At 41.9% G+C, this 144,179-nt stretch overlaps 1 protein-coding gene across 2 annotated transcripts; it reads left to right on the top strand.

The window, feature by feature from the left end:
- Positions 1 to 28,532: 28,532 nt before the first annotated feature.
- On the top strand, positions 28,533 to 126,564 carry GABRB3 (gamma-aminobutyric acid type A receptor subunit beta3). 2 transcript variants are annotated; one of them, XM_035116193.3, is made up of 9 exons: positions 28,533 to 29,178; positions 29,506 to 29,597; positions 29,763 to 29,830; positions 106,319 to 106,539; positions 115,928 to 116,010; positions 119,050 to 119,187; positions 119,838 to 119,990; positions 121,352 to 121,596; positions 126,092 to 126,564. In XM_035116193.3, exons 1-9 carry the CDS (start codon positions 29,099 to 29,101, stop codon positions 126,440 to 126,442), a joined length of 1,431 nt encoding a protein of 476 aa, XP_034972084.1. In that variant the 5' UTR covers positions 28,533 to 29,098; the 3' UTR covers positions 126,443 to 126,564. The 2 variants fall into 2 exon arrangements, with proteins under 2 accessions (XP_034972084.1, XP_088523808.1); XM_088667682.1 differs by lacking the exons at positions 28,533 to 29,178; positions 29,506 to 29,597; positions 29,763 to 29,830 and adding an exon at positions 102,128 to 102,249.
- The last annotated feature ends 17,615 nt before the right edge of the window (positions 126,565 to 144,179 follow it).

Here is a 144,179-nt window from a genome sequence, read left to right as displayed (position 1 = left end):
GGTGACTGGCCCAATGTCACCTGGTGAGCTTCATGGCCAGGTGGGGACTTGAATTGAACCCTAGTCTTCCAGATCCAACACTCTAACCACTACACCACACTGACTCTACTGGTAGAAGGTCTCGACTTGAATTCCTGGCCTCACCTCCTAGTGATAGCAAATTGCCCTTTCAGAAATCCTGAAGAGCCACAGCCAATCTGTGTGGCCAATAGTCAGCTTGATGAACCACTGGTCTGACTCGATATAAGGTTGCTTCTTGGGAAGACCTTCCACGTGGAGAGCTGTCAGTGGAACATAGGAAGTGGGCCAAATATTCTGAGGCTGAGATAGTAAAGGCCTTTCGGAAATCTGTTCTTGTTTTTTCGTGGAGGGAGCTGCTTGTTCAACAAAAGTCTCCGTGCACTGGGAATCATGCCCTATGTCAAAAGTAGCCTCTTGTCCGATGGTGTACATTTCAAACTCTTAGCAACCTCACAGCACCAGGGGAAAATGTGTCTTCCTGAAATCACGGAAACCCCAGCTTAGGGGTTGACAGCTTAGGGGTTGACAGTGTGGACGGCATGCAAAGCTTTCTGATAGTCTCATTTTTATATTTATTATGCATTTTGTGTTTTTATATTGTGATTTTATGTTGTGAACCGCCCTGAGACCTGCAGGTATAGGGCGGTATACAAATTTAATTAATTAATTGATGATGATGATGATGATGATGATGCAAGCCTTATAGGGGTGTTAATGTTTCACTCCCAAGAGCTCTTACTAAGGAATCATAGAATCATAGAATCGTAGAGTTGGAAGAGACCACAAGGGCCATCCAGTCCAACCCCCTGCCAAGCAGGAAACACCATCAAAGCATTCTTGACATATGCCTGTCAAGCCTCTGCTTAAAGACCTCCAAAGAAGGAGACTCCACCACACTCCTTGGTAGCAAATTCCACTGCCAAACAGCTCTTACTGTCAGGAAGTTCTTTCTAATGTTTAGGTGGAATCTTCTTTCTTGTACTTTGAATCCATTGCTCCGTGTCCGCTTCTCTGGAGCAGCAGAAAACAAGCCCCACTGAGCACAGGGGGAATTTCCTTTAAGTAAATACCAGTATGCATAGGATTACGCTGTATTGTGGAAGGATAACTGGAAGCAATTTTTTTTGCCAGATCTCCTATTTGGCAGTCTTATGCACAGTTACTTGAAAGCAAGTTCTGTCGAACTCAGTGGGGCATCTGCAGAAACATGTAGGGTAGCATTGCAGGAGTGGGGAAGGGGAATTTCTGCATCTGGTTTCTTTGTCAGCTCCAACACGACAAATTCAACCTCCTAAAAGAAAACCCCAAATCTATACAATTGTTTAAAAGTACAGGAGGCCTCCGCTGTACATTTGCCAATAATAGCTGTATAATCTATGTATATGAAAACGGAAACAACTAAAATATGAATTATTTTACTACTAGCAGGAGTATTAAAAACACCCTGTAATTTGTGACTCTTTAAAGTGTCACAGGACTAACATGGCTAGTCCTCTGGAAATTGTTACTTTTTCCACAGTAGACACACTATGGCCACTTCTTCATAATGATAAGACAGCCAAGGTCATCTCTCTCTGACAGCCTGTCCGTTCGCTCCAAGGAGAGTTGACTGATGAATATTATCCTTTCTGCACTAGCCACAGGATTCAGGCCATGCCAATTTTCTCTTGGGAGTAAATGGGCTTTGCTTTGGTGCCTTCTGCTGCTTACAGATTCAGAAGGAAAACCAATGAATTTTGCCAGGTTAATGCCATGAGAGGAGCACGTCTACCTATAACCTGCTAAATTCTCTATTGAGCTCCTAAAAAAAAATACAATTCAACTCTGCATAGTCTTCTATATGGATGAGGATATTATGCAGCAGCCCGTATAAGAAAGCGAACCACTTTCTAAACAGCAAGTTTGTGCTACACATACAGAAGACATTGGCAGGGAAGATATTACGAAGCACCTCACTAATATACACAGTTGACATTCTTAATATAAACTGGAACTATGCAAACTGGAACTAAAAAGAGGGAAAGAGGCAGATTAATATACTGACATTTCTTTTAAGGTGCTGAGTTGATTTCAGATGCTGAACTGTAAAGACAACTGTAAGACGCCTTAGCCGGAGAATAGGACAATGAAGAAATAATGCATTTATAAAGAAAGTGATGCGTTAAAGGTAACGTCAGAAACTTTATAGGATCCAGGAACTAGGTCATGTATAACTGTGAATGAAAAACCACAAAGCAAGCGCAGTTTGTGGCCCAATTCCATAGCATTCAAGTAAAGCTCACATAGGTAGGATGACAGCTATAGTTAAAAGGATGAGTAACAGTCAATTTAAGTATCCCTTCCTTCTTCTTTCTCTTGATGTGGCCCAGAGTGATATGGCAGTTTCACCTGCACATGGATGCAAGCAAGTGATAGCTGCAATTTCATAGAATCGTAGAATTGTAGAGTTGGAAGGGGACACAGGGGTCATCTAGTCTAACCCCCTGCAATGCAGGAATCTTTCACCCAACGTAGGGCTCAAACGTGCAACAAAGAGATGCAGAGTCCCATGCTCTAATGACTGAGCTATCCAGCTAATCATTATAGTCTAGCCTAGAGCTGGGCAGGCTTCAACCCCTTAATATCCATTGATTAAGCTCAGCTAACTGAGCTGGATTCTAGCCGATATGTGAATGTACCATGCTGTATCAGATTTCAGACTATGAAAGCATAGACTATGTGTGCATGTTTTAGAATAATATACTTGTAGAGTTGGAAGGGACCGGGAGAGTCATTTTGTCCAACCCCCTGCAATGCAGGAATCTCTTGCCCAACATGGGGCTCAAACCCACAACCCTGAAATTAAGAATTTCATGCTCTACCAACTGAACTATAATCATGACAGGATTATGGTTTTGGCATCCATACTTTTATTGGGCAAGCTATGTTGATAAGGTGGCAGATATCTGGAGTTACTGGGAACAACTCTTCAGGCACGGCACAGGAAGAGAAGGAAGGCATAACCTTGGATCAAATCCTCTTTGGAAAACACCTGTTTTATGTTCTACAGCACCTGCCCATAAGAATCTAGTTCTGGCCTATGAAATTTCTTTCCTTTCAGAGATTTAAATCGGAGCATTTATTTTACCCTAGATTTTTAATGTAGGTTAACTAAGCATAGAGATGAGATAGCAAAAAGGGGGTGGGAGAAAAACCGTCATCATTAAATAAAAATTGCAAATAAGGACACTGGCCTAGAATTTTTGTTTTTCAACTGTAACGGAGGGCCATTGTATAGTTCCCTGCTCCACTTTCAACTTTGATCTAATCTCACATTCACTTCTTTGAATGTGTCAGATCTTTCCCTCAGAGCGGTGTGGCTTAGAGATGAATATTCATTCAACAAAATCAAGAGAGAAGTCCTAATGAGAAAGGTTCTGGAAATTGGATAGCAGTCTAACGGCAAGGCGACTGTCGATTTTTTCTTCCTCTATTTTTTTTTTGTAAACTTCTCAAAAGAAAATGGAAAAGTGCATCCCGCTGCAAAAGGGAACATTTGATAAATATCAATTTAATTTTAGGAGATTGTGCTTGCCACGAGAAATACCAGCTTACAGGCACACATTGCTAAACCCCATCTGTTCAGTCAGCATTTTCCTCCTGTTCTTTAAGAGGAAGCATGATGCTTAAATAGGTGCAGTTGGCCACTGGGCCATTAGAGGGTACCATCGTTCCATAGAAACCTGTGCTAAGCAGTTCTGATCAGCAGGCCTGAGGCTTGCTACCAGTAAAGGCATTTGAACTGATGGTGGAGCACTTGCTCTGCCTGTAGCGATGGCAGACTTTCTCTGCAGAGGCTGGCAATTTGTGCCTTTGCATGCATCTCTCTCTCTCTCCCCTTCTCTCCCCTTCTCTCCCCTTCTCTCTCTCTCTCTCTCTCTCTCTCTCTCTCTCTCTCTCTCTCTCTCTCTCTCTCTCTCTCTCTCTCTCTCTCTCTAATTGTGACAATAAACCAGCAAAAGACAAAAAGCAATTTATCAATGACAAAAACGTGACATACATTTCATTGGATAGCATCCAATTATTGTTCCCAATACCGGAGATAAAATAAATATTCTGGTGTGTGTGTGTGTGTGTTTTTTATTTGGGCATTTATAGCTTGTTATTTATTGCTCAGGAGTATATATGCACACGGGCACACACACACACACACACACACACACCAAACAAACAAACAAACAAACAAACATATATGGCTTAAATCAGAAACACTCCTGCATTAAAGACATGCATTGAAATGAGAGATTACCATACCTTAATGGCTTTGGCCATGGCTATTTTTCAACAGGAACTCACTGGAACTCAGGTCCAGCACCTCTCAGGGGGGCACCATTGCCATTCTAAGAGAACAAGGGAGGTGTTCAGTTGTGAGTTCCGGCACCTCTTTTTCTAGAAAAATAGAGCTGATTAATAGCACCTTAAATCCTCATAAAGAATTTTATAACCTGGGCTTGTGGGAATGTGCTTTAAATACATAGTGCGTATGCAGCCTAATAACACGTTAACTCAAAGACTGGTCCACCACCATCTTTCCCTAACCTGGTGCAGCTCTGCCAGTTGCTGGAAACCATAGATAAGTTCTTATGCTCGAATCCTGCTTGCTGGTTTCCCACAGACATCTGGTCAGCCACTGTGAGAACAGAATGCTAGATGAGATGGGTCATTGGCCTGATCCAGAAGGCCCTTCCCATGTTATTATGTTCTCTACCTAAGAAGAGCTAGTAAGTGAGCTGAATAGACCCCCACCGCTTGGGAATGGAGATAAACCAGTGTCTGGCTGGAGCCAATGAATCTTTAAGCAACCAAGTTCAGTACCCAACCTGGAGATGCTGACATCTTCTGATTTCTTTACTTGTGCTCTTTTCTAATTAAGACACAAATAACAACACATTTTCTGCCTTGCAAGACAGGCACACTGTACTAGGTTGGTACGAATGCCTACTCTTATCTGTCTGCTCAGCCCCCGTAATTTCAGCAGTGGAGAAGATCAAGCAGCTTCTCCAAGCCAAATCATTAAGGGAGATTAGAATTTTGCTTTCAAAGGAAATAGCAGAAGAGCTCAGTGGTTGCATCCAGAAATTCTGTTGCCTAAACTTGTCAGCTAGAGGGGACGTATATTCCTCCCCTTTCTCCCTACTAAATAGAAGCTGTCAGTTTTCACAAAGGTTTTTTTTTTTGGGGGGGGGGAAGCTAGGAATGGCGGGGAGCAAGGTTCACACCTCCAGATCCTAGCCCACCTCAGCAACCACTTGCTCGTGGGAAAAATGTGTTCCTTGTGCTTTGGCAGTTGCATTGCTGCCACCTTAACTAGAATACAAAAACCTGGCCTCCTCATGTATCTTTAAATGCTAGCTTGATCTGTAGAAATCAGTAGGGGAACCTTCCATACAATAGACAGAAGCTAACTGAGGAAGCTGCTTTTATAGCTTCAGGAACAATGCTGTTAATGGGGCAGGAGGGAGGGAGCTATACAATATACAGAAAACCAGATCAGAATAATGATCACGATGGATGGGGGAGAAGTGCAGCTGAGTTCACATTTAAATGTGGAACTCACTTCATTTGCATTTTCCAACACGAAAACACAGCCGTCCTTCAAAGTTTGCACCTCTACAAATTTCGCAATCAGTTCTTCAGCCATGTAAAAAAACACATATACTTAAGTAACAGTTGCATAAAAATGCATATATTCGTGTAAATAACACACAAAACTGCATTAGATTAGGGGAAATTGCTGTGCAAAAATGTGCATATTAGGGTAAGTTCATCCTAAAGTGCTGATGAATTTTCTAAATGACTTGTTTTAATTCAAACTGATGTGGACTGAAGTTAAGATCGGATAAATCTGAAACTGAGAAAAATGAAAATTGGCAGTTGGGATACCAGAGATGTTTCCTTAAAGGGGAGGGTCTGCTATATAAGTCCGGGACATGGGTGGTGCTATGGATTAAACCACAGAGCCTAGGGCTTGCCGATCAGAAGGTCGGCGGTTTGAATCCCTGCAATGGGATGGGCTCCCATTGCTCGGTCCCAGCTCCTGCCAAACTAGCAGTTCAAAAGCACGTCAAAGTGCAAGTAGATAAATAGATACCGCTACAACAGCGTTTCAGTGTGCTGCTCTGGTTCGCCAGAAGTGGCTTAGTCATGCTGGCCACGTGACCTGGAAGCTGTACGCCAGCTCCCTCGGCCAGTAAAGCGAGATGAGCGCCACAACCCCAGAGTCGTCCGCGACTGGACCTAATGGTCAGGGGTCCCTTTACCTTTTGCCTGCTATATAAAAAATGTATTCAGCATGTGAGAGTTTGGGCATTTACTTTTGCAAAAGGTGGCTTCATCACAAGAAATAATTGTTGCTATTGAATTTTACTTATCACAAAAATTGTGTTGGATTTGGAGAGTCCTGCTTCACCCAAACCATGGATTTTGAGGGAAGCAAACAGACTTCTTGATAATGTTAGCCCACTTTTCATCATATTTCTGTTTCTGCACATCTGTAATAGCAAAGTCCACTAAACATACTTTTTTATTCCTGGAGCCTTCAGTTTGATAAGTTCTGTTGCCTCAATGTTTCGACAGCCAAGGGGCCTCCATTAATCTTGGTTGTGTTGTTTTTGATGCTATACTTTTGTTTATTGCATTGCTCTGTGCTGCTCGCTAAAACTTCACGCAGGCTACATTGTAAGGGTTTCTTATTTTCTGCTGCTGATCTGTGCTGCAAGCTAATAATGATTGGTGGCCAAAATTATTTGTACAGATGAGATGTTCGGCATAAGCTTTAGTGCTGACCTGCCATCCTGTCTTTGGCTTCAACTGGGAAAAATAAGCCTTCAAAAAACTGCAGAGATGTTTATTCTAAAGTCTCTGAGACAGAGCTTCCCTTCTGCATTTATTGGCACGTGTTACGTGTTAAGATGAAAGAAAGGCACTCCAAATTCCACCAAGGCTTCGCGAATCGGACTGCTACAATTAATGTGGTTTTAAGGGGAAAATATTTTTCAGACAGGTCAATCTATAATTACTTGTATTGAAACTGGCTACCTTCCCACTCACCATCCCTCCAGAAAAGTAAAGAAAAAAACTTTATTAGCTAGGTTGTAGCTTAAGGCAGTGTGACATTTTGGACTAGTTATTTCTTCAGCAGAAGAAACTGCTGTGGACTAAATATCAACAGAGTGTATATATGTGTGTGTTAATCCATACACACACACACACACACACACACACACACACACACAATGATTAATAATGGAACATTGCTCTGTTGATGAAGGAAATCAGACTCTGCTAGCCTAGCCAGCGTCATATGTTGTTGTTGTTGTTGTTGTTTAGTCGTTTAGTTGTGTCCGACTCTTCGTGACCCCATGGACCAGAGCACGGCAGGCACTCCTGTCTTCCACTGCCTCCCGCAGTTTGGTCAAACTCCTGTGTCAATTCCATGTTCCATTTCCCCACCATCAAATGGAACATGCAACATTTCATGACATCACAGTAGCCCAGCCAATAGCTTTAGATGGGGTGAGCTTGTAGGTGATAGGCAGGCAGGCTGCTTTAACTTACAGTGGTACCTCGACTTACGAACGACTCGACAACCGAATTTTTCGACTTACGAATGGGGGTAATGGCAGTGCGCTTACAAATGTCTCGACATCCGAAAGAAAACCGCGGCAGTTTTAGGTAGGGATTTTTCGACTTACGAATTTTTAGATAGGGTTGCTTTGACTTACGAAATTTTCCGTTTCCAATGCATTCCTAAGGGAAATCGCGTTTCCAATGGCGTTTTTCGACTTACGAATTTTTTGACTTACGAAGGTGCCTTCGGAACGGATTAAATTCGTAAGTCAAGGCACCACTGTACTTAACTATTAATAAAATGTATTGTCTTGAAATTGACCGGTAATAAACAGGGATGGACTCATGCCAAGGTCAAAGAATTCTGCACTGCTACTTATTCTTGTGTGATATAAGGAGGCCTTTAGGCCCTTGCTCTTTTCTACAGAACAAAGTCTCTGTAATTTCAGCCTTGCCACAAATCCTCGGATTGTCCAGAATGGCACTTCTGAGCATGTGTATGTGTCATATTTTATCTGTCTCAAACTGAGAAAAGAAAAGAAAAACCCTGCTATTTTTGTTTGTGTTGGCAGCGCCATCATTCGCTGTCCTCATTTCGCACTCCCGTTTGTACCCAGGGCAGCTGACTTGTATGCTCTCATCACCACAAAGCAGCCTTATCAGGGTGCACAAATATGCTTGTCTTCCTCCCTCCCGTTCCCCATAACTTCTGTTTTGCAACACATTTGCTTTAGCATTAATGCTTGCTTCAAAGCTGCACTTCATTTTGTAGCTATATTAATAGATCAGTTTAGCTGTCAAAGAGACATAAGCAACCTGAGGCACTCAACAACAAAAGTTGAGAAGACCACAGCACTGCCCTGATGCTCCAATCAGACATTATCAGTAATAGTTGGACATATTGTTGTGTTCTAGGATTATTTTGCCACCTTAGGATGAGATTTTATTTTTATTATCTCATACCACCAAGTTTGAAACCCTTGCAATATTCTCATCCTAAATTTTCTTGCAAATTCAAAATGACAGAATAGAACCTATCATTATTATTATTATTTCACTGTTGTTGTTGTTGTTGTTGTTGTTGTTGTTGTTGTCATAGATTATTTTAACAGCAATGGGGCCCCCCCAAAAAAAATATATCTGGGAGTTGTAGTTTGTTAAAGGTGTTGAGATCCGCAAGGAGACTCCTATTCCTGTCATAGAGCTGCAATTCCCAGAGATAAATCAATCAGATGTGCGGAAAAGCAGAAGTGAGATTTTGCTTAACTGAACATCTAATTCAGAAAGTAAGATTGGATTTTCACAAGGCCCAGCCACAGAACAAAGCCTCTCAGACCCAAGAGAATTAATTGGTGCACAATGCAATCAAGATACGGGTCAAGCAAAAATGTGGATGAGCCCCTAGTCTGAAGTCACACAGCCTGCTGGTGAAAAGCAACAGATAAAATTTTGCTCATCAACTTCACTGCAATGGGGTTACTGAGTTAAAGTGAACCTCTTGTTACTTTTACAGCACATTGTAAGTCTGATGTGGATGAGTGCTTTGGAGGAAAACAGAACTGGCGGCCTTTTTTTCTCATTCAAAATGGCATGGGTAAGAATGCTTTATAAGAAAGTGACATTCCCAAGGCCACTAGCAGGTCGAGAACCAAAAGAGTGATAACAAACAGCGGCTGCATCGTTGCTGCTGTTTCTGTTTAATTTTACATGACTTTAACAGGATTTAAAAGTCAGATATGAGATGCCTTCTACTGGCCTGTAGCTTCTGAACTATCCCCATTGTGTTGGCTTCCTTTCTTTCACGTGCTCCTCCATTCCAGGAAATCATGTTGTGATCAGGGCAGCGGTGGTTTTATGGACAGGAGAGTTAGAGCTGTAAAAGAAGGCTGTTGCTGCCTTTGTGTTAGGGAGTCTGGTACTGCTGTGATGAGTGACCTTATAAAATTCTATACAAGCGAAAATATCAACTCTCATATTGCTGAGGGCACCTTCATGAGTGAAGCACTTTGTCCTTTGCTTTAACACACACCAGTCCACCCTTTCCCTGCTTCTGTCCTGTTTCTTAACGTACAAAAAGGTCACAGGCTCAGTGAAGAGAAAGAAAGGGCATTTGTATAAAAACATAAGAGGAGGCCTGCTGGATCAGACCAACAGCATATCTGGTCCAGTATTCGGTTCCCATTCTGGTCAACCTGATGTCTCTGGGAAGCTCCAAGCAGGACATGAAGGCAATAGTGTTGTCATGCTTGTGGCCTCCAGCAAGTGCCATTCATAAGAAGACTGCTTCTAATAATGGAAGCAAAAGAGAGCCATTTTGATCGGTAGCCATTGAGCGACTTGTCCTCCATGAATTTGTCTCATTCCACTTTGAAGATGCTCGCTTCATAGTGGCCCAAGCAGGAGACGCTGCATATCTCTCCCCAATGTGGTGGTGAAAAATGGACCGGGGGGGGGGGGGATTCACAGGTACGGAGCATTAATAGAACGTCATCAGTCAAACCTTTTACCTGTATTTAGTTTTTTAATCATATTCATAACCTGATTGTCAACCCCAAAATTCCAAGGGCAGAAATAAATAAAATTAAAACTAAAGTCAAACGATAATATCAAACCAGGCCAACATAAATTCCATACAAATGAAACGACAACAGTGATTTAAAAAATCAAAACAAAACATTTTATAGCCATGTTTAGAGTCCTGGGATAGCATTATGGGCGTGAGTCACTGTCCTTGGTGCTGAAATAGTACAGCAAGGCATGGCAACGTCACCCTTCTGAATGCACCCTAGTCAACTGAATCCAGCAGCCCATTGTGCACACAGGATTTCTGGTATGCACATGAATCTCATGCATGCAAGGCTTTCCCCATTCATTTCAAAGGAGGGAAAGGGTTTCCTGTGAAGTTTGTAAGGACATGTTTTCTATGTGCCCCAAGGCAAAGCCAGTAGCTGCATGATTCACTGAAGGTTGATATCAGGCTCTTTGGTTTTGAGTTAGGATTCCATGTGTAGTTTGTTGGTTTGCTTGATTGCATTTGTATGCAATCCTTTTCTCTAAGGAGCTCAAGGCAGCATTCATTTAATCCCCTCTTCCTCATCTTACTGTATCTTCACAGCAAGCCTTTGAAGTAGGTTAGGCTGAGAGAGTGTCTCAAGTTAACCAACTGAGCTTCATGGCTGAGTGGGGATTTGAACCCTGGTCTCATAGGTCCCTGTGTGACACTCTAACCATCTAGCCTGCCCTCTTCTGAGATGGTTGCAAAGTCAATCTGGAGGCACATGAAACATTTGGTTTGTCCGTTTACTGTAAAGTGGATTAAAGCATTCTTCCATTGCCACACAACAAAAAAAGGAGGAAGGAGCACTTGAAACAGACTTTTTGCAGATTGGAAAGTGATGGATAAATGTATTGGAAAGTGTGCAATGCATGAAAGACTCATGAACAAATCAGGATGAATGCCTGATGGATGTCCATTGTCATATAACCTGTAAACAAAGCAGAATGAATGCTCAGTGAAGACTGGATATAGTCTAAAGGTTTGTGAAAGCAAATCGGAATGAAAGCTGGAAAAACATCTCATATGGAGGAGCATTAGAGAGACTACATTAAATGGTGAGAGCACACAAAAGGAGGAGGCGGCAAAACCTACCTAATTTTAGTTCCTCCCCCCCCCTACTACTTTTGCTGATCAATATACTGATGTTACCGGCTGTAAAAACTCTCACATATTCAGGATGTCTCTTCCTGATTCATGAGCTCCTTTGGGAAGGATTAAAATAATAATAACTAATATTTAATAATAAATATCATTGGTCTTAAACTCCATTTGAAAATTTCCCAGAAGCCTCTGTTTAGAAGAAACAAAATGGAGGATGACATCTTTGGTCAATCAGGAAGAGCAGGCAGCACAATTTGCATCCAGCTCCAAGCCCATTAGACACCTTGGGAATCCCTTGTGGTGTGGATAAGATCCTTCCTGGGGCCGATTTTTGCTTACCTATAGCATCAGACCCTCTGTTCATTGTTCAGCATCTTTCATCCATCCTTCTGAAGCAGCAAGGATATGTGCATCAGGGCAGTGATTGGAAGACAAAGTTTGCCCAGGAAACAGGAAATAGCATCCAGGAAAGAAGATTTTATTTATGAGCCCACTTCTCGGCAGTAGCCCAGCTGAACACATCGCAACTACGAATGAGTTCACCTCACGCCATGGGCTACAAAGCACCACGAGCTCATTTCACAGCTAGAGAAAGTGAGTCATAGTCTGAAGCTTCGATGAGAAGGTTGAAGGAAGTGAACCAAACTTTCCTAAGCACTGAGCTGATGATACGTTAGCCAACAGACAATGTCTCTTGGGGGGCTTGTACATGATAGGATGAAATAAAAGAAGTAGGTTATGCCATAGCTGAGGTAAGCATTACCACAAAAAGGCCTTGTACATGCCAGTCTTCTTAGCAGAATATGGAAATTGCATCAGGTTTCTGGGAGTGGGGTGGAATGGCTGCAGCATCAGAATGTCACGTTTTTCTCTAGAAAGAGACACAAAATTGCTAGCCAGTCTAGCATACTCCAACCACAGGTTTTCTCTCAACATTGGGAGAACAGTAACAGCAGCAGCCTGAATGTGACTTCGTGGAGTACTATGGTTGCTGAATCTGAGTTTTCTGCTAGCAGAGTTATGAATGCAAGGGGTGGTGATGGATGTAGAACTGTGCTGGACTTAATACTGAAATATGACCTGCTTTCCACTTACCCTTGAATCTGAGTTTCTAGTATACTGGCTGGGGTCCCAAATGGATTTCCACACAGCGGTAATTTAGTGAAGGCTCAAATTAATTTAGAAGTCCCAAATTAAAAGTACCGAAAGGTACACTCCTAGTTTGCACTTGTTCTAACACAACTGGCACAGGGAACCTGTGGCATTCTAGATGTTGCCGGGCTGAAACTCACATCTTCCCTGACCACTGGCCATGCTGAGTCCAACAACATTGGGGCACCAAATCCCCAATCCATGCCCAAAATATTGTGGTTTCCCAAGCCATATAGCGAACATGAGCACTGCCGCAAGAGTTACACAGGAACACATTGCAATATTATTTTTTGCAGTAGAAAAATGCATCTCCCTTTTTTTGATATTGGTAAAAAAGCTCTGCTACAGGTGGAAAATCGTTTTGCCCCATTTTCCATCTTTGAAAGTAAAGCAGATTCTCATTTGGTTCATTTCTCTGAAGGACTCAGGTACTATTTGAAAAGGTGTTAAATGCATCTCTGTGCAGCTGAGAAGTTGTTTTGGGTCTAGGAGAAGTAAATTGCACCTCTTTTTTGGTTTTGCCAAAAAGTTATATCTAAAAGCAGCATAATGGTATGCCTTTAAAGGAGGAGGAGGAGGAGGAGGAGGAGGAGGAGGAGGAGGAGGAGGGATGGCCTAACATGCCCCCAATTAAAATAGTACACTGTCATATTTTCAGAGTCTCAAGGGCTCTGACTAAGTAATCTATCTTAAGAAAACTTTTCACTTTTAGCTGGGATGCTTCATGACTGTCAACATATTAACATATTAAACATATTAAATCACTATCACTAACACACACAAAAAATCCAGCTCCATAGGTAATGTGGATGTCATTGCTAAACACTATTGCATGTTTTGCAAATTTCCAAGTTTAAAGGCAATCTCAATGACTTTTCTTGCTCTCCTTACAGTAACAGCATTTTTTAATTTTTGCCTTCTGTTGAAAAAAGCAATATGGTTTGCTTGCTCAAGTCATCTAAATGTTAACGATGTTACTGTTTCACAATCACCTCTTCAACCAGACTTCCCCAACCAGGTATCCTCCAGATGAGGGAAAGTCCTCTGAGCCTTTTGTGGCAGGGAGTTCCACAAGCTGGGAGCTGCAACGGAAAAGGCCCTGTCGACATTTAAAAACAAAACAAAAAACATTTTCTTATTTATAGACTGCATAAATACTTTTAAAATTCCTTTTATGGGTCAGGGAAAGTCCAGGCAAAAAGATAAGTGTTTATAAAACTTCTGAAGCAACTGATGGTTGGCATTCACATATTGGAGAGGGAAGGGGAGTTCCACAGAACAGGGATGACTGCAGAAATTGCCTGTTCAGTTTCCTTGCTCTGTTACTATACATTTGCAGGCTGGACTAAGAGATAGCTGCTTGTGCAGCAGGAAGGGATCTTAGGACAAACCTTACTGTGAAGCAGTGGTGGCCAAACTCGGCCCTTCAGCTGTTTTGGGACTACCATTCCCACCATCCCTGACCACTGGTTAGCTAGGGATGATGGGAGTTGTAGTTCAAAAACAGCTGGAGGGCCACGTTTGGCCACCGCTGTTGTAAAGGTAAGGTAAAGGTAAAGGACCCCTGGATGGTTAAGTCCAGTCAAAGGCGACTATGGGGTTGCAGCGCTCATTTCACTTTCAGGCCAAAGGAGCTGGCATTTGTCCACCAACAGCTTTCTGGGTCATGTGGCCAGCCATGACTAAACTGCTTCTGGCGCAACAGGACACTGTGACAGAAGCCAGAGTGCATGGAAACACCATTTACCTTACCCTCCCACCACAGCAATACCTATTTATCTACTTTCACTGGTGTGCTTTTCAACTTCTAGGTTGGCAGGAACTGGGACAGAGCAACGGGAGCTCACTCCGTTGCAGGGATTTGAACTGCCAGCCTTCTGATCGGCAAGCCCAAGAGGCTTAGGTTTAGACCACAGTGCCACCCACACTGAATACAGTGCCAAATGAACAACATTGTGGTTTAGTGATTTGGTTGTATTCATGGCAAGGACAGTGTGTATGGACACTATGCAGAACCAGGGATTTGACCTATGTGATAAAAGAGGAAGAAACTATAGTTTGCCAAATTAGATATGCAGTGTGATTTTATTACAGACCACTATCTATTTCTGCTGTCAGTCAAAGGATCTCTCTAGGACTAAATGGTTGTGGGTTTCCTCATCAATTTATATTCATGACCCACTAGCATCTCTTTGTGCATCTGTCATTCAAAACCAAGATTCCCCCCTCCCAAGTGTTAGAAGTGGTATATAAATGTTTTATGTTAATAAATGGATTATACACACAGGGCTTCTTGGAAGCTGAGGAAGAGAAACAGAGCATGTAGTTGGAAGCTGAATTTATTATTTACAAGATTGATTAGACAGCTTTCCCAAAAGATCAAGGCAATATATGACAATTCAATAAAACAATCAGATTAGAAACAACCTTTAAAAATTAAAACATGAGAGGTTATGTGCAGCAAATGTCAAAAACATAAGCTTTCAAAGGAAGGACTTGAAAGACTCTAGTATCGTTCGCAGCAAAACAGACACACTGTCAAGTCTTGTTTATTCCTTGTATACAGGATTAATTATACTGGACGTATAGCAAGTCATTTATGAAAGACGGCCTCTTATCCCGAAATGGTGTGTTAGATTTCTATTTCCCCCCTACAAAACTGTTTGTACATAAATAGATACTCATACTGGAAGACATACTGCAACATTAAGTTCAGCAATAAGATGTGAAACAGACTCCCACGAGAGGTGGTGGACTCTCCTTCCTTGGAGGTTTTTAAGCAGGGGTTGGGTGGCCATCCGTCATGTATAATCTAGTTGAGATGCCTGCATTGCAGGGGGTTGGACTGGATGACCCTTGGGGTCCCTCCCAACTATCCAATTCTATGATTCTAGGTGAGGAAATTACACGTTCAAAGTATGATAGGGAAGGTTTTTAATGTTATACTATGTTTTTATATATGTTGGGAACTGCCCAGAGTGGCTGGGGCAACCCAATCAGATGGGCAGGGTACAAATAATAAATTATGGTGATGATAAAAATCTCCCACATTAGCATGACTAGAAGAGGCTCTATCGTAACAGAGTTCTACTGTGAAGTTATTCTGAAGGGCCATAGCTCATTGGTAGAGCTCCTATTTTGCATGCAGAAGGTCCCTCTATGCAGGACTGATAGAAAATCTAGAAAATCACTCGATGTAAGGCAGGTTCTTGAGAATGTGTAAGCTGCCACAAACATTAGATTGCCCAGGAGGAGTTGTTGTGCATTGTTCACAGCTTGCTAGACTTGGAGGTCATGGAAACCAGCAGCAAAGTCCATTTTGTGACCAACACTGTGCAATGTTGGCTGCTGTTTCCATGACATGTAAATACTCAGAATATACATTTCCAAAAAGACACTCTAAGGACTCGGCTACATTAGTAAAAATAAAACATTATAAATATGTTATAACACTGTGACACCAAATGGCGCTGTAGAGCTGAAATTGGAACTCGGTGAAATTTTCCATTGTGAGCTTTAAAACGTTTTTTTTTCATAGCAATTTTTTATAGCTGTGTAGATGCGGCCTAAATCCTCAGTTGGTCTTCTCTTCTCCTAAACAAGCAGACCCCACAAAGGCTGATAGAAATCCATTCTGCTTGAGAAAGGAGGGAGGTGATATTGGGCTGGATTACAACTCCGTTAGTTGGAATTAGTTCCTATTGAAATCAATCAGAAGAACTTGTGATCCAACAACTAACTTACTCTGGATCAAGCCCACCAGAGGTGCCCACTTGAATAAAATATTGGGGGGGCTAGGTAAGCACCACCTCACATAATTAATCACATGACACAACACACACTATTTGAATGGCAATGCCCGTCAACTTGGGGGAGCTCTCAAATATTTTATGGGGGGTGGGGGTGGCGAAGACACCTGGGCCCCTAGGAGTTGGCTCCTATGCAGCCAATTGTTTCCTTATGATATATCTTTATAATGATTCAGACCAAAAAAGTCACCATCCATCTACCTGAACACGTTTTTCAGCATTTAAAAAAAAAAGATGAAAGTGGAACATCTCCACTTTGCCCATGGAGTTAAATATATTCCATTATATTCAGGCCCATTTAAATGCTCCTCACTCAATTATATATGCATGTGTATTTATATATATGTAAAATATAAATGGTGTTAGTTCTTCTGCATCACTTATCCAGCGAAGTGTTTCCTCACTTGTCCACACATTGCCAAAGGTTCACTCTGCAATTTCTCTGTACTCCAACACTTGGTGTTAAGTAGAGGGGAGGAGGAGATAAATAATGCTGTTATTGACACAGTGCAGAGCTAGAGGATCTTTAGATCTGAACTTTTCTGATGTTTAAATAAGTGTTACAGACACAGAAGCACACCCCCTGTGGCTAAGTTCTGAAGCTTTTAAGAGTTCCCAAAGGAAACAAATTCTAAATAGCTGAACTGCACTTAACTATGAAAAAGAGCATGTGGCTATGGTCATGTAAATGATGCTCTTTGAGTGTGGAGCTAATGTGGATGCCAACTAATTGTGAGAGGGGACCAATCCACATGTCAGGTTCCCTTGCTCCGTTGGACACATGAATACTAAACCCGAGCTATGGTAAAACATGTTGAGAAAAGGCACATCTAACTACACACCTGATGTCTGCGGCTGCTGCAGGGAGGGCCGATAGAATGGACACAGGAGACTTGTATTGGGTTGAATTAGGCCACAACTTTATCGATTACAGGATAGAGCAGGTTTGGCTAAGACATTGAGCATGTATCCTGCATCAAGCTGCCTAATAGCAGGCATAGGCAAACTCCGGCCCTCCAGATGTTTGGGACTAGCAATTCCCATCATCCCTGACCACTGACCCTGTTAGCTAGGGATGATGGGAGTTGTAGTCCCAAACATCTGGAGGGCCAGAGTTTGCTAATAGGAGCCAAGTGAGGTTGACCCTGTACTGGGGAGTCATTCCTGACATGGATTGGGTGCCACGACACCACTGTGGGCCAATACACCTCTCCCAATGGCAACCTGTGTTGCAACCCATGGGGACTCCCAGAGAGTGTCACCCCTCCTGGCCCCTCTAACAGGGTACCCCCACAACTAAGGATCCAGCCCAATGCCTACCAAAGTTGTGGCAGTTGCTACAAGGTAGGTGAAAACCTGCAAGACAGCCAATTTGCTTTCTCCTTGGCCATGCACACACGCACACACACACACACAGACACACACACACAGACACAGTATCACAGGAAGATGGAATGTCTCCTAACATTGTGGTGCAATTCTCTGACCAAAGACATGGACAGAAATATGTGCATTAAGCATGCATATATATTTGTGGAAATAACATACAAAAATATTATGGAGAATTGTGGCTGAACTGTATACTAGGAGAAACTGTGTACAAAAGAATGTGTACATTAGGAGAGATGTGCAGTGAAATGCTGACAAATTTTCACGAGGACTGTTATGGTTTTTCTAAACTACGAACTGGAAATGTGCTGAACTGAATATTGTTTCATTTATCCCTTGTTGGGAGTCAACTGGCTGTTGAGTTAGCAGATGAAATGAATTTAAAAGTGAAGTGTTTAGTAGTTAAAATCACAAGTTGGAACGGATACATATAAATCTGTAATTTATCAAAAAACAAAACAAAACAAGAACCCACAGCTGCATAAACCAGAAGCAAAAGGACAACCTTTAGAGGCAGTAAAGAAAGACATGACTGGCCTTTTTTTTGCTGCAGAACAGGCTTTAAATAATATACCAAGCTGTTGGTTACTGCTGTGGAAGTTAACAAGCCCTATTCTGTCTCCAAATACATTGGAGGGCTTTTCTAAATTCATGCAAATGTGAGAGTATATGCTTGAGAGAATATGCACAAATAAATCCACATGCTTAAGTTGAATATGGTGGATGAACTTTTATCCTATCTGGTCGAACCCTGAGGAACCAGATGGCTGGTCTGAATCGTCCAACAGGGCCAGCTGCTTTTAGATGCAGCTGGGCTTCAGCTAATGCCCTGGACGAGGTTTTCCAGGGAGAGTAAAATAATGGTCTCTCAGGAGGGCATCAGCTGAAAAAAGAACAGTTGGCATGAGAGAGGAGGATGAGAGTAGAAGCAGCAGAGGGAGCGACTCATTCACATTATGCCAGTCAGCCAGAACTATCCTTACAAGGCATTTTCAATGTCAACGCAGCGGTGGGAAGTGTCACAAATTGAGAATAGACTTCAGACAGGATTGGGGATAAAGAAATAGCTTTATTTCCATGGCTGTGACTGTGAGCAATACTAGATCATCCCAGAAAGGAATTATATTGAAAAATAGAATGAACTGGAGCCTCCATAGGCATATTTTTGGCTGTTTCTGCATTGCACATTGACCAGATATATTAAAAAACATTATGGTCTATATTTCTGTGATGGTTGCAGTTGCACGCCCTGCGAAGGCTGAAATAACCAACCAACCAATCTGAAAAGGACTTTTTGTGAAGAATTTCTCTGTCTTCTATTTCTGAAGGACAAGGACCAGCAGGTTGAAGAGGGTCTTGCCTATCCAGTAGCCGGGATGGAATAGAATTGTCAAACTGAATCGTCAAACTGTAGAGTTGGAAGGGACCCCCGAGGGACATCCAGTCCAACCCCCTGCAATACATAGCTATCATCACACATTAGAAATAGCTTGCAGCAAAACGGCACACACATACACACAAACTAGAATCTCTGTTTCTCGTGACATAAATTATCAATTGTCCAATTGGAAATGTTCAGCCGTTCTGATGCAAACCTTTGCAGCTTCTTCCCTGCAGCAAGAGGTGTTGAGCGCCTTTATTGAATAGGAACTGGCAACCTTTTTAAATAAATAAATAAATAAATAAATTGTAATGTTTCTCCCAAATATGTCATACTGATGGTTTTGTAATAGAATGTCAGATTATGTTTACCGCTGTATTTATGGGGGGCTAGAGAATGTGGGTGGGAGAGCCTCTTTAGAAGTGCAATAAAGAATCCATGAACATTATTATATTATAATCCCATATAAGTTAAGCATCAAAATTACTTAAAAGCATACTGAATGCTTTTTGTGTACCTAATAGGGGTTTTGGTGTTTTGTTTTTTTAAAAAAATGTTTAGACAGAACCATCAAACTATAAGCTCCTCATACATAAACATTTCAGGAAACCTGATACACACATACAGTATATACTTAGAGAAAGAGATCTGTAAATTTGTATTCAATTTAAAACCTATTCAATGTGATTTCAGCAACTTCCAGTGATAATTTAATCAGTGCCAGAGTGTTTTTTAATATCCCCAAAGCCTTAAATGTAACTTGAATATTTTGCTTTGGGTATTGCAAGAGCTGATTCTCTGTAATGGATCTTTGGGCTTCAAAGCTAACCTGCTTCTATCTGTTTGTAAAAGAAAGTAAATGTTTGCCCGAAATGCTGTAATCATATAGCTGGCATTGAACCTGTAGACACGGACAGCATTTTGTACATATTTAACTCTCAGTCCAAAGAATTACCAGTATCTTCCATTTTGAAGGCAAAATGAGATGCATTTACTGGTAAGTCTCCACTGGATTTCAGCCATACTCTACAGACTTTAGGATACTGTGCAACAATATCGAGCCATTGAAAGTGCCAAGATGGTTTCAGCTTAATTTGTTGACTGTGTTCATTTCACTGATTGGAATATTAGGGCCATATTTATTATTTATTTATTTATTTATTTATTTATTTATTTCGTAAAACGTATACAGCACTTGATTGAAAAGAAAAGAAACCTAAAAGCAGTTCATAAAAAAGAAAAAATTGAAAAAATCAAGAAAAAATTTCAACAGCACTTTAAAACATACAGAAGTTGAAATACTAAAACAGATTAAAATGACCTCAAGTTGCTAAGCACCAGAGTAAAAAGGTAAAGGTAAAGGCCCCCCTGACCATCAGGTCCAGCCGTGTCCGACTCTGGGGTTGCGGCGCTCACCTCGCTTTATAGGCCGAGGGAGCCGGCGTTTGTCCACAGACAGCTTCCGGGTCATGTGGCCAGCATGACAAAGCTGCTTCTGGCGAACCAGAGCAGCGCACGGAAACGCTGTTTACCTTCCCGCTGTAGCGGTACCTATTTATCTACTTGCACTTTGACATGCTTTCGAACTGCTAGGTTGGCAGGAGCTGGGACTGAGCAACGGGAGCTCACCCCATTGCAGGGATTCGAACCGCCGACCTTCTCATCAGCAAGCCCTAGGCTCTGTGGTTTAACCCACAGCGCCACCTGGGTCCCATAAGCACCTGAGTAGGTTTATCTAAATAAGTATGTTTTTAGCAGGCACCAAAAAGGGTACGGCGAAGGTGTCTGCTTGATCTCAATAGGCAGGGAGTTCCAAAGTTTAGTTGCTGCCACACTAAACAATTGAGGTCTTACAAATGCAGATTACTGGGCTTGGTTAAGGAAAACACATGGGCAGACAGATTTCCTGTGTTCTGATGAAATACCTCTTAGAAATGTCTAAAGAAATAAATGACAAATAGGTTAATCTATAATTTTATTTATTAATTTGGGAAATGTTTAAGTTGTTTTGCAGCACAAGGCTGTTAGGGCAGATCACACTTAAAAACTGTTGATTTACAGGCCATAACCCAATGAGAAAATCAGAAGACAGCAGGTTGGCGTGCTAGAATGCATGGGCAAGTAAAGCATTTCTCAACTGGCACCAATATGACATCAGGGTTGGTGCCAAGTGAGTTTCTCTGGGTAGGGCATTCCAGATACAAGTTACCACAAGTGAGAAATCCCTGCCTACTTGACTTCTTGTGCTGAGAGAACTCAGTAAAACCTCTGCTGGTGACCATGAGGTTTGGGCAGGAATATGTGGTAGGAGACAGCGCTTCTGTATCCCAGACATGAGTAGTGGCGGCCAACCCCAAAAATGTCATCGCTCTGTGTGCTTGTAAAGCTGACTGCAGAGCAGAGTTGGAAGGGGCATGATAAAGGGTGACCGTAGGGGGAAAAAAAACCCATTTACAAGGATACCAGGAACATAGCTGCCAGGTTTTCCCTTTTCTCACGAGGAAGCCTATTCAGCATAAGGGAATTTCCCTTAAAAAAAGGGAGAACTTGGCAGCTATGACCAGGAAGGATACCAGGAAAATTGATTGGCAGATAAAGAGGAACCTTGGAAAGCTGCCCCTCCTGAGTGATTAGAAAGCTCAGAAATGGTTATCAATGCCCTTTCTAACAAGACCGAATTGCAGAAATTTGTCTCTTCGTAATGAGGAGATACTACACCAACATGAGGCCACTGATATCCTTTAATTCAGCTCTATTGTGGACTTTTCTACAGCTGAAAAAGCTGCACTGTAATTAATGGTTTGCCTTGGCCCTGATATAGCCAAAATAATAATCACATCCTGTATTTTCTCGAAGGCAACATGAAAGCCTGTTTGGATACCGGTCCCAGACTCCTGGATGCTCAGTACAGGTTAAACGCAGCAGAGTTCCCTGTATCACGTTAGTGGTGTTTCATTTTATTCTCTAAAGTTGAATCTGTATCCTGAGTCATAAGCACAAATATAACCCATTAGCTTTCTCGGCAACACTGATGGCAGCAGCAGCAAAACCATATGTTCTCCATTTGATTTACCATCAGCAGCAACTGCCTGGCTGCCCACAGTTATTCTCTGCTTAATAATATTGGCTCATAATAAGTGAATATCTGCTATTAACTAGCATGTGAAGAATTTTTAATAGGAATCATGATGCCTCCAGTTTTGCGCTTCTACAAATCTCTTCCTCCAGTGCTGCACTGTTGGAAAACTAAAAGAATTTCCCCAGTATGTGAAAACAGAATGGCTTTGACTTCAAGTGATGTCAATTACTGAGCAAGCTTGAGGGTGGGGGGATGAAACGGAGCATCTAACTGCATATACTCTTTGATTTTTGTGCAGTGATCAGTGATAGACTTTGCTAAGCTGCTTCTCTGGATTATTATTTTTTGATGCTGCTACATCAATAAAAACTTCAGCTGTAATTTATCCACTTCATCTCTGTTGCACTGTGGTCAAAATGAATGTGTCATCTATGCCTTAGATTTTACCATCAGTTACTTTATGCTTGTCTTACTGCTATTACAGGCCAGTCTTCTACTTTCCATTCTTTTTGTGTACTCTTCTCCTATCTAGTTCATCTCGTCTCAATACAAGCCTGCATTACCTAAATGTATTGCCTGTCCTGGCAAGCAGGGAACTGTGTACTTCAACAGCATGGCTATGTACCCACAGGAAAGCTAGGCCATATTTTAACTATATATGCATGAACTTTCTCGTGCACTACCCTCTCATCTCTTTTGGCACAGCTGTGAGATAAAAGGCATTTGCTTCCCGTTTCAACTAACCAAGGTTTGTTGTTGCATCCAAACCTAGACAAACTGTGGTTAGTGTTAAAAATGGTTTCTTGAACAAAGCTTTGAATCATGGCCAGTGAAATACTATTGAATAAACTGACTTGTTTGTGAATGTTTCTGTTTTGTGGTTCTAGAAAAGCCTTTGGCGAATGAAAGGCAGAAACCTTGCTCAGTGAGTGACTCCAGGTCTTGAAATGAGATCTGTGTGGGATGGTAGTAGGAAAATGGGGCAAAGAAAAGGCAACAGGAAAAAAGGGAAACATAGACTTAATGTTTCTTTCTTATTTTTTAGGAATGCTGTGGAAGAAAACAAAAAACTCTATGCAATTTATGACACAAGGTAAGTCATAAAAATGTGCAAAAACAAAAAAGTGCAAAAAACAAAAACAAAACTGAAATATAAAAGTTTGAGATTCTTTAGTCACTTAAGAAAAATCAATTCAATCATTTAATAATTCCAACGGTTCCAAATATTTTCAAATTTTGGGGCTCCAATTTGGAAGGTTTTTAATGCTTCTCTTTTTTCAAAAGATAATAAATAGATAATCTGAGGTCTAGAAGAACTGTTTGCATCTTATATACAGGTAGATATAAAAATAAATATTGCCTTGGAAATCTGCATGTCTGGCTAAATAAAACATGGAAGAAGGAGATGATTTACCCTACCAAGGAACTTAAAGTATTTTATTCTGAGCTACTCTCTCCCCCACCCCCCACCCCCCACCGGTAAAATTATGGGTGGAAAAGTTGAAGAAGGAAAAAAAATTGAGCAGAAAACTCAGAGGATAGGGTTAAATAGATCCTGTCCACTTTGATTTTATTTGATTTACTGTATTTCTCACTTACTTTTCATTCAAATGAATCCCAAAGTGGCTTACAAACAATGAATAATAATAACAGAACAGAACATAATAGAACAAACACAGTTAAATCAGATAAAATAACTAACAAATCACCAATGAAACAATCACAATCTATTAAACACTATTAACAACACCACAATTAAAAATAATCTGAACACCACAATTACAGCAACTCTATGATTGAAAAAATCAATACAGATTTTAATATATATCAAACAATATTAACATTAACAAAATAGCAGCTAAAAAAACAGTCTAAGCACTGTTCAGTTCATACACAGACTGTATTTTGAATTACTCAACTTATTTATTCCCTCTTCCTCTTCTCCAGCTCACAAACTCCGAAACTTCTTTCTAAGTTCGAACCAGTTTAAAAGCTGGTTTATTGTTTCGTAGTGCCAAATAACAATAAAACCCACCCACTTTCTCCCGCCACTGTTCCTGCTCAAACTTTCAGACTCCCGAGGCAGCTTTTGATTAAAAACAAAACTGGGGGAAAGAAATGCACAGCTGTATATCATGTCTAGTTTGGCCTTAGGGGGGGTGGGGCGGGAATCTTGAAAATGATGTATGGTTTTTGTTTTTTAATCAGAGCACATGGCTATTCATAGAAGGTGGCACTTTGCTTTCCTGAGAACTTGTATCTGTGACTGATAGGTTTTGGGCAACTTACCAAAATGGGGTTTATAACATATTGGCTTATCAGACATAGCAATGTCTTAAGTCTAAAAGAAGGAGGGGGTGGGTATTGTTGCAGGAGTACCACGCATGTTCTGACGAGATACATTCTTTATTTGACCATAAAGTGCACACCTAGGCATAGTTCAGTTCTACAGGCACAGTAATATTCTACGTAATAAAGTTATGACACTGACACCTGTCATACCATATGCTCTAGAGAATATTAAGACTGCAGTGGAAAATTCCATTTATGATCTGAGTGTACAACTGTACTGATTAATTTCCCAGGCCTGAAAAGCAAATGCAGTCTTCATCAACAGCCATGAAATTACCATAATGTAACAGAGTGCAGGGATGGTGGGGGGGGGAATGAAACCCAGCAAACTTAAAACAAAACCCCCCACCGCTGGTCAGCAACTGGTTTTCTTGGGGGGGGGTAGGGAGTTTGAGGTAGGAGTAGCTGGTGAGGCAGCATCTCTGCTAGCATCTTTCAAAGCAGAGGTGGAGAACCGCAGGCCTAGTGACAAAATGCGGCCCTCCAAGTCTTTCCATCTGGCCCTCAGAACTCTCACTTTGCCAGGCTCCAGCCCTCCAGATGTTTGGGACTACAATTCCCATCACCCCTGACCACTGGTCCTGTTAGCTAGGGATGATGGGAATTGTAGTCCCAAACATCTGGAGGGCCGGAGTTTGCATATGCCTGCACTAGGTCATTTCCTCTTCCCAGGCCACACCCTTCACTGGCCCCATTCTACACTATACGTGGCCCATGCATTAGCACAGATCAGTGTGTTAGAGCATGGTGCTGATAATGGCAAGGTTGCAGGTTCAATCCCCGTATGGGACACCTGAATTGCAAGGGGTTGGACTAGATGATCCTAAGGATCCCTTACAACTCTATGAATGTTTCTAGCTGGTTGGACTATGTCCTTGAATTTGATACCTTAAGGAACAAACACCAAAGAAATCACAATTCATTTTTTCAGTACTTTTTTCACAGCAGTTTTATTTATTCACTGAAGTAACTTTGTAATGCATTTTTAATTTCGAACGATTTTCAAAAACCGAACGTCTGGTGTGGCTTCCATGGCTTCCGATTGGCTGCAGAGGCTTCCTGCAGCCAATCAGAAGCCATGGTTTGGGTTCAAAACATTTTGGAAGTCGAATGTACTTCTGGAACGGATTCCATTTGACTTCCAAGGTACAACTGTATGTGTTTTTAAAGCATTGCTTTCTCCCCTGCAATTTAATGCTTAGTAAGCTTTTTGTTGATAACCAAGTCTTCTCCCACCCACTAATCAGTACCTCATACCACTTTTCTCCTCACTAGTGAAATCTGTCATGGTGCACACAATGTGTACCTCCTCTTTCACAAATTGTTTTACATTGTTTCCTTGGAGAGAAAAACACACAAGCATGGCAGTTTGCCAAAAGAGAATAGGCAAAGACCTGGAAATGAGAATTAGCCAGCTGAATTGATAAGAGTAACAAGATTCAGTTTCCACCAGAGAAGCAAACAAATGCTACATAGCCATAATAAATTAAACCTCCCCCCCACTATCAGCAAGCAAACAGAAATTTCACAGCAAAGCTAAATGGGAGAAATAACCTTATAATTATAACAGATTTTACACATCTTACACAAGTGTTGATTTGTTCACACCTTACATTTCCTTCCAATTTGCCTATATAGGGCATTACTCAGAAACACAATGTCCGATGATGATGTATATTTCCTTAATAAGAAATCTCATTCTTTTTTTAAACAAGAAAAAAAAATATTTCCAATGCATTATAGATTTTAAAGAGAAAGCTGAATATGCATGAGCTGAAAACTATGCAGAAGCCTGGGCAAGTGGAGCCAAGATAGTCACATCTCAGTTTAGCCTTATTCCAGGTCAGCAGGATAGGGCAGAACAGCTGCTCTAGTAGGCATATGATCCCTGAAGTCAGGCAAATGCGTGATTATTTAATGTTATTGTTATATCTCCGAGAGCTGAGGCCCCAGGTCCCTTTTGGGTTGCCAGAGGAGCTATGGAACAAAACTTGACAGTACCACAGATTATAGTGACCACAAGGAGAACTATCCAGCCTGTTAAGTATTCGACCACTCTTTGTGGGCCAATTCATACACAACAGGCTTGTGGCCAAAGCTCAGTGGTGCCAATGGAAGCTTCCCTGCCTTGCCCAAATAGCAACTTGGAGGGAGGGCTATTTTTTGGGGGGGGTATGGTGCAGGAGAAAAGAGTTAAACCCACCTCCCCATGTGGTACAATCCTAATCCTGCCTGGGGCCACAATAGTTGCTATTGACACTTCTGCAAACAAGAAAAATGCAACTTCAAAGTTGTATTTACATGTTAAACATGTGAAGGTGCTTTCTGTAAGTCAGAGCAGAGCAGAGCAGAGCAGAGCAGAGCAGAGCAGAGCAGAGATTCAGGCATGTAGCAGGACCTTGGAGAGCTCCAAGTAGAACCAAAGCCAAATCTAGGCCTGGAGAGGAGCATACTATAAAGGCAATAACCATTGGTTGCTAGAGATGTCTTGTAAAGACAGATCTTTGGCCCAGCCTTTCCATGACTGGACCCTGTTTTATATGTTTGAATCCCCTGAATCCCTGTTTTATTTGGTTTTATATACTTTTATATGTTTTTATGCTATTGTTTCATCGGCTTTATGTTGCAGTTTTGTTTTGATGGTATTGTTTGTTTTGTATTGTATACAAATAAAGAGTTCAAAAAAATATTAAGCAACTTATAAATGCTTTAAAATAAATTAAACTGGCTACAGTAAAAAAACAAAAAACAAAACAAAAAAACCACCCAAAGAGGCCTACCGGTGACACATTGAACACTTTGCTCTCAATGCTGAGAACTAGGGAGTTGTGCCAAGGGCTTCTTGAGGCGGAGAGGGTTTTGAGAGGTGGCACCATCCATAGAAGGAAGTGCCAAGCCTATGGGGCAAGAATGCAGAAAGGACAGAGCAGGCAACCTTTTGAATGCCCAGGATGGTGGAGCTAGAGAAGCAAAAATATCATAAAAAGATCATAAAAAGATCAGAAAGGCCTACAGGGCAAAGCCATGGGAGGGGGTTGAAGGTAAAGTGAAGGCAGGAGTGCCAACTTGGCCCTGTGACCATGGGTGCATGGCCCTGGTACCAAAATTTGTGGGTGCCCAGCCCCTTCATGGGGAGTTTTGTGAGAGCTCGGGCACCCAGGGAGTTGGCACCTATGAGAGAAGAAGCTTGCACTGCATACAGGAAGAGGGCTGCTGAAAGAAGGGTTGCTGCTGGACTCACCTTTGGGCTGCCCTCCCATGGCTGCCATCACCGACCTTTCATGTGGGGAAACCTGTCCCAAGAAAGGACACCTCTGCAGACTTCCTGGACTCAGGAAGGAAGGAGGGAGGGAAATGAAGGGCATGAGGACTGATGGATGGCGCATGAAGTCCTTGCAGGTTCATTTATTGTCAGCCTGTGGGAAAAGCAGGGTATAAAAGCCTAGAACAGAAAGAAATCTTAGCACAGAATCCTAGGCAGAGTTGGTCATCTAGTCCAACCCCCTGCAATGCAGGACCCTCAACTATAGCATCCATTCCCTGGTGGTCTAGTGGTTAGGATTCCGCACTCTCACTGCTGCGGCTCGAGTTTGATTCTCGGTCAGGGGAAAGAAAGAAAAACTATAACATCCATGACAGACAGACAGATGGCCCATCCAACCTCTGCTAGAAAACCTCCAGGCAAGGAAAGTCCCCAACCTCCCAGCAGATGCATAAGAGGAGCAGTTTATGAGGGGGAACTTCCGTAGCCTAGCCCCAACCCAGCCCCTGAGAAAGCGACCCAAACTTGGGCTGCTTTCCTAGGCGCTTCAAGACAAGACCCATAGCCACTGGCAGCCATTTGCGCTGAGGGCGGCTCTCCTCCGAGGGCCTAGCTAGCCCCTCGGCTCCCCGCCATGCCCTCGCTCCGTCCGCACACGCCCCTCTAGGTGGCCCCGAGCTGCCATTCTGAGGAGAAGTTGCACCTGTGGCTGCCGCCGCCTGTCCCACGCCTGCTTTGGCGCGCGAGGCTCCACCCGGCTCGCGCCTGAATGCGCGCCCAGCATTGGCGCTGTCGCCAGCCGCCGCCGCCGCCGCCGCCTCAGTGGAGGCAGCAGTAAGCGGAGAAGGGCGGGAAGGCGGCTGCTGCTGCTGGTGGTTCCTACCGAGGTGGCCTCAGCTTGGGCTTGGCCCGAGGTGCCCGGCCACAAGGGCTCTCTGGGGGTGCCTGCGTGGCATGGACGGCGCCCAGAGGAGCCGAGCAGAGTCTCCTCGCGGGAGAAGGCGGCGGCGGCGCCCGTCCGAGCTCGGCGCCCGCAGTTCGCCGGTGCCCTGAGTGCCAAGTCCCAGCCGCGGCGCTCCCTCCCTGGGCTAGGCGTGTGGGGAGGGGGGGAGAGGACCGGGCGACGCGGGGTTGGGGTGTTGGGGGGGCAGTTCTCCTCAGCTGCCTCTCTCTCGCTCTCCTCAAGAGCTTCGCCTCAGCCTCCTGAGCTGGGCGGGAGGGGTGGGCGGGGGGAGCGTCGGAGGGGAGAGAGAGAGAGAGAGGCAGGCGAGGGGACTGTCGCCTCCGCCTCTTCCTCGGCGGCTCTCGGGCAGCCGGAACCGCACGCGGTCGCGGCGGCAGCTGCTGCTGCTGCTGCTGCGGCGGGAAGGGAGCCCGGAGCGGAGGGATGTGGGGCTTGGGACGAGGCAGGATCTTCGGCGTCTTCTCCGCTCCGGTCCTGGTGGCCGTGGTCTGCTGCGCCCAGAGGTAGGAGCGGCTCCTGGCGGGGAGGGGAGGGGAGGGAGGGGACGCCGCGAGGGGGGGGGGAGAGGGCTGCGGCTCGACCAGCCACCCGAACTGACCAGAGCTTCTTTTTCTGCCCCCCTTGCCGACCTCTCTCTCCTCCTTCGCCTTTCTTTCCCTCGTCCATCCTTGTCGCCGATTTATATCTCTTCTCCTTTATCGCTTCACTTTTCCTCACCCCTTTTTTTAAAAAACAAAAACCCTCACATCTTTTCGGACTTTTCTTATCCCTCTCACCCTTTTCAATCCCCCCCCTTCAAACATCTCCTCAAACTCCTCCTTTCCCCACAGTGTGAGCGATCATGGGAACATGTCCTTCGTGAAAGAAACGGTGGATAAATTGCTGAAAGGCTACGACATTCGCCTCAGACCGGATTTTGGAGGTGAGACTCTGGTTTGGTGTCTCTGTTCTTGTCTGTCTCGGATTCTGTGCGGGGGTTTTTTTTTTCCCTTGGTTGGTGGGGGGGATATTTTTGAGAGAGGAGGAAAAAGAAACATGTTTCTACCAAGTGTGGGGCCAAGTGACACCGTCTCCTGTTCTCCATTAGGCCCCCCAGTGAACGTCGGGATGAACATAGACATTGCCAGCATCGACATGGTGTCAGAAGTCAACATGGTGAGTAGGTCTCTGGTGACTTCGGCATGGACATGGCTGGCAACTTACTGTGTTGGGTGTAAGGCTTTTTCAATGGTCCTGAATCTCAGTTTTGGTGATCACGCTCAGAGGCAGAGGAATCATGGAATTGTAGAGTTGGAAGGGACCCCAGGGTCACCTATTCTAGTCTGCGTCCCCCTCCAGGAAGCTGGAGTGTGCTTAGGAGGGGCAGTAGGTGGAAGGGTGTTGAATAAGAGGCCCTTTCAGCCAGAGAGCACCTGGGCTGAAAGTTTCCACAAGTGCCAGAAACAAGCAGTTGCTAATCTTCAGCATTTTCTGTCGGTGACCCTGGCCCCTGTTATAACTATAGCCTACACTGAGCCTTCCCATAATGGTTTGTGAGGCTACTCTTTGCTGCTTGGCAAGGACCGCTTGTTGATTTGAGAAGTTGTAATGCAGCAAAAGCCGGTCTAATGGCTGGCTTGGGTGTGTCATATGCAGTTAGTACTTGCATGTGGGGGTGTTCAGTTGATGGCAGCAGAGTAGACTGCATGCTGAAGGGGATAAAGCAGGATTTCAGAGTGCTGTCTCAGGTGCTGAAAGGGAACTTCTGTTGCCCAGATGCATCTGTTGTTCCTGCTGCTTGCTGGGATTGCAGATGTCACCCTAATCAGAGTTTTAAAACTGCACTGCTTGTATTGTGTGTGAAGGAGGCATTGCACTGTCTAAATCATGACCTGGTTCCACTTAAAAAACCCATGCTGCTTGTCACCGCTGTAGAGCATGTAACATTTCAAATAATAAGTGCAAATAACATTGAACCAAGTAACAAATGTGTGGCTTTGCCATGCGGCAAACGTTTTTGGCACATGAGAACTTACGCTGCATCCTATTCCCACTTTCCTAGGAGTAAACCTCAATGACGTTAATGGGGCTTACTTCCATGTGTACGTTTGCACTGTTAAATATCACAATAGAGCTGGGATCTCACTAATGACCTGGGTAGGGAAACTTTCCCCCCAATATTAAATAGGATATATGTACAAGCACTTTATCGTATTTTACACTCCTAAATATACCTTGTTGAAATGCTTCATTTACAAAAAGATATCTAGAAGACTTATTGTAAAAACTATGGCATAAATATCAAACCTATCTAAAAGTCTCAAGTTGGGTATTAATATATTATACTAATGGGGGTTTTGCTTTTATTTATACAGATAGTAGAAATAGTAATACTATCTGTATAAATAGTAATAATATCTTTAGTAATAAACATGTTGGTTGCTATGCTATTTTAAAATAAATAAAAGACAATGTATCGACAATGTTTTAAAGAATAAACAGAATAGAGGAAATATTAGAGAGAAACAATTTTAAGATGCTTCCTAATCCTCTACAAAACTGGATAATGTTGTTTTCTAAAATCCCATTTGTTGTGCTTCATTGTATGTTTAGAATGCGTTGTATAGATTGAGTTTATTTGACCCAATAGATTACTGTATTCTTAATACAATTATGAACAGAATACTGTAAAATACTTTTTGTGTTTGGTTGTTTGGAAAATCTTAAAAGGTGTGGCTTCTACAGAAGAAACAGCTTGATTAAAATATGTTGACATATTAGAAGTTAAAAAAATCACAGTTATTTACTATTGAACCCAATACCTTTACAGTCGCTAAATGATTTTGATTGTCAGATTTATTAAGTTTGGAAGTTATTTGTGTTTCTATAGTTCTTTGGTGATTCATGATGGTCTGAAATAATACAAGAGGCAGGTGATTCTGTTTCCTGTTCTCAGATGGGACACTGGTTCTTAACACAATATTGAACACATTACTTATCTGCCCTGGAAAATATCAAATGTGGTTTTTCCTTTTTTCCTCTTATGCTGTTTTCTATTTAGTACTCCAATCCTAACCAAATTTTCTGGGGAATAAGATTCCTTTTGGATGTGATAGAGAAGTGCAGTGAACAGGAAACACAAATTAAATGTACTTCCTGTCTTTCTGTATATTATCAAATTAGAAACAGCTTCGCATTCCAATGGGTACTTTCCAGTATTAATCATGCTTAGATAAGACCTATTGAAATTATCTACTGTGAGTATGACTTATTTGGAGTACCACCCATTGATTTTAATGGGCCTTGTTTCTAAGTACAGTGGTACCTCGGGTTACAGACGCTTCAGGTTACAGACGCTTCAGGTTACAGATTCCGCTAACCCAGAAATAGTACCTCGGGTTAAGAACTTTGCTTCAGGATGAGAACAGAAATTGTGCAGTGGCGGCGCAGTGGCAGTGGGAGGCCCCATTAGCTAAAGTGGTACCTCAGGTTAAGAACAGTTTCAGGTTAAGAATGGACCTCCAGAACGAATTAAGTTCTTAACCCAAGGTACCACTGTACTTCTGTGTAGGACTGTATCCTAATGCTTTCACAGCTTAACCTGTTATCTACACTTCTTTTTGAGTAGGTGTTTACTGTTTTTCAACTTCAGGAAACGCTGGTGGATATTTTCAGAGTTTTTTTCTTCAAAGGGTGTTAGCGAAAAATAGCTGAGGAAGCTGCAAATGTAATTAGAAGGAAACAGAACACACGAGTCATTGTTTTGTGATACAATGCAAACTTAAAACACGTGTTCTGTACCCTCAGTTACTGTCAACTCAGGGCAGAGAGCTGGCTGTTATCTCAGCAGACACGTGGTCCCAACTCTGTGTTTTGAGATAATGAGGATTCTGGAGGAAGAACATCCAGAAGGTTAGCCAGGTTTGTCTTATGGCACCTTGAAGACTAACCATTTTATGATGGCATAAACTTTTGTGGACTACAGTACATTATCTGGAGTTACAGTATGTTATCGAGAGTTGCAGATACAGGTATACATAGTGGCGAGGGTGATGATTGTAAACAGTGAGGTCAGAAGGAAATTAAACTCAGGAAAGTTCTGCAGTCCATTTCCTTAATTCTTAAGGTTTTATGGTGCCACAAGTCTCTTTGTTGTTTCTGGAGCAAGAAGCCACTTGGAGCAACACCTTCCTAAGTACACCAATTCATAGCTGCAGATGTCTTGTCCAAAGTCCTCCCCCCACTCTCACAACTGGGGAAATAATGGGAAGCTGTTAGGGCCAGGGTGATATTTTCAGGGAAGACACTAGCTGCTCCTGCTAAATTCATAAGCAGGATGTGATGAAAACATATATTGTATATCCTCAGCATCTACTCCAATAAAAGTAGTCAGGACTAGAGATTTTTTCAGGCTGGCAAATTGGAATAGTCATAAGTTGAATTGGCCTTAAGTTGCCTAAACTCTGCTGCTGCAACTAGTTATAATAAAATGTCTATACTGCCTTCCCTGCCTCCAGTATTTGCAGAGAGTGCATGGAAGAAAAGACCTCATTGCTCAATTATGGCCCTTCCCCATAGTAATTGGTAAACAACTCTGGAATCTACTGCTGTTTTATATAGTCTGCCGCAAAGTGCCTATAATTGGAAGAATATATTTAGTTTTAAATCTGTACCTTCGTATGCCCAGTACTTAATCACATTTATTCCTCAGTGGGTCCTGAAATATTGCAGGGTTCTGATTTATTAGGCCTCGTCACATGATGAATGGGATGTTTAAAATAAACAGCTTAAGTAATGAATACAAGCATGACAGGGACAGAACATATATTCCATCTAGTCTGGTACCCAGTTAATTGATTATCCTAAGAATCCCTTGACAGCTACAGATGTAGGTTGAAACGTCTCGCGCAAATGGCTATCTACTTCATGTTATATGTCCTGATTCTTGAGACACAGATTTGAGCTCAGGGACTGACTTCATAGCAGGGCTTATGGTAATGTCCCCAAAGAAGCAATTGGTGGCATTTAATTTCTGCGGTTGTGCACTCTGTTCTACATACATACAAGTGAGGTTAGTAATTTGTTAAGAAAATAGGAAAATGCCAGTCATGGTTGAGAGGTGGTTCTGCTGTTGCTGGGTGAGAAGTGGATCTGAGCAATGCAATACAGGGTGTTGGGGTCTTCAAACCCATTCTGCTGTTAAAACCACCATATTAGGTTGTGGAAAGGGGGTACAGTGAGAGTTCCCCAGCCTATGTCCTGTTAAAGGTGTTGGGGCCCATGGCTTCATAGAGAGAGAATTAAACCATGTGAAAATCTTAATTCACAGCTAGACGGTGCAAAGAGGGGAGGCAGAAACTGACTTTTATGATAGATGGGATGAATGCTAGGGGTCATTGCAAGGACCCCTAGCAATGAGATGCACAGTACTGTACATCCTTGTGGTATTCCTGTTACCATTTTCGTTCCAACCACAATTGTGCTCCCTTCGCAAGTGTAGTACTTCTCTACACTGGAGTAAATGGTAACTAGGGGTGAAATCCAACAGTGCAATAAGTTTCAGCTGTGCAATGGAACTTCCCTGCACTCTCCTCTACCTGTGTGCCCCCTGTGCCCCCTATAAAATGGGTTGGGGAAACTTCCAGAATAGATTTAGGGGAGGCACAGGGAGGGGAAGTTCCACTGCACAGCTGAAACGCTGTGTGCTAGCGGAACTACTTTCCCATTTGCTTATATGGGAGAAAAATAAACAATACAGATGGTAGCCCATTTCCTTTGTGGCATGGAACTTGATGGAAACTACTGGGAAACAGATCTGCTCCTTTCTGCCTCTTTGTATAATGCATAAGCCACTTGCATTTATTTAAGTGTGTGATGAAACTCTGGGAGCTGTCCTTTTCTATGTCAGGGGTTCCCAAACTTTGGTTGCTGGACCACCAATGGTCTACAAGCTTCATTCCACTGGTCTGCAGCATATCTGTGTATTTGTGGTTGAAGACGGGAGACAACACGGCCATTGCATTAAATATTCATATAGTGGTTTTTTTTGTAATTTTATTGCTTCTTTCATTTCTTATATTTTATTCTATTGCAATTCGAATTCTATGGAATTCAAATTGCGCTGCAATAAAGTACACTGTATATGAAATAAAACAAGCAATTAAAATCATACAGCATCTAGCACAACACATTACAAATGCTACCACAGGCAGAAAAACCATTAAGAAGTCCAACAAGACGATCAGCAATTTTCAGGTGATCTGTGGCAGGAAAAGTTTTTGAACCACCGTTCTGTGGTATCTCTGGCAAATAAAATTTATTAATTACAGGCAATCTGATTTTACCACAAACCTCGTTAAAATGTGCACCACTAATATTTACTGTGGCTTGTATTTGATGAAATCATGGTCATGTTGGACCCTTTGAAATCATTCGTCTTAAACATGGCTAACTTAAATTTGTTGGTTTTAATGTGTCTAGATGAAGCTGTTTTCATAACTAAAGTGTGTTTCATCATCCTGTTGGGACTCTCTGCTTGTCAGACTATATTTTCATACAATTAAGCTTCAGGATACGCCAGAATGTAAAGATTAGTGCTTGATTTAAAACAACATCTTTTTTTTACGTAACATAATTCTGAAATGAATAATATAAGCGGTAGATCAACTATCATATTGGTTGTCCACATTAGAATTATTAATCAGATGCATGTAATATCAAGATGATACTGTGATTTTTAAAATTTTAACCTCAGTAATTATTAAAGCATTTCAGGCACACTCTTTAAACCTGGTAGTGGTAATGATACTAATTTATTTGATTTAAACCTAGACATTGGAATCAGCTTTTTGCATAATTGGTCTATTAAAACCTGAACTCTACCTTAAACATAGAGGATTAAAATTCAGCGAATGTATTCAAATAAATCAAATTACTAGAACTGTTTTTACCATAGTACCTTAAAGGCAGCACACAATTTGACTGTCAATTATATTATAGGCTTTGTTACAAGTATTGTAGCACAGCATATATAATCAAATCCAATTCTTAGCATATATATATATCCCAGACTGTTATAAAGCTGCAAATGTAAACTTGAATTAAGTAAAATGCTAGCTTATGGAGTTCTATATGCTCAACAGGATTTTCATTTTAGAAATTTGCCTCCTTATGTTGAAATGGATAAAGATAGGACATTTTCTCTAAGGAATTGTCTGCTACTAGATATGATTTATGGAGTAAGAAAAGAGTGTTTTGAGTGGGCCTGTACTAAATGTCTTCAATTGAGGTTTCTTGTCCCCAAAAAGATGTCCAGAGTTATATTGAACTTCTGCTAGGGATCAAAAGGTAGCTTTAAATAGCCGCTCTGCCCTTCCAAGCTCCTCTACAACATCTCTCAAGTTTCTATACATCCTAGCATAGCTGCCAAGTTATCCCTTTTTTACAGGGATTTTCCCTTATGCTGAATAGGCTTCCTCGCGAGAAAAGGGAAAACTTGGCAGCTATGCATCCTAGTAATACTCCAACTACTGTATTTGTTGTTGTTGTTTAGTCATTTAGTCGTGTCCCACTCTTTGTGACCCCATGGATCAGAGCACACCAGACACTCCTGTCTTCCACTGTCTAATGTGCCATCGAATCTAATGCACACCCCAATTTTCAGAACCTTGAAACCCCCAAAAGTATTTGCTGGTGAATGTAAATGCGCCACCAAGTCTAATGTGTTCCTTAATTTTCGCAATGTAATTTGGCCAAAAAAAAGGGGTGAGCATTAGATTCAAGTAAATATGGTCTATGACAATCAGCTGACCGTTAGGAGGTCCAGCAGACTTGGTAAAGCTTTTGTTACATATCTAGCTCCATCATCAAGAAAGAACAGAGTAGCACCTTATTACTTGTGGTTCCATGCCCTGTTTTAACCTCCCCACTGAACCAAAATGATGTTCAGAGATTAGGCTGTGTTTTTTGGGTGTCTCCTTCCTCTTTTCAGATTTGAGGCATTAAAGGATGGCATTGAGCATGCTAATAACGTATCTGTTTCTGAGTAAATGCAGTCTGATTCGTACATTCAGTAACCAATGTAAAATTGAACGTAATTAGGGTTTGCAAAAGTAAGGTTGATTTGCAGTTGAGAATCAATTCTTAGTAGCTGGCTTAATTTGTCTTAGAATGTCTGTTCAGCTTGCTTAGAATCCTTTGGAGACTGCACTTAGTCTAGAAGATGAATGTGTTTCCTGATCTATACCAGAGCAAGCATATAGGACACACATTTTATACAAGCATCTCTCAGCACACTAAAATGCATTAATAAGGTTATGCTACTAATCTAGGCAATGGTGAAAATTTAAGATAATTTATATGGAAGTTTATCTTCAGCAAAAGAGTCTTAATTTGGTGGGAGGGGAGGCACTATGGGTTTTCCAACATTTGCTAGCTTCTCCCAGGTCAGGTTGACTTGTTGCAAAGCCTGACACTGAAGACTCAGGGGAGCTGTTCACAGCTATCTGAGTACATTTTTGCTGTAAAGTTAGTGAAGATGGTGAGGTTAAGTGTGCTTTGCTGCAGAAACAAAATTTGGCAAATCTAGATCAACCAGACTGTTTGAAACTGGTGTAGCTATGTGTTTCTGAGAAACATATATGAGGAGCTTGCTTATGCACCCCCCATACTGTGCTACAGCACTGGCTTTGCTTGTATTAAAAACAGAAAGAGTGAAGTAGCATGAGCTGTGACCCATGTTATTTATATATTTGTTTTCAGAATTTATATATACTGCCCTTCACCTAGAAGTCACAGAGCAAGCCACAACATAATAAAATCCACTTCTTTAAAATGAAACATGCAGGTCCCACTATACGAAACTAATTCGTTCCTGAAAAATAGTTCATAAGGCAACTGTTTGTAGAGTGACCTGAACATTTCCATTATTTAAGGGGGAAATTCCATTGAGTTTCTGACCCAGAACAGTTTTGCCCCCAAAATAAAAACAAACAAACTAAAAAGCATAGATTGGTGAAGGATGGCAGATCAGATGACAAGCAAACTTCTATGTCTCTCCATGTTGATTTAACTTGTTTCCAAGTTCAGACATGTAATATGAATATTCTCCTTACAAAGGAACAGCCAGATTGACTTCCTCTTCATTAGAATCACAAAATTGTAGACTTGGAAGGGTCCCAGAGGGTCTTCTAGTCCAACCTCCTGCAATGCAGGAATCTCAAGTAGGTTATACATGATGGATGGCCATCCAACCTCTGCTTAAAAACCTCCAAGGAAGGACAGTCTATAGCCTCTCATGAGAGTCTGTTCTACTGTCAGACATCTCTTACTGTCAGAAAGTTCTTCCTGGTGTTTAGATGGAAATTCCTTTCTTGAATCCATTGCTTTGTGTCCTAGCTTCTGGAGCAGGAGAAAACAAGCATTTGGCAGGCCACAGATTGCCCATGTCTGAGTTAAGGAATGCCTTCATTTTGTTACATGGGTCATGGTGTGAATTCACCTCTCTGCCATTTGGCTAGAACCTTAAGAAAAAATGTATCCACCTTCATTTCCCCCCAAACACTTCAAGGTGCCCATGAATTATTGCCCCAGCCTGAACGCAGCTCATTTCCTAATTACGGAGAGGGTGAGAAAGAGAATATCCAAGGATTAAAGTAAGAAAAGAAAATGTAGGGTTATTTCTAGCTCTCACATCCTTTCCAAATGTTTCAGCTTTAAGGCATCTCCAAAACATGTGAACTAAATTGGCAGAAAGTTCCTAGGCACACACAGGCATCATTATCACTAAGTCCAAAATGGTACAATTTGACAGAGCACCAGTGTATTCTTAACAGAGTGTTTGTGTTCCAGAGCTGCACATGTAAGGTAGTTAAATTAATAGGGGGAAAATAGGGTGGGTTTTTTTGGGAATTTGAATACTTTAAATCTAAATTCCACCTTCCAGTTTATTTATTTACTTTATATATAAGAGTTCGCCAGAAGCAGCTTTGTCATGCTGGCCACATGACCCGGAAGCTGTCTGCGGACAAATGCCGGCTCCCTCGGCCTATAGAGCGAGATGAACGCCGCAACCCCAAAGTCAGACACGACTGGACCTGATGGTCAGGGGCCCCTTTACCTTTATAAGAGTAATTATGAACAGCAAATTGAAGAAAAAATTATCAAGATGGTGTACAGTAAAAGAGAAGTTCCAAGTTTACCAAGCCCTGGGTGTGTAATTCCAATTCCAAATGCTGTAACACTCATAATGTAATCACTTTGGTTCCGATACTGTACATTTTCCCATACAGTTGTATGTTTCCTACCCTGTTTTATTTGGAATGTTAGAAACAGATTTAACCAAAGAAGTTAAACATGGTCTTAATAGAGAAAAGTTCATGTTTGTGAAGTATGTGGTTGGCTTCAAAAGGGATGGGTGAGAAAATTGCCAGATCCACTACTCATAGGATCATAGAATTGTAGAGTTGGAAGGGATTCATGAGGATCATCTAGTCCAACCCCCTGCAGTGCAGGAATAGGCAGCTGAGCCATATGGGGATCAAACCTGCAACCTTGGCATTATCAGCACCACACTCTAACCAGCTGATCTATCATTCCTCTGAAGCATGGAAAGGGGAAGGCAAGCATGGTCCCATTACATACTGTACTTCTCTGTGTATAAGACAATTTTTTTTTACCTTAAAACAATGCTTAAAAATTGGTCATCTTATATATGGGTAGTGCAGAGCGTGGACGGTGGAAATGATTTCTGTCTTGAGTAGTAGATTGTCACTAGCATTATTGCAGGTGATAGGCTGCAGCCTGTGGCAATGTCTGCTTGCGATTGGGCACTGCTATGGCAATGTCTGCTTGTGATCAGTCGCTGCTGTGAGAATGTTCGCTTGCGATTGGGCGTTGCTGCGGCAATGTGCGCTTGCGATTGGTCGCTGCTGCGAGAATGTCCGCTAGCGATTGGTCACTGCTGCAGCAATGGCTGCTGGTGATTGGGCTCTGCTGCAGCAATTGGGTGCATGATTGGGGGCTGCTGGTGTCGATCGGAAATAGGATAGGCTTCTGCGTTGCGTTCGATCGCAAGCGTTTGGAATTTGGGTGAGCTTTTTTTGGGCATTCCTCCCATTCTGGACAATCTCCCCCCATTTTCTTAATATTGAGTCCCCAAAATTAGAGGGCGTCTTATGGATGGAAAAGTATGGTAATGTTAGTTACATCATGTCCATAAAGCATCTTCACCAGCATTTATTGTCACCCTAAGCTAGTATATTCATAAATCAATAGATCACCAGGTATTATTGTTTTAATATTTTACTGCCAACAGTGTGCTAGATTTGGTACTGCATGTACATCATCATCTAATTGATATGTTAACACTCAACCTTGACAGCAACCGTAGCAATATTTTAGGAGTCTGTCTCCCTGTTGGTACAGCTGCTGAGATCTCTGCTCAAGCTCAGTGCCAGCTTAAATGTGTGATGGTGAGAAAATGTTATGCATTTCCCCTTTTAATTTTGTTGTTCCCGCAAAGGTTGATGCTGGATACTGATTCCAGAGGATAGTCTGCTAACAGTTTATATGTTTACTGATAGTTATGGATTCATTTAATTAAACGCCTACATTCCTGCATTTTCAGAAATAGTAAAGTCATTAAGGTTGAGCCAAATATAGAAGATCTAATAACATAGCTTAATAATTAGTATATTAGATATAGCATGGTGATACAACAAAGTTCAGAGTTAATCACATCACACTGATAGATTACCCTGAACATTGGAGGGAATTGGGAGCTACATATGGGAATTAATAGGAGGCTGGTTAGTTATTCCACTGGAACAAGCTTACATGTCACTTCTCCTTCTCTTATGGTTTTGTTGATTTTAACTGTGTTTTGCATCACTTATTACACAACACCACAGTAGCCTACACGAGAGGAGGAAAACAGAGTGCTTGATCTGAGTGTTTGAGTCTTGTAGCGTTTCTCCTTCAGTAGCCTACCAGAACATCTATGCATTTCTGTACATGAACAATTATTCCAGTGCTCTCATAAGAGAGCTCCACTTTGGGCCTTGGGGTTGTTGTAAATCCCACCAATGGTAGTTCAGCCTGCTTGAATATTTGGCGAATGGACTGGAGTGGTCGGTGCCAACCATTGCCCCTTTCCATCTCTGCCAAATCCACCTCTCCTTTCCAGTCCAATGCAAGGGGATTTTAGATTGCGCTGTAAATCTTTTAAATGTTGGTGCCCCTGGGTTACTACATTTTAAAATGTTGGCCCAGGGAACATGATAACAGCCACTCAAAGCAGCAATTTAAAACATTCTCCAAGGATAATGTTCCTTGTATGTTGAGCCTTAGCACCAAATTCCTTAGCACCAATTCTCACCTGCATGACTAAACTCTTTAACATATGTCAGGAGTTTCAGTCAGGTGGCAACAAAAGAATGGACTCTTGAAAGTGCATTCTTGCTCTTGAGATATTTGAGCATTACCTGAGCAGAGTTCTTTCAACAATTGAATGAGAGAGCAAAAGAGAACTCTGGATAACTTTGGATAACTCTGGATATGATCTCAGACACAATCCTCTGTGTAGAATGTACTCCTGTACATTACGTGCATTTGGGCATATATTTTTTACTAACTCTTTCAAGAATACCTAAGCTATATATCCATTCTGCATACAGATATAGCTTGTGATAATTTGAAGGGCACTACATTTTTGAAGGTGCTCTATGTTGACGCTTATGTCTGATTGTTGATTTTGGTGTTTCATTGTAGGGTATTGGTTTTTTGGTTTTTTTTTTTGGAGGAATCTTTTATCCTTTGAAAACGTAATGATACTAGGAACCACTTAATGCTGCAAATTCTGATTTAGTAAAGATGATTTCTTTTGCTGCAGCTTTTGTATAGGGTATATTTTATGTAGAATCATAAAATTGTAGAGTTAGAAGGGACTCTGTGGGTCATCTAGTCCAGCCCTCTGCAGTACAGGAATCTCAACTCGATCATACATGGTTATCCAAGCTATGCTTAAAAATCTCCAAGGATCTTCAAGGAAGGAGAGTCCACAGCCTCTCATAGGAATCAATTCCACTGCTGAACACCTATTACTGCCAGAAGGTTCTTCCTGATGTATTTCACATTCACTATTCAGTGCATACAGCAGCCAATCTTTGTTGCAAATGAGGGCTGTGTATAGAGAATGGCACATTATTAATTTGCTGCTCTGTGATCTGAACTATTACAGAAAATGATCAGATCTTCTAAGGGTGAAGGAACACTAACAAAGTATGCCATCTCTGTTTCACTGCCATGTAGTCTGGCTGTCAGCCTGCCTGTCATTTGCCAGAATTATGCAAAAAGGAAAAAGAGAGAGAGATGAGTTAGGTATCCATATAAGAAGAGACTGTACAGATGATTGGAAGTTGCTAGTTGCTTTTTCGCCTTGGGATGGGACGTGGGTGGTGCTGTGGTCTAAACCACTGAGCCTAAGGCTTGCCGATCAGAATATCGGCAGTTTGAATCCCTGCGACGGAGTGAGCTCCTGTTGCTCAGTCCCAGCTCCTGCCCACCTAGCAGTTTGAAAGCACGTCAAAGTGCAAGTAGATAAATAGGTACCACTCCAGCAGGAAGGTAAATGGTGTTTCCATGCACTGCTCTGGTTCTCCAGAAGCAGCTTAGTCATGCTGGCCACATGACCTGGAGGCTGTACGCCGGCTCCCTCGGCCAGTAAAGCAAGATGAGCGCCGCAATCCCAGAGTCATCCGCGACTAAACCTTATGGTCAGGGGTCCCTTTACCTTTACCTATCAGATGTGGCAGTGATCGCGGAAGACACTAGAATCAAACAGGATTTTCTGAAACTCATAGAATTTGCAACACCAGGCAGTTCCAATGTAATATTTAGAACAGAACTGGGGGGGGGGGTGTCCCTAAAATGGTTATTATCACTCAAAAAGTTACCACCTCCAAAAGGTTTTGCTAGCACTCTTGGTATTTGAATACCTCAGATAAACCCAAACTGTCTGTTCATCCGTATAAAGGTAGCACCACACAGTGTTTAAGCATGGGTAGGCATAAAGAGTTTTAAATCCCTAGCCACATTATGCAATAGATAAAAATAGACTTATCCATTAGGATATTAGAATCACTAGGCATCCAGACGTAAAAGATAATAATGTATTTCTAAAACTATCTGAGCTGTCTTTCTTTATCCTAAGAAGGTATGAAAAGACAAGGCATATAAAGGGTAAGTCCTTTAAAAGAGGCCCTGTGGATACAGAGTACACATGTTCCACGGGGCCTCTTTTAAAAGTACTCACCCTGTACTTGCATAGTTACCAATTCTTAGAAGTCCATTTCTTCCAAAGAGGCCTGGGAAGCAAGGAATCTCCATGGGGCCTGCGACTGTGGCAGCCAAAGAGAGCAAGAAATTACTTCACAGCAGGAAACTCTATCTCAGTCTGGATTCTGAATCTTCCAGGAAATAGGGGTGCCACCACTTGGCCAAAGGGAGTCCATTGGAACATGAACCAGTCAACGCTATAGTACAAGGCAGCAAGATTCAGGACCTTGTGAAAAGGGAATAGGAGAAGATTAAGGCATGAATGACACTGTGCAGCCCAACCTGTACAACTTCACTTTTATCCAGTAACAAGGCAGCTTTGTATTTAATTAGGGGGTGAGTAGTGGGTGGGATGGAACAAACTGAGAGGTAATATATGGCCGCAACTTGGAAAGACTTGGTTAGGGTCAAAGATGCAAAGGTCCTGTCCTGTGTGTGACAAAACACACCCATACTACTTTTCTGACTCCCCCAACTGTTGTACTTGACATTTTAAAATGGAAGACAGAATATTAAACAGGGCAGTAAACACTGGTTACACGGGGGAACAGGGTTTAGCTGCTATAGCCAGCATGTTCTATCATCCGTTTGAAATGCAGTTATTCAGGCAGGACAATTTTGTGTGTGCGTAGTTGTTTATTTATTTTAAATGAGTTCTGTTTGTAGCTACAAGTCATAGGAGCTGGAAATGTTATTTTTTTAAAAAAAAATATTCCCTTCAGTTCTGCTTTGTGAGCAACAGAGTTCTGTGATTACCATATTTTTCCATGTATAAGACTAGGCTTTTTTAAACCAAAAAATTAGGTTTAAAATTGGGGCTCGTCTTATACATGGGTAGTGCTGAAAAAATACAGTAATTTAAGAACCCAAGTCCTGCTTCGGTTTCCTGAGAAAACAGTTTTGCGGAATTTCCAAAATTAATAGATTAATAGATTTAAATTAATAGATTAATAGATTTAAATTAATAAATTAATAGATTTCTGCTTCATGAACCCAGTAATGTGGGACTTTTACTTCTCTGGTGCTATGAGAGGTTTTATATTAGGGTTACTTGTATCTGACTGCAAGGGGAAGAATCAAACAGCACCCTCCCTCCTTTGACGATCTCAGTTCTTGCCCTTTCTTGCCCAGGAGTCACTTAAGCTCATCCTGCAACATGGGCACGCCTCATATCAGCATCCTGTAAGCCAAATACCAGGCCCCATTGGCCCATCAACAGGATTTTAAAAATTATTCCTCCTTTCCAAACCTGGCTGTGGATACTAAGCCATCTATAAATGGACTAAATGTAAATGGACTAGATAAGGACTTCCGGTTTGCCACTAGCAATGGAGGGGGGCGGTGACACTTTGAGGAGCGTGCTGGATGCCGATTTTGGAGGTTTAAGGGGCATGCATGTGAGCAATGTGCTCCCCAAAGATTCCAGGGTGAACCTGGAGATCCAGAAGATCCATGGTGACTGAAGAGAGCCCCCCAGAGACCAAGTTGCTCCAGAATCCCTCATCGACTAAGCGGCAGGCTTCCCCCCCCCCCAAGAAAAGCCAAAATCAGAAAGAACCAATTCGAGAATATTGGAGAAAGAAGGGGGGGCAACTTTGGAGTTAAAAAAGGGAGTCCACTCCAGAATTGGTCTAAACAAGCTGCATGGGGGGGGGGGGAATGACTGAGGAAGACAAGGTAAAAAAATTAAGAGCCTGCTATGAAACCAAGTAATAGGGAGAGGTCTGAAAACGGAGACCAAACTGTATAAAGTGAAATCAGGATTTAAAGACCTCTGATCCCTGTAAAAGACTGAAAATTCCAGAGATAAGAAAAATAAACAGCAATAATTTATGGGAAAAAGAAAACTGGCGGTGTGTAACTATCTCTCCTCCTTCTCATTCCTTTCCCTCTTTCCATACTTCTCATTTAGCAGTGGATTAGAATCAGCACACCATGCATAACCACACACTGGAGAAATAACTTGTCCGTTGTAATCTGCATCTCATGTGCCTCATCACACGCTGAGCAAATATTCCTTTGAAGAGATGATGGTCCAAAAGAGAACAAGTGTCAGGGAAGTGCCTGTGTTACCTGCAATAGAAATATAAATTAGTTGAGATGGAGGGTCATCAGCAACTGAGGAACGAGGAGGAGCAGGGGAACAGGATGAAGAATTAAAAGTATTTAGCATTATGTAGTTGCTGGCGTCCATAGCATTCCTCCATCCTCGCTTTCTAGCTCCCTGCCTAGCTGCCTGTCTGCAACAGAAACTATGTCTACTGATGGGGCTTGCTCACACCATCCTTTCCCCAGAACCATGTGGAGACGTTACATGAAGAAGCCAAGAGTCGAGTCAACAGCATTCCCTGCAATGAGGCCAGTTAGCAACACTGCTGTTGAAGATGTCTAAAAACATTTAAAAACAAAAAATGAAGAGGGCAACAAATAGCAGCACTAGCACTCATGCAAATCATCTTAAAGTTAAGATGGTGAGGTGACCCATTATGCTTAAATCTCCAGCAGTGATGATAGTTTGTTTGGGTGAAGTGAGTTCTGCATAGTGAAGGACGATGATTTAACATTCTTGTATCCCAACTATGAAAAACAATGAGTAAACCTATGTTCACTCCAGCTGTGTATAGGATTGTCCCAGTCAGTTTCCAATATCATAGTTTGCAGAGGGCATAGGCCAAAAGTCAAAAATACTTCTTTTGCATAAAAATCAAAATTATACTCAGTAATTAGAAAGTGCATTGAAGTTTAATCAGCTGATCTTTACTTGGGGTGACCAAGCTCTGAGTCTTGGAATGGAATTTCCAGAAAACAGGCACCAGGTCCTTTGATGTTATTGTAAAGTGGCTCCTTCAAAATCCCCCCCCCCGGCATGTCTGCCCATGTAGCATTGTAAATTGCTTTTAAAATTACATAAAGGAGCTTATGCTTCAAAATAGAAATCAAGAGCTTGCATAAATAATGTTCTTATCCATTAACAAGAGATGTGTTCTTTATCTTTGCATTTAGAAAAGCTATAGTGCTTCATCTTGAAACTAGAAGACCCATTTGCAGTCACTCGATGATCTTGCCCTCCTATCTATCACAGGAGGAGAGAGCGTTTTTCTGTAGGGTGGATAGGTGCTGTCCTCCCCCCCCCCCCATTTTAGAATAAAAAAGGGAGATAAAATGCATTGATTCATGGGAAACTGAGAATCACACAGGAACAAGCTAGTTTTCCTTAGAAAGGAGAGAAACATAATAATGTCCCTTGTGGAAGAATGGTGGACCATTTCCAATGCTGTCTCCCCTCTTCTCTCCTTGAGCCTACACAAGGGCTTCCATGTCTTTGCTGTGGGATATGGGACTGTTTAGGGCATAAAAGCATTAATGGACAATTACTGCTTTAGGAACTCAAAAAATGATGTGGGTTGGACTGAAATGATGAGCAAAATGCTGCCTATGGAATGGGATTTACCTGCCTTTCTCTTTCCTGCTGCATCACACAACCCAACTTCCAAATATTCCAAGGCTTGAGGAACTTTGGGATATGATGTGGGGTATGGTTTGAGGGCGGTGACTGCAGGCATGGGGGAAGTTGGTGGAAATCACAGACTCCCCATTGCCTAAGTGCAGTGGCGCTCCAGGCACTGCTGGATTCACAGTCCCTATGTTAGGGGGAAGTATTGCCCATCACCAATGCAATAACATTTCATTAGCAGGGACTTGTCCGAGGACAGATGATGCTATTATATTTTTAAAGCTAAGTAAGCCTTGGTTTGGTCAGTGCCTGAATGTGAAAGTTCCTAGGCGCATAAGGCGCACCGTGGTCCGATGGAGATATACAGTGATTAATAAAACACAGGGAAAATTTTAATGGGGTGAAATAGGCCAGAACATTTTTTGATTACTGATGTAAAGTGGTTTGGCAAAGGCATTGGGTAAGTATACAGGATGCCCTCAACCAACCCACTTGCTGGTTGAACCTGGTGATGGGTCAGCGCTGATACCCCTTGGCATAGATAAAGTGTGACATTCCTGCCAGTGCCATCTCTTGGAAGGGGTGTCATGGCCCATTAGCTCCACATAGATCCCTCAACATCAGTGCTTCTCCCTGAACCCTTTAAATGAGGTACCTTTATGATAAAGGATACCACCCAATGCACTATCTGCCAAAGTCATGACATTTGCTATGAGGCACGTGAAAATCTGCAGATGGGAAAATTAGCATCCCAGGGGGAGGGGAATCCTCCCCTGGCCCCTGGAAAGCAGTGGTGAAGTTTTCCGCAGTCTTTTAGTTGTGTCCAACTCTTCGTGACCCCATGGACCCGAGCATGCCAGTCACTCCTGTCTTCCACTGCCTCCCGCAGTTTGGTCAGACTCATGTTGGTGGCTTCGAGAACACTGTCCAACCATCTCGTCCTCTGTCGTCCCCTTCTCCTTGTGCCCTCCATCATGAGGTGGCCAAAGTATTGAAGCCTCAGCTTCACAATCTGTCCTTCCAGTGAGCACTCAGGGCTGAATTCCTTAAGAATGGATAGGTTTGATCTTCTTGCCATCCATGGGATTCTCAAGAGTCTCCTCCAGCACCATAATTTAAAAGCATGAATTCTTCGGTAGTGGCACCCACCCTGTGGAATGCCCTCCCACTAGAGGTCAAAGAGAACAATTATCAGACCTTTAGAAGGCATCTCAAGGCAGCCCTGTTTAGGGAAGCTTTTAATGTTTGATGGATTTCTGTATTTTAGAATTTCTGTTTTTTTGGAAGCCGCCCAGAGTGGCTGGGGGAACCCGGCCAGATGGGCGGGGTATAAATAATAAATTATTATTATTATTATTATTATTATTATTATTATTATTATTATTATTATTCGGCGATCAGCCTTCTTTATGGTCCAGCTCTCAATGCCATACATCACTACTGGGGAAACCATAGCTTTAACTATACGGAGCTTTGTAGGCAATGTGATGTCTCTGCTTTTTAAGATGCTGTCTAGGTTTGTCATTACTTTTCTCCCAAGAAGCAGGCGTCTTTTAATTTTGTGACTGCTGTCACCATCTGCAGTGATCAAGGAGCCCAAGAAAGTAAAATCTCTCACCGCCTCCATTTCTTCCCCTTCTATTTGCCAGGAGGTGATGGGACCAGTGGCCATGATCTTGGTTTTTTGATGTTGAGCTTCAGACCATATTTTGTGCTCTCCTCTTTCACCCTCATTAAAAGGTTCTTCAATTCCTCCTCACTTTCTGCCATCAAGGTTGTGTCATCAGCATATACTACATTGCACTAAATCCCCACAGCAACTGGTCCTTATCTTGCAATTACTGGTAAATCCAGTAATGGCAATACTTCCAGATGTGGTGAGCTTCCAGAAGATGAAATGAAACAGGCTTCCTATGCATCCATATTATGCTGACAACTTTAGCAGTATGGCTGTGACAGCATTGGGGAGAAGGGAACAAAATGGGCTGGAGTAGAGGCAAGATTGAGTCTTAAGGAGAAAGAACTGGAGCCGAAGAGGTGTGCAGAGGAAAGGTATGGAGCAAACTATGGACTGGAACGCACCCATCTCCCAACACCAGTGCTTTTCTTTCTGGGGTTACTCAAGGATACGGAGTATCGGCAGCGTTTTTTCTAGAAGACAAGCACTGCCTAGTGGGACAACTGGGCAAAAGTAGATTGGAAAAGAGTGGTGGTGAGTGGATTAGGAGAAATGGGTATGAGGATTATGAGTGGAGATAGGTTGAGTATACCACATGGGAGAAACAGCAAGAGTTGGAGTTTTCCATCTCTCCCCTCTCTCCCAAAATTATGCCAAGTGCGAAATTTCTCTGGTCGATGACTAATAATACACAAAACATTGCTTAGTAATATATCTAATATGATTGCCCAGTAATGCATATTCATTGTCAGTTGTATAGTGCTAGATAGTAATATGTAGTAGAATGGAATTGCTTGCTGGAGGGAGGAAATCACATTTTTCCACTGACAAAATAATGCATTTTGATTTCTGAGATAATGTGATATTGTCGCATTAAAAGCATATTCTCAGGGAAAGATACCAGGATTCCCCGCTGCAACTAACGGTTGTTCATTTATCACCCAGCTACTACAATACACTCCCATTTTCTGAAAGGGGACAAAATTGATTCTGAAGCTAGCAATAGACTCGGATCATATTGTCCTTTTTGTCAGTTAAAATATTTTGTCTTATCTCACCTCAGTTTACTTACTCTTAAAGTTTGAAGTCACTTTAATAATGGGCTTATATATAGATGCCTGGCTTTGCTTTTTTGTTAACTGCAAAGGAAAAAATGCAGTTCAGGCTGGCTACTATTAATCTTAATTTGACCCTTGTTAGCTGAGCACATCTAGTAATAATTCAGATGCATAACTGCTTACTATTGCCTTCTTCACATTGCTGAAATGGACTTTTTAAGAGCTTAAGGAAGCACTTGGATATTTTATTTCAACTGAATTTGACAAATGCAATTATTTTTTTCTGTTGACAATCCATTCCATTTTTTTCTTCCTTTGCAGCATGATGCTGGAGAAACAATTTAGAGCCCTGTGTGCATTCCAAAGCATGCAGACCTTTTGTCTGACTAGGATTTCTCATTTTATTTAGCAGACTGGGCAGTTTCAGATGGAGAAATGAACAGAGAGGTCACTGTAGCTGGGAGAGCTGCTTGGGTCGTTCAATGGAGCTCCTGTGCTCATAAGAGATTACTAGTGTCTGGTGTGTGAGAGGGTATACGCTGAGTGTTGTGAAGCCTCCCATTACACATATGCCATGAATTGTAAAATGGGCTTATGCATATACATCGGCTACACACCTTCTACTTAAGAAAAGGTGTGTCCATATCATGCATATTGGACCAGTGTGTCAAGGAATTGTACGTGCATAGGCCAAATTAACATGTTATGCATATATTAAGTCAGAACACACAATTTCACTGCCCATTTACACATTCAGTATACATTGTTCGGCAAAAATGTAAATAGACCTTGGGCTTGTCAATACATTCATTTTAGTCATTGTCTGCAGAACAATGTGGTTAAAGAAACCTGTTTCTCCTTGCCAGATTTAAAAGTAGAAAATGGTTGATTCTTGTATGTTTTACCACCCCCTGAAATAAATTCAGACAAGACTCAAATTTAAGTTTGGTTTTTGGCAGAATTTAGGCCACAACTTTATTGGTTACAATCAAGTGAGTTGTTGCATAGGCTCTGGTTCGACTAGCTCCTTGCACCCTTGCAGGCAGTGCTGACCCTGGGCACCAACCATAGGTCAGCCTCGGGTGAACACCTGGGACAGACGGCAAGCAGGGGCGTCTGCTAGGCCTCCACCCAGATGTCCCCTAGACTCAGGCTCCGGGCCCTCACAGGGAAGACCAACCATGAGTCCTTGGATTCCTTTTAGAGGAATACCCAACACACAGGGATGGCTAGGCATCCTGCCACCCCTATCCACCTGAACCAGAGCCTATCCGCAACCTTACAAGTTGTGATGATTTGCTACGCAGCAGGCGAAACCCAAGTGGCACCAGCCAATCAGCCAAATGGGGAAAATTCCTGCCATGCCCCTGTCCCAACAACAGGCGACACACGATGGCATAGCAAGGTCAAGCGCAAGCCCTAAATATAGGGAGAGGTGGGCGGGTGTTCTGATGCACAGAACCCAAAAAAGGAAGCTCAGGGACACATGCATCAGCTTAAATAGAGGTCCCTCGATTGCGTTGACTGGCATCCCTCTTGCCCAATTGCTCCCCAGATCGAGGGACCACCAATAGGGTGTTGTGGCTATCCAAACGTTCCCACCCACAACACAGGGTCTGGTTGCCAGGTCCCACCGCAACACGTGCCCTCTTGTTAGGGAGGACCCAATTTGCCACAGGGACAGTTCTGTCTGATACATTCATTTCGAACTAATCTGATATTTGATAGAAATTGCATTTTAATGTAATGCACTGAGAAGAGTGTGTTTAAAATCCTTCCACTTTTGCTACATAACCTGTATTTAGTCATTCATCATATTGGACACTATACAGAACCCAGAGAAGTAGAACTCTCTGCCTATGAGCTTCTCATATATAGATATCATACTTTGTCAGCTGAGAAGGTTGTAAGCTTGTGTGTGTGTTTAGATTGCTGCATTTCCCTTTAGAGTACACAGAAGTGCATTTCAAAGAGGAACGTGGCAGATCACACATGTGTGCACTTCATAGTAGTACAGTATGCATGCAGTTTGTTCTTGGGTATCTGCAATGAAATACAAAGCATAGCATAAGAAGCCACCCTTGAAGATTTGTTGTAGTGTTCTTTGTCCACTGTTGCCACTGAACTGTGGGCATCCTCAGCAGACACATAGCACTGAGCTATCTCTTCCAGCGTAAGATAAATAGCGGAACCAAAAATAGAATATTATGATGAAGTATGTAGCTTGTGACAGACCACTTCTGAGGACTACACTTAATGCTCAGAGACATTATGGTTCCTGTACTGAGAATTTGCAAGATGGATGTTATCAATTAATATTACTGGTACATGCCAACTGAAAAATGGTTTATCTTTCAGAAAAGACAAATTGTTGGGATGATAAATAATTGGATGTGATGTTGATGAAGGCAATCAAAGTACAGAAGAGCTAGCCCAGCAAATAATGATAAAAATGTATAAAACGGTTTTTATCATGTATAATTACATTTTTGACCATGTTTTCACAAGGATTACATCTTTCATGTTCTTCTTTATTTAGTAATCCTTTTTGTTTAAAAAAAGAAATAAAAATGTTACTGCTGCTTGCAGTGTGAACTTTTTTTTTTAGTTTTGCTTTTATCTCCAAGATGCCATTTCAGTTCACACCTCCTTAATTCAGTCAATGTAGCCTTTAGTATTTTTGGAATTCATATGTGAGCATGTGTGCGCACAGCAGCCAGATGTGTAGGTTGTACAAGCATCAGGAATTGCTGTGAACAAAACTAAGGCAGTGAAGTACATTATTCAGATGTAAGATGCTTCTGCTAATGGAAACAGGGGCCGATTCCTACAGAAAATACGACATTTGTGGCTTTAAGGACGCGTGTCAATCATCACATTACAGTTCTGTGGCTACTATGGTTTTGTTTATGTGCATGTTATGTATCGCCTTGCATTTCCTAGCTCCTCACTTTGGCAACAGTCCTAGAACCTCCTATACCAGAACAACTGAATATATCCAACTCTATACGAAATATAAATACATCTCTAGGGAGGCTTAGAGCCTAATAGGGCTGCTTACCCGCATTAACACCTTACTGCCCAAGCCGAGCCTTATTTCGAACCTGTAAGGTTTAAATAGAACTTTGATTCATTGCTTCCCATCCTCTCCTTTTATATCACTATTAGATCCTCTCCAGATGCTGATGGAATTCCATTAGGCATTAGCCCCAGACAGCATGGTCGGTGGCCAGGGATGATGAGAGAGATAGCCCCAAACACCTGAAGGGCACCAGGATGGGGAAGGCTGCTCAATTATGTATGCTTTCCCTTTGTTGTACTGTATATGAATCCTTGTGATTTATCCCTGTGCAGATGTTTAAACTCTGAACAGGTGGGGGTGAGATTGGGATTGTCCCTGCTGTGGCCCTACCTCTAACCTAACAACAACAACAACAACAACAACAACAACAACAACAATTAAAAGCCTCCCTAAACAGGGCTGCCTTCAGATGTCTTCTAAAAGTCTGGTAGTTGTTTTTCTCTTTGACATCTGATGGAAGGGCGTTCCACAGGGCGGCTGCCACTACCGAGAAGGCCCTCTGCCTGGTTCCCTGTAACTTGGCTTCTCACAACGAGGGAACCGCCAGAAGGCCCTCGGTGCTGGGCCTCAGTGTTTGGGCAGAATGATGGGGGTGGAGATGCTCCTTCAGGTATACTGGACCGAGGCCATTTAGGGATTTAAAAGTCAGCACCAACACTTTGAATTGTGCTCAGAAACATACTGGGAGCCAATGTAGGTCTTTCAAGACCGGTGTTATGTGGTCTTGGTGGCCGCTCCCAGTCATATGTCTGAGATCCTGTTTGCAGAGGACCTTATATGCAAATATCGAAACCTGTGTAAGTTTTGTGCATGTGTCCTGAGCCCCCCACTTTATGGAATCAGAGAGCTGATGTCAGGATCATCCCATCATGGCTGGGGCGGATGGGAGTTGGAGTCAACAATATCTGCAAGGCAACACATTGCCTCTGACTTATACATACTGTACTGGGATGGATATGTGTTGGGTATATTTGAGTAACAGCTGGCACTCAAGCAGGTTGGTGTGGTAGAAATAGCAAGTGCTGTCCTCATCCTTCTCCCCATGTTCATTTGTCCACTGAGTAATTATAAACTTGTGAACAGGATTTATTGAATTAAGTTACAAACTCCTTAAGGGGTGTTGCGTGGGCAAAAGGATGTCAAAGACAATGCCAATTTCTGGGTTGTTGTTTTTTCCCCAGCATTAGCTTTTGGCAAACGTCAACTAAAATAACTCTCACTGATACACTACTTATTATTCTTGGAAAATGCGTTAAACATTTGGTTTGAGTAAATAAGGATTTTCAGAATTTGCTATGTTTGTAGAAGCAACAAGGACCAGCTACTTGCTCCACAGCCTATGGACTTTGCAATGTTGAGTGGTAAAAATAATAATCTGCATTTCTCAGTCATGAGGAGAAAGCACTGTACAATTGACTTCGGGTTATACTCTCCTTTGTTCACTGAGGCAACATTTTATATATAATGAGTATCCCTTGTACCTTACCTTCATTTATATTTTATCACTACTGTGTTCTTGAAACCTACCAAAAGCAAGCCAGTGCTCAGGTCTATTACATCCCCTATTATTTTTACTTCCACTAATTCTTCCTCTCAGCCTTTGGCTTCCATTCATTTCCCCCCCTGATTACGATATTAGCTTCAATTCCCCCTCCCCAATTAAAAAAATATTCTGCCCAAAGGAGTGTCTAGTCACTTGTTTTGACCACTGGTGCTTATATAAAGATTTCAAATGAATGGTAAGATTACATATTCTTCACCAAGTAGATGTTACTGCTCAGAGTCATTTCTTGTCATTCTCTCTTAACAGTTGCATGTGCTGAAGCTTGAGGATTAAATACTTTCTGATACAGATGGATTTGTAGCTTTATGTTTGCAACTTCAAAACCAGCAGATCAGTTTGACTTTATGGAAAGCAGATCTCCCAAGGTTCTTCTGTTCCTTTCCCCAAACTTTCTTGTCATTAAAATTTAAACAATTGTTAAAATGCCTAGAGAAATATGAAATTTTTTGACTCGGCACTGGGAGGCACGAAGCAAAGTTGTCAGCCACGAAAGTGAAGCCTGTTCCAGTTTTATTACCACAGTAGAATAATTTGATGTGCAGGGAAGCTCTTGGAGGAGAAAATGCTCCTTGAAGTATTATTTATTCATTAACAGATGTATTTTCAAGAAATATTTCAAGAAAAATTCTTTCCAAAGTGGTTTACAAAACACATCTCAAAGCATCGTAAATAAAATATAAATTAAAACTGTATTTAAAACAACTACTTTAAAATATCCCCGAAAAGCCAAGGTGATACAAATATAATATTCCAATATAACATAAATAAAAATGACCACAGCACCATTACTATGGAAAAGTGAACCACCAATCATTGCAGGCTGTAGCTGAAAAAACCCGAACCAGCCTGTAAGGCTCATTGGATTGAATATTACAGTTGAATGCTGACCCTAAGGTATTTAGCATAATAAAAATGCTCCCCACCGAAAAGCAGCACACTGAAAACCATTTAAATTTTTATTTATTAAATTTATATACCACCCTACACCCAAAGAGCTCAGGGTGATTCACAAGATATAAATACAGAAGCACAAATAAACAATTAAAACAAAAATGTAACAAAATAACTCCCCATCCCACAAACACATTTAGAATGTAAATCAGCCCAAGGCTTGGTGGAAGAAGAACGTTTTTTGCCTGGTGCCTAAAGATGTATAATAAAGGCGCCAGACGAACCTCCCTGGGGAGAGCATTCCACAAATGGGGAGCTGCTACAGAAAAGGCCTGTTCTCATGTTTTGCTACCCTCCGGACCTCTCATGTATTAGGCACATGAAGGAGGACCTCAGATGAGGATCTCAAAGTCTGGGTCAGTTTATTGGGGAGAGATTTTATATTGCCGAATTTTCAGTTTTAATGCAATAATAGGTGTTACAAGCCATAATTATATCTACAGGTGAGCTGCCACGTGTTTCATGAGTGACAGTTTTCTAACTACTATCAGTACAGGTGCACATATTGTATGTTACACAGGAATTCAACCCTGACTGTACCAAGGCATGCATTATTTTGTCAAGGTTGTTTTATGTCTCCTGGTAAGAGCACAGTCAGCATATAGGGCAGAAATAAATATCTGCCCGCAGCTGCCAACTGGGTCTCTAGAAATAAAACCAGGGGCAAGCCCCAGGCTGTGAGCAATTTCAAAAGATAGAATCATTTCACTGCTGTTGTTTTTTATTTTCACACACACACACACACACACACACAATCACTTGGGCACTGTTTAACCCTGGGGTGGGGAACCCCCCCCCCATGTTGCTAGACTCCTACTTCCATAATCCCTGATTGGAGTTGAAGTCTAACAATGTATGCAGGGCCACAGATTGTCCATCACTGGTTTAGAAAAATGTCTGCCCCCCAAAAGCTGTTATTTCACCCACTATCCTTGACCCATCTGCATTGACTTTACACATTGAAGGTGAGCTACTTCATACTTCTTGTCACTTGAGTCCAGTCACAGGAAAAATAATGGTGTCTACTGTACTGGAAAGTACGTCCTATGTTTTCCTCAACACACAGCTTCATCAGCTGGCTAAGGCTTCCCTCTTGAGGTGGGAGGTACCTTATTGTCAATACCAGAGCTCTTAACTGCCTCTGGTCTCCTCGGTGAACTTTGTTTAGACTTGGAGACTTATGGTAGGGGTATGGCGTTCAGTGGGTGGATTGGATTGTGTGGTGTTAGATGTGAAGCTGAGAAATGTTGAGATGCAAGCAACATGAGCCATGTGAGAGAAATGGGAGGTGGTCACTGTGCTTAACACAGATGCTTTCTCTTTCTGGCTTCTGTTTAGAGGTTCAAGAAGGCATAGTTTTCCATTCCACCCTTTTTTCACTGCATGTTTCCGTTCCACTACAGTTTGTCTTCCATCAAAAACTATGTTATTCATCTTGCTGTCCGCTGTGGCAAACTTTACGCAATTAAGTTGTGATTATGTTATTCCACCCCGTTCGTTTTAATACACAGGAATCACTATGCAAATAGGAGGAAATTCAATCAATTATGTATTGTTTGTGCGTAGAAAACAACAAAAACAGCAAATACCAGTCCTATCCACTAAACTGATTTCCATTCTGGACATGGGATGAAGAGCCAAACATTGGCTGTTTTCCCACCCGTTTCCATTTTCATCAGGATTCTCCAACATCCTACTTGTGCATCTGTGTCTGCCAGTGGACCAACTGTGTTAGCATCCAAAAGTACATTATAACATTGGTTAGAAGATGTTAAGGTAATGCGGCATTGTCCAATGTTCTCAGTTCTCGTGGATGAAATGTGCAGAGCTCTTTTGAAAAGATAAGGAAGTGAAATCACCTTTAAAGCAACTGCCAAGGATCCCATGCACGCCATGCCATGCTCAAACTCTTTGAAAATCAAGCCACATAGAATAATGATGCATTTTCTTGATGGTCAGTTCTGCAGCTTTATTTTCCAGGAGGGAGACAGATTAAGATTTCTTTAGACTTCTTCTCTGAAGCTTGCGGTAGAACTACAGTACAATACAGCCAGGTGCAAAGAAGCTGCAGCATGCAATTCCTACAGTTGACTTTGTTGCTTCTCCCACTAAGTAACTTTTACTATGCCTGCGGGAGAAGAGCTGGAAAATGCTCCAATAAACACTAACTGTGACAAAATATAGGCTTGTAAAATATGCAGCGACACGGATTTATCAGAAGAGGTGATTTAATACCACATATAATCTGCAGTGCAGTGCTGTATTTTAACAAAAGAGGAATAGTAGCCATTAGGATAACTTGGGTTATAGATAGGTAAGGCTCCACACCACACCACACCCCCTTTCTTTCTTCCGCTGGACACTTCTTTATAAATTGATGAAACACACATGGCTTCATAACCATTATAAATCTGGAATATGTGCCCCTGGGGTTGAAAGAGGAATTGAAGAGGGCATGATTCTTAAACCGGGATTGAAAGTCAATTATTGAACATTTTCAAAATTAGGTTACAAAATAGTAGGGGTTTTAAGAGGATTTTCATTGTTGCTTTCTATTGCCTCAAGGACACACATAAATAGTGCTCCTGCTTAAACTTTTTGTGTGTGTGTGGAAGAGAATTTACATATACAACCTTCAGCTGGAGTTCCATTCAAATGTCAGGAAAAAGCCATACCACTTGAATCTCCTGAAATTGTGAAGGACATCCTAATTACTACAAAGTGAAATGATTGGTTTGTAGTCCTTGATAGCTTTGAATCCAGCTGTGCATATGAGCATTTTGGGGATGAGAAAGGAGATTTGGTGCCATACAATGTCTCCTGACCGCCCCCCCATTCATTTTTTCTATGGTTGTTCGTAGTGAATATGTGTTCATTCTCTCTGCTGCTCCCCTTAAACCCTTTTTCTTTTACTGCATGATCACCACCAATCATGAAACATGTACAGAGGGGGATGGCAACATAATGCTATATAGCCACTCAGATCTGGCTACGTAACACATTCCCTGATAGCAAATGAAACAGTTTCCCCTCTCATTCAGGAAGGCAGAAACACATCTCTGCATTGCAAAGGCAGTGATAATGTTCCCTGTGTTGTTTTTTTTGTGCTGTGCTCTGGTGCTTTCATTGCCTTCCTTAAAGAAGAATGTGGCAAGGCAGGGAGCATCAATAAGTTGGCTTGGAAACGAGGACACATTTCCGAGCTTTTCTTGCACTACACTTCAAATCTGGGCAATTAAACTACTGTAGTGCATCATGGGAAGAAACAGAACATTCCCTAGGTGCTTTAGCAACACAGGTACATATTCCCTTCCACACACCCCCTCCGGCAGAATGGGTAAATCCATGAGCCTCTGTTTGAACTCCTGTCCTAGCACCTTCTGAAAAATGACTTCCCATTCTGTGCCTGAAATTTAAGTTCAAGACATTTTTTCAAATGTAATTAAAGTTCCAAGCATTCCACCACATTCCCCCCCCAGCCTAAATCTAGCAAATCTTTGCATGTATGCTTGCAAAATACATGATTTAACTGAATGACTGTAAAAATAAAATAATAAATGTCTTAAAGGTAAAGGTAAACTCTGGGGTTGCGGTGCTCATCTTGCTCTATAGGCCGAGGGAGCCAGCATTTGTCTGCAGATAGCTTCCGGGTCATGTGGCCAGCATGACTAAGCCGCTTCTGGTGAACCAGAGCAGCGCACGGAAACCTTCCCCCCCCCCCCAAACTAAGATTTTGCTACCTTCCAATATCTCTCTGATAAAGTAGAGGGCCGAGTCTGTTTTGGCAATGGCATTCGTAATTCACCACAGTGGAAATAATCTGCGAAATGGGAAAGGATTGCCATGCACTTCTGTAGAAACAGATTGGAAGCCACTTGGGTCTCAGAATGGGAGTCACCTGAGCCCAGTGACTCTCATGACAAATATATAGTGCTTTCCCCTTATTGTCAAGGAATCCTACTTTCACGATTATATCCTGTGTTAAATATAGAAGGGTTCTAAGCACAAGTAATACTTTTCATTGAAGCAAAATAAAAAAAATCCTTCAGTAGCACCTTAAAGACCAACTAAGTTTATATTTTGGTATGAGCTTTCGTGTGCATGCACACTTCTTCAGATACCAAGAAGCTTACAAATAGAATAATATCTCATTAGAATGGCATATGTGTCTATTTCCTAGTTTGCTCCCTTCTTTTCATCCAACTCGAAGAAGTCTGTACCAGCTTAACCTGAAAGCATATCCTAATCCTTTTATTGTTGGCTCTCTGTCTGCTTTTTCTTCATTTTGAAAATAAAATAAATGCTCATGCTTGATCACCAAGTGATTATATTTCTGTGGTTCGTGATCTGCGTTTCAGAGAAGACATTTTTGGCTTTTGGTTTTCAAGAGTTCTCAGATGTATGTTTGGGATATCCTCTTGTTGTTGCTGTAATGTTTTTCTGTTGCTAAGTGTTGCTCTGGTGCAGCTACAGTGTAGTTCTGCTTCAGGATATATATGACGAACAACAACATTATGGCATCATTTAAGGACAGAAAACAACATTAGCCCCTGTAGAATAAAGAAGGCCATTGAACAATTCAAAGGTCCCAGCATCTACTTTTTCATTATCTATGAAGCAGTGGGACAAATCCCTACAGTTCCATAGAAGTAGACTACACTAAATATAAATAAACAAATCATGAGGGACAGAGAGGAAATAAACCACAAGATTAACCAGTAGAAAAGAATTACCTGAAAATGTGGGTTTTCATATGCTTGTGGAATACATTAGGAAAAATGTAAATACATTTCTCCTCATCTGCTGAAAATATTACTGTCTCTGAATCTTTTAATATGACAACTCATTCTTCTTGAAAAAAAGATTCCATCTACTTGATGTGTGACATTTTTTCACCTCCAGAGTACAATAACTGCTCTCATGGAGATCCAATTAACAGTTTCAAAGAGCAAGGCTGCCATTAAGTTTCTAACTTTACATGAGCACAGTAATGATAGCTAAGGTAGTTCTACAGCACTCTTTATATACTTGGCTGAATAATTTGTATGTTTATGCTGACACACAATTAAATTTTAATAGGCTGGAGTAAAAGTTCATATTGAAAAGTCTCTAGTGTAAGTGAAGCAGTCTGCCGTTTACTTGTCTGCTTCCTCCCACCACCGGCTGTGTTTACTTTCAAGATTTTAATCTGATCGAAATGTCTTCTTCTTTTTCTTCTTTTTTTGCAAAGAATTAAACTTATTCTTTCACCTCAACTCTTACTTCAGGTCTCAAGCTTGATATTATTTCACCATTATAATAGATCAGGCATCCCCAAACTTCGGCCCTCCAGATGTTTTGGCCTACAACTCCCATGATCCCTAGCTAAGAGGACCAGTGGTCAGGGATTATGGGAATTGCAGTCCAAAACATCTGGAGGGCTGAAGTTTGGGGATGCCTGTAATAAATCATACTCAAAAGGAACAGAACTAGCTGAAGCACAAGGGTTTTTTTGTAAGTGCTTTGCATCTATTAACAACATAAAGTTGAAAAACAAGTGTGTGGATTTTTTGTTATTGAAATGCATCAATGTAATGGCTCTGAAGACCTCCCCACAAATTTTTAAACTGTCTTCTGCTCATGAAAGGACTCACCTCACTCTACAGCCGTATTTCCCAACCTTTTGCCTCCAGCTGTTTTCGGACTACAATTCCCATCATTCCTGACCACTGGTCTTTGCTAGCTAGGGATGATGGGAGTTGTAGTCCCAAAACATCTGGAGGCACAAGGTTGGGAAACACTGCTCTAGAGCACTGCCTGAGAATTGCTGCCTTACAAAGTTATCTGGAAAGATGCAGGGCATTATAAGTGTTGTCTGTGTGATAGCACAGCATACAGTATGTCTGGCAGCAGCTATATTTGCATGCAAGCACTGTCTGTGTTTTTGGGCCAATGCATACTGTAAGATCCTTTCAAATGCTGTGTCCACAATGTGCTGTGAATCTGCCAGCCCATGACATACTTTTCAGGGTAATTATGTTTTGGCTGCCTCAAATTGAAACTCATCGGTTTGAGAATAGTGAAAATACAGCAGTGTTCTAGTGAATCCTGCCTTGACTTCTTTACTGCTGGCAGGCTCTCTGTTAAAGAAGAATGCTAAGAGACTACATCGGCCTAATATGTAGTCACGATGCCTTCAGAGCAGTGCAAAGCATACAGGAGAAGACTCCAAATTATGCCAAAGAAGCAATTATACTGTTGGCCTGCATCGGTAATGCAATATATATTTGTGCTCTAGTCTCATTAAAGTCAAAGTCAGTGATATCTAAGTGCATACCTAAAGTCGGAAATAAGATTTCGATCTGCTTCTCTCAAGCTGGATTTGTGGGTCTGGCTGCAGACTTGATGGCGTTTGTGCCAAGAGAGCCGATGCCTATGTTTAAAATTCTACTACTCCAGATAAAATGTGTTTAGACCTTGGTCAGCGACTGATTGCTGAATTGAACAAGTGCTGAACAACTAGCAGTGTTTACCCTGTCCACTGATTCACTCCTATGCAAGCAGAATGTCCCTAAATTACAGTCACGACACTGCTACCTCCTCAAAATTTTAATCAAATTGTGCCCCTCTGTATTTGGAATGTAACCTCCACATAAGTTGCAGGCTTACTGCATAGTAAGCATGTTTATTGTACATATGGTTGCAGTAATGTTGAATCATACATATTCTGGAAGACATGCCCAAGTCTCCCTGTCTTACCCACATGTACAGTAGTTTTAGATTGGCCACAGTTTGAATTGCTTCCAGGGGTGTTAGCTTCCAGGGGTGTAACCTAGGGGGTTAGCGAAACAGGCCACTGCCGGGGGCACAGACCCAGGATGGGTGAAAAAACCACCCCAGATTGCTCCAACCAAGGAGAAAGAGTTAGTTGCATAGGGTGAGACACAGATTGCCTGGATGGCAACTGAGATTGTGGAGTGGGTGGGTTGAAAGGACAGCTGGGGTAACAACTGCCATCTTCTTTGCACTCATTGCCAGCAGGGGATGTTAACTTCTCCCAACTCCTGTGTGTGTGTGCTTGTGCGGCCCTCAAAGCCCCCCTGATTCCCTGGAGGTCTAATTAAGCCCTGCCTGCCTGCTTCGTTCCGTGCTTGCCCCTCTTGTGCAGGACTCACTCGTCTGGTGGCTATTGTGGTAAAGTGATTTTTGGGGAAGGGAAGGAGGTTGCTGATACAGCTCCCTGCCAAGGGTGCAAGGGACCGTAGGTACACCTCCGACTGGTTATTAAGTTTGGCTTACAAACTCGAATACAGGAGGTCTGTATATGCTGCAACATCGAGCCTATGTACTTACCCATGAGAAGTCCATGTATGTTTCTTTGCCACATGATTTGGGTTCCCATAACAAACACTTTTTGAAATATAGTTGGTTGCACATTAGATCACAGATAAGGTGGGATAGCATGCATGCCTGGACCCATTGCTTCTCGGTATGTTTATATGACTGATGTAGTAATTGGCCCCATTTCTGCATGCAAGCTTGCCCAATGGAACAATCTCCCTCTCCTCCTCCTCCTCCTCCTCCTCCTCCTCCTCCACCACCACCACCACCACACAGTTCTGGGGAGTTCTCAGGATTCCCTGCAAGCCGATGCAGGGGGTATGCAGTGGGAAAAGGGGACATTCTCATTGTGCAAGTGGAAGTCCTTCCGCAGGGCTTCCGCTGACAGGTTGCATTAGGTGAATCCCACTCATTGTAACTTAATCCATATGAAATATAGCCAAAATGGAAAGAAGCAAATATTTAAAATAAAACCAGCTATCTTTTTGCTGATGTTTGTAAGGGAGAAATCAGGGTGTGTGTTTTAATGGAGTCAGTATTTGAGTTTCAAATGCAAATATTAGGAAAGATTTCTTACACGAGAAGTTGATAAAATCAAAATGTTGTTGGTTAGATAATTTTATTTATTTCAAAAGGATGGCACACAGTAGGAAGTTAGTACAGTCCAGGGGTGGTTGGAAGATAGATTAGTTGCAGGGGTTTCTGACTCCCAGTTGTCTAAAAAAAGGAACAAAAGAAAGGCTTTCCCCCCCGCATCTCAAAGTAGGTTGCTGAAATGTGTGGGGAAGCCAGGAGTGGATTTTTGTGTGAAAATACTTATGAGCTCAGAGCCTACACCATACATTTAAAACACATGGTTCCCACCCCCTGCCAAATCATGGGAACTGCAGCTTACCCTTTACAATCATAGCAACAATTCCCAGCACCCTAACAGTTTTGCATCTGCTGGCAGCTGGCAGACCTCAGTGGTTCTAGTGGAAAAACCAAACCAGATTCCAGAAGCATAAAGCCTGCCCAACCCTGGGATAGTCAAGATATGTTTAGAGCAAAGTATCTAAAGATTTATTAACAAATGCTGCAGTAGCCTTCCAGATGATAGATCTACGTAGGATTAGAGTACCAAAGCCCACTAAAGTAGAGAAAGGGGGGAAAAAACATCATTGGATTACAACAGCTCAGTGCCAAGGTATTTAATGTGGAGCACTACATGGAAAAAAACACACACGAGATAGTTCACTCAAATAGAGTTATTCCTGACTGTAATTTGTAAGGCAATAATACTTTTGAAACCTCATAGATTCCAAAGTGACTGTCTTACTACAATTCTGGAATTTGTGGCTTGCAGTTTGCAGCCCTCTAAATCATATTCACCTAATATAAATATTCACTGTCCTCAGAATACTCTATTAATTTTCTGCTTAAACTGTTTCTTTCCCTTAACATTAATCACTTTAGTGGAATATTTACTCACTGCAAGAGAACAACCAGAGCACAAAAAATAGCATGTGGCATATATGACCATCCATGACCTATCAAACTGCTGAGGTTAAATAAGTAGTTAACAACCCGAGTAGTAGATAATAAATATAATAGATATAAATACAAATTTTCATATAAATCGGGAAAGTGAAAAATTATTATTATTTGTGCATAAAAATGACAAATATAGTGCAGTCATACCATTACCTCGTGTTGCGTTTGCTGTAGGTTGCGGGTTTTTTGTGTTGCTGCTGCATGCGCAGAAGCGTTCTGCACATGCGCAGAAGCACTCTATCGTGCTTTCGCGCATTCACAAAAGCGCCGCTCGGGTTGCGGACTTTTCGAGGTGCGAATGGCACCCCGGAACGGATCAGGTCCGCAACCCGAGGTACCACTGTTACCACTGTAGTGGGATTGTGAAATATTAATGCCCATTGATGATGATGATGATGATGATAATAATAATAATAATAATAATAATAATAATTTATTATTTATACCCCGCCCATCTGGCCAGGTTCCCCCAGCCACTCTGGGCGGCTTCCAACAAAACACTAAAATACAGAAATCCATCAAACATTAAAAGCTTCCCTAAACAGGGCTGCCTTGAGATGCCTTCTAAAGGTCTGGTAATTGTTGTTCTCTTTGACCTCTGGTGGGAGGGCATTCCACAGGGTGGGTGCCACTACTGAGAAGGCCCTCTGCCTGGTCCCTTGTAACTTGGCTTCTCGTAGTGAGGGAACCGCCAGAAGGCCCTCGGAGCAATTCGCTTAGGACAAGTATTGAATTGTCGTTGTGGTGTGGCGGATAGACTAGTGCTTACCTTGGCCCAACAAGACCTTGGTTCAAATCCTTGGGTGATCGTGAAACTCATTGATAGCGTTGTGGACCAGTCACAGTCTTTCAGTCTAATCTGCCCCACATAGGTTGTTGTGACGATGAAATATTGGTGAACCCAGGGGTGCCAACTAGAATAAAATATTTGGGGGTGCAGGTAAGCCCCACCCCCACATAACTGAAGACATGACACGGTGCACGTGTCCCATTTGAATGGCAATACCCATGAACTTTGGGGGTCCTAGCGCTCTCTAATATTTTATTGGGGGAGCCGAAGGGACTTCAGTTGCTAGGAATCTGCTCCTGTGAATGAACCACCAACACCCCCCTCAGCTCTTTGTGGAGCTGCTGCTACGACTACTAAAAAGAATAATTGTCATAAACACTTTTCCTTGACATTATCACCCCTAGAGATGTTTTAGTGATGTGCAAGTATATTTTTGTACTCACCCCACTTCCTCTCATACACATTTAGTTTTTCTGTAGGTTTCATTGTTGGGAAAATGAAGTTTCCTAGAATATTACAGTTTAGTTTTAAGTACCCAAATTAAGCTGTCAAACCCCTTTCCTGCATGTCCTTGTCTTGGATATGCTGAAATCTTTCTGAACTCCGCATTTTGCATTTTCGTGTTTAAAAGTATTGCTCATACCTTAGTTCCTTATTTGATGTACCTTCTGCTCAACTGAACAGTTCACTGCAAAAGGGTCAGAAACCATGTCTCTAGTATTTTTTGATGTAAACAATGTGTGCTGCCTTCAGTTCTGGTAATCCTGCCTGCATATTACTATGAATTCAATAATATTGTTTAAAAGTGTCACTAAAGTAAGTATTCCAGGAACTCCAGTTTTCAAAGAGGAAGTGATTAGTGAGAATGGGTGGTAAAAAGCAGCAGAACCTAAATATCATGGCTGGATAACTATCTGACTACTGAAACAGGCTATCAACATACCGGTACAGTGGTACCTTGGTTTATAAACACAATTGGTTCCGGAAGTCTGTACTTAACCTGAAGCGTACTTAACCTGAAGCGAACTTTCCAATTGAAAGTAATGGAAAGTGGATTAATCTGTTCCAGGCGGTCCGTGGAGTACTTAAACTGAAGTGTTTTTTAACCTGAAGCGAACTTTCCCATTGAAAGTAATGGAAAGTGGATTAATCTGTTCCAGCCAGGTCCACGGAGTACTCAACCTGAAGCGTACTTAACCCAAGGTATGAGTGTAATTGGTTCCGGAAGTCTGTACTTAACCTGAAGCGCACTTAACCTGAAGCAAACTTTCCCATTGAAAGTAATGGAAAGTGAATTAATCCGTTCCAGACGGGTCCGCGGAGTACTTAAACTGAAAATACTCAAACCAAGGCGTACTTAAACGGAGGTATGACCATACTTCAGTGGAATCAGGACTCATCAAAACTTAGTGGCAAATGCCATTTAATTTAAAAACATAGTGCCTGCTGAATCAAGCCAGTAGCCAGTCTAGTCCAGCATCCTGGTCTCACAAAGGCCAACCACATGCTTATGGGAAACCTGCAGGGCAGGCCTGGATAAAAAGGTTTTTTTAAAAAAAGTAAAGGACCCCTGGACGGTTAAGTCCAGTCTAAGGTGACTATGGGGTTGCGGCGCTCATCTCACTTTCAAGCCGAGGGAGCCGGTCATGTGGCCAGTATGACTGAACTGTTTCTGGCACAACAAAACATCTTGATGGAAACCAGAGCACATGGAAATGCTGTTTACCTTCCCGTCACAGCGGTACCTATTTATCTACTTGCACTGGGGTGCTTTCGAATTGCTAGGTTGGCAGGAGCTGGAACAGCACAACCGGAGCTCACCCTGTCACAGGGATTTGAACCGCCGACCATCTAATCAACAAGCCCAAGAGGCTCAGTGGTTTAGACCACAGCGCCACCCTGGGTACAACAGCACTCTCACCTCCAGCCATTTCCAGAAATGCATTCCCAAGCATACTGCCTGTAGGCAGAGTACCATGATAGCTAGTAGCCAATGGATAGTCTTATTCTCCATTTACTTGTCTAACTGCCTTTTAAACCAAGTTCCATAGTTCATGCACTGTATGAACTTGGTTTCGTCTGTTCCTTTCTAACATTCACTGTATGTTCAGTTTCTCCATGCCATTCTTAATTATAATATACTTTATAGTACACTATAATTATAATGTTTGTTTGTTTTATTAGATTTATATACCGCCCTTCATCATAAGATTTCAGGGTAGTTCACAGAATAAAATGCAGGATAAAAACAGGTATAAAATTAAGGGGGGCAGCAATACAATAACCCCCTCTCTCCACAGACACATTTAAAAGGCTTTAGAATATTAATCGCTCAAAGGTCTGGTTGAAGAGAAGTGTTTTTGCCTAAAATATATATAATTAAGGTGCCAGGCGAATCTCTCTGGGGAGAGCATTACACAAATGGGGAGCAACTACAGAGAAGGCCCGTTCTCATGTTGCCACCCTGTGGACCTCTTGCAGAGGAGGCACACGGAGAAGGGTCTCAGATGATGAATGCAGAGTCCGGGATGGTTTATCTGGGGAGAGGTGGTCCATTTAAGGCTTTATAGGTCAAAAACAGCACTTTGAATTGGGCCTGAAAGCTAATTGGCAGCCAGTGCAGTTGGGCCAGGATCGGTGTAATATGCTGCTGAAACTGCATTGTCCCAATGAGCAACCTGGCCACTGAATTCTGCACCAGCTGAATTCTTCCAAACCGTCTTCAGTGGCAGCCTTACCGGTACATATAAAGCATTGCAGTAATCCTACCTAGAGAGGTTAGGCTGCCTCTTACTCACCTTTGCACTAGACTAAAACGCTCCAAATTCTGTAACCTTTCTTCGCAGGGAATTTCTCCAGACTGTTGATCATTTTGGTTGCCCTTGTCTGAACCCATTTCAACTCTACAATCCCTTCTGTGAGGTGAGGTGACTAGAACTGTATGCGGTACTCCAAACATGGTCACACCATAGATATGTATAATGGCATTATTTATATTGGCAGCTTTATTTTCAATTCCTCTCTTAGCTTGGAATTCACCTTTTTCACAGCTGCTGCAAACTGGGTTGATGCTTTCACTATGACCCTACTAAGGTCTTGCTCTTGGTCATTCACTGCCAATTCAGACCCCATGAACAAACAGGAAATTAAGGTATTTTGCCATTACATCCATCACTTGTTTACACTGAATTGCCTTTGTCATTTTAACGCCCATTCACCCTGTTTGTAGAGGACCTTTTGCAGCTCTTTGAGGTGCATCATCCATGAGAACAATCACAATTTAACTCATGCTTATTCACACAAAACTACGTTTTCTATTAAAAAATAAAAGTGCATGTAGTGGATCACATGATGAAAATGCACCCGGTAAAAAGGCATGATCACTTATCAGAAACAACAAACTAGACATAGGATTCACCCAATTTCCTACATGGAAGTGTGAAATTCATCTTGTGTGAAACAGTCCTAAATGACTGTTTAGGTTACAGGGTGAATCTTAAAGTCTTTAGCTCTTTTTTAGCTATTCAGAAGTTCAGGGATAATGAATGTGCATGGGGGAGGAAGCAGCTGACATATGTGACTTTCCAAGGCAATTAGGGACCAATGGAATGTAAGTAAATCTCCAAAGGTTATGCTCATAAGAAAGCACACACTTCATCTAAATTTCCTGAACTTCCTGCTATATGGGGAACAGGGCAAAACAGTGTTGTGTGGTTATCTGTAGTAGTAAAATCCTACGTATTGCCGGCTATCAGAGCACAAACTGTGTAAATCAGTAGGTTCATGTTTGGTGGGACCATCCTCTTTACACTGACATCGCCACATCGTACTTGGTCAAGAATGAGAAAGTGGCAAGGTTGGGGCTGCATGGCTGTGGTGGCAAAGCCAATCTGGTGGTTCGGCTGGTTTGTTCTCAAAGTACCACCCTTACTGCTGCTCTTCCCAATCCCAACCCCAACCAGATAAGCTGCTCCAATGCTAATGTCAGGAGAATGGTTCTGTGGCTCTGTCCAATCATTCTGACCGCTATTTGTAAGAATCATGTGAAGAGCTGTCACCACATTCTACCTAGGACTCAGCTATACAGCTGCAAATAAAATGTTTTAAGTGCAGTATACAATGTTACACTAGATGGCAATGGTGAGCCTTATGGGAAATTCAATGATTTTTTTTTTTAAAAAATGCTTAAAAACATTTTCACAGCTTTTTTAAATATGTGTGTAGATTGCTAGACCTACCTTTTACCTAGTGGGTTTTATTTTATTTTATTTTGTTTTGTTTTAAGAAACATTATGGAAGAGAAGAGACCTTAATTTAGTAAACCCATAAAAATTAAACCCACCTTCCAAAATCCATATTAGGGCAATACCTGTCAAGGACCACATAACACCAGTCCTGAGAGATCTACACTAGCTCCCAGTACATTTCCGAGCACAATTCAAAGTGTTGGTGTTGACCTTTAAAGCCCTAAACGGCCTCGGTCCTATATACCTGAAGGAGTGTCACCACCCCCACCGTTCAGCCCGGACATTGAGATCCAGCACCAAGGGACTTCTGGCGGTTCCCTCGCTACGAGAAGCCAAGTTACAGGGAACCAGGCAGAGGGCCTTCTCGGTAGTGGCACCCACCCTGTGGAATGCCCTCCCACCAGAGGTCAAAGAGAACAACAATTACCAGACCTTTAGAAGGCATCTCAAGGCAGCCCTGTTTAGGGAAGCTTTTAATGTTTGATGGATTTCAGTATTTTAGTATTTTGTTGGAAGCCGCCCAGGAGTGGCTGGGGGAACCCGGCCAGATGGGTGGGGTATAAATAATAAATTATTATTATTATTATTATTATTATTATTATTATTATTATTATTATTAGCTGGACAAAGAGGAGTGGTGGGAGGCAGCAGCCGGGGAACCCTCAAGGGAAAACCCAGAGTAGGAAGGCTCAGAACCAAGGGATTGGTGGTGGGACACAGAGGAGTGACCAGAGGGAAAAGATTGGTGGGAGGAGGTGTCAGAAACTGAAGGGTTTAGTGAGCAAGAAGAACCTGTGACAGGGAGCTGTTCAGACTCCAAGGCTGAAGCAGAGGAGGTTGCTCAAGAGGCTGCTGAAGAAGCCAGGGACTCTCCCCCTCCTGCTGTGACAAGCTCCCCTCCCCACCCCTGGCTCCAAGAACGAGCAGAGTAATGCAAAGAGCAGAAAAGAGATCAGAGGTGCACTGACACAATTTGAGACTGCTTGGAAAACATCTGGGAGAGGCGGAGCCTTAAGGCCTCCAGCCCTGACAACTGTTCCAGATAGGCAAGACCTCCTGGGAAGTGTTGCTGAGACCACTGGGCCGAGTTTATGTCTGTTTCCTTGAATAAATAGTTAACTTCACTGAAAATGGACATCTGGTTCTTTAAGTGCTGAACTGTGTCTGACTCCAGACCTGACAATACCTTTCTTTGGCAAGTCAAAATACAGCGCAAGTTTTTGAGTTTTTTATTGGTATGTGGCGTTTGCCTATGAAGAGAGTGATGTCGTCCCCAGTATGTGTGTGAAAGGGTTTAAATGTAAAGCCAATGAGAATCCAGGGGGCGGAGTCAGCGAGAGTATAAGACAAGCTCGGGGGGGGGGGAGTTGAGGGGGAGAGATTTAGATGAGAGAAGAGAGAGAGAAGAGCTGAGAGTGGAAAGAGTTGTGGTTGTTGAGCTGAGGGGAGTCTGTGGGTTGGTTTAAGCTGTGTGAGAAAGTAAATCTGAGTCAGTGACAGTCAGCATCTGAAAGGAACAGATAAGAACCTAAGCAGTTCTGGTTGAGAACTGGGAGGAGGTTGGTTGAATTGTGAACTTGAGGGTGGAAGGTATAGGCCGGTATAGGAATTAAGCTAATATTGACTAAACACCATCTTTGAAACCATATGCTTGTTATACTTGTAATAAATAAACTGAAGTTTGTGTTCACTTTAACAACCCTGACTGCACTCAGTGATTATCAGGAAGTACCTGGTTGGTGGCAGCGAGTTACCGTGGTGTCACAGGGATCAATTGACCGTGAAAAGTCTGGGGGTCCCTGTGTGATCGCCACATATGCTAGATAGAAAACAAAACAGGGGGGAAGGGAACAGCTGGCTTATATGTTCCCAAGGATTTGAGGTCAACCATTCTTTGCTGATTCTGCCCAGCAGCCTCTGGTGGTAGCTGTGAAACCTGCATAAAGGTAAAGGGACCCCTGACCATTAGGTCCAGTCGTGACCAACTCTGGGGTTGCGGCGCTCATCTAGCGTTATTGGCCGAGGGAGCCGGCGTACAGCTTCCAGGTCATGTGGCCAGCATGACAAAGCCGCTTCTGGCGAACCAGAGCAGTGCACGGAAACACCGTTTACCTTCCCGCTGTAGCGGTACCTATTTATCTACTTGCACTTTGACGTGCTTTCGAACTGCTGGGTTGGCAGAAGCAGGGACCGAGCAACGGGGCTCACCCCATCGCGGGGATTCGAACCGCTGACCTTCTGATCGGCAAGCCCTATGCTCTGTGGTTTAACCCACAGCGCCACCCGCATGGGTAGCACCTAATAAATCCTCATTTGAATGTCTGCTACATACCCCACCCCGCCAATTCCATACTGAGACCGAGATCCCTTTTCCATGTTCCCCTCCCTTTCTCTGTTTACCATGATGGAGCGTTCTGGAGAACTCAAAAGCATATAATAATAATAATAATAATAATAATAATAATAATAATAATAATAAATAATTTATTATTTATACCCCGCCCATCTGGCCGGGTTCCCCCAGCCACTCTGGGCGGCTTCCAAAAAAATACTAAAATACAGAAATCCATCAAACATTAAAAGCTTCCCTAAACAGGGCTGCCTTACTATCTGACATTTTCGTTGGCCTAATATGGTTTGGTGTAGTATTTCATGGTGCATTTTTTAATAGCGAGATTGGCATGCACAAGGTGGAAGAGGGAGTGTGTTAATTTATAGCAAGTCCTACCTCTCCTCAGGGAAGTATGGAGAAAATTGTCTGTTAACAAGCCTTGCCTGCTAGGACTATTGCTATAGGTGATTCAGTTTAATCATTGTTTCTGGCCCTGGGCATTGCCTAAATGCTCATGCCAGTTCTAGAACAGCTCTGCTAAGAATAACTTGCTTTCAGTCAGAAGTGGGAAATTAAACACAGCGAGGGAAGAAGCATCATGGTAAACAGAGCAGCAGAATGCTAATAGGATAGGTCATGTGATAATTATTCCTAAAAACAAAAACACAGCACAGTGCCTTCAGCTTAATCAGAGATTAAAATACCAGAAACCTTGAGGGTTCTCTGTGGTAATCTCTGCAGCGCGACTAAAGAAAATGGTTATGTAGCTTCAACAAGCGTTGCATGTAATTGCTGTTTTACTATGCAAGAAATTTTTGCTTATTTTGTGCTGCCTCAACACTTCGCAGAGTAAAGCTTCTATTTAAAATATGAATTGACATTTTAGAGGATAAACAACATACTAGATACTGTTTAATTAAATGCATTGGCCCAAAGTCACCCTTCATATAGCTCTGCTGACTGACTTCATAGCAATTTTAGCATGAATTAATTGGGGGTCTTGTTTCTATATCATGATATTGTTATGCATGTTGCTGTTTTACTCTGACTGGCAAAAGCTATTAATGGAAAGAAAAACAGCTTGCCCAGCCCCATACGATAAATGTGTTAGTGGAATAATATTTTTAGCCATTCTGTTAGCACAGCATATTTCCTGGAATATGCAGCCTGAAGAGGATATAATATACAGTAACACTATTGCCATTTATTTTAGCTCATTTCCATAATCTATTGATCATGCTAATTCTCTCTGTTTTCCCAGAGTCAATTGCTAAGTTTGAAAAATTCTATATTTCTGGAAAATTCGGCTGCCTTCCCTTCATAGAATCATAGAGTTGGAAGAGACCACAAGGGCCATCCAGTCCAACCCCCTGCCAAGCAAGAAACACCATCAAAGCATTCCTGACATATGGCTGTCAAGCCTCTGCTTAAAGACCTCCAAAGAAGGAGACTCCACCACACTCCTTGGCAGCAAATTCCACTGCTGAACGGCTCTTACTGTCAGGAGGTTCTTCCTAATGTTTAGGTGGAATCTTCTTTCTTGTAGTTGGAATCCATTGCCCCGTGTCCGCTTCTCTAAGGCATCATTTGCAACCTCATTTTGGTTGTCCTCCTCTAGACACGTTCCAGCTTGTCAATATCCTTCTTGTACTTTGGTGCCCAGAACTAGACACAGTACTCCAGGTGAGGTCTGACCAGCGCAGGATACAGTGGTATTATTACTTCCCTTGATCTAGATGCTATACTCCTATTGATGCAGCCCAGAATTTCATTGGCTTTTTTAGCTGCTGCATCACACTGCCGACTCATGTCAAGTTTGTGGTCTAGCAAGACTCCTAGATCCTTTTCACATGTACTGCTCTCAAGCCAGGTGTCTTCCATCCTGTATTTGTGCCTTTCTTTCTTTCTTTCTTTCTTTCTTTCTTTCTTTCTTTCTTTCTTTCTTTCTTTCTTTCTTTCTTTCTTTTGCCCAGGTGTAGTACTTTACATTTCTCCCTGTTAAAATTCATCTTGTTTGCTTTGGCCCAGTTGCCTAATCTGTTAAGTTCATTTTGAAGTGTGATCCTGTCCTCTGGGGTTTTAGCCACCCCTCCCAATCTGGTGTCATCTGCAAACTTGCTCAGGATGCCCTCAAGCCCATCATCTAAGTCATTGATAAAGATGCTGAATAAGACTGGGCCCAAGAGAGAACCCTGTGGCACCCCACTAATCACTTCTCTCCAGGATGAGAATCTTTTTCTTTTCTGGTTTGTAAACTTTCACACTTCACTGGTGCAGAAATGTACCAAAGAATTGCAGGATTCTTAGAGCTGTTCACCAAATGTTTTAAGCCAGAATTCATTTCCACTTTAATCTTAAAATCATCATAATCAGGAATGGAATTTGAAGGCAAACATTTACAAGTGGCAAAACCTCAGATTGTGTAGAGTACAGGGAAGAAAGAGGTAACCAATGGTTGGCGATCCTTGTGGTGACTTGATGGTGAGTGGGATTGCCTGTTCATAATGGAACTAACACTCTTCCTAAATTAGCAGGTTTTCAGTCTAAGGTTGCTCTGTACTCTGCTTTTGTTCCTGTCCTATGCCAAGTCCATCTACCTCAGTACTGTCTGTGCCAGGGTTTGCCAATGTTTTTGGACTCATGGGTACATTTTGCTGACATTCATGACTTTCCAGTTTGAATTTCGAGAGAGTACTTGTGGGTGCCAGTCACAAAATGGCAGCCAGGCACATGTGGCATAAGCTGTGGCATAGGCTGTAATGGCTGCCATGGAAGCATTAAAGGTAAAGGGACCCCTGACCATTAGGTCCAGTCGTGACCGACTCTGGGGTTGCGCGCTCATCTCGCATTATTGGCCGAGGGAGCCGGCGTACAGCTTCCGGGTCATGTGGCCAGCATGACAAAGCCACTTCTGGTGAACCAGAGCAGCACACAGAAACGCCATTTACCTTCCCGCTGTAGCGGTTCCTATTTATCTACTTGTATTTTGACGTGCTTTCGAACTGCTAGGTTGGCAGGAGCTGGGACCGAGCAACGGGAGCTCACCCCGTCACAGGGATTTGAACCGCTGACCTTCTGATCAGCAAGCCCTAGGCTCAGTGGTTTAACCCACAGCGCCACCTGGGTCCCTGTGGAAGCATTACATGACACAAAATTATTGGGCAGTATTCAGTGAAGCTTTACACAGAGTAGACCTATTGAAATTAATAGACCTAACTTAGGTGGAATATACACACATATTAAAAAATGCTGTGAAAATGCTTTTAAAAAACATTTTGAAAAATACATTGAATGTTGCATAGCTCAGTTTCGCCATCTAGTGTCATATTTGTATATTGTACTTTACAACACATTTAAAACATTTTATTTGCAGCTGTATAGCTGAGTCCTTAGTCATTAATGTAAATTGGTTTACTCTGAGCAAAAATTACTTTAATGCCACCTTGTATTTCCATGCTAGAAAAGGCGTGCTGTTGAATTCCTGCCTGTCATATAGCTGTTGAAGTCACAAGAACCTTGTTTTTCCACAGTGCCAACTCAAAACCAAAGCCTAGACTGCCCCATAAAACAGGGAGATGCTTACTTCTGAGTGGACATATATGCCATTGTATAAGTTATCTATGCAATGAATTCTTAATGAGTACTTGGTCTTCAGCTCCTGTACAGCATGAAGCCTCTTTGCAAAGTTTTCTCATTTGTCTTTTGGAGGGAAGGGTGATTCTTTAACATCCACCCACAATTAGCTGTGTAACAGTCTTTACAGAAAATAATTTCTGAGGACTACCTGATCTCAGCACAGGAAAGCTGCATCCTGGTTGCTAGGGAGAAGGGAATGGAGATTCCGTGGTCTATTAGATATGGAGATTCCGTGGTCTATTAGAAAATAAGACAGGAGCAGGTAAAGTACAGCAAAAGGGAGAGCAGCTCTTTAGGACTCCAAGCATTCCTATTGCCTGGTGTCCAGACAACTCATTTATCAACCCCAGCTTTGACTGCACTCATTGGCTAAAAGCACAGACAGGTGGAAGCAGCCAGGCTGGCTCATTTCATAGAAACTGTTTAGAAGGGCATTTATACATTTTGTTTCACAGCTTTCTTTCTAGGAGGGTTAGAGACTGCGTTAACAAAATGAAAGCTCAGTCTGGAACTGTTGCCTGGAGGTGCCAGTGAAGGCCAGCAGGCACCAAGTTGGTGACCCCTGGTGCTTTGGGCTCAGCAGTCTTTCCCAGGAGTCTTTTCCAGGCTCTGTGGAAATAGGAGAGATTCAACCTGGGACCCTCTTCCAAATATTAATTGCAGGCACTATCCCTAGATGCAGTGCTATTTTTCTAGAAAAAGAGGTACTCACCACAAACATCTCCCATGTTCTCTTAGAATGCCATTGACACCCACCTGAGCATAACTGTCAAGTTTTCCCTTTTCTCACAAGGAATCCTATTCGGAATAAGGAGATTTCCCTTTAAAAGGGGGGGGGGAATTGACAGCTATGCACCTGAGAGGTGCCGGAACTGAGTTCTGGCGAGTTCCAGCTCAAGATTTTTTTGCCCAAATCTAGCTCCCTACACCAATTAATTTTGTTTCTGTGTTATATTCTGCAACAGACTGACGTAACTATCAGATGAGTTACCCACTGGTCTAAAAGCAGAGTGGTAGACTAGCCTCGGGAGAACTAGACTATGCTCTACTGACTTCATTGAAGGTACTCTGGCAACATGTAGTAGCAGATTCAAGAACATGGCCTGGAGGCTGTGAAAGGAAGTTTTAGTTAAAAGGGAAGCTTAAGAAGAAATAGTGATATATTCAGCTAAAGTGAAAGGCTGATTATGGGGTGGTTTTTTAAGAAAAAAAGTTTTCGGGTGGAGGAGTCAGAATTAGGTGCATCTGCACGACAGCTGAAATACATTTTGTATTTTTTTCTCAGTCAAACCTACGTACCCATTTGTAACTTCCATGCAATTATTTTATGAGGGTTTATGAGTCTTCTTTTTTTAAAACAACAACAACAACAACAAGACTTTGCCTTTACTAATATAAAATTGTGTAGTTCTGAAGAAAAATTATGTTCCTTTTAGTACAAGCTGCTGTTCTTACGACAGCAGGGGCCAATGAGTTAAAGCCCTTGCTCTCTAAGCCAGGTATTAGGCACTGTCAGGCGTCGAGAGTCCTTCCCTTGCTTCAGTAACTTCACAGACAAGAATTAACTAATTAATTATTCAGTCATCAGGTTGCAAGCAAAAATTCACAATCCTCCCTTCCATCTCCAGCAACATCCTGGGCGCCAACAGGAAGTTCCTCCTCCTCCTCCTCTCTGCATTCTGTGTTCTCTAATATGGACAGACCTCCCAGTTCTTGGGGAGGGAGGGTCCCCTAAACTCTAATGATGTCTCTGCTGGCTGTTCCCTCCCTTCTGTTTCTCTTCCCATTATCTCGTAACTAGGTAACTCCTGTCTAAGCTGTTCAGTGTCTGTGTCTCTCTCTGCTCCTGAAACTGCTGGAAATGGGGGGGGGCATCTGTCTGAGAATGCATTCCCCAATCAGATCCAGCCCATTCCCTGACAGGCCCCCTGCACTGGTAATTTGTGAAACGGAAATCATGTACTCAAGAGCAAACCACAGAATTGAAGTGATTAACATAGTGTATCCTTTGGCTGTAAGAGAATATAGCATGGCCTTAGCTTCCAGCTTGGAAAGCACTACCCCGGGAACTCTTAATACTGGCTGTGACTGTTTCCAACTGTGAGCTGGTTCAGATGTTTAACTCTCTTGCCTTGGTCTGCTTGCATGATCAGTGTTATTGCAATGGAGAGGTCAGTGGGCAGGGATTTGCGGCTTTGAAGTTCTACATCCACAGAGTCCGAATTCTAGATGATATAAGTCCCTTTCTCTAGGGCTACTGTGCATGCATGCTTGTTGGTAAGATTTAATGTATTAACATTCTAATATGCTGGGGGTGGGGAGAGAAATTACTGTGTTTGGCACTAGAAAGGTTTCACAGAAGGTGCTAGGCAAGCTTTCTTGGGGGCAAGGGTGAGGATATATTATTAGGTGTGCTTTCTTGTTGCCCTCCTCTGAGCTTGTGATGGAGGGGTACCCTGAAAAAGTTATCCACAATGTATCTTACGGTCCAGGTCAGCTCACATGGTAGAGGCATTCCTTCAGGTGTTGGGGCCCCAAAGCCATTTTATAGGTTAATACCAGAACCTGGAAATGGGGGTTAGACTTGCAGGCAAGCAAGGGCCAGCATAATATGTTAAGAATACCTGACCCCCTATTAGAAACCTTGCTGATTTTGCACCATCTTCAAGGGCAGCCCAGTGTGTAATGGAGTGGTAACCTAGATGGGAGGTTAACAGAGCGTAGATCACTGATGTGAGGGCAGCAGCTGAGAAACCAGTGTGAGATGCTGAAGCACGCTTTATACCACAGAGGCCACCTTTGCTTCCAGTTGCAACAATGGCTCTAGGAGTAATTCCATGCTCTGGACCTTTTCCTTCCAGTGAAGTGCAACCGCTTCAGAATGGGACAAACACCAGTCATCCAGACTGAGCAAACAGCATCCACAAATGGCACCTCTGCCTTGTCTGGATTTAGACTCAGTTTATTGGTCAGGGACCCAGGTGGCGCTGTGGTTAAACCACTGAGCCTAGGGCTTGCTGATCAGAAGGTCGGCGGTTCGAATCCCTGTGACGGGGTGAGCTCCCATTGCTTGGTCCCAGCTCCTGCCAACCTAGCAGTTTGAAAGCACGCCAAAATGCAAGTAGATAAATAGGAACCGCTACAGCGGGAAGGTAAACGGTGTTTCCATGTGCTGCTCTGGTTTGCCAGAAGCAGCTTTGTCATGCTGGCCACATGACCTGGAAGCTATACGCCGGCCCCCTCGGCCAATAATGCGAGATGAGCGCACAACCCCAGAGTCGGTCACAGCTGGACCTAATGGTCAGGGGTCCCTTTACCTTTACCTTTATTGGCTCTTAACCTGACTGTTACCACGGTTAGGCACTTACCTAACATCTTGTTCACTAATGCGTTTCATGATGCAAGGAAGCCGAGATAAAAACAATGTACAGATAATCAAGCAAGCAAGCAAGCATGAGGCTAGGAAAACCTGCTGAAGTCCACACAAACAACTGCCAAAAGGTACACTACTTCTCAGTACACAACAGAAACTTTGAGTGGGTGAATTTGCTTGCCAAAGACAGCTACAGTTGTGTGAGTCACAAGCAAGCAGTGATAACCTTGTTCCCCCTGTTTGTTCCAATAGGGTAAAAAGTAAGAGTAAATGAACCCTGCAGTAATAAAGCAATCTCACAAATGCAAAGGAAGCCTGTCAGCCTTTGACTTTCCTTGTGAAAAGTTTTTCTGGAGAGGAAGAGTAACCAGCTCAGAGGAACATTGCATGTGCTTTTAATGAAAGGGCTGGTGTCATGCTGTTTTTATTGTAATTATTTGTATGGTTTTTAATAGATTTTTATATATGTTTATAGTTTTGCTTCTAACAATGTTTAATTTTTTATTGATTTTTTCTCTCTATTAAAACCATACAAATAGTTACAATAAAAACAGCATGGCACCAGCTCTTAAGCAGCCACTTTCCAAAAGCCTTTTGGAACAAAAACCCGTCACTTGTTGGCGGAAAGGTGGCAAGGAGGGAGCCAGTTTAGCTTCTTTAGGGAGGGAGTTCCAGAATCTGGGAGCAGCCACCGAGAAGGTCCTCTCCCATGTCTTTTATATTATTATTTTATGTCAACCAGTTAGAAAGAGTTTTTAAAAGAAAAGGAGCAGTCTGTAAAGCTTGTTATTATAAATGTAAACTGGCCATGTGTTTTAGTATCCACGTTTCACCAAAACCGCTTGACCGGTTGCGCTCAAATTTTGACACAATACCGTGTGCGAATATGAGAGCAAGCCCATACTGTTTTCAAAGACAGACATCACACCTGTGCCACATAAAAACCCCCAAAACCCTGTGTTTCAAAACACACCACTCAGACGAAAATGCATTCTGGGAAAAGAACCAGGTTGCAAACCAGCGCCCTCTAGCGGCGGCTACACTAGTACTACACCTATAGAACCTATAGAACCTTCCCTCTCAACAGCACCTCAGCTGCTGTTTACATACTAAGTCGAAGCCTTTACCGAATGGAGGTACTGACTCACCTTGGTGGGGGTGGGGGGGGGAGGGGGCGGGATACATCATGGGACGGGACAGGTTGGGGGGAATCACAGGGAAAACCCGGGGGGAGGGGGCGGGATACGTCATGGATCGACACAGGGTTGTGGCAGTCACAGGGATTAGCCTCAGCAACGTGTGGCAGGGCCAGCTAGTAAATAAATAAAATCATGCACCTCAACTACATAAAGTGGAATTTTCTGGCTCTTCTGCCCCATATTCAGATTCTTTCCATCCCATTTCCATTAGATCTCTTTCAAGTATTGTTCTAGAAAACTGCCTAGGTGTGTGTACTAAGTACTAAGCCAGCTAGGCTTTCAAGCTAAGCCAATTATGTGACCCTCATCACATTAATTTACCCTTTGACTACTGTGGTTTGTTTTTAATGTGAGACGTTGCTTGGATCCAATCAAAACCTCACATTCTCTCAGTCAAATACAGTACTGAAATGTGTAGTCTTGGATGATACTAAGTGCTCAATAAAATAGCCTAACATGCTTAATAAAATAGCCCAAAATGACTTTAATTACATGAATTCTGCTGTGATAATTGCATGGGGAGCAAACTCAAACATTAAAACTACCTCTTCAGGCTATGCGAACAGCATTTCCTGAATTCTATTAGAATACTACGCAGTTTCTTCCACTCTCAGAAGAAATTGCTGTAATTTCACTTTGAACATCAGTTTAACATATAGCTGTTAAGTTCTCCCTTTTTAAAGGGAAATTCCCTTATGCTGAATAGGCTTCCTCGCGAGAAAAGGGAAAACTTGACAGCTATGGTTTAACATGATGCTTCTTTTAATCGCTTATTTGTATTCATGCTCCATATCAACCTAAAGGTTTTCAGTAATAAGACAATTTCTTTTAAATTACAGTGAAGTGATACAAAAATTTAATATAGCAAGCTCTGGAGCTGGGACATATGTTTTACTAGGAATAGAATTTTTAATTTTTAATTTTTTAAAAGTCAGGTAAATATTGAGACTTATGCACCTCCTGTAAGTAAGCCGTTCATGTTGTATTAAGTTGTTCAACCATCAGTAATGCCTGAGTATAGTGAAAACTGATGCTTTCCTTGAAACAATTCACTTTTCCTTTTAGAAACTCCCCCTAAAAATAACTTTGCTATTCAGCTAGATTATTCAGGACCATGTCAAGGAAAGGATTTGGCTCACCTATTGTACCAACGTAACTTTCTGAACCCTACTTTCAGGCTAAAGAAGGCAAGGATGTCCCATCTCTGGTTCACTGTTTAGACAGGTCACTTTAACGTCCATGTTTGCACAATTAGATAGCTTAGTAAACTGGCATCTACACAAGCTTCAGACACCTGGACACAGTTCCTTTACCCCCACTTTGCTTCTCCCTTTGCAAAAACTGCAATTAACCATACATCCTGTTATGCCCAAACCAGGAAACTGTAGTTAATTGCTTCCAAACAAGCCAGGATCTGGAAGCCAATTTTAAAGCATGGCTTAGTATCTTGGCTTGAGCAGAAGGCATTAGCCATAGTTTCCTGGTTCAGATGTAACTCCTGTTTCCTGGCTATTCCGTTGCTTGCATGCAAGGAGGAGCACAGAGGCTGTATGTCGTTGCCTCAAAAACTCATTCATATATTTGCTTATCAAGCCAAGATTTGATTGTGCAAATACAGCCAATGTCTATCATGGTGACCTAGAAGTTCTGAGTGTATGAAAGGAGTTGCATATAGGCAGAGGCCTATATTCACTTCTTTAAGGAGGAAGCAGGATGCGGGTGGCGCTGTGGGTTAAGCCACAAAGCCTAGGGCTTGCTGATCAGAAGATCAGCGGTTCGAATCCCTGCAATGGAATGAGCTCCCGTTGCTCAGTCCCAGCTTTTGCCAAACTAGCAGTTCGAAAGCACGTCAAAGTGCAAGTAGATAAATAGGTACCACTACAGCGGGAAGGTAAAACCGTTTCCATGCGCTGCTCTGGTTCTCCAGAAGCGGCTCAGTCATGCTGGCCACATGACCTGGAAGCTGTACACCGGCTCCCTCAGCCAATAATGCGAGATGAGCGCCGCAACCCCAGAGTCAGTCACAACTGGACCTAATGGTCAGGGGTCCCTTTACCTTTACCTAAGGAGGAAGCATCTAATGGAAAATGCTGATGTCTTTGTGGAAAGATTAGCAAGCACTGAACAATAGTATGTGATTTACTTATTAAGATATTTCTATACTGCTCTTTACCATAGCTGCCAAGTTCTCCCTTTTTTAAAGGGAAATTCCTTTATGCTGAATAGGCTTCCTCGTGAGAAAAGGGAAAACTTGGCAGCTATGCTCTTTACCAAAAATGGTCACAAGACAGTTTACAACAATATACCTATTTCACTATAATTCATTTTACTATAGAATCATGTTCATGCATGTACAATCTTAGAGCAAGTTCACAAAAAACATTTTCATTTACAACAGAGGACTCTCAAATGCCTGCATAATGTGAAACAGGCTTGGTAAGAAGGATTTCTTTTTGTGGTCACACCGACAGTTTTCTTTTAGGTTATATGAGTATATGTATGCATTCTGGGGTATTAAGAAAATGTTATAATTTCTTAAAATAGGTGGTATTCAGTATAATGAGAATGATTCTACTACTGTATTTATATAACCTTTTAAAAAATTTAAACCATAATTTTGACACATTAGTGTATTTTTTCTACTTTGCAAAAAGATCTGTCCTTATAAAAGATATCAGCTACTGTATGATGTCCAGAATGTTTATGTTGAAATGATTTTTATTCTAACTGACATAAAAAAGAATCTCAAATGGAAGGCAGGCTTGGCCTCTAAATATATCTGATTAATGATATAAAACTGGCAAACAGCTCTGTGGTGTTAAAGCTTTAAGCAACAATATTTTCTGTGCCACAGCATTTTCTACTCACCTATTGAGAGGCTGCATGACAATATTGCTATATATAACTATTAGACTTAATTACAATGGCTTTGCTTTGCCTTTTATAATGGCAAAATGTTCGTGGCTAAATATAGAACCATCCGCTTTCTAATGTGGATGCAGCATCTGTGAAACCTTAGGTTGTGTGCAGCTAGTTATTTAGAAGTAGATCTAGCTTATTTCTGCAGATAAGTTCAGTTCCCTGTGCAGTAAGATGCCTGAAGTATCAGAGCAACACGTTTCCTCCTTGTGTTCCTCCCCCTTTTTTATATTATATTCTATCTGCTATTTTTCTTGGAATGATATTTTGGTCCCAAATCACAGCCCAGCAATCCTCAGTACTAAAGGCAGCGCCCATTGTTTGGTCATGCTATCCTGCCGTACGCTGTGCTTGCCTATCCAGCGACAGTTGCAGTGGAGCAATATGCTCAAATTATACTGAAGGCATTCTGATTGGCCTGATACCTACATCTTACCTTGCTGCATCTTTCTACCAAAAAAAAAAAAAAGAGGACAAATCAAGCTTCTAATTTTTGGTTTTTGTTTTATCATTCCTTTTGTCTGAGTTGTTTTCAGAACAAAATTTAAAACAAAAACATCATGAGCACAAAAAAAAACCCCTCCTGTGCAGCTCTACACCTCTTAGCCGCTGGCTGTGGGGGCAAAAAAAAAAAAAGGTTTTCCCTTCTCCTTTCATTGTCCCTTTCCCCCAGACATTTTTCACTCCATCTGGAAAGCCATATGGGCCAACCTTCATAAGCCCAGTGGGAGTTGGATACAACTTCTCAGGTGTGCTTCACCTGCCTCCCCTTTTTCTGGCACCAAGCTCTTTGCTGAGTAGTTAGAGGACCATCTCACTGAATCCATAGAGAAAAGAAAGACTCTGCCTTCAGCCAAGAAGGAGGACTGGAAGAGGTGCAAAACCAGCCTCTTCCCCCCCCCTCCCCAAAGACAGCTCTGGAGCCAAGGGCTTCTCTTCTTACCTGCCTTGGTGGGGTAGGTAAGAAGTCGTGGACATCAGCCTGATGGTTCAGGGGGCAGAGCCTTTGACCCATCAGTGTTCCCCAAGCAGGAGGAAAAGTCCTCTTCTGTCTGGTCTGGAGCTGGTATAGCATTGGTATAGCATGGGGGCATGACTTGAATTGCCCCTGGCATGGATATGGCATAAGTGTGCTGTTGCTCTCTCTGTGTCACTCATGTCCCACCCAGATCTCTACCCAGTTTTATGCATTGAACTAGCATAAAAATATCTGCAGAGGGATCTGGAGTGCTCCACCAATATATTTTTAATGGTAGTCCACTAACATGACAGTGTTCCCACCATATCTCCTTTAATTGTCTTTTTTATTTTTAGTATAGGTTTTTGTTTTGTTTTTCTAGTATAGGGTTGTGCCCTAAAAGTTGCAATGGTTGTCTCCTTCTCTTAGCTAAAACAATGGTGTACGGAAATGTATGTGCTTTAGGATTCAATGCATAAATAAGTATACTTGTATAAAAGCCTTCTTTTGCTCATTTCTCATTATAGTACTTTCAAACTGTCTACCTTTGCAGTGGATTCCAAAACTGTGTACTATTTTCACAGCATTATTCTGTCAATTCTTTGGGGCATCATGTACCTGCTTTGACCTCTACCAAAATGCATTGAGTCCAATAACCTCCCATGTTACTTTTAGTAAAGTGTGGGTTGATGTAGAGCACGTTCCCCACCCCCCACCCCATACTGAAGATTGCTAAGGGCGAAGCTGAATTTATTACTGGCAAATAGGCTGCTGTCCATTACGATCAATGTGCTATGGTATACCTCTGTACTTTAAAAATTCTGCTTTATATATGGTATCAGTTTGCTCTTACACATTGATGGAGGTACTTCAGCGTCTGTGCATTGTTTTTCAGCTTTTTAACACATCAAACTTACAGTGCTGATGAAACTCCCAAACTGCCTCTCCTGCAATATCATAAACAGGCACAGCATAATTTTGAGCATCAGTACAGTACTGTTGATAAAGGCAAGCAAGTTTTGATGAGCCAGATTCCCTTGGAAGCATCATGCATGCTCCTTTAGTAAATCAAACTCAGGCAGCATAGGAACAAAGGACAACAGAACTTGCCTCTCATCCCATCCTCATTTGCTAATGAAGTGTGTTTCCCAGCCTACAACTCCTGAACTCCTGAACAAAGGTCTTATTTTTCTAGGAATTTTGTGCTGAAACAAGCAATTTGAGTCAATATCATTTTGCCAAACCAGCAAGCTGTCTACCCACAGTGCCTCCATCTTATCAGGATTCATCTTTAGTTTACTGGCTCTTTCCCAGTCCACTACCATTAATTGTAGCCAATAAATATTGATAAGCATTCTGGCCTCCAAATCTTATTTTACATGGTTCTCAGACTGAACTAGGTTCAACGTTCGTATATATATATATATATATATATATATATATATATATATATAAACACAACCTGGGCTTTTGGCATCCTTTGGGCAAGCAGAATCTTGAAAATGTGAATCTGAGCTACATTTGAGTCTGCATTTAGCCAAGAGTTGCATTTTTTAAAAAAAATTTACTGTAATAATAAGGACCATGTGGATCAGGCTTGTCTTCAGTTCTTTATATTTCTATCTTTCTATGTACCTATCTATCTATCTATCTATCTATCTATCTATCTATCTATCTATCTATCTATATTGTATGTATGAATGTACCATATTTTTCTGTCTATAAGATGCCCCCATGTATAAGATGCCCCCTATTTTGGGGGACTCAGATTTAAGAAAATGGGGGGAGATGGCCCAGAGTATAAGACGCCTCCTAATTTTTGACATTGTTTTTTAGGGGGAAAAACTAGTCTTATACACAGAAAAATGCAGTAAGTATGTATATCTGTTTGAACTAATATTGGGGTTTTAATCAACTGCTCTTGTTCATTTACCAAGCATACTAGCTGTACAGGTGTGTTGTATATAAGTGGAAAGATGGGAATAAATAGTTCTTCCCTCCAGTTGCCTGGGTTAGGATATAGCCTTCATTATAAATGAGCAATCCTCTCCAAGCAACAGGTGAGCACTTCCTGGTTCTTCTCACTGCCCATTTGTTTTTCACAGTATACAGCAATCTGTATACTCATCTTTACAGAGTATACAGAGCAACCTTTATTGATACACATGCAGTATTTGCACTGTCTTCAAGTGCCACTGTAATTCTAGTAGCATTATGAAATATCTAATGAAATGCAAGACATCAGACTCGAATAGGAGCCCTGAAAACAACTCATCTTTATTCTGTATGGTAGGGAGGGAAAAATAATTCGATTTCCATAGAAGGACATTGGGTATCTGTCAGTTATCAGAATTCACTAAGGAAGAGAATGCGGTTGGGTTGCACCATCATGCTGCTGCGGGTGAATGCAGAGTTCTTTCTCTTCATTTTGCTCAAATATGATTTTTGCACAGCAGCAAATGGTGCCGCTTGGCTGTCCGGGGCAGCACCCCCTGGGGGTGGGGCGTCACTCCGCAGCGCGAGCGCGTTCTTCTTTGCAGTTGCAAGGATATTAGGCATTTCAGGCTTTGAAGCGAGTCTTCAGCCAATTTTGTTTTGTGGTGTTATTATTATTACCATTATTTTATTCATTAAATTTGTATACCATCCTTCATCTGAAGATCACAGAGCAGTTCACAACACTGTTATTATTTTAAACAATTTTTATTATAGATTTTCTTGGTTTACAAAAGCACATGCATTGTCTCTTTTTTCAGGTTATAGAGTGTTTTTTGTACAGATCGTTTACATTTGATGTGAGACGTTAGTGTTGTATACAGAATAAGGTTGGGGAAGAAGAAAAAGGGGGAGAGACCTCTCTCACTACCAAGGAAATATAATAAACAAATAGAAAGAGAACCTACCCGAGAGACGCTGACATAAAACTCCCACGTATACACTAAGTAAAAGAATGTAAGTTCATAACATTATTGAAATACTAAGCTGTGTGTTGACAAGGGACAGTTAGACTTATATGAAGGGCATGGTGATTTTAAACTACCTGTCTTGTAAAGTATATTGCTGATGATGATGTGCTGGTAAGACTGATAGGACAATTGACATTTTTAAAAATGCAGCAATATTGGTTTCAGTGTCAGGGACAAGTGTCTCCATCATCAGGTCAAAAGATCACGTGAAATGTTTACTACAGATAAATTTCGAGAATAGGATTCGTGGTCATGAATCGTATAAAAAATTGGTACAGTCTGTGCCTTTGCACATAATAGTTGCTTGAAAACACTAAATCTAATTTATTTATGGACTGATCTAAATTCCACCCCCACCAACCCCCCAAACCCCATGACTAGTGTCTGTGATGATACAAATAAAGGTTATGACCCGTTTCAAATGGATATGTGCTGAAGAATAAGTGAGACATGCAAGTGCAATTCTGGGCCTGTGCTCCTGGCATATACATGTATATAGTTTCACTTTCCTGTTCCTTAGCTTCTTGAGCAAATATGTGGCTGAAGCCTTCAAGGACCCATTGCATTATTTGGCCACGTGCAAAAATGGGCTACTCGTTTAATCAAAATATTGCACTCTACAGTGCTAGATCCACTTTGCATAAAATGGATACTTATGTAATGTTCACAAAAATAGAATACACATTTTAGGGTCATTAAGCCTTAGAATTCGATTATGTTTGACATGCTGTACAGCAGGCATCCCCAAACTTCGGCCCTCCAGATGTTTTGGACTACAATTCCCATCTTCCCCGACCACTGGTCCTGTTAGCTAGGGATCATGGGAGTTGTAGGCCAAAACATCTGGAGGGCCGCAGTTTGGGGATGCCTGCTGTACAGCCTTAAGGCTTTGGTAATTTAGATAGGCAGTATTTGTATAACATACCGGTCGTTGTCAAAAAGTAATGTCACTCTTTTTCTATACAGTGGTACCTCGGTTTATGAACACAATTAGTTCCGGAAGTCTGTTCATAAATTGAAGTGTTCATAAACTGAAGCGAACTTTCCCATTGAAAGTAATGGAAAGTGAATTAATCCGTTCCAGATGGGTCCACAGCGTTCGTAAACCGAAAATTCATAAACCGAGGGGTTCATAAACCGAGGTTCCACTGTACATATACATAGCATAGACTGCAGGAGCCCTGCATTTCCATACACACAAATATATTAACACAAAAGGTTAAATAACTCTGTTTCTTTTTGGCTCACTCTAATACTTTCTTATTAATAGCTCAATCTGGTTCTCAAGTTCTCTGCTGTAGAATGGAAGGAAGTCTATCCTATAATATGAGCTAAAAAGTGGCTTCCAACTCCTTAGTTTTAATCAAGTTTGTGTTTGCGCCAGGGCAGCTAAAGCAGCTTTTTAGGATTATTGCTGTACAGTGGTATCTCTGGTTAAGAATTTAATTTGTTCTGGAGGTCCATTCTTAACCTGAAACTGTTCTTAACCTGAGGCCCCACTTTAGCTAATGGGGCCTCCCGCTGCCGCCGCACCGCCCCCACACGATTTCTGTTCTCATCCTGAAGCAAAGTTCTTAACCGAAGGTACTATTTCTGGGTTAGTGGAAGCGTCTGTAACCTGAAGTGTCTGTAACCCGAGGTATCACAGTACTATCAACATGTGAATGAGGGCTTTTTGAAGTATCACGGTTTCTGTCTGCAGTAATCCTCAGTCTAGTACTTTATTTTGAATTTGTGGCATGCATGCTTATACACATACCATGATTTTCTGCCAAGGAAGAGAGAGATTACAGTAAATTATCTATTAATGCTTCCACCAATATATTAGGTAATATCTGCTTTCTCGATACGGACTTACATACTTGTATGTCCCCCCCCCCAAAAAAAAGGTGTTCCCAAACATGTTTAATGGCCTCTCATCCAAACTAAACATTGTTCACATTCAAATTTTTCTTGGCATTTCTTACAAAAGTTCTTGATCACAAAGCCATCAGTAATAATAGAGTGTTTGTTTCATACATATAAAGCGAGGGCATCTTCCTCTTGGTGGAGGGTATTGCCATTATTTATCAGTGGGCTAGAACCAGTAACATGTGAACTGCTTTCTTGCTTGCAGCTTTGAAATGTGAGCTTTCAAATTTGTAAGGTTAAGAAAATGATTCTAATAAAAGTTGTTTGACATTGGTCATGGTGATGGATGTTCATCTGCTACCATAGTAATGAAGGGTGACATGTTGGTTTATTTGTTTCATCATGAATAGGACAGAGGACTTCTCCCCACGTCTGTTTGCCCTGCCGCTTTCCCCGATCTTTAGTGCTGAATCGGAACAAAGGCAATTGGCTTTCCTGTGGATTGCCATTTGTTCCGATTCAGCACTAGAGAGCGGGTTTTCCAAGGGAATGTGGCAGGGCAAAGGCAAACCACTTGAACCCATGCCCAGAAAGCACAAAAGCGGAAATATGGACGAACCCTGAGTCAAAACATAAGGCTTAACTTTCACAGGTGATCCTGAGGGTGGGAGGGCCATGAAGATGGGTGATATTTACCCACCTTATTTACCCCAATGGCCATATATTAATGAGTGAATTGTTTACATTTGTATACTTGAATAAAATACACACAATGTTTTCCCCTGAATAAAATACACACAAGGTTTGCCTCTTTGGACAAAATATATTTGGCATCTTCATGTAATAAATTACTAATTTTTCTTCCCTTGCTTGCTTGCTTGTTCTACTGGCCTTTTGGTGTCTCTGATCTTGTAGAATGATGGAAAAACTTCAGAACGATACAGGTTAATTAAAGAAAGCCATCCAGTTGCTAAAGCCAGCCTCCTCCAACCTGGTGCCCTCCAGGTGTTTTGGGCTACAGCTCCCATCAATCCTAGCTAGTCTGGCCTTAGTACAAAACATCTGGAGGGCAGCTTCCCATGCAACTTGCAACACTACAGTTTTGCACCCCCCATTTTGGTGATACAGACCAGTAGAAATGGGGAATGGGAAACACCAACCACTGAAGGATACTGTAAACCTAGTAATTAAGTTGTGTACATAGATTGTCCAAGGGATGTGTCTAAAGACAGTGTAGTGAGAATGCTCCCCCCCCCCAAACATGGCATTTAATATCCAGATAAGGGAAGGCATGCAAAAATCTTTCCTAACCTATTCCTTCTGAAAACGTCCAACATTTTGTGCCCTTAACAAGTGAAGTAAAAACCATGTTTTACCTTTCTTTGGGAAATTTACATTGTTGTTGTTTTTTTGTCCTCACCACTATCTTTTGTGCATCTTCATACATTGAGATTAATTGGAGTTTACAGAGACTTCCCTCTTGTGTGCCGTGGGAGAGTGATAGAATTTGCCATCCATAGTGATTGATTGATTGATTGAATGAATGGTACCACAGAAACAGAATATGGCAGATGTTTCTGTTTAGGAGATCTGCATTTTACTGTGGAAAGTTGGTCTGTGCTGTATTAATGCTGCTATCATTTTATTAGCACCAGGCAAATCCTGTATTTCAATGTATAACATTTATTTAAAGTGACCTATGTAATGTTTTCTTTTAGAGCTTGAAGTCTTATGCCCATTGTATGGGTGTTTCAATCTTATAAAGAAAAAACCTGATTTTCCTTGATACCATACACATCATCCTACATGTGTAGGACTTAGGGGCCAATGTACACCTTACAGCTGCTCTGTGTTCTGGCCAGTAAAATTACGGAACAGTAGATTGCCCCCATTGCAGGAAGAGTTTCCATTCCATTTGCAGTCACCACCAGAATAGCCATAACATGTAAAATAAAAAAATTCCTTCAGTAGCACCTTAAAGACCAACTAAGTTTTTATTTTGGTATGAGCTTTCGTGTGCATGCACACTTCTTCAGATACAGTGAAATGGAAGTTTCCAGGCACTTATGTAGAGAAGGGGTGGGGAGGGGTGGGGATGGGGAGGGGGGATCACTCAGAAGGGTGGTGGAAATGGGTGATTGACTGACTGATAGCTGTTGATGACCGCAAACGACTGCAAATGGTTTTGCATGAAAAAGCAAGGGTTGAGATGGCTGAAGATCGCTTATCATGTATAATGAGATAAGAACCCGATATCTCTGTTCAAACCAGGTCCCTCCATGGTTTTGAGCTTGGTGATAAGTTGCAATTCAGCAACTTCTCTTTCCAGTCTATTTCTGAAATTCTTTTGTAGTAAGACAGCTACTTTGAGATCTTGTATAGAGTGTCCTGGGAGATTGAAGTGTTCTCCTACTGGTTTTTCTGTCTTCTGGTTCCTGATGTCAGATTTATGTCCATTTATCCTTTGGCGTAGGGTTTGGCCTGTTTGTCCAATATAGAGAGCTGAAGGGCACTGTTGGCATTTGATGGCATACACAATGTTAGAGGATGAGCAATTAAATAGTCCTGAGATGGTATGTTGGATGTTGTTGGGGCCAGTAATGGTGTTGTCTGGGTGTATGTGGCAGCAAAGTTGGCATCTGGGTTTATTGCAGGCTCTGGTACCAGTGTCCATGTTAAGTCTGGTGGTTGTATTATTGTGGGTGAGGAGTTGTTTAAGATTGGGTGGCTGTCTGTAGGCAATGAAAGGTCTTCCTCCCAGAGCTTGAGAAAGGGAGCGGTCATTGTCCAGGAGAGGCTGTAGATCTCTGATGATGCGTTGTACTGTTTTAGCTTGGGAGCTGTATGTGATGACTAGTGGTGTTCTGTTATTTTCTTTTTTGGGTCTGTCTTGCAGCAGGTTCTCTCTAGGTATCTGTCTGGCTCTGTTGATCTGTTGTTTAACTTCATCAGGTGGATATTTTAGTTCTAAAAAGGTTTGCTGTAGATATCTTAGGTGAGATTCTCTGTCTGTAGAGTTGGAACAGATGCGGTTGTAACGTAAGGCCTGGCTGTATACGATGGATTGTTTGGTATGTTTGGGATGGTAGCTAGAAGCATGTAGATATGTTTGTCGGTCAGTTGGTTTTCTGTATAAGGTGGTGTCTATACGTCCATCCTGTATTTTTATAGTAGTGTCCAAAAAATGTATTTCTTGCATAGATTGGTTCATTGTTAGGTTGATGGTGGGGTGAAAGTCATTGAATGTCTGGTGGAAGGTTTCCAGGGTCTGTTGTCCATGTGTCCAGATAATAAAAATATCGTCAATGTATCGCAGGTACAGGAGAGGTTTGAGTGGGTAGGAGTTAAGGAAACGTTGTTCTAAATCTGCCATGAAGATGTTGGCATACTGTGGGGCCATGCGGGTGCCCATGGCTGTGCCGCTGATCTGGAGGAACAGGTCATCACCAAATTTGAAGTGGTTGTGGGTAAGGACAAAGTGGCAGAGTTTGGTAGCAAAGTCCGCTGTGGTTTTATCTGAAATGGTGTTCCTTATGGCTTGTAAACCATCATTGTGTGGGATGTTGGTATATAGAGATTCCACATCCATAGTGGCTAGTATAGTATTGTTAGGAAGATTGTTCAAATATTGTATTTTCCTCAGAAAATCTGTGGTGTCACGTACGTAGCTGGGAGCACTGATAGCATATGGTTTCAGAACAGACTCTTCAATCTCCCAGGACACTCTATACAAGATCTCAAAGTAGCTGTCTTACTACAAAAGAATTTCAGAAATAGACTGGAAAGAGAAGTTGCTGAATTGCAACTTATCACCAAGCTCAAAACCATGGAGGGACCTGGTTTGAACAGAGATATCGGGTTCTTATCTCATTATACATGATAAGCGATCTTCAGCCATCTCAACCCTTGCTTTTTCATGCAAAACCATTTGCAGTCGTTTGCGGTCATCAACAGCTATCAGTCAGTCAATCACCCATTTCCACCACCCTTCTGAGTGATCCCCCCTCCCCATCCCCACCCCTCCCCACCCCTTCTCTACATAAGTGCCTGGAAACTTCCATTTCACTGTATCTGAAGAAGTGTGCATGCACACGAAAGCTCATACCAAAATAAAAACTTAGTTGGTCTTTAAGGTGCTACTGAAGGAATTTTTTTATTTTACTTCGATCCAGACCAACACGGCTACCTACCTGTAGCCATAACATGTAAATCTCCCAAACAGGTAAAAGAAGAAGAAGCCTAAAATGTGATTCTCTTTAGATGTGAAATGAATAACTGTAAGGTCTGCAAGGAGGAAATGCTGTTCTCCACCACTCCTAGCTAAGGATAATTTAATCTAGGTTTGGGTGTGAAAAGAAATAAAAGACTGAAACAGCAACTTGAGCCTGCGGGTGAGATAAGCTGTGAGGTACAGATTTTGGCTCTGTAAGCTCTCAAAAAGTGTCTTTTTGATGTGAGGGGAAGAGACTTCCTTTCTCTGGCAATCTGATATTCATCAGTGGCAGGAGAACACTGTCACAACTACCAAAATTCACTACCAAAACAATAGCAGCCAGTAGGAATTCTGCACCAAACTCCTGCTGATATCAGTAATGGCAAATATTCAACTCAAAATAAAATATTTGCCACATGATGAGCTATTTTACTGTGGCAATAGTGTCATGACCTTGCAGTTGCTGGCAAGACTGTTTTGAATACAAATGTACAGGAGCAAGAAGTCTTAGGACCTCTTTCTTGTGTCAAGTAGGTTTCTGGAAAGGACGAAATGATGAATGTAAAGAACAAATGAGGCCATGTGCACCATTGTGAGATTGGTTACCATACCCACACAATCTTCTCTCTGTGCCCGCATGGCAGCACTGGGACCTTTTTAAAAAGTAATATTGATTAAAACCATAACAGAACATGGAAGCACAAGATCTAGTTATCCCCGCTTTAAGAAACAGGTATAACATTTTAGCACATAAAGGAGATAATTAACACCCAACCTGTTATACTAGCATGGATTATTCATCAGTATTAAATAGCAATGGCAATGCAGAAATGCAGAAGAGAAGACTGCAAGTTCTAGAAGGTGTACAATATATATTAAAAACTAATTTTAAAATATAAACGAAATAAATACATGCACAACAGTATTATGAAACTAATGCCTTTGGTTGTTTCACACACACCTTCCCTGCTCTAACCAATTTGTATCATTGCAGCTAGACAAGAGTGAATTGTTTCATGGGACATTGATAGCTTTCTTCAGCTTGAGATGTTTGTTTCTAATGCCTTAAGAAATAGGTGTTGTCACCTACAACCTGCAGCAACTACTATCAGGGCTGGGGGATGTTCTTGTTTCTGTTCAAACAACCGCTGAAGCATTTCATGTTAGCATTTAGAAAGAAGTCATCATTATCCCTGTGAGACTAATCAGTTTCATGTATATTTCACAGCATGAAGTCCTATTTGCACTATCATTATCCTGAGATAGTAACTCCTGAGCTCACGACATTCTAAGATTTGTTCACATGCTCATATGAAGGGAGAAGAAAGCTGAATGTTTATTTCTATTAGGTGATGGTTTACTATTTAAATGAGAGAAACAAAGACCTGAAAATGACCCAAGATTTAAAACAGGCATAGGCAAACTCGGCCCTCCAGATGTTTTGGGACTGCAACTCCCATCATCCCTGACTACTGGTCCTGATAGCTGGGGATGATGGGACTTGTAGTGCGAAAACATCTGTAGGGCTAAGTTTGCCTCTGCCTGATTTAAAAGGCCTTGAATCAAGCTTGTGTTGCTTGGGTCCTCAATGGACTGCTAGTAAGCTGGTACACAGCTGCTGGGTATTGAAGGTCTAGGCTGGCTGCAAAATGAATAGACGTGTACAATACCACAAATATGTGTTGGATTTTAATTGGGTGGCACTACTAACTTAATAAACTATCCCCATAACTTTAAGATGGCGATGATTTAAGCCAGTGTAAAGCTACCTGCTAACTCCATTTGTCATACGAGTCAATACCAAGAGGTAGGCTGACGGAGTCCACTCCTATAAAAACACTGGGATGGGGCTCCATCAGCAGTAGGCAGCAAGACTGCAAACCAAAATGGCTGTAGATGTATTCATCCTCTGGATTTAGCCCATTAAATCAACAGAGGAACACTGAGCTGGGATGTCTTGATGTTTGTTGCTTGAACAGTGGACCTCCTGCAAAAAGTTAGTCATCTCTGCAGATAAGATTGGGAACAACTTTTTAAAAAATCCAGCCCACATCCATCTTCAGAAGTTTTGAACATGCTCCTGTCTTCTTCATAATGACCATATCTCTCCCAACCGCTTTCCTTGACTTCTTAGAGCATATTTTCTAATCTTATGTAGGGACTACAAGATTGGAAAGCATGCCAAGTTCAGTAATTAAGGCATTTAACAGTCACTAGGTACCATCACATTTATGGCTCTCATTCTGGGACATACTGAATATTTTAGTGACCTTGAAAGATCAAGCCCAGAGTCCTTAGTCTTAAAAAAGAAATAATCACATTAGGCAACCAGTTAATTAGATCTCACTTAATTAGCAGACATACTCCTAATATTTTTTGTACTTCTAATTAGCTTCTACTGGCTAAGTCTCATTTAATATCTTATTCCAGTTTAATTAGAATTTTTCCATAAATGGGATTGATTTGGTGCTTACTAGGAAAGTTAAGATAATACCTTGCCCATAATACTGTCAGTTATGTAACTTTATCCTGCTAGTTTAATATTTTTTTCAGTGTTAGCTGCTCTGAATCTTAAAGCTGTACTGGGTTCAGAATCAGAATGTTTTGGATTGTGTTCAGCTTACTTGAACAGAGTAGATCCATTGAAATTAATGGACTTAGTCATATTCATTAATTTTAATTGGCATACTCTATGTAAAACTTTGCTGAATACCTCCTATTCAAAAGAGATTATTACTGTTAATGCTTAAGTAACAGTAATTTAAACAAGACTTCAGCAAAGAAGAAATGAATGTTTTGTGTATGATATACAAGATGTGAATCAGAAAGTCTAAAACATGATATTAATATAAGTGAATGCCAGCTGCTGGAGAATGTAACAAGTGCAACAAAACAGCAGCATAAACATACTGTTTGCAAGCCCTCTTGATTTTAATTGTAATCTCCAGCAAGAACACACTTGCTTCTTAGCAGATTTTGTCTTACTATAAAAAAATCTGACTAAAACTGGTCATTTCTTAAATTTGATTTAAAAGGCTTAAGCACAAGCCTATGAAACAAACAAAACTTTCAGAAGCTTGGGTGGTTCATTTTCTGTGTTATTAAATGTCCTTTTAAAATGAATGGAATAAAAACTGTGCAGACATGCATAATGGATAGTAAACCCCGCAGTTAACTGGAGCTGACACTGAAAAGGCTTGGGCTATAAGAGTCTGTCTATGTTATTGTTTTTATTGTGCAGTAATTGTGTCATTCCTACTCAATTACTGTGGGCGTTCTAACCATCTCTCTGCCTTGCTAGTACATCAGCTTCAGGGCAATGACATTTTTCCAGCACTCAGGCAGCAGCCTATTCCACACCCACCCAGGTACTCTCGCCTACTGCCATAGCAAATAATAAGTGACATCACTCCAGCTTCCACCATCACCACATGCAGGATCATATTGCCAATTCATGAACCTTTTTAATTTTTAATTTCACTTTTCCTGTTCAGTTAGTTGGCGGCTGCCTGCTTCCCCATGTCCCAAGCACACATCTCAACTAGAAAAGCACCCTAAACAATTATCCAACTTCTACAATGCTATACAGTAGTTATACAAGTACCAAAAAATGCAAGGACCATTGGAGGAGAGAGACTGTAGGCAAGTGTTTATATGCTAATGCTAGAAACCTCCGGGCCAAATGGGTGAATTGGAGCACTTGGGTTTTAGAGGACGACATTGTCCTATAGTGGGCACAAAGAAAACCTGGTGGGATGGAGATACCCAATGGGACACAATTTTCCCTGGATAAAAACTCTATAGGAAGGGCAGAAGTGGAGTCTGTTAAGAGTTGTTCAGCGGAATCCCTGATCTGGACCTTGTGTAGAAATAAATGAGCTTTCCATCCCCAAGAAGGAGTTTCAAAGCTTTACTGCCGAACAGTCTTATATACTAGCTACAAAGGATAAATGTTACAAAGAAACAAAGTTAACATATTGCTCTCAAGTCACAGGCAATGCGGTTCAGTCCTTTATGCAGTGCAGTAAACTTTTCTCTCTCTGGTCACAGAGAGAGATCCTAAGCTTGTTCATCATTGTGGAGCTTACCGTAGCATCATCTGCCACTGCTCCTGCTAGCCATCACTGACTTTTCAAGTTTCCTCTCCTGCTGTGAAAGATGTACAGCTGGGTTTCTGGAGATGAGTGATTTCTGGAGATAAGCCTGTGAAATGAAAAAATGCCAGCCTTTTTCTTTCACCTACAGTAGAACCTCTCAATTAATGTAAACTTCTGTTTTCAATATGCTAACCTCTACAGATGTTTTAACCTCAGCACATAGAGACATTTTATGCACATTAAACTCTTAGCTTTAACAGTATCACTCTGCAGGTCAAAATCCAACAAGCTAGAAATCCCAAAAGGGCAGACTCCACCACAGAATCGTTGTGGGTGATGATATTGGCCCCCAAGTGTTATTTAGTCCTAGGGATGTCCTATTGTCCCCCTGATCAAAATGTTCAGAGAGATCATGAGATGATGAATGAAATCAAGGAAACATTCAAAAGAAGAGATGTTGTCGTGGTAGTCAAAAAAATTTTTTTTGAAGAAGTCTCTTAAGATGAATAAGGAACCACACCACATAAGGTGTGAATTCACACCACAACTAGTTCTCCTTTACTGATTTTTTTAAATTATTGGCTGCATGCCTCTCAGTTGTACAAAAACAGAAAACTTTTTCTGACCTCCATGTTTCTTCTTGGTTGTATAATGTTTGGAATATTGCTCTTCTAGAAAAAAAATAGCACGGCATGTGGGAGCCTCATGTGGTACAGCAAATCCAGATTCTTTCTTTCTAAATATATTTAAAATAGATTTTAATATTATACAATACAGTCACACACACAAAAAAGAACATAGCATCAAGATTATGGTGACAGCAGTCACGAAATTAAAAAATACCTGCTTCTTGGGAGAAAAGTGATGGCAAACCTAGACAGCATCTTAAAAAGCAGAGACATCACCTTGCTGATAAAGGTCTGTATAGTTAAAGCTATGGTTTTCCCAGTAGTGATGTATGGAAGTGAGAGCTGGACCATAAAGAAGGCTGATCGCCGAAGAATTGATGCTTTTGAATTATGGTGCTGGAGGAGACTCTTGAGAGTCCCATGGACTGCAAGAAGATCAAACCTATCCATTCTTAAGGAAATCAGCCCTGAGTGCTCACTGGAAGGATAGATCCTGAAGCTGAGGCTCCAATACTTTGGCCACTTCATGAGAAGAGAAGACTCCCTGGAAAAGACCCTGATGTTGGGAAAGATTGAGGGCACAAGGAGAAGGGGACGACAGAGGACGAGATTGGACAGTGTTCCTGAAGCTACTAACATGAGTTTGACCAAACTGTGGGAGGCAGTGGAAGACAGGAGCGCCTGGCGTGCTCTGGTCCATGGGGTCACGAAGAGTCGGACACGACTAAACGACTAAACAACAACAAACAACAAATAAACTTGCTGTCATTTAGACAAATACGCAGCTATTTGGTCAGTATTTTTCTACTCTGTGTCTTTATCTATGGATAGAGAAACCAAAAGGAAGAAATCCAAGAAGATGGGCTGGATGTTTAGAACATAGCAGATGCTTAAATCAGATTCATGCCAGTTGCTTAGATGAGTCCAAAGTAAGCAGCTTGTGCTGTGGATCCAGAATGCACGACATTGTTTATGTTGAAGCTGTAGCAACTAAGGCCAGAGCGGTTCTGGAGCACTGCTGTCAGTTTCAGTGCTTCACTGACAGGAAACCAAAGGAAGTGGCTTGACAACTGGAGTCTTAGTCATAAAAAGATACGGTGCCCAGGCTAGATTTTTAAATGTGAACAGCACAGCAAACGGAACTCGGAATGTGATAGAAATCTTTCTCCCCGCACTAGAATCTTAAACGAGATGTCTCACCATTTTTTTCTTTCAAAGGGGGAGGGGAAAAACCTTAAAAGTTGCTTGGCACACAGTGTGAAGTATTAGAGTCTAAAAATCGCGCAGCATAGGAATAAAGTGCTTATGAGAGTAAAGCCTTCAAATATTGTAAAGGCTTGACTGACTCACACAAAACTCCAGCATTTGAGCCTTGATCCTATATGCATTTATGTGGAGCAAAACAGCATCTCTTTCCCACTCCTTGCGGCCCGGGAAGGGGGGGGGGAGATGCTTCATGAAATGTAAATTAAAACCTAATACTGGCATAGTCAATTTGACTCCAGGCACTGCTGCCCAGAACAATAACTTAAGGACAAACTATAGGGAGTAGATAAATGGGAAGATACCAGTACCAGAGGAATTTCCCAGCCTTCCATTCTGCATACAGTCTGTTGTGCTGGGATTTAGGCATGGCTAAAGAGGAAGAAGGAGAGAAGTGTGCTGGTACAAATGGAAGGAGCTGAAATTGAGCCCTATCTCAATCCCTTTTCATGAATACCTATCAACACTCATAATGCAGGTGTAGCACACACTACATCTATAGTGACTACATGTAATTTGCCATCTAACGTTCTTTTGAACGAAAAGCCACCATGTCACAAACGCCACCATCGACGAGGATTGGCAACACTACATTGTGATGGATGGAGAAGAGGGCAAGATTTTAAAATACAACAAATATATCAGAATGTGTTTTGAGTGGTCTAATTCCCCAGCAAATGAAAGCATCTGCCTCATTTGTATTAAAATAGTGGCATTTGTTATGGTTTGTTAATCTAGCTTTCAAATGCAAGCATGGGCATTTTAATTAGCTGTATACTGTTTGTGTGTTAACTCATTTCACATTCGTTTCATGCAGGTCTAATTTATCATATGTGTGTTCATATTCTGCATACATAGGCACCGAAAGATAATAATTGGGAACATCTGTTAACATTTACCACAAGCAGATGTTAAACAAATTACATTGTTTATATACTCAGCATCAATTCAGAATAAGGCATGTAAGTATTCCTCAGTGTTCAAGGAATTACATGTTATTCATTAGTACAGTTGTACTCTTTCTTTTTTAAAGATATATATATAATTACTTACAAAACATTTAATATACTGTTATGATAAAAATGAAAACAGTAAGAGTTTCAGCTGAAATTGCTACATTCTTGAGCCTTCTATAATTAAAAATTAGGTGCAAACTTGGATTATGCTCCTAGACTGCAATCATGAGTTCACAGAGAGGTGATTTAGCAATCTATCTCTCCTAAGACTCCAGGTACAGCCCAGCTCCCAGACTTCACAGCAGGGAATTGAGGTTGACCAGGCTGGCCAGTTGTCCTATGTGTGGTGTGAAAAGCACCCCTGCTTGTGGGAAATTTGTTGCAATGATTCATTCAGTGCAGTGGTGGTATGTAGAGGTGGAGATGGTACCACTTGGCTCCTATGGGGGGCACTCTGCAACCTGAAACTCTTCACATAGGATTGGAGCAGGATTATTACTATTATTATTAATATTTATTAACCACTCTTTGCCATGAGGTCCCAAGGTGCTCTCTTCGACTGCCAATGTCCAAACTTCTGAGGGCGGTGAAACAGCCGAGAGGACCTTCTTTGATAATCTTAACACCCAGCAGGGTCTTGTAGGGGAGGAGACAGTTTCTTTGGGGTCTAAGTTATTTAGAACTTCAAACACTAATGTGAGGACCTTGAATTGCCCTGGAGATGAACTGGCAACCAATGCAGCTGTTTTAAAACAGAGGTTATGTGAATCTAAAAGGACCGCTAAGCTAGTGATGTGGCCACTGCAGTTTGGAACAGTTGAAGTTTCCAAGTCGACTGCGAGGGGGGCCCCTTTTGACAATTTTGATACAGGATTCTTTCCCTGAAACTGCAGCATACAAAGATTGGCTGAGAAATGTCTGTCTTCTTTTGAAGTCTATTTGGATGGCAATGAAAAGCTTGAAAAAAACATGGTTTGAGTTTACTTCAAAGATGAGATGACAGCTTCAAGGAATATTCCTCCACCCCCCACCCCCCCGCTGTCACCCCCTCTCGCTAAAGCAAAGCGAGGCCCTCATCTGGCCACTGCTACTTCAGGTTCAGTCACAACTGTCTTTGAACATTTTGTTCCTTTCTTTAAAGTGGTTACAATGATTCTAAATAATCTATCCCCTTGAGTGTGTTAGCTTAAAAACTTTGTGCTGCATAAAGCAATTTCAGTGCTTTGCTGAGCCTGAGGTTATTTGTCTTTTGAATGGTAGTTTTCTTGGGTATTTAGCTTTCTGGTCCTTTAAAAAAAAAAAAGAGCTGTCGTCAACAGTCTCAACCTGTTAGTTGTGTCTTTCTCCTCATGTTTCCAACCTGGAATGACTGGATCCTGAAAAATGCCACCTATCACATCTCAACTCCTTTAGGTTGCATTGCGATACAGAGTCTTTAAATGCAATATTCGATTACCTTTGGGATATCTTTGTGTATCTGTTTTATGTGGGAATCTTGCTTGCGCAAAGCTTCCTGCAGCAAACATGTAAATGATAAATGACAGAGGTGCATCTTTAAATGCTCTTTGATTAGTTGAGAGTAGACCATTCTACTCTTCATTGGCTATCCCTTGCTTGCCACCAGTACAATATCGTGCCCCCTTTTGCTACACACTTTGGTGTGCAGGAGAAAGAAAGAGGAAAGGAAATGGACATATTCCTTCAGTCACTGAGTTTGCGGTCATGTGCACAATTATCTGGAGGTAAGCTCCATCAACCATAGTGGATCTTTCATCTGAGTAAACATGTATACAAATGCATTGTGAATCTTTTGAGATTCATTTGGACCATTTTAATCAGGAAGGGAATGTTGGTGTCCTATCGCTATATTCATAGAGGTAGTGGCTAGGGTGCTGGACTTAGGCTAGGACTGCAATCTTGCATCACCAGGGAGTAAGCCCCATTGAACTCATTGGGACTGACTGCTGAGTAGACGTGTAAAGCATTGTGCTGCGAGAATGAAGAGACTTCTTTTTTTCATTTCTTGTTTATTTAAAAATATTTATGCTGCTTCCACAGGCAAGGGCCATCCAAAACAACTTACAACAACAAAAGCTGCAATTCCGGGGTGGGGGAGTGGAGAGAGAATCTGAACTGCATAAGACCTAAGAAATTTCCCCATAGGAATCAATGGAAATCTCTTCCTTGTTATGTGAAAGCAAAGGATTTCCTGAGTACACAATGACTTCAGATTGTGAGATCTGTGTGCATTGTCTTCTGTGTGATATCTTCTGAGCTCCAGGTGTATGACCTTATTTCCTAAGTTGAAGGCCACCGACATTGCCTGGCATCAACTAAGGAAGGGCAGTCTATGTATTTCTTCCATAAATAAATCCATTACTCAGGAATTTTCACATCAATTTACAATTTTGTAAATTGTATAAAGAAACTGTACCTTTAAAATAATAGAAACTGTATAATAAGTAAATAAATTTCTTAAATTCCTTACTTATAAGCCTACCTTAAGAACATTCCTTTGAACATGGATTGTTTTTATGTATTTGTTTCCAATAGCTTTTCACAAAACATTTTACACAGCAATAAATAAACATAAAGAACAACTTATTTAGAATGCCTGATGAAATTGAAAGGATTATTTTTAATTATTCAGTCATTAGAACTGTGCTGGAAGCCCCAATAAGCCAAATTATTGATTAGAAATAGTAGGCGTTAAAAATAATAATGGCCAATTTACATTTTCTCACTAAAGCAATATTCCAGAATGCAATTTATAACTGCAGGAATAGCTCCTTCAGTGGACAAGATTTTATATCATTTGGGCAACAGGAGACTGTGGCACAACAAAAACAATCTCGTGGTATTGCTCTGTCCCTTCTCGTTCCATGCCTGAAAGCCTAGTACTTTGTGGTTAGTTTTTCTTCCCATGCCAAAATGAAGATATTGTGCCTTTTGTTGCTATGCCAACCAACCTTCTGTTGTGTGCAGTATCTCCAACACTGGTTGATATGGCAACATTTCCCATTACACTTATACTCACCAAAGAGGTTGTTGGTATACTTATTCGCACCAAAAGACATGCACTTTGGGAGGCAGCTTTCGTTGTGCTGGAGACCTGCAAAAATATTGGCATGCCACTTGCACTTCATTTGGAGCCAACACAGTTTCCAACACTAGCTAAAAATATGCTCTGAGGTAGGTAAAACAAGTCAAAATTACTTGTCCTGCTCCTTTACTCAAAGAAGCACAACAGAGATAAGTAACTGATTTGGCACTGACCTGTTACCATTCATAAGAAGCCCTTAACTGTTATTAACTTTCTATTCTTAAAGGACCTGCACACATACACACACACAAACAGAGAGAGAGAGAGAGAGAGAGAGAGAGAGAGAGAGAGAGAGAGAGAGAGAGAGAGAGAGAGAGAGAGAGAGAGCCTCCTGCCCACTATATAGGTAGCAAGGCAATAATCTGGGAGACTTTGATGGTCATGTCTTGCAACACTGAGACTTTCAAAGTCTCGGGATAAAAAAAGCTGATGGGAACGTTTCCTCTTTAAAAAGGTGTATTCAGTTCAAGAAAGTTGAAAGGAAATATCCTTGTTCCAAAGAGAACAAACCTTGTTTCCACTCATGTTTATGTATAAGATATCCTGTTACATAGGAATAAATGCACAGGCACCTTCAGAATAGAAACACGAACCAAACTTTATTTAATAGACTTAACACTGGAACTCCCTGTTCTCTCCCCCCAAAAAGCAGAATATTGGGGGCATCTGTTCTTCCTCATCTAAATAAATGTCATTTTATTCCAAATTGGAAATACCTTTATTAAGTTAATAGGAGTTTCTTTCCAGTTTTTACAATGCTGATTGTAAAATTATTGAGATTGTAGATTTTTTTCCCTATAATAGGAGAGCCATGTTTTCCCTACCACACGGGTGTCAGAGTCAAGGTCCGGGGGCCTAATCCGGCCCGCCAGACCTCGTGATGTGGCCCGCTGCCCGCCCAGGGCCGGAACGTTCACTTAGGCACGCCTGTGGTGGCTTTCTTTCCCCTGAGCTTACGGCGCGCTTTTGTTTTCTTTCTGAGGCTGCCGGGCTCGGGGCTGGGGAGGAGGGGAGAGGGGCGGGCTAGGCTAGCAAGGTGGCGCGTTATTGGCTGGCTGAAATGACGCTGACGCCCCTCCCTCCTAACTGGCCCGCCCCTCGCCTCCCTGCTCCTAGAAGGCGGAGCATGGTGCTGCGCCTCTCAGCTGTTTTTTTTTTTGCTTCTAGGGGGGGGCAGCTGCGGGAGGGAGGAGGAGAGGTTTGACAGGGAGCAGGGAAGGCACGTGGGCTGCCCTTCCTCCTCCCATGCCACCGCCAGCGTGCCACTGAAGCTGCCCCCCTAGAAGCAAAAAACAGCTGAGAGGTGCAGCAGCCGGAGGAGGAGCAGGAGAAGGTGGACAAGGTCGGGGCCTCTGCAGCGGTGGCGGCAGCTCCGCGTCCGTCCGTCCGGGCTCCCGGCCGGCCTCCTCGCCTTGCTCCTGGCCAAGACGCACCCCTCCCTCCCTCGCCGCCTCCTTGTCCCTCCTTCCTCCCCTTCCTCCGCAGGCTCCTCCTCGCGCCCTGCGCGCGGGCATCTTGGCGGCAGCTGCAGACGCCGCTCCTGCTGCGCTTGCAATTGCAAGCAGAGAGGGCTGCTAGCAATGCCTCTGCTTTATTTCTCCACTGCCCCCTCCCTTCCAGGAGCCCGGGTCAGGATCCAAGCGCCACCCAAGACTTTTCTCCCTCTTTGCTGCTTTCGGGTGAGCACGGAGGATGGCTCCACCTCCTTCCCTCCAAAGCAGCTCCGCTCTGGGAAAAGCGAGCCTGCCCCTCCTCCCCTGCTCCGTGAAGCATCTCTGCCGCTTGCAAAAGCCTGCTTTTACAAGCTGCGGGGGGAGGGGGAGAAGTTTGACAGGGAGCAGGGAAGGCACGGGGGCTGCCATCATGAAGAGGAGGGGAGCAGCCCTTAACGATGCTGCTCTTCTTCCTCCCAAGCCACTGCCAGCGTGCTCCGCTTTTGCGGTGGGGGGGGGAGGAACGAGCAGCCCACCCGCGTTAGCAGCCGCGGCGACAGGAAGAAAGTTGCTTCCCTCAGCTGCTCTTTGTTGAACGGGTTGAGGGGCAGAGAGGGCTGCTCCAACCCCAACATACACACAGAGAGCCCTTAAGCTTCTCTTCAACACCTCTTTACTTGCCCCCACACAAATACACACCCTCTGGCTTGCTTCAACACACACACACACACACACACACACACACACACACACACACAGCACTTGAGTTTGTTCAACACCCCCACACCTTTATTTGATTCAACACCCCCCTACAAACGCACACACACACACCTTGATATGGAAGATGGAGCAAGTTTGTTTTATCCTGCTCTGGAGGGCAGGACTCAAATGAATGGTTTCAAGTTAAAAGAAAGGAGATTCCAAACTAAACATCAGGAATAACCTTCTGGTTGAAAGAGCTGTTTGTCAGTGGAGTGGTCTCCCTTGGGAGGTGGTGGACTCTCCTTGGAGGTTTCTAAGCAGAGGTTGCATGACCATCTGTCATGGATGCTTTTGTTGGGATTCCTGCATTGCAGGGGGTTGGATTGGATGACCCTCAGGGTCCCTCCCAACTCTACAAATCTATGATAAAGTGTTAGTCAGCAGCTGCCGCCGATCCTGCTGCTGAACTGCGTTCAGAGGAGGGGAAAAGAAAAAAGGAGAGTGCTTCTGGGCATGCAGGTCACCTTAAAAGACCACCACATTAGTGCCACGTGGCGGAGCGGGCACTAAGAAGCTTGTACAGATACAACCGGCCCTTTGAGGGTGACCAAACTGTTGATGCGGCCCCCGATGAATTTGAGTTTGACACCCCTGCCCTACCAGCTGTGTTATATCATTTTATTATGCTGCGATAAGTGATAAAACAAATATTTTATGGTTTGCATTATGTGTGAAAAACAGTGTGGCAAAGTTTGGAGAGGTAAGCACAAGTGTCTCAGTAATTTTTGTATTTAACTATTTGTTCACTGATTTGTATGGTTTTGAAGGCTACTAGTTTATGAAGTCAGCATGAAAGCAGCTTCATCTTCAGTTACTGAGCAGAAAACTCTTCTCTCCTCTTTCTCCAGTAAACAGCTTTCCCAAAAATGGGAATTTGATGGAACTTTTGGGAGAGTACAAGATAGCTGTGGCGTGCCTTTCCTGCTATTTATTCTTTTCCCCAGTGACACAGAGTTCTTTTAGACTGCTTCTAGTTTAATCAAATTACTAATATTGCACTATAATATGGTTTTGGTGCTACACATATACCTGTGGGTTTTAGTAATCTAGTTTTTAGTTCCAAATTACTTATTAGAGGCCAATAAAAATACTTTGCAATTTTATTACTACTACAAACAAACTTTAATTAAGCTATAACTGGTAGAGAATGCATTTGTTCCTATCCTCTACATCAGAAATTGCAGAAAACACCAGGGGGTATATTGTCCTTCTGACGATGCACTAATAGAAATGGTTCATGAGCACTAAGAGCGGAATATAACTGCTGTTTCTCTGAACAGTAGTGACAATCATTCTCCACCAAAGATAGTTTTTCATCTTGCAGTATTGTATCGTATTCCCCTGAGAAATTCACGTCTGATTTGGGATTCTGAAAAATTCAGATGGATGCCCAATTCTACTGTAGGTTCTTTCCCATGCTTCCTTCCATGCAAGTAATTCCAAAAGTGTTCCCATAGAGGCAAATGTTACACCACACAAGGCAGCAGCTCTCCCAATTTTTTTTAGTAATTTATCAGTGCACATTTGAGGAAGAAAACAAAAAGTTGAATCTTTCCCTACATTTTTTTTAAAACAACAACAACACCCAGTGACATTTTAATTACACAGAATTGCACGGTGATCAGTGGCGGAGCTTCATGCTCTGGCACTGGGGGGTGGAGAGCAGGCGGGGGCGGGGCTGGCACACGTCCCGGGGGCGTGGCGTGACGCCCACAGGGGTGTGGCGCCCAGCATGGGCGGGGGGCAGCCACAATGGCACCCCACGGGGATCGCGCTGCACTCGCCCCACACTCCTCTTCCTCTGCCAGTGACAGTGATATGCAACAGAACTCAAATGTTGAACACGAGCTACGCTTAGAATGAAGTGTATCAGACAAAGAAAATGTACAAAATTGATTTCAGAAATGTGTTATATATATATATATAGGAACATGACTTACTTTTCTTCTCTTCTCTCCACCAGGACTACACACTAACTATGTATTTTCAACAATACTGGAGAGATAAAAGACTAGCCTATGCTGGGATTCCTCTCAACCTTACGCTTGATAACCGAGTAGCAGATCAACTATGGGTGCCTGATACTTACTTCCTAAATGACAAGAAATCATTCGTGCACGGTGTTACTGTTAAGAATCGAATGATTCGCCTTCATCCAGATGGTACGGTGTTGTATGGCCTCAGGTATGTAGCAGCGTGAATCAGATTTTTCCAGTATTGGTTTTGTGCCATTGACGTCTGTTCCCTAGGTTATCATAGACCCTCTGCAACATATTGTGCGTCCTCTAGCGTTTCTCTAAAAGATTCCCCCAGCGAATAAATGATGTTAATACACTGGTACCTTGGTACTCGAACAGCTTGGCTCCTGAACAAATCGGCTCCGAACACGGCTTCCAATTGAGTGCAGGAAGCTCCTGCAGCCAATCAGAAGCTGCACCTTGGTTTTTGAATGGTTTCAGGAGTCGAATGGACTCCCGGAACAAATTAAGTTCAAGAACCAAGGTACCAATGTATTTCCTAATTTTGCCAGGTTTTCTTTGCTTCAAAGTTTAAGCTACCAACTCATATCCAAGTATCTATCAAACATTCATTTAAAAGCATGTGGTCTGTTGAGACTTTCACTCCGAGGTTTAGTCATGTGTGACACTTAAACTTCTCATCCTTCCTGCTCTTTTATCTCCCACCTCCCAACATAGCATACATTCCCTCCTATGGCAGTTCCCTCAGACAAACATGCCTTCCTGGTACCTTAATGCCATTGTGTTAGTGGGACAAGGAAAAGTGTGTAATGTATTTAACGTGGAATATCTAAAGCACTGATAATGAATCACAAGGTAAAACGAAACTCCTATTGAAGTCACCGTGTGGGAGGCTGCTAGCTAGGGCTGCTATCTCACGAATCAGTTCAGTCGTATAGAGAGTCTCCATATTAGTGCCAGCAGGGAAGCTTTCAACTGATCACACTGATTCATACGATAAGCAGCATTGCCCAGGAAAGTACATGCCTGTGGCTTGTGAGTATGGTGGAAATAACTCAAACTGGGCACCAGTGTTGGGTGAAATCAGGGCACAAGTTTATTGACTAAGCAGCATGTCAGAATCTGTCCTTATTCACCTCCCAAGTCAGATCAGAGTTGTTTGTACTAAATGTTCATTGATTCAGTTCACATCAAATGCTTCATTTTCAAAACATTTTTACACTCCACACTCTCCCCAAAACCCCTGGACTTGACATATTGAAGGGTTTCCTCTGTAAACTTCACCCACTTTGGACAAAGAGGATGGAAATTACACAGGGAAACACAGAGCTTCATTTTGTGTACAGAGTGGCACAGAATTCAAAACACAGGTCCAAGTAGATAGAGCGACTCAGAAACAGATTGGGATTTGTTTTTAAAGTCACAGATACTGATACAAGGGGGTGGGTGGGCATGCACACCTTTATTTGAGATTATGAGTCCTAACAGCTTCCCAGCCTTGAAGCAATACAATCCACCACTTCCCTAATATTGAAAGAGGAAGCTGCACAATTCCTGAGCTTTCCAAAAGCATCAAGCCTGAGAAACTACCCAGTCTCAGAAATAAGAAGCTGTGTTGCTTGCTATGGTCTTGTTTGTGAAAAGAGCAAGATATATGAAAAACACATTCAATTTTAGCGAAAGCAGGATTCGTTATGTTTTCATTCCTGCTCATTTCCCAGAAAAATATGAGCGAACCAGAGCCTCTCTACTACTGCCTCAGTAGCCAGTGCTATAATACCACGGTGTTGCATGCCACCCCAATATCCAAGCGTTGCAAGATTCAGGGGTTCCATGTTCTTACCCAGGGTTTGTGTTTCCTTTTGGCAACAAGGCACAGCAGAAACTGTGGTGCCTTTAAGAGCTTATGCTGCAGGGGTTCACAGCATCATAGCTGCCAAGTTATCCCTTTTTTAAAGGGATTTTCCCTTATGCTGAATAGGCTTCCTCGCAAGAAAGGGGAAAACTTGGCAGCTATGCAGCATGAACACCCCAAAATGGGTCTTGTTTCTCTCATAACCACAGCCTTAAATTCAAACAGAAATCAAATATTGCTCTGATTCTCTCTCCAGTTTGCTGCTTTACTTCTAGGTCACATCACTGCTCCCCAGAATCTCTACTCTCAATTCTGGCTTTATCCATTTGCCATCTTGTACCAAACCCCTTAATCTCCCTTAACACCCTAAATTCCCCTTAATGGCTCATCACCCAGGTTTATCACCTCACCAGGAGCGTAGCCTGGTGTTTCCAAGAATCTGAAGCCTGGATTAAATTCTAACATTTGCTGGATCCATGGAGAAGAGGGGTCTGGCACCCAGTTTAACAATGTCATACTCATAACAATAGCAACATTTTGTATATAGACGACCAAAGTTCAACAGCTGCAGTAAATAATGACTCAATGTTAAGTTGCTCATACCATGCCAACCTTTAATTCAGTTCAACAAATGAACACAAACTCTGAAGATAAATTGCTGAAAGCAGCAAATCTCTTAAAGAAAGCAAATGCTTACATTATCTCTTCAGATTGTAAGAGTTAGTTTCATTCTATCCGCAATTTAGTCTTGGAATTTTATTAAACGTGTCAAGTAGATGTAAATTACAAAGACTTCTGTGGAAATTAAATCAGCTCAAGGGTATTTACTTCAAACTATTTCCAAGCAGTAGTTTGTTGTATATGTCTAATTATATAACTAATAATATTAATCTAAATGATATGAAACTGTGGCGTGTTGTACAGAGTTTAAAATAATAATAATAAAAACCTTACTAACAGCAGCTTTGAGTGTTACTGCTATCTGCAAATTCAGCCACTACAGGACTTGTATGCATGTTGTTCTTCAAACATGGCAAGACTTGCTACCTGAGTGTGGAAATTCCACTCATTGTGCTGGTGTAAGACAGTTGTGGCACTTCACAGCTTGCTGCTGGTTCCAGACTGATTCAGAGCCTCCCAGCTGCCGATGGGAGACATCCCCCTCAGCCATGGGGAAATCAAATTTTACCCGCTCACAATGTCAGCCCAATTGTGGGCAGGCTTGAGGAGGCATCAGCAGGGGGAGCGGGCAGAGCCAGGTGGAAACTTGGTGTTGTTTCTGCTTGTCCGCTTCTTTAGGATTTAAAGGGGCCTGCCTCCTCGCCCAGCAGTGCTGTCTGCATTGTGAAATAACAATGCATTCAGATGCCTGCACTTCTTTAGCAATTTCTGAAGACAGTCCCAACAATTGCAATTAATGGGTAGTGCCTACTTCTATATGCATGCAGGGCAAGAGATAAGGTAATCCAAATATAATGCAATTTGGCAAACAGCATTATTGGAAAAAACTGACACAAAAATTCTAAGTGGCAAGAGGTCAAAAGAAACGCAACTATTTCTACACAGTCTGGTGTGGCTTTCACAGAATAACAGAACAGTGTCCATAGTTTATGGCACAGTCTGGTGTGCATGAAGTATGTATTTTAATTTTTCCCTTCCCTTCTTCTGATAAATTCCAGTTGTTATTGATACAAATTACCTTTAACTTATAGTCACCAGTCTAAACAATACATGTTACCATCCATCATTTTGTCGCTGTAATAACTAATTATTTTGGTATATACACTCCAACACAACTTTGTTAATATACTCATAAATGTTTACCTAAGTTTTTGTCATTGTTTTATTTTTATGTAATTGTTGCATGCCATACACTCTGATGTAAACAAAGATATCTCTCAATGCAGCCATGTTAAGCAGTTTAAAGATGAAAACAAATAAAAACTACATTACCGGGGGGCGGGGGGGGGGGAGATGAAATAATCCAAGCTCCGCTGATGTCAACTGTAACACTTCCACTGATGGGATGGTTTGGTCAGAATTCACCCAGGTTAAGTGATTTGCATATCGACAGCACGGTTAGCCTTATGCCGGGCTATAGAGGGTTTGGCTCAAGTCTTCCGCCACTCAGTTCTGCTAAGTGAGCTGCCCGCCCACTGCCAAGACACAAATGTCTTCCCCCTTCCACCCACCTGATGTGCAGGTGAAACCCATTGGCAGGGCCCCCACCAATGGAGTCGAGTGGAAAGCTCCAAAGCAGAGAGGCTGAATTCACTTGGGACCTGCTGGATCCTGAGTGGGTTCCACAGTCATGTTTGGCTGGTATTGAGCCTAGTCCAGGCCTGATCACTGCACCAGCCTCAAGCTGGCCCAAGGATTACTCTCCCCTGCAGCTTCTGCCACTGCTATGAATAGCAGGGCTGCAGATATAGCAGTGTCTCTGTGGTGTCACAGATGCAGAGTGGGGTTGAATTGTGGCCTTGGATTTTTAAACTTTTAGGTAAGTTTTTTTTAAAAATTGTATAGTAATGTATAATCCATATCCTGTTCACTCTCCAGAACCCATTATTTCCAATATTTTCAGGTGAAGACTAAGGGCTGAGCTATGATTACTTGCATTAGATTATTGAGCCTGTGAAGGAGAGAAGGGTTGGATTCTGGTTGAAGACCTGTAGTTTGGCTATGGGTCTGCTTTTCTTTCCAAATGATTAGTTTCTGAAGCCGACTCTTTAGATATACAGCAGTACCTCACTTTAAGAATGGTCCAATTTAAGAACGATTTGGTTTACAAACGCCACAAAACCAGATATAGTGGGAAATAGTGTCTTGGTTTGAGAACTTTAACTCATTCTAAGAACGGAATCCGAATGATGGAAGGGCACCGGCGGGAGGCCTCATTAGGGAAAGCACGCCTCAGTTTTAGAACAGTTTTGGTTTAAGAACAGACTTCTGGAACGGATTAAGTTTGTAAACCGAGGTACCACTGTACTGCACATTTTATGTTCATACAGAAAGAGCTCAGAAAGACAAATTCAGACATAATTGTAGGAGCCACACACATATTTAAAAGTGTGGGGTGTAGATAACAAAAATAACTTTCTGTAGATAACAAAAAATGACTTTCTGAAAACTATCATTGTCTATATATCCTTTTCTTTCCTACCTTCCCCTTCACCCCATTTTAAGGTAGTTGCCATGGTCATGAGCATTGTGCATTATATGTCAAGCCACAGAACACTTAGATTTCCCAAAGTAGAGTCAGCTTGCACATTTTCAAAGAGAAAGGTCACAGTGGCTTAAGAAATGGACAAAATGTGAGATAAACACAAACTGACTGCTAAATGTATTTACTTGTTTATTTATAACATTTATGAAGAGATAAGTATCAAAACCAGGTGGCGCTGTGGGTTAAACCACAGAGCCTAGGGCTTCTGATCAGAAGGTCGGCAGTTCGAATCCCTGCAACGGGGTGAGCTCCCGTTGCTCGGTTCCTGCTCCTGCCAACCTAGCAATTCGAAAGCACCTCAAAGTGCAAGTAGATAAATAGGTAACAGCGAGAAGGTAAATGGCGTTTCCATGTGCTGCTCGCCAGAAGCAGCTTTGTCATGCTGGCCACATGACCTGGAAGCTGTACGCTGGCTCCCTCGTCCAATAATGCGAGATGAGGGCCACAACCCCAGAGTCGGTCATGACTGGACCTAATGGTCAGGGGTCCCTTTACCTTTAAGTATCAAAACCAACCCAATATTCCCAAATGCATTTAGGCAGGCAATGTCTACAACATTTGAAAACAATAATTAGCCACTGTATGTTAAGGTGTCTGCTTTAGTTATATTGCAATAAAGAATTGGGCTTGTATTTGTAGTCTGATATTGCTACATAGTTATGCATTGAAGAAAGAAGAATAACTGTTCCTTCCTTTCCTTGATACATAACTTCCATAAACACTGGCCTAGGTTTTAAGCTGCTTTGGTTGGCTTCCTGTAAAAGATGCTTCCTGTAAACAAGGGGAAAGAACCGTTTAAAGGTCCTTGAATGTGCCGTCAACAAGTGATAGAACATTCCTTTGTGGAGATTTCAGGGAGTAAATCCCATTGAACTTTATTAGAATCAGTTCTGAGTACACAGGAACAGGAATACATTATAAAGTTTACAGTGGTCATATAAGTGTAACTTGGGGCTAAATTTTGTTATACTTACCTATTTTTTTTATTTTAAAAAACAACCTTGAATATGCTGCTTCTTCCAAGTGTGCAAGCTATGCAACATTTTATACAAACAATATAAGGAATACAGGAATATAACTCAAAACCACAGAGAAAAGCATTGTACCATAAGTATTTAAAGTGTGTTTGCCCACATATGACAAACCTAGACAGCATCTTAAAAAGCAGAGACATCACCTTGCTGACAAAGGTGTGTATAGTTAAAGCTATGGTTTTCCCAGTAGCGGTGTATGGAAGTGAGAGCTGGACCATAAAGAAGGCTGATTGCTGAAAATTGATGCTTTTGAATTATGGTGCTGGAGGAGACTCTTGAGAGTCCCATGGACTGCAAGAAGAACAAACCTATCCATTCTGATGGAAATCAGCCCTGAGTGCTCACTGGAAGGACAGATCCTGAAGCTGAGGCTCCAATACTTTGGCCACCTTATGAGAAGAGAAGACTCCCTGGAAAATACCCTGATGTTGGGAAAGATTGAGGGCACAAGGAGAAGGGGACGACAGAGGATGAGATGGTTGGACAGTGTTCTTGAAACTACCAACATGAGTCTGACCAAACTGCGAGAGGCAGTGAAAGACAGGAGTGCCTGGCGTGCTCTGGTCTATGGGGTCACGAAGAGTTGGACACGACTAAACAACAACAACAACAAATATCATTTTAAAAGGCATGCAAATGCACAATAAAGGCTAGGAGCTCCCTTGATTTATTGAAGCAATCATTTTATATTTGTTTGCTTAAAGAACTTGATGCAAGCAGAAAAGCTCAGGTCTTTTATTTGTCCGATGCACTAAACTAGAACTGCTTGCAATACGATTCCATTTCCTTAACAAATAAATAGGATTATATAATTACCAGAATGGTGCATTTTTAAAACAAGCTTGATTGCCCCTTGGCTTAAGGTAGCATGCTTTTCAAAAGGGGGATCATTTGGTGTTACTTGTACATGTTAAGTCACAGCTGCTGCTGTCATACTGGAGAAATACAGTATCCCTGTAGTAAATAGTCTTGAGCACCTTGCCTGGGGAATTAGCTGGGTGCTAGCAGATGTTTGGTAAAAAGGAATTCATCCCTGAAGCCACAGACCAGCTGCAAAGGCACTCTTCAGAAGCTGTTCCAGTCCTTAAGAGTTTTGTTAATATATATTTTTTTTTATCCTGCACTCTGTAATGTGAACCCTTGAGAAATCTTTCGCAGCTTTTTCTCCATCACCCCAATTCATCTTCCATTTGGCCGCACCGGTGCTGATCAGTCTGTTTTCCCTCATTCAATGAAACTGTTTACTTTGAACTTCATTGGGCAAGTTTGCTGACAAACTCCATAGCAAGCTCACATGATCAAGCCACAGAGTAGCAAAATTTCTAAGTCAATGCATAAAGCATTATGTTTAAGCACTTGTTTAAAAACCACACGTTAAGGTTGCAACTGTGCACCCACTTACCTGTGCACCCACAACTGGGGGGGTGCCCCGTTGAATTCAGTGGGATTTGCCTCTGAGTAGGCATGCTAGCTGAACTTCTACATGATTGTTGGTTATAGTCTTCTGTGTCAAATCAGTTTGATCCTCAACCTGCATGTGTTATATCATTTTTAATCAATGTTTTTATTTGTTGTTAGCTGCCCTGAGCCCAGTTTCTGGACTGGGAAGGGTGGGGTATAGATAAAAATTTATGATTATTTTATTATTATTATTAAATAATGCCTTTGGTTCTAAGTAGCACTGTGTCATGATGGAGATAGCATAGAATGTAGCAGTTTTCTAATCCAACCAAGCTTTGCCCTCATTGGACCACCTCTTGCAGCAAGTGTCAGTTTATATCTCAGCCATCTGCATATTATTTTAAAAGCTCAATTAATTATATGCAAAATTATACACAACCCCACCATATATAGTAGGTATAAGAGTCAGACCCCATATGGTACTCTATTCCTGCAGCATCATTTTATAAATATCAACATAGAAGTATTTGTATAGAGTTATATACATTGTTGCATGTATCTGTTTATGTATCTGTTTATTTACTTTAGGAGCATATATATGTGTGTGATATACATGTAAAAGAAAAAAAATCATGTTTTTAGTGGAACTGGTAAAAAAAATAATTTGCTTCACATTGAGATTAAGGAATAAGGAATTAGAAAAGGAAAATGGTTGTAGATAAACTTGAAATAAAGGTTTGCAGAAAATTCCAGGCCTAATACTTTGTTCAAATCTATGTTCCAATTTTTCAAAAGTGTTCTTCCCCTGATAAAGAGGTTTCCATCTTTCTGCCCCACATTTTAGAATTTCAATGGGTGCATCATTTTGAGCTTACCTCTTCGTTTTGAGGGGCAATGTTCCTAAACTAACAAGGATAGTCTTTTGTTAGCATTGTACCTTGTGCTTTGGAAATTACCGTGAATGTTTTGGATATGGCAGAATAAAGAAATATTTAATAAATAAGTAAAAACAGAGTTTCCATGTATGTGTCTGTGCTGCATTTGGCTGTGCAGAAATAGAGGCATTAAGCTGGGGTACAGTACTGGATCCAACTAGTGAGCCGGATCCTTATCTTCTCCACCCCTCATGGTCCAACTGGGACGGGTGGGTGCAACCACCCCTTATCAAACTCCTGAAGTCACAGTGATGTCAGAAGATTGACACTTGTGAAACATTAAAGGGGGTGGGGTGCTCCTCTGCAGAGAAAGTAGTTTGTGTTCATAGTGCATTCTCCAGTTCTTTCAATATGGGTGGCTTTCTGTGGAAAGAAAAGAAAAACACTTTTCAATAGAAGGAAATTGGGTTCAAAGTCCTGGAGGAAGCGCTTCGAATCCTAGCTGCTGCTTCCACCCCTCAACTGTACCAAGGAGTTTCTGAAGGGGAACTCCCTTGTATAACTGATAACTAGGGTTGTCAGACTCAATAGTGGACAGGACTTCTGTGCCTTTAATTGCCCCGCTCTCTTTTGAGTCTGGAAACCTTAAAGAGAAACCAGCAGACCCTTTGTTTAATTCCAAGCCAAGGGTCTGCTGGTTTCTCTTTAAGGTTTCCAGACTCAAAAGAGAGCAGGGCAATTAAAGGCACAGAAGTCCTGTCCACTATTGAGTCTGGCAACCCTACTGATAACTTGCTGATTATCGGGGCTTCAGCTGTGTAGTGTTCTCTTCAAGCAAAGATGAGCAATTGGTGCTTTCAAGGAGCCCTGCTCTGTGCTTTGAAGTCCCAAGAACCGGCTGATAGGTGCCCACAAACTCCTTTTTGTCCCAGCCACACCTACCTGCCCCACATATGATGAAAGGTGCAGGACAGGTGAGCATGGCCTTGCCCAAATGGCCTGGTGAGACAAATGGGGAGCCCAGTGGGCCACAGGTGGCCCACCCATGAGTTTAGTCCTAGTGAAAGAATAGCAAACGATTCCATATCTCTCTCACGCTACTTACCAGTTCCTGTTTTTCTTTTCTTTTTAATGTTTTATTTATTTAAGGGACTGTTGATTTATTGCTCTTATAAAGTTCATATTTTTGCATTTTGTTTCAGAATTACAACCACTGCAGCTTGCATGATGGACTTGCGAAGATACCCATTAGATGAGCAGAATTGTACATTGGAAATAGAAAGCTGTATGTACACATAAAAGTACTTGCTTTACTAGATTCAGTTGTGTGAAGTATTTTAGCACAAATTATAATAATTTTAATTTTGCTGCTCAGTTTTTTTTATTTGGTTTCCCATGCAGATTCATGCCACATACTAAAGCCTCAGGATAGTTCCAGGGCTGACATAAAGGGTCAACATTGTTAGGCATTTATTGAAGGCTGCACCTTAGCTGGGGTCTGTTGGCAAAATGCAGATCCCTCTGCCCTGCTATTCTTCCTCCTCTATGTAACTGCCTAATCAGCTGCCCTCTCCAAAGAAGTGAACAGTGACAGGGGCAAGGAGGAGGAGAAGCGGTCACTTGACCTCTCTCTCTGGGTGGTGGTATGGATTGGGCCCAGAAGGGCAAGGCAAATGAAAGGGCAACAGTATCACAGATGAAGAGGAACAGTTACTGTCAAAGGGAGGCCCCCTGAACACACACACACACGGAAGCTGACACTGGCTAGGAAAACCTGGGGCAAAATACGAGTTTCTTAATATTAAATCTGTTGCATATGATGCAGGCAAAACTATGTACTTTCAGCTTCTGTTTATGCAAATCAGAAGGTTAAGAAAGTGTTTTAAGTTCCCCCCATTGAAATCAGTGCGACTTAAAACTGTTTGGTTTTTGTTTGGATCATGGCCACTGTATTCCCTGTTTATTTATTTATTTTATTTTCAGGGATCCTTTTCATTTTCATATGTAGAAAAATAAATAAGTACATAAATAAAGTAGCTAAGTTTCTATTATTTGTGGGCATTTAAAAAAACCAACCCCAAAGGCATGGAAAATATAATGCCATTCTGATTAGGCAAGAGCAATGACTGGGTGCTTATCTACAACACAAGAGAACTAGTGTTCATGTTTTAATCAGATTCAGTTTGAGGAAAGCAAGCACTGAGATTCAATTTGCTTTCAGTGTGCTTTATTATGGATGAGTGATCTCGCTCCTCCCCCCTCTTGGGCTGTCAGATAGACCTACTTATGATTAGAAATTCAGCTTCATGTAAGAAGTAGAACCTCTCTCTCCCATCCAGTTGTTTTCCATAATTGGAGTGCTCATATCATTTAAATTTGTATTTCAAGAGCCATCGCTTTCTTCTACAATGCAAAGGGTATAGGGAATTTCTACACGCATAAAATATCAATACACGCTAATGAACACTTTTGTGTAAATTACGCTTGGCCTGCTACCACTTTCCTGTTGAAGTTATGGGAGTTTTGCCATGGATTTCAAAGGAAGAATTAGGCCATCTGCCTCAAATTTGTCTCACAGCACTTCTAAAGTCTACTTCTCAACATTTTTCAGTACAGTACAACTCTAGCATATATATATAAAACAACATTTTAGTTCTTCAAATAGTAGTGTTTCAGGATACATCTATGTCATTGTTATTTAAAGGATTGAATATTCTTTTTTAGTGCTTCTACCTTCCCTGGCCCTGGCAGTGGTTACATTGCTGACATTGTAAGGCTGGCATGAAGACTGTGTTATTTTCATCTTGCTTTCAGTGCAGATTGTGCTAATGAAGGGGAAAAACCCTGCTTTTTAATGGTCCATTTCCAGTGCTCCTGATTGTGCTTCAACATAGAACCACAAGTATAAAAATCTGAAGCACAGACCCTCTGGGCTCATTGTTCAAAGGAGATCGGTCTTGATAGAAAGAACATCTCTATATCTAGGGTTGTGCTCAATACTTACAGGGGGGAGCTGCAAAAGTGGCCCCTCAAATCATAAACATTTGTTGTCATCCACTCTTGTTCATTGCTTTTTCATTGTTCAGTCTTTAGTCCTGTAGGTCTTATTATTATAGAGTCTTCTTCATATAGGCTGCATATATGCCATTTATTTAAATCACATTCCCCTGCCCCCCCAAAAGAATCCTGGGAATGGTTATTTTCTGCAAATTGTAGTTCAGTGACAGGTAAAGAACAGTTCCCATGATTATTGGGGTGTGTGTGTGATTTTAATGTATTTTTAATGTATGGTGCATATGTAGTCACAGACCACATGATCCCAGTCAGTCAAGGACTGCATAGTCAGAATGATGACATAATTACCCCATTTAACCAATAAGATTGACCATATGACAACATCACATGGCTAATTCAGAGTTAGGACAATGCTTTCTGTTCTTACTCTGAAGTGTTCCTAAAAAGAACCTCCAGTTTTAAGTCTTTTTTTTTTTACTATCTGTAACTTTAAACTTATTACATAAGACGTATTCTTTTTGGAGGCAAGTTCTTCAGGTTGTGCAGGAGCTACCATATAATAAACATGTATTACTATAGCATCAGTTCTTAGCATGAAGCCAAGAATGGGATATATATACCGTGTTTCTCATATTATAAGACACGTCTTATATTTATTTTTTCCTTAAAAAAACACACTATGGCTTATTTTCAAGGGATGTCTTATTTTTTTCCTCCTCCTCCTGCCGCGGCCGGCATTGCTGCTGCGCCTATCACTATGCCTTATTTTCGGGGTATGGCTTATATTCCTTGAATGCTTAAAAATCCTGCTATGGCTTATTTTATGGGTATGTCTTAAAATATGAGAAACAGGGTATTTTTTGTCCCTTTAAATATAAACAAGAAAATAAGGATAGATGACACATCTGATGGGCAGTTGTTCTCATCCTGGCAGCTGACTGATGTTCAATTGGATCTAACGAAAAGAGACAGAAGTCATGTCTAATAGGCCTATCGCCTGCTTATTGGTTTCTGAGGGATTGACGTCTGTAGTAGCCAGATAGTTGCATCACATTTATTAGTCAACAAAACTTGGTAAGAAATACACAGGTGGCAGCCCCTGCTCTACTTCTTGAGAGGGAGTGAATTGTTTGCTCTTCTGGGGCAATGAAGACTCAGACAAAATTGTGCCTTGGAGGAATGCTGTTTCATTTTTTGAAATTGTTGTTTATGGTTGTTATCTTGTAGTTCTGTATTGTTTGTCCTCTAACAATGGTCAGCTTTACGTTTAAGCACCCATGATTCTAAAGCATTTGTTCTATGTTGACAGATGGATACACAACAGATGACATAGAATTTTACTGGCGAGGTGGGAATAATGCAGTCTCTGGAGTAGAAAGAATTGAACTTCCTCAGTTCTCTATTGTGGAACACAAACTTGTGTCCAGGAATGTTGTCTTTGCCACAGGCAAGTATTTCTCATGTTTTGACTGCTCAGCATTGTTAGCTCTCTTGCATATGCCCATTTTTGTCTCTATAGGGCCATAGGGGTGACAAAAACTGGGTGGCCAGATCATAGTTTTGAAAATAAAGGGCCCTCTGGTATTATAATGACTGGAATAAAAGACAGCCAAGACATTCCATGTTTTTGTCATGGTCTAGAATAAAGGATGGGACGCGGGTGGTGCTGTGGTCTAAACCACTGAGCCTAGGACTTGCTGATCAGAAGGTCGGCGGTTCGAATCCCCGCGACGGGGTGAGCTCGCATTGTTCGGTCCCTGCTCCTGCCAACCAAAGTGCAAGTAGATAAATAGTTACAGTAATATGTGGAAATTATTTTGTAAATGTAAATTAACTTTATCTCTGTTCTTCACAAAATTTCAAAAGGTAACCAGATAGGTGTTCAAGAATCACAACATATTTTCTCTAATATGCATTAGTTTCAATGTGAACTCACAAAGTGATTTTTATTCAAGGTTTTATAGGTAACAAAACAGCCCATCAAATGTGTTTTTGCTTCTGTAGAAGAGGAGCATATTCTGCTTTTACTAAAATCATCAATAGTTATATTGGAGAATATATATATAACTAACCGTTATTTCCCTCATTTTCTAATAGGTGCCTATCCAAGACTGTCACTGAGCTTTAAGTTGAAGAGGAATATTGGATACTTTATTCTTCAGACCTACATGCCCTCAATACTGATTACCATTTTATCGTGGGTGTCCTTCTGGATCAATTATGATGCATCTGCAGCAAGAGTTGCTCTCGGTATGGAATGAGGATGAATGGGGCATTACCCTGTCATATCCGTGTAGGAGGTTGTTACAACAGCCACATATTTAAGCACAGGTGACAAAGGATTGCATGCAGATGAGTGAGTGGACTGGCACAGGAGGGATGGAGCACTTCCCAGAAAATAAACAGGCTGTCAGATGAGGGAAGTCCCCATTTCCACAAACAGCGAAGAAATGCAGTAAGTTGCTACAGCTACAGTCCCCAGCAGGCGAATAAAGACTTTTCACAGGCTGGGCTTTTTTTGCAATCCTGTGTTAGAGCTTGCCTCAGATGAGATGTGGTTTGCCCAGTGGGGTGGAGCCACAGCAGTAGCCTCCCAGCAGCAAGAAAGCGCTGCTTACTGGTAGCAGGAGGCGAAAAACAGTGACAAAGTTGGGGCTGCATAACCAACAGAGCCAATCCATTGCTCACACCACTGTATGTACACAGCCTCAATCTTGCCACTACTTCACTCGTCCTGGTAAGCAGTAGTGGCTCTGCAGCTCTGTTCCCTTTGCTGTTGAAGCAGTTGGGTGGAGCAAGGGGGACCGAGCCAAGAGAAAGTTTCTGAAGTCCAAACCCTTCTCTGATTATTGAGCTGGTTTCGTGGGGGAGGATGAGGAGGGCAAAGGAATATATAGGCCACTTTGCTTCCTCTTCTTTCTCCCAATTCATCATGGATTCTCCCTTGTTACTAACGTTTACAGACATGGGGTAACCCAGAATAATATCAGCACTGAATTGCATGCAGTCCCATTGTCCACTCTCAAGTGCAAAACGCCTGCTGTTGAAACATTAATAGTTTTCCTGCTATTATCTGTTCAAGGAAATGTTCCACAGAACACCTGTGCTTTTAAGTGGGTTCTTACAAGGAAACCATGATCCACCCTTTGAAAAGCACTGGGTTAGATCAGTTCTCTAAGCTCAATTGATTTCAGTGAAAATCCCCTTTCTAGCTCTCCTTTATATCTCATTTCATCATTTTAAAGGAATTTGACCATTTGCTTTTAGGTCCGGAAATAGTAGTTTTATAACAAAACATTTATAGGTATTTCAGAAGCAAACTCTTCAGTAAAGAAACTATCTTACTCCAAATCGCTTTGGTTGTAATAAGTCAGGCATCCAATAAATGTTGGATAAGATCTCTTTGTGGACTTCACAGAGCTATGAAACAAAACATGAGGTCCTTGAAGGGAAAGGCAGAATATAAATGTAATAAACAAACAAATAAAACAACAGTGTTCCCTCTCTTTATTTTGCTGTCTCTTTCACAACATCAACAATCACCTGGAAATGGCTTTTAGGGGAAAATGCATGAAATATTTTAATATACTTGCCTTTCTTCCCATTTTTAGGTATTACAACTGTGCTTACTATGACAACGATCAACACTCATCTCAGAGAGACTTTGCCTAAGATTCCCTATGTCAAAGCCATTGACATGTATCTCATGGGCTGCTTTGTATTTGTCTTCTTGGCCTTACTTGAATATGCTTTTGTCAACTACATCTTCTTTGGAAAAGGCCCTCAAAGGCAGAAGAAACTTGCAGAAAAGACAGCCAAAGCAAACAACGATCGCTCTAAGTTCGAAAGCAACCGGGTAGGATTATTCACATCTTCTACTAGCCTGTCTTGTTTTCAGTTCCAAAACACCAGTGTGGATCAGTAGGATTAAGTGTACCTAATCCTCCATGCTAAGCTGTATCATTGGCATCTGTACAAACCACAGCCACCTCCCTCACTCAGTATGAATAGACCCTTATAGTCACATAAAACACTCTCAGTACACAGAGAGTGCAGAAAGGGAAAGAGTGAGCATGGTTCTGGTAGCCTACAGGTTCACATACTTTATTACCATAAACTACCATAAGCTAGTTCCGGATTCACAGACCTGGGAACTTCTCTTCCCATCACTGACACATCCAGGCTTACATAATTTCTTCTCCCTACGTAATTTCATTTTGACTCAATCCGAAACTAGTTTAACTGTCCCAGTGACTTCTGGGAATTGTTTTGTTTTTGTGAGTTGTGTGTGGGGTGTTAAATACCAATGTGCTCTAATACAACAAATACTAGTATGGAATAAATAAAGTTTTAAAAAATGGTAAGTAAGCAAAACTGAAGACTTAGTCATTTAAAAGAGAGATAAATGGTCTATGTAGACCCAGCAGGTAAGAACAACTGACTTATTTTGTAGGCTGTCACACAAACAATTTTGTGACTAATTCTGCAATCTATGGTTTTCCGTCTTCTAGAAGTGAACTGGGCAATTCCAAACTAGGACTTCTGGGCATTCTTCTAAGCAATGGGGCAATAGTCTTTGTACAAGCGTTTTGATCATAGGGGCAGTGTAAAAGGACATGGTCTATGGATGCTCTCTCTTTCCACCATTACAAGGGCAGAGCCTTTTGACAAAGGGGATTTTTCTGAAGCCCCCTATTTAAAACCACAAATGGAAAGACAGCACACCTTGCAAGTGTAAAGACCCTCATAGGACTGTACTATTGTGAGGTTCATGATCTCCTCTGCTCCCCACTCCATTATATTTGTATCGCCCCTTACAACTCACAAGGTTCCTTGGCTGAGAAGCACAATACTTAAATTGTGATATAACCAGGGATATTTATAGGGTTTTTTTTTTATATGAAGCCCCTGAAATTCTGCTGGAACCTATAATAATTCACCAAAAAACTTCTCCGGAACCGTGTGCTACCATACCCCACCCCACTCCAGTGCACTTTCACCCGAATGTGTGCATGCTTTGTTGCTAGAGTTGTGTTTAGAAACGTATGCAAAACTTTACAGCAGTAATTCAGGGAAGTGTTTTATTGAGGCTTTGCACCTGTTCTTTATCAACATTAAGGCTGGTTTGCACATCCCACTATTTTGGTGATGTAATAACTCTCCACACTCGGCTACTATCAGGGTGTAAATCTTTTTCCCCGTTGCTGGTCTGCTTATGTTATTCCCATGCAAGTATCACTATAGTATGAGATGTTGGATGAACAATGCTTAGAAAATACCTTCTCTTAGTTATTAAAGAATTTAAAGAGAAATGTGGTTTCCAGTCTTTCTCTGTTAAGTACGTCCTGCATGGTTAGCTGAAAATCCTGTCCCTGGAAACAGAGTGTTCCAACCAGGAACATTTATTGTACCAATTACTATTAAAAAGCATTGCTCACTTTGTCCAACTTTGGATCTTGGGAGTTGGGGGAGATACGATGCTGCAGGCTGTGTGATACTAGGCCCCCAAGTTAGTTTGAATTTGGCCTGTTGAATGACCATCTGCCATTCTTGTACTTGGGAAAATATTAAATATATTTAAATAATTACAGGCTTTCTTCTGGACTGAGAATATATACCACAGAACAATGTTAATGAGCTCTAAAATTGAGTGGTAGAGAAAACCTGCACATGTTTCGTAAGGTAAAAGTAAAGGGACCCCTGACCATTAGGTCCAGTCGTGACCGACTCTGGGGTTGTGGCGCTCATCTTGCATTATTGGCCGAGGGAGCCGGCGTATAGCTTCCAGGTCATGTGGCCAGCATGACAAAGCCGCTTCTGGCGAACCAGAGCAGCACACGGAAACACCGTTTACCTTCCCGTTGTAGCAGTACCTATTTATCTACTTGCACTTTGACGTGCTTTCGAACTGCTAGGTTGGCAGGAGCTGGGACCGAGCAACGGGAGCTCACCCCACCGCGGGGATTCGTACTGGGGCCTTAAAAAGAGCCATTTACTGAAAACAACCCATGTCACCAGTTTTAATAATTCAGTATGCACCTTTTTAAATCGGCAATGAGCCCATCTAATATTTTACAAGTAGAATTCTTAATATTCACAACGGCAAGGAAGAACTAACAGTGCAATTTCTGTAGCATGTGAAAATGAAGTACAAAACTTTCCCCTTTTAATTTGCTGATACACTTCACTATGATCTTTAGCAGCATTTGTTACACTGCTTGCAAGATGTTTATTTGGACTTTAGTGTTTTTTAAAATGTGTGCTAGAGCTAAAGATGTCCATTAAAGTTAGGCTAAGTTAGGTTTATTGAATTTATGAATCGCTTCACGCAGCAAAAGTCCCAAAGCAATTTACAATAAAACAAACAATTATTTGAAAGGCAAGAATGGCTAATCAAGAAAATTAAGTAACTAGACATTTAAAAGCAGCTTCTCTGAAAATTCTAGTTTCCCTCTTTTTAGCATTCAGGAGGTCTGGTTATCCTTCACTAAAACAAAACATAGATGGTGTCTGTGGATTGCAAAGTAGTTTTCAAATTTTCTCACTAATATAGCCAAAAAAAGGAGAGGAGTCCATTCGAGACAATATTAAAAGTGGCCAAGTGACAGAGAGCCCACAATATTAGCACACACTGGAACTGGCATAGATTGACTTTTGGTGCACAATCCTGTTTCAAGGGGTGATACAACTGAATGTCTAAGGCCACAATCTACACGGAGTTCCAAACACACACAGCCCAGACCATAACAACATAGCACAAGGTTAAAATAGTCTGGTTGAAAAATCCCAGCTGCCATGGGCTAACATTGTCTTAATATACAATGTTTCGGTCTGATTCTAAAACTGCCTGCTTCCATAACCAAGTGTTTAGAGAAGGTATATTGACTGTTGCATAAGTACAGTGTCAAAACTCATTTTATCCCAAGCCTTGTGGGGATGTTATATCTGCATGAAAGCTAACGTGCAAAGACAAGAGAACTTGCAAATGGAATATTATGTCTGCTAATGACTTGCCTGTTTGTCTTATTCCCTGGCCAGGAAATCAGCCAGTTTCTTCTAGTATTGCTCTCAATCCAAGCAGAAGGATCCCACAGCTAATTTGTGGGATCTGACCTTTTTGTGGGCCACTATATTATAACATCTTCTGTTGATAAAGCCAGGTCAGATATGCTGCACATTCTAATTTTACTAACACAGAGCCCTTGTTTTAAGTTCATGTGCCACTTCAAGAGGGGAAAAAAATGGGAGAATGGTAAAATGTAAAGTAAATAACACTGTGCAATTGTGAACGATATCAAATACGCTTCAATTCCAGGACCCTTAAAATTAATATCATATTAAATAATTGAATTGGATGGAAATGATTCAGGGAACATGAATTGCTTTCTAGAGCAGTATAAGATAAATAAGATAAATTTCTAGTAAATATGATGAGATATTTTGAGCATTGTACCAGTCATTCCTTGAATGAGCAGCAATATTCACTTGGGACCGGAATTTGCCCATAGTGTTAATGATTTTCCTGAAGGATCATTATGTAGGTAAAGCACTTTGTGAGTTCTACAGCAGATGAGCAGCCTGCATCTGTACCAAATGCAATTTTGAATATTGATCAGAACTTACAATACAATTCAGTAGTGAAAGTGGATTTGCTATTTAGCCTTTTTATATACTGTTGTGCTCATAGGAGCGTGCAAAGGTCTAGGGGGATTCCTCATCCCACCAGTGGAGACCCATCTGTGTTGAACGCCCTCAGGAGAGAAACCTCTCGAGAGAACCCTCTCTGATCTGCATCATATGAGGTCCTGAGGTGTGACTACCAGGCTGACTGGATAAAGCCCTGAAAAATAGCACTCCTGTTACAGAACGAGTCTACATTGCAACCTTTTGTTTCAGGCCCTACTTGTTTTATATTTATGTTATTGACAAGATTCCTAACCCTTACCACTTAATATGGCAATTCTGTCCATTTTCATGGGAAACAGTTGCATGCCTAAGGGTATAGTTAAACCTTACTTGCTAAATATTTTATTTGTCTGTTTGTGTGTTTGTTTTAAAAGCATTTGTATGCTACTATTCATTTTAAAAAAAACACCAAAGTGGTTTACAACAATAGAACAAAAAAACCCATACAATAAAAAAAACTTAGAAAGTTAAAATCAGATGCCAGTTAACTATTATGGAAAGATGTATTCTTAATTTCCTGCATAGGTCTGATGGAATAGAAGATTTTTCAGCAGGCATTTAAAACATGGCACAGAAGGTGCCCTCTATTGTGAAATAGAATTAAATATTTTTATTTACTGAAAACAGTTATGAACCTCCATCATTATGAATTTGTTTCCACCTAGGTGGACATGCATGGGAATATTCTGCTAACGTCCCTCGAAATTCACAATGAAGTTGCAAGCAATGAGGTCACCACAAGCGTCACCGATCCTCAGAATTCAACAATATCCTTTGACAGCTCAGGGATCCAGTACAGAAAACAGAGTTCTCATCGAGAAAACCTTGGAAGGCGTACATTGGACAGAACTGGCGCCCACACAAAGAAGAGTCATTTACGGAGAAGGTCTTCACAGCTAAAGATAAAAATTCCTGACCTAACGGATGTGAACGCCATAGACAGATGGTCAAGAATGGTGTTTCCTTTCACATTTTCTCTTTTCAACTTAATCTACTGGCTATACTATGTCAACTAAATTGACTTTACTTCTTTCTTTTTTTAAAAAAAAAAGACTTCAACAAGTTAAATATTAATTTGCCTGTTATTTTGTATGTGTACATAAAAACTTTTACACTATATATATATAAATATAATATATATATATATAAATATATTTAAAATCCTGTTTATGTGTGTACATATATTGTGAAAGAATGTGTATTATACCCATTGTGCATACACATATGTACTATATATATACACACACTCTATACTTACGGAAGATAATAGACAGTTTAGCAGAATGCTCATTAAGTGATTTTTTAAAAATAGAATAAAAAGTATGGAGAGGCAAGTGCTCTGAAAACAGTAGGTTTTGGTAAATCTAAAAGTCATTTAAGACCACCCAAATATTTTTCAGACCTCTGCAATTCCATATTTATCAGAATTATGTGATATTGATTGTGGAAACTTGACTGCTCATTAACTGGTAGAGTTAACACTGGTACACTTTCTTTAAGTTATATTTCCTAATCATTGAACTACATCAATTTTTATTTTTGCTAATGGTTCGTGTTTTATATTCTAGCACAGATCAGTTCCCCTATCAAAAATGGGCCTCATCCTTTTAGCGATCACTTGTTTATTCTCATGTAGCAAGTTAAATCTCGATCAAGAGATCAGTTTGCTTCGCGTTCATAGGATTTACAATCCTTAAGAAGCTATTGAACGATGCAAAGCAGCCTCTTCTTATGTGATACAGTGCATTATATAATGTTTTAATTTAATATTCCAATTATAGGATTATTTTGAGGAGAGAATCCCTACAGCGTATTGTTACTGGAATGTTGTTTGAAATGCAACTGCTGCTAACATATTCAGGATCTATTCTGATCTCCACAGGGTTATCAAATCTTCTCCTTTGCAGGGGTACTATAATCTGAGGAGATTATTTCTGAGGAAAATTTTAGCACATACATTGCTCCATGTTCTGCTGTATCTGCTTCCCCTTTGCAAATCTTCTCCCTGTTACAGTGGAGTAGCCAGGCAGAACAAATCAGTTCCACAAAAGAATAGATAAGGTTTTATATATACAGTATATTCCTGCGTATAAGACTACTTTTTAACCCAGGAAAATCTTCTCAAAAGTCAGGGGTCGTCTTATACGCCGGGTCATATTTCTTATACAGTGAGTATATCCCAAACTCTATATTTTAACTGGAAAAGTTGGGGGTCGTCTTATACGCCCAGTCGTCTTATACGCCGGAATATACGGGTATATAAATAAAAGCTTCTCTGTGCCACAGAGATTTTCAAATTTCCAGAACACCAGGCAATGGAGGATATGATAATCTTAGCCCATTGTTTCTTTAATTATTAGTATTCCAACGATAAACTAGAAGACACCTCAGGTTAAAAACGAAAAGGGAAAACCATGCATTTACATTACCAAACATTATTATAACATGATTAATGTAAGATATATTTGCATAATATGCATATATATGAATAATTTACCCAATTTTCTTTCTTGTGCTTGCTACTGTGACTGCATGCTATATCATACTTTTGTTTCTGTGATTTTACAGCTTTCTCTTCTCTAGAATTAAACCAATATAGCACTTCTAGTGTATAAATTCAATAACAGAACATTTTCGCATCTATTTTGTACATATATATGTATATACACACTAAAACCGCTAGTATAGCTGATATGCTGCATTCACAAACCATAAATAATAGAGAACAAATGTCTTGCTTCAGCATTAAATGCATTCAGTTATTTTCCTTATGCAAAATGTTCCACTTTCGTTTTCCTGTAGTTAGAATGCATTCATATCAGTGCTGTTAACTTAGCATACATGAGATGAATGAATATCAAAAGGAGTTTAGAGAAAATTGGATGAGCAGGAATTTGGAAGGTAAAGTTGTAGGTGCAATTCGCCAGTTGTATTCCCCATTCATTTCATTATGGCAGCTTCCACTGGTTGGGTTGCAACTTGAAACATTTTGTAGCCTTCATTGTATGGAAGCAACCTCTGTTTCACCTGCCATACCATTAAAGGACCACTTTCCATGTTACAGGAATGCTTTTTGCATGTCACTCCCACATAAAATAATATACTATAGAAAAGGTTTTTATGTTGAGACTGAGCTAAAACCAGTCATACCTGGTTTCATTTTCACATGTTGGAGAACACCGTATATGGGGGGAGAAATGGTATTTCACTTAACTGGCCTAGTGATTTGGGGGGAAAAAAGTTTTACCTTGATATGAAAACAGAAACCTGTAGAATTATATCTAGTCTCAGCTGATACCACATCTGCTATTGAGACAACATAGATATATGCAGTGCTATTTTTCTAGAAAAAGAGGTGCCGGAACTCACCGTGAACATCTCCTGTGTTCTCTTAGAATGGCAATGGCGCCCACATGAGAGGTGCCGGAATTGACTTCCGGTGAGTTCTGGCTGGAAAAAAGCCCTGGATATATGCCAGGAATCCAGGGCAGTTTGCTAGAGACCATGGCTTTCTTGGAAGAATACGTATAAACTAAAATCATGCCAAAATTATTCTTAGTGGACTGGTTCATTTTATTGCCTAACTGAAGCTACCATTGAAATTATAATGTGAGCCTTTAAATCAAAACAGGAATCAAAATTTCAGTACAGCTGTAGTGTTAAAATAATAATAATTTTAAAAATAAGAATGTGGAGGCTTATACTGAAGTTCATAAAGTGATGAAAGATGGGAAGGGTTGTCTTTTTTTTCCTTTTTCTTTTTGCTATGAATGTAAATAAAGATAATTTTGTGTGAGGGTATCTTGATTGGTCTATAACGTTGAGATCAAAAGTAACAAGCGAGGAATGACAGCAACCCGTAATTATTTCAGGCTTCAACAACGATTTAGACAATGTGATTCATAAACTAATTGAAATGAACAATATATCTGTAACATTTAATCTGAATCCTAAACATATTAAGCTGAAACAGATCTAAAGAACCTACCATATTTTTCCATGTCTAAGATGATGTTTTTGTAGTACAGTATTTAAAAATGTTAAAAATTTGGGGTCCTCTTATACAGGGATAGTGCAGAGGGGGGACGGGCGATTGGTGGCATCCGTGAGCAGGAGATTGTGAGCGGTGATTGGGTAGGTGATTGGTGGCTGCGGCAAGGCCTGCTGGCGATTGGCTGCTGCTACGGCAATTAGGCGGGTGATTGGTTGCTGGGCAATCTCCCCCTATTTCCTTAATTTGGGGTCCCAAAAAGTAGGGGTTGTCTTATACACGGGGGCATGTTATACACGGAAAAATACGGTACTTTGTTTGTGTGTGCTTAGGATTGCAGCCTTACTAAGCAATCCAACCCTGCCTTTGCACCAAGCAGGGGCAGGGGCACATATTAGATGGAGTTACCCCACTGCTCAACCCTGGTGGCCTCTGCCTGCAGAGTGACAACCACCTTCCTCCACTAGTGTGGAGCTCTACTTCCACCTGCTAGACAAGAAGTGCCACTTGTGGGTTTTCCACCAGCAGCAGTAAGTAGGAACCCTCAAAATGGGGCATTCTGGAGACAGGAGAGGCAGAACCAGCCTGGGATCTGCTGGATCCTAAGCCAATCCTACTGCTATCACATAGGCCCAAATTGGACCTGATTGTTATGCCAGCCTCCAGGCTGGTGCAGCTACATGCCCCTCCTGCTCTTCTGCCCTAGCCATTATGAGTTGTAGATGCTGTGGTGTCTAGCTATGGCTGGAATTAGCAGCCTTAGCGACTCTGGTGATATCAAGAAAATTGAAATACAGCTGGAACAGCTTCGGTGGGTGAGGAACTGCTACCAGAATGAGCCTGCTGAAGAAGCAAGAGTGCAATCTCAAGGCTCATACAATGCTACAGAGCTTCACATGTACATAGCTGCCAAGTCTCCCGTTTTCCCCGGGAAATCCCTGTTTTTCCAGCTGTTCCTAGCTGAAAAAAATGGATTTTTTTGTTTCCCCCCGGTTTATTCTGGTGCGGCGGCCATTTTGGAATTGGGCAGAGCATGCTCAGAAGCGACTTTTGATGCTGCTCTGCCCAGTTCCAAAATGGCTGCAGTGTGACTTCTGGCACAGCGGCCATTTTGGAACTGGGCAAAGCAGCATCAAAAGTCACTTCTGAGCATGCTCCGCCCAGTTCCAAAATGGCGGCAGCGCTACTTCTGGTCTGCTATTTCCGGCCCGGTCCCTTATTTCTCTGACAGCAACTTGGCAGGTATGCATGTAGCAAAACATTTGAGGATTTTCTAGGGAAGCCCAGCGGAGAATTTGGATGGGACTAGTGAAATTTCTTGAAAGGTTTTCCCGTTCCTGAACTCAGGCTGCTACTCGAGCAAATATAACCATGTCTTTTATAACTTTTTACATAAAATTCTTATAAATTATTTTCAGGCCAACAAAACATGTTTGTTATGAAAGGCACTGAAAAGAACATAATAAATACCCCAAGGTCTGAGAGACTGTGGACTGGCCCTCTGCTGAAAAAGTTTGCTGACCCATTTTAGAGTTTGTTGAATTGAAGCAATGGGAGCTCAGCCCGTCGCGGGGATTTGAAACGCCGACCTTCTGATCAGCAAGCCCTAGGCTCTGTGGTTTAACCCACAGTGCCACCCACAACCCTTAGTTTGCCTACCCATGCTCTAAAACAGGCATCCCCAAACTGCGGCCCTCCAGATGTTTTGGCCTACAACTCCCATGATCCCTAGCTAACAGGACCAGTGGTCGGGGAAGATGGGAATTGTAGTCCAAAACATCTGGAGGGCCGAAGTTTGGGGATGCCTGCTCTAAAACAACAAAACAATGCAAACTCTTGAAAACAACAGAACGATCTCATCAGAAAATTGATGGGTATCATCAGCATTTAGCACTTTCTCTAAATGCTCAAAGCTCTTCTTCATATGCATCACCCCAGTAATTTTTCTAATGCCACTTTGTAATAAAGGCCAGGATTACAGATTACATTTTTAGTGCTGTGCTGAATGATCACCTAGTTCAATTTTCAATGTCATAAGTGGTCTTTAAAGGGATATAAGCAGTCTTTAAAAATAAAAACCCATGCAGTACTGATCTTTCACATATTTGGTATAAGAGCCTTTGCTGGATCACCCGAAAGCCTATCTAGTATAGCCTGGTGTTCCCACAGTGACCAAGCCTATGGGAAGCCTAGCTCAATGGTACTCTCCTGCCTGTGAATCCCAGCAATTTGTATTGATACTGGAAATTAGTCAATGATAGCAGTATCCTCCATAAATCCCCTTTAAAGCTATCTAAATAGGCCCTTCACCAACCACAAGATTTAGGTCAGACCCTGGTTCAGTACTTTTGAGTAATAGCTCACCTCTGTCCAATATACCTTTTTGTTGTTTTGTTTGGTTTGGTTTAAAAATGTGAGAGGAACATTTTTATTAGGGGACAGAATTTGATGAAATTTGCAGGCAGAATAAACCATTCTGAAGGCATGATTCCTGACACATTTCAGAATGATAACTGCAGTAGTTTTCTTGCAAAGGCAACTGCTACTTAATAACTTAATCTCCCCTACTCATTTGTAGGAGATCTGAAAATTGGAGAAATGAAAGTGACGCCCCAGGTTAAGAAAGAGTTGCTAGGCACAACTGAAGTTATTTTGGAGTGCAAAGAGCTAAATGGCATTCACTTTCTATGTAAAATAATTCCCTCTGATTACAAGCTTGACCTGCCAGTCACAGTGGAACTCTCTGCCCCCTCCCCTTCCCATCCTGATTTATTCCTTAAGCTTAAAGACATAAGTTGCTTTTACAAAGCTGATCCTTTCCCCCAAAAAAACCTGGCTGGGAAAGCCCACCCAAGAGGCAAGATGAAGCAACTGTCTCAAGCAGCAGATCCACAGGGTCAACAGATCCCGATGTAGATCTTTATCTCCCTCTTGTTCCTGGTCTAGCGCTTCCCTCTCCCCTTCTTCCCTGGTGGGGAGTGAGGTGCCATTTTATGGTTCGCCTCAGGTGCCAAAATGTCTTGGGCTGGCCCTGAAAACGGGGATTGGGGAGCACTGATAAAACAGTAAAAAGCTTCCTTGCCCTCTCCTGATCCTGGTGTTTGCTTTCAGCTAGTCATAAGTTTTGATTTGGCAAAGCTGCTCCCTTTTCCCCCCTTGCATTTTCCTTCTTCGGGAAGCTTAGAGAAATAACTTTGCATTTTGTGGAAGCTGGCCTGCACCATTTCTTTAATGTCTGGGTCACTGCAGCACCACAAAATTCTTCTGTCCAGTCTTGAACAGATCCTACTTTGTCTCAGATTGGTTGAGACCGAATCCATTCAAAGCATCGCACCTCCGTTTGGGGTTCATCCAGACCTGGCACACACCAGATCTGGCAGGGAATTTTCTCTCGTGACTCTTCCATCATACAGCTTCATTGGACAGCCTAAACTATTATGAGATGAGGAGAAAATCTTATTCCTATGCACCTCTTACACACCATGCAAAATTTTATATACGTGTTCCCACTTACTTGCCTTTTAAAAAAACAACTTAAAATATTGTAACCTTTCCTCCTAGGGGAATTCCCCCAGCTGCTTGATTATTCTATACCTATTTGCAGCTTCAATGTCATTTTTGTCTTTCCCCTTTACACCATGATCTCAACCAATTTGGGGATTACACAGTGAATCTGTTAACATGACAGTGACACATACCTAATCAGATTAAATTGATGCCATTGAGGGCAAACGAAGCCCTTCTGTTGCCTGTGGTCTGAACAGGAGAAGCAGGGAATGGAATGTGTCTCCATTGCCCAGGATAATGGGGACACACTTCCAGTCATGTTACATCATATTCCCACTTCACTTCCTGCCACTACTGCATGGTAAATCCCTCTTCAATTCGAGTTGTGTGTGGCTATCTGGGACAGGGTGTAGGTGGGGAGGCAGCTTAGGATGTAGAAGCAAAGTAATGCAGTGTGGGTGGGCAATTTTCTTACTCAACTGCCCATACAGATAAATATGTCCTCCATATGTCCTCCACTACTTTTAATGTATCAGGATGCACATGTATTCATACTCTGTATTCATATTCTGCTCCAGCTAGTCAGCTGTGCATGACTGAACTGAAGGTGGGCGAAGTGCATAAAACTTTGTTGCCTTGTCCCCAATTCTCCTTGACACCCCTTTTGGTCCTTCCCTGCTCTTTTCTAAGGGGAGTGAAAACTCAGCAAAATAGGTCATGCTTTGCAGGAGGAGTGGAAACGTTATGAATATTTTCCAAACCCTCCCTCTCCCCAGATTAAGGAGAAGATTAGATGGAGGCTGGAGTACGGGCAACGGATTTGAATCGACAGTTTTTCTTTTCTAAGAAAGATACTGTAACGGAGGAGTTGCTCTTATGGGCAATTTGGGAATCGGTTAAATGAAGCCAATAGAAACAGAGGTACTTCTTCAGCTTGGACAGGTGGGGCTGCACCCTGTCCCTCCCAAACTGCAGAACCAGAGTCTCCTCCCAAAACAACAGCAACAACAACAACCCACTAGTCATAAGAATCAGATCACTCGCCTTTTTGGGGGTTCATCTTCAATCTTTATCTAGGCTGGCTAATCAAGTATAAACATGTTGTTGTTGTTTAGTTGTTCAGTCGTGTCCGACTCTTCGTGACCCCATGGACCAGAGCACGCCAGGCACTCCTGTCTTCCACTGCCTCCCGCAGTTTGGTCAGACTCATGTTGGTAGCTTCGAGAATTCACTGTCCAACTATCTCATCCTCTGTCGTCCCCTTCTCCTTGTGCCCTCCATCTTGCCCACCATCAGGGTCTTTTCCAGGGAGTCTTCTCTTCTCATGAGGTGGCCAAAGTATTGGAGCCTCAGCTTCAGCATCTGTCCTTCCAGTGAGCACTCGGGGCTGATTTCCTTCAGAATGGATAGGTTTGATCTTCTTGCAGTCCATGGGACTCTCAAGAGTCTCCTCCAGCACAATAATTCAAAAGCATCCATTCTTCGGTGATCAGCCTTCTTTATGGTCCAGTTCTCACTTCCATACATCACTACTGGGGAAACCACAGCTTTAACTATACGGACCTTTGTCGGCAAGGTGATAAACTTACATGCATTTAAATCTTACGTGCCAGGTGTGTGTTGCTCACTACTGTCGGAGCCAGCTCCTAGGGGCCAAGATCCCTTCAGCCCTCTCAGTAAAATATTTGAGGGGGCCAGACCTTGATGGGCATTGCCATTCAAATGGTGTGTGTGCACTGCCTTGTGATTGATTATGTGGGGCGGAGCTTACTTGCAGCTGCCACCCCCCCCCCACAATATTTTATTCAAGTTGGCACCCCTGCTTGGTAACATCCCTGTCTATAGAGGGAAACACCCCCCCTCCCAATTTGTCATTCAGTTTCTTCCCTCATAGATAAATATTTTACCAATTCCCACTGAAAATTGCCTGGCAGGACTACGAGTCCCAATAGTACTCCAAACCCCCACCTCTCCTTGCAATGGCTTTGGTGATAGCACAGCAGATGCTGGGAAGTACTTTAGCCCTTGTGAACTTTGGCATGTCTTCTTAGGAAAAGATCTACATTAAGGCAAATGCCTTGCAGTATTATTACTTTACTTGTCTTTGAAAAATCCTCAACACGGCAAGGTTGGCTGAGCAAACAATGCGGACTGGGACTGTTTTTGTTATGAATAATTAATAAACTTTTTATTTTTTTAAAAAAATGACATTGAAGAGCTGAATAATTACAAAGATGCTGCTTTTCGGAAACATATTAGATCATACCTGCATGTAAGCAGTTATAGAAGTGTTTCCCTAACTTGGGCCTTCAGCAGTTCCCATCATGCCTGATCACTGGTCCTGCTAGCTAGGAATGATGGCAGCTGTAGTCCAAAAACAGCTGGAGACCCGAGTTTGGGAAACACTGATTTATAGGATTGCAATCTTAGTTATGGGTTTGCTTTTCTTTCCAAATGATGAGTTTCTGACGCCGACTCTTTAGATATACAGTGGTACTTTAGTTTAAGAACAGTCCAGTTTAAGAACGATTTGGTATACAAACTCCGCAAAACCGGAAATAGTGCCTTGGTTTGAGAACTTTACCTCGGTCTAAGAACGGGATCCGAACGGTGGAAGGTCACCGGCGGCGGGAGGCCTCATTAGGGAAAGCACGCCTTGGTTTAGGAACGGTTCCGGTTTAAGAAGGGACTTCTAGAACGGATTACGTTCGTAACCCGAAGTACCACTGTAGTTGGAATTGGTGTGTGTGTGTGTGTGTGTGTGTGTGTGTGTGTGTGTGTTTCCTACCTGTTTCCATTTTCTTTTCTTGTTAACAGCCATGCTGCAATTAGTGCGTATGCCACTATGAAAGTGCAAAAGCTATCATTTGGCATTTTCAAGAATGCAATGGAATATTACCCAACCAACACATGAACAAATTGGGACCCTCCACAAATAACGAAAAGACATATATTTAACAACATGCATGAAATAAAGTGGTGGAAAAACATCATTGTGAATTTTCATTCGTTGTTTTTTTTCTAGAACTATGTGTAAACGGACAGAGAGGAGGAGGAAATGATGGTATCCTGCAGAATGAGCTTATTGTTTTGAAAAAAAAATACAATAAAATATATTTTAAGAAGGAAAGAGAGTATTATGGATTTGCATAGCATTGGATATGTTGTTTCTTTTTTAAAAGAAAAAAGGCATTAGCATCATGCAAGTAAAACCTTGTTTAAAATTCTTGACTAATCTGCTTTCACCAGTCTCTTAATCAACAGCCTTTTTCTCCAAGTCATTCCTAATGTTAAGCAGAAGTAGAGGATTTGAATTTCAACCTACAGATGCAATATTCTTTTTGTTAGGTATTCAAAACAAATTCCATATTGCATGAAGAAGAATAACCAATGCTATCAAGAGAATTAAAGGAAAACAACAGTAGACTCAAAAAGACTGTTGCCTTCGGGCATCAAGCAAAACTCAGTAAATAAAATGTTGTTTGCTTTAACATGATTTTTTTTCCCCCAAGGCCTTTCATATATATAAAAAAATTAATGTAACTTTATTTCACATAGCAAAATAAAGAGGGTTGTGTGTTACTTGTTTTTCTTCTCAATTTGATGCTGCTTCTTTCTGCCCTCTAACCCTACACAGCACTTAAGGAAGAGAGTAAAGGTAAAGGGACCCCTGACCATTAGGTCCAGTCGTGACCGACTCTGGGGTTGCGCGCTCATCTCGCATTATTGGCCGAGGGAGCCGGCGTATAGCTTCCAGGTCATGTGGCCAGCATGACAAAGCCGCTTCTGGCAAACCAGAGCAGCACATGGAAACGCCGTTTACCTTCCCGCTATAGCGGTTCCTATTTATCTACTTGCACTTTGACGTGCTTTCGAACTGCTAGGTTGGCAGGAGCTGGGACCAAGCAACGGGAGCTCACTCCGTCGCGGGGATTCGAACCGCCTACCTCTGATCAGCAAGCCCTAGGCTCAGTGGTTTAACCACAGCGCCACCTGGGTCCCTAAGGAAGAGAGTAGCTTGACTAAAATCCAAGGGGACTACGATGAACATAAGGACCTAAAAAGATCCCTTCTTGATCAGACCAAAGGCCCATATAACTCAGCATCCTGTTTTCCAAGAGGCCAGCCAGATGCCCATGGGAAGTCTGCTGGCAGAAGCTGAATAGGCTTCCTCGCGAGAAAAGGGAAAACTTGACAGCTATGGGCTGAGCCCAGCAGCATTCTCCCCACATCCAATTCACAGAAACTGTCATTCAGGACTTGTCCACATTCCCACTTGTCCAGCACCCAGAAAGCACAGCTCTGAGTGGTTTTCCACTTAACTCATGCTTTTTAGACATTGGTTCAAGCACGGATGGATCTACTATGAAACTAATGCAGCTTAAGCGTCAGGCCCCTCATCCTGGAGGGGTCCCAGAAGCAAATTTTTGAGTCTAGAAGACCGAATCTGAGTTGCACGACTCAAATTGAATAAAAAATTAAAAAATTCCTTCCAGTAGCACCTTAGAGACCAAATAAGTTTGTCATAGGTATGAGCTTTCGTGTGCATGCACACTTCTTCAGATACACTGAAACAGAAGTCACCAGACCCTTATGAATAGTCAGAGGGTGGGGGTATTACTCAGAAGGGTGGTGAGAAAGGGTGATTGGCTGATAGGAGTGGTAAACCTGTTGACGACTGTTAACGACTGCAATTGGTCTTGCAGGAAAAAGCAAGGGGTGAGATGACTGAAGAAAGCTTCATCATGTATAATGAGATAAGAATCCAATGTTCTTATTCAGACCAGGTCTCTCCATGGTTTTAAGCTTGGTAATGAGTTGCAATTCAGCAACTTCTCTTTCCAGTCTGTTTCTGAAAATTTTCTGCAATAAGACAGCTACTTTGAGATCTTGTATAGAATGTTCTGGGAGATTGAAGTGTTCTACTGGTTTCTCTGTTTTGTGATTCCTGATGTCAGATTTATGTCCATTTATCATTGGGCGTAGGGTTTGGCCTGTTTGTTGTATAGTTTTTGTTGTTGTCTACAGTTCAACAAACCCCAAAGTTTGAGATCAGTAGCACAGATCTGTCAGTATTTTCATTCTCTCCTGTTGCTGGATGTGTGATTGTTACATCACATGTCTGTGTTTACATTCCATGCTTGGAAAGTGTGGGAAACGGAAGCTAGTCTTATCTCTTCCATTGTAAAGGTTTGGTGATCTGTCATGGAACAGCCTCACTGAGTAGACAACAGTGGTTACCCAGATATCGTTGCTGGTTGAAAAGGGGGCCCCATAACAGTTCGAGCTTCAAGACCTCAAAAAATGTAGGTTTTCCACTGGGTCCAAGTGGTTTCCTCCTCACCCCACTCCATTCCCAAGGAAAACCTGCTCTTTAGGAGCAAATGCCGATCCGGAGAAAACCAGAATTGCTGTTTGATCTGATTGAACACTAAAGAGCGGTTTTCCCCTGGCGAAAGCAGCAGGGCGTGAAAAAGTGTGGATGAGCCCTCAGAGACACACTGTTTCTGATAGTGGAGGCAAATGACTACTAGCCATTAATAGTCTTATCTTCCATGAATTTCTCTAATCCTGTTTCAAAGACATTCAAGTTAGTGGCCATTGCCACAACTTATGTGTGTGTGGGTATGTGCGCTTGTCATCTGAGGCCCTTCTCTATGTTCCCCATCCCAGAGAGGTTCAGACGGTGGTAACAAGACAACAGGCCTTTTCTGTGGTGGCTCCCCAATTGTGGAATGTTCTCCCCAGAGAGGCCCACTTGGTGCCATCACTACAAGTCTTTAGGCACCAAGCAAAAACATTCCTCTTTACCCAGGCCTATGACTAAATAATCTGCAGCCTGTGAAAGGGGGGGGGGGTGGACTGTTACCAGGATGATTATTTTACTGTCTGCCATTATGTTTTTACCATTGATGTTCTGTGATGCATTTTTAGTGTTATACACCACCCTTGGATCTTCTGTTAAAGGGTTGTATATAAACTGAATTAATAATGATAATAATAATAATAATAATAATAATAATAATAATAATAATAATAATAATTTATTTATACCCCGCCCATCTGGCCGGGTTCCCCCAGCCACTCTGGACGGCTTCCAACAAAAGATTAAAATACAGAAATCCATCAAACATTAAAAGCTTCCCTAAACAGGGCTGCCTTAAGATGCCTTCTAAAGGTCTGGTAATTGTTGTTCTCTTTGACCTCTGGTGGGAGGGCATTCCACAGGGTAGGTGCCACTACCGAGAAGGCCCTCAGCCTGGTTCCATGTAACTTAGATTCTCGTAGCGAGGGAACCGCCAGAAGGCCCTCGGCACTGAACCTCAGTGTCCGGGCAGAATGATGGGGGAGGAGACACTCCTTCAGGTATACTTATAGTTGTGGGCCAAAGATGGAACTTTGTTCATTTGCAGCACCATCCTAGACATGTCTACTCATAAGTAAGTCCCATTTGCATGCATGTCCACATATTTAATGTTGGCTAATATAATACAGCAGCAGAAGATGACAATTATTCTGTCAGGATGATCATCACCCAACCACCTGCTTTTACATGTGCAAAGCTGGCCGTCAAAGCCTGATAGAGACTAATGTACATGACATCGTCGGGCGGGGGGGGGGGGTTGGCTTGGATGAAGTAGAATCTGAATGCAGGCCCAGCTGTTACAATGTCTGAACAATGGCAGCTTGGTGACTTAAACATCCAAATATTGGACTTTTATATGCAGATTTGAACATTGCTTCCTGAAAAATCAATTTAAAGAAGGAGTAACTTTATTGAACAATCGGAAGGTCTTGATACTTTATGCTGTTTCTATTTCAGCCGGAAATGATAAATTATTAGATGGCTTAACATGCCAATTCTTCCAGCCCATTGTACTGAATTTAATTCTTCGTTACTGTCATCTTTCAAAAAAAATTATGAGAGAATTGCCCAGTAGAAATGTATTGCACCGAATCCTCATGCCCGATGACAGATTTCCTTACGCATAGAAGTCACAGAGTTTTCAACAGGAGGATTAAGCAGGAGCAAAGTCCTCCTGCACAAACACGGGAGGAAGCTGCCACTCATTCGTACAGGTAATGAAGTAAAAACAATTCGTATTATGCAATTAGGGCAACATCTCTTGCCAGAAGCACTTTAAAGTATATTTGCAAGCAGTGCAAACTAAGGCTGTGCGAGGACAATGGGCTTTGGGTTCACAAATAGGGCAGGGATCAAGTGATGGGATCTGTGAGATGAACTGCTACCCTCCTGCCACCATGTCCCCCCATCACCACGTTTATGCATGCACAAGGCAGGATGCAGAAGCAACCATAGCAGCGAAGTCAGATTGGCCCCATTTGAAAACTCTTGTTTCTCAGCCAGTGTAGTGTAGTGGTTAAGAGTGGTAGACTTGTAATCTGGGGAACCGGGTTCGCATCTCCGCTCCTCCACATGCAGCTGCTGCTAGACCTTGGGCTGGTCACACTTCTCTGAAGTCTCTCAGCCCCACTCACCTCCCAGAGTGTTTGTTGTGGGGGAGGAAGGGAAAGGAGAATGTTAGCCACTTTGAGACTCCTTAGGTAGTGATGAAGTGGGATATCAAATCCAAACTCTTCTTCTTCTTCTTCAGCATCAGCGGGTCAGCCAGAGACTGCATTGCCACTGTTTCTGACAACATACCTTTCTAGGATCTGATCATCTTCAATGAAGGTGGGAGATATTTCAGCACCTACACCATCATTTTAAAGTTCTCTTAACAAGAAAGACAATCTATGGCCTTTTAAACTTTGCAGGGGGTATTGATTTTGTTTGTTATTATGTGATGTGTTTTTTATGTTTTCATGTTGTCAACTGCCCTGTGATCTAGGGATGAAGGGTGCTCTAGAAATTTAATAAAGGAGAAGGAGAAGCCCTGGGTGAGGAGGTACTGGTGTGAGACCTCCTCCCAGGTTAGGCCCTCCAAGAAAATAATGGCTAGGATACAGTAAATCCAACAGTTGGATTTTTGTCTACCCCGAGTGCTCAACAAGCACAAGTGTTTGTGGTAATCTGCCTTGTGGCTGCCTTTAGCACTTTGTGTTTTAGCAGCTCAGCTAAACATAAGAAAATTGCTCATAAAATGTTATGTTTATTGTTACCAGAGGGAGGTGAGAAGAGAAAGGGAGCAATGCACTCTACCACATTTATGACAAAGCCTTGTTGTTATACTACGTGCCCTCTGGGTAAAACTGGCAAAACAAACATCTTAACATAGTTGGCACAAGGGAATGTGGCTTGTCCAAGCATGCTTTGGGTAAGAACGAATCCGTATTTTCCTTGCTCTCAGAGTTCTCTGATCTATTGGTTTGAAGACAAGCAAATGTCAGCATGATCTCCCCAGATCCCACTCACATCCCAAGCAAGAACTAATTTTCATGTGTGCCTGTAGAGGCAGCTCACACCTTCTGAAGTCAAGTAGTTGTGGTGGGAACAGCAGCAGCAGCACGTAGGAGGAAATAGGACATGAGAAGAGTCCTGCTAGAAAGATCTAGTCCAGCATACTGTTCCCACAGTGGCCAGCCACTTATGCTTATGGCTAGCCTACAAGCAGGATTTGAGTGCAACAGCCTTCAGCCCAATTGTGATTCCCAGAAACTGGCATTCAGAAACGTGGAACCAACAGTGGAAATAGTATGCAGCCATCATGACTAGTAGTGCAGAGGCCCAATTCTGCTGTCCACCTAACTGGAAGAGTGTATGCAGTGTCACAATAAAAATGAGGCATATCAAAGCCAGTTATTAGTTTCTGTGCCCATGCTAAAGTAGATCCACTAACCATAGGCACACATTTTCTTCGATGCAGCATTTTTAGAAATTTGATTATTTTTCCCCCACAGGCAGGAACTTCTGCAGAGTGGCACTCTTCATGGCATCATATCAGGAACACACCCGATTACAAAAAGAAATATTAACAGTATGTCAGAGGTGCAAGTGAGTGATCAGCCTACTGGTCCAAGCCTGTACGATTGCTGATGGTGCAAGCATTTCTTCCAGCTCACACCTTTACAGATATGAGAGGAAAACTTAAGGGCAGTCTCAGAAAAGTGGCCATTGCCCAGTTTGCTTTTTTCTGGACCTGCTGTGCTACTTTATTAATGAAGGAATGACTCAGTCCGTTTCTGCAGAAGCAGAAGCCAGAGGTGTAAATAACAATCAGTTAGGAGAACTTCTTAATCTATCCTGAGAATGTTTGCTTGGAACAACTCGTGTTATTTTTAATGAGTGACATGTGGTAACTGGAGAAATCTCCAGGGGGATGTTAAATGCTTGAAGTGTTGTAATGATGAGGACAAGACTTGCTCATTAAGTTGCGATGATAGCGCTGTGATTCATTATACATGAGCCTCCATGAAACATTTCTAGCAGGGAGTCCCAAAAGGAAGTAGAAGGAAAGAGGAGAACTAGAAAATGGAAGCTGGAAGAGTTCGCTAGCCTCCTTGAAGTTTCCCAGCAAAGAGCCAGGAGATCCTGCTGCAGGTTCAAGGCTGTTGAACATTTGTTGTCAGTGGCACCCTCAGGGCAGGAATTCGGAGCAGATCATATCATATCATAGCTGGAAGGGACCCTGAGGGACATCTAGTCCAACCCCCTGCAATGCAGGGATCCTGCCCACAGCCATCCCTGGGGAAGCTTAAACCACAAACCTTCTGGTTAACAGCCAGACACACTGACCCATTGATGCCTCAGCAGAAGGAGCAATAGAGTCCCAAGTGCAACAGAGCTGTCTTACACATTTTGAAGTAAGTAAAGTAATGTGCATTACAATTTAAAGCGGGGTCCCTCCATTTGAAGTAAGTAATGTAACATACTGTTAAACACCACCCCAATCTCCAAATGGGGAGACACTCCACAGGTTCCAAGTGCTTCCGTTTCCTTGGAATGAAGGTCCTTGGAGATTGTGGACTCCTTTAGAAAATATGGTTTTATATACATATATGCAACCTGAGCATAGGATGGAGGTGCTCACAGCATCAACACTCCAAAAGGTCTTGCTTCTTCATCACTAGTATGGATCCAGCACAGAGTAAGTATGTCTTTGTGTCCAGCTTCCAGCTTGCGTTCTGCTCAGCTCTCACGCTGCCCAATGTTCTACTTACCAGTTAGGTGAAGGTGGGAGAAGGCCCACCCATTTCCTCAAATGATGTCATCACTTAGTGGTAGCTCTTGCAATCTAACTCGTTCTTTTGGGATGCTGATGAGGACAAGTAAGTGGCCAGCTATTGTTTTACATAGAAATCTGTCTGACTAGTTCAGCAACCCCCTCTTGCCAGATTCCAACCTCTCTGGGTATAGGGCTCCAATAATTTGGAGGGACTTGGGGCATCATCCAAACACACACACACACACACACACACACACACACACACACACAGAGTAATCTACAACAATACATTAACATCAAAAGAAGGTAGGTGCAGTGTGTTTGTGTAAGATCATGAAGTCCAGAGTTGGAAATTAACTAGCTGTACCCCGGTTTACTGTGATCTAGGACAAGTCACAAATCCTCATCTTCACTTCCCCTTATGTAAAACAATAAGACTGGTGACCTAATACTGGTGTGACATATAATGGCCACAACTCGGCAAAGCACCAGACATCCTTGATCTCACTGCTTATTTCATCTGTCTCAAGGATGTCTAACCACTTTGGTGCCATGAAACGAAAAGTTCCCAAATTGAAATGTCATCTCTGCCATGATCCATGTTAGGTAGTCATAGGTACATCACAGTGCTCCCCCAACCCCTTTTCCCCATCTGCAGGATGAGGCTAATAGGACAGGGTTCGTGTAAAGATGACTTAAATCACATGTGTGATGTGCTTTGGAAGGCCTGGAAAAAACTATGTAAACGATGATGATTCTTATTAACTTTGTGTGGCACTGCTATCAATATTGTTTCCATGTAGATAGACTCCAGAAATACCCTGTAATTGAAATAATTGCATTAAAAAAACCTCTCTATAATACTGTATCTATTTGTGTGTGAATGTGAATGTGTGTGGCTTGCTGTTTATTTAATGGAGGGGAAAGCAAAACATCTTAGAATCATGTACACAGCACTATTCCTTGAGGGTTGGGCTAAATTATAGGTAACTGACTTTAAGTGCTTCCTTTTCCTTAGAGACACTATCTTTTATGTACTCCGACAGAGGCCAGTCAGGGCCAAGCAAAACATTCAGAGAAGTTTATGGTCAGGGCAATAGGATGCTCAAGTCGTTTCTCAGCGAATTT

The sequence above is a fragment of the Zootoca vivipara genome, chromosome 4, assembly GCF_965207765.1.
Source record: "Zootoca vivipara chromosome 4, rZooViv2.hap1.1, whole genome shotgun sequence".
Lineage (NCBI taxonomy): Eukaryota > Metazoa > Chordata > Lepidosauria > Squamata > Lacertidae > Zootoca > Zootoca vivipara.
Note: the sequence above shows the minus strand (reverse complement) of the source record. Positions and strands in the feature narration are given on the sequence as shown.

What these genes read in the sequence shown, in the direction of transcription:
- GABRB3 (XM_035116193.3), top strand. Translation starts at nt 29,099, where the DNA reads ATGTGGGGCTTGGGACGAGGCAGGATCTTCGGCGTCTTCTCCGCTCCG. An exon ending in ACGGTGTTGTATGGCCTCAG is followed by an intron (nt 106,540 to 115,927) that starts GTATGTAGCAGC and finishes ATTTTGTTTCAG; the next exon opens with AATTACAACCACTGCAGCTT. An exon ending in TACATTGGAAATAGAAAGCT is followed by an intron (nt 116,011 to 119,049) that starts GTATGTACACAT and finishes CTATGTTGACAG; the next exon opens with ATGGATACACAACAGATGAC.